At 32.3% G+C, this 114,820-nt stretch overlaps 6 protein-coding genes across 11 annotated transcripts; 4 read left to right on the plus strand and 2 right to left on the minus strand.

The window, feature by feature from the left end:
• Nucleotides 1–3,760: 3,760 nt before the first annotated feature.
• LOC139519052 (microtubule-associated protein RP/EB family member 1-like) lies at nucleotides 3,761–7,280 on the plus strand. Of its 2 annotated transcripts, none has more exons than XM_071310811.1 (3): nucleotides 3,761–3,890; nucleotides 4,458–4,659; nucleotides 6,397–7,280. In XM_071310811.1, the coding sequence occupies exons 1-3, from the start codon at nucleotides 3,775–3,777 to the stop codon at nucleotides 6,901–6,903; spliced, it is 825 nt and encodes a 274-aa protein (XP_071166912.1). In that variant the 5' UTR covers nucleotides 3,761–3,774; the 3' UTR covers nucleotides 6,904–7,280. The 2 variants fall into 2 exon arrangements, with proteins under 2 accessions (XP_071166912.1, XP_071166913.1); XM_071310812.1 differs by lacking the exon at nucleotides 3,761–3,890 and adding an exon at nucleotides 4,092–4,184.
• A 5,516-nt stretch (nucleotides 7,281–12,796) lies between these two features.
• On the plus strand, nucleotides 12,797–14,924 carry LOC139519054 (uncharacterized). Its single transcript, XM_071310814.1, has 2 exons — nucleotides 12,797–12,994; nucleotides 14,579–14,924. The coding sequence occupies exons 1-2, from the start codon at nucleotides 12,875–12,877 to the stop codon at nucleotides 14,813–14,815; spliced, it is 357 nt and encodes a 118-aa protein (XP_071166915.1). The 5' UTR covers nucleotides 12,797–12,874; the 3' UTR covers nucleotides 14,816–14,924.
• Nucleotides 14,925–18,151: 3,227 nt separating this feature from the next.
• On the minus strand, nucleotides 18,152–29,096 carry LOC139519053 (E3 ubiquitin-protein ligase RMND5A-like). The gene is made up of 9 exons (XM_071310813.1): nucleotides 28,854–29,096; nucleotides 27,923–28,068; nucleotides 27,279–27,416; nucleotides 25,985–26,085; nucleotides 25,288–25,454; nucleotides 21,273–21,438; nucleotides 20,186–20,288; nucleotides 19,677–19,831; nucleotides 18,152–19,047 (listed from the first exon to the last, which is right to left on the minus strand). Exons 1-9 carry the CDS (start codon nucleotides 28,987–28,989, stop codon nucleotides 18,984–18,986), a joined length of 1,176 nt encoding a protein of 391 aa, XP_071166914.1. The 5' UTR covers nucleotides 28,990–29,096; the 3' UTR covers nucleotides 18,152–18,983.
• A 15,339-nt stretch (nucleotides 29,097–44,435) lies between these two features.
• On the plus strand, nucleotides 44,436–47,112 carry LOC139521700 (fatty acid desaturase 6-like). The gene has a single exon (XM_071315235.1). The coding sequence runs from the start codon at nucleotides 44,537–44,539 to the stop codon at nucleotides 45,608–45,610; it is 1,074 nt and encodes a 357-aa protein (XP_071171336.1). The 5' UTR covers nucleotides 44,436–44,536; the 3' UTR covers nucleotides 45,611–47,112.
• Nucleotides 47,113–51,534: 4,422 nt separating this feature from the next.
• Nucleotides 51,535–102,070, minus strand: LOC139521702 (U5 small nuclear ribonucleoprotein 200 kDa helicase-like). Of its 2 annotated transcripts, XM_071315236.1 has the most exons (44): nucleotides 101,833–102,070; nucleotides 93,451–93,614; nucleotides 86,330–86,501; nucleotides 85,119–85,308; nucleotides 83,279–83,337; nucleotides 80,558–80,656; nucleotides 79,878–80,033; nucleotides 79,034–79,133; nucleotides 78,494–78,711; nucleotides 77,946–78,066; nucleotides 77,218–77,273; nucleotides 76,512–76,649; nucleotides 74,721–74,876; nucleotides 73,861–74,031; nucleotides 73,063–73,121; nucleotides 72,224–72,482; nucleotides 71,639–71,788; nucleotides 71,118–71,179; nucleotides 70,678–70,858; nucleotides 70,218–70,322; nucleotides 69,167–69,269; nucleotides 67,871–68,202; nucleotides 67,184–67,264; nucleotides 66,816–67,006; nucleotides 66,177–66,474; nucleotides 65,168–65,238; nucleotides 64,812–64,912; nucleotides 62,956–63,129; nucleotides 62,028–62,188; nucleotides 61,467–61,565; nucleotides 61,056–61,184; nucleotides 60,121–60,312; nucleotides 59,645–59,899; nucleotides 58,952–59,154; nucleotides 58,568–58,641; nucleotides 57,589–57,665; nucleotides 56,833–57,057; nucleotides 56,193–56,280; nucleotides 55,717–55,838; nucleotides 55,220–55,363; nucleotides 54,134–54,310; nucleotides 53,191–53,351; nucleotides 52,634–52,715; nucleotides 51,535–52,181 (listed from the first exon to the last, which is right to left on the minus strand). In XM_071315236.1, the coding sequence occupies exons 1-44, from the start codon at nucleotides 101,875–101,877 to the stop codon at nucleotides 51,936–51,938; spliced, it is 6,447 nt and encodes a 2,148-aa protein (XP_071171337.1). In that variant the 5' UTR covers nucleotides 101,878–102,070; the 3' UTR covers nucleotides 51,535–51,935. The 2 variants fall into 2 exon arrangements, with proteins under 2 accessions (XP_071171337.1, XP_071171338.1); XM_071315237.1 differs by lacking the exons at nucleotides 51,535–52,181; nucleotides 52,634–52,715; nucleotides 53,191–53,351; nucleotides 54,134–54,310 and adding an exon at nucleotides 54,899–55,003.
• Nucleotides 102,071–103,579: 1,509 nt separating this feature from the next.
• On the plus strand, nucleotides 103,580–111,754 carry LOC139521703 (tetratricopeptide repeat protein 1-like). Of its 4 annotated transcripts, XR_011664055.1 has the most exons (7): nucleotides 103,585–103,627; nucleotides 106,803–107,286; nucleotides 107,980–108,153; nucleotides 108,702–108,887; nucleotides 109,310–109,364; nucleotides 109,943–110,929; nucleotides 111,098–111,754. XR_011664055.1 is itself a non-coding variant. In XM_071315238.1 (6 exons), the coding sequence occupies exons 2-6, from the start codon at nucleotides 106,903–106,905 to the stop codon at nucleotides 110,068–110,070; spliced, it is 927 nt and encodes a 308-aa protein (XP_071171339.1). In that variant the 5' UTR covers nucleotides 103,580–103,627; nucleotides 106,803–106,902; the 3' UTR covers nucleotides 110,071–111,754. The 4 variants fall into 4 exon arrangements, 3 of the variants coding, with proteins under 3 accessions (XP_071171339.1, XP_071171341.1, XP_071171340.1); XM_071315238.1 differs by having other exon boundaries at nucleotides 103,580–103,627; nucleotides 109,943–111,754; XM_071315240.1 differs by having other exon boundaries at nucleotides 103,586–103,627; nucleotides 109,310–109,423; nucleotides 109,556–111,754.
• Nucleotides 111,755–114,820: the final 3,066 nt, after the last annotated feature.

Genomic DNA, 114,820 nt, shown 5'->3' on the forward strand with positions numbered 1-114,820 from the left:
ACAAATAAAAATTGGTCGCCGTGGAATTATTTAATTATATTTGGTGCTATTATTTATTTGAATTCAAATAAGTTAATTTACTAAGAAATACACAATTTTCGGTTAAAGACGGGAAACTTAATTCATATGTCAGAATGAAATGATATACAAGTCTTGTCCTTGATTTATGTCTCATAAAAAAGGGGGACTTAGAAATTAGAAATGGCTTTACTAAATCATTTTTATTTGTCTTTATTAGGCGAAAAAATGTACGAGAACACTTACATTTAGACTTTTGAAAGCCATGTATTAATTAATATATGAAACTATCTGAAGATAACTCTACCGAAGCGGAATATAATATGTACGAATAAAGAAAAAAATATTTTTGTAATGGAATCGAAAAATTACGAATAGATATTCTTTTCTCGTGTGATAAACGTCAATCATAATCGGGAACGTCCTTATTAAAATCTGAGACAACTATAATAATCGTCGTCTCCCAACGTATATATATACTTAAATAACTATTTGATCAACGATGTTTAAAATTAAAAGACAACGAATTTAATGTTATCTTTCCCTATTTTTGAATGTTATTATAAGTCTGTTCAACTTGCAAGAATACCCCTAAAGCGGACAAATATCCGACAAGCAGTTTATTCTTTAAATTGCTGTCATTGAATATCAAAAAAGAAAATAAATCCCGAAATTGATACTCAATAGTTTTCCTAGAAAATATTCACATTCCTTGGGGATTATTAGTGTACGTCCAGTTGCATATATTTTACATGAATGTTGGAACAATTGTGATGATGACGAATTTCGTCCTTTATTCGAAAACAATTTAATTGATATATAAATCTGTGAGTTTACAATGTTCTTAACTTCGATGAACCAAAGCAAGTTATAAATTGACCTGTATTTAAATCAAATTGTTTCTTTTTTTTTCTTCTTCTTCTTTTGGTATACAATAGTCTATCGAATTCGTTGATTACATACTGTTGGCATACGTGGACTAGTCTATTTACAAAACTTTTACCACAATTTACACAAAATGTATGTTTCTTTCTTATGTTCAATGTATACATATTTTAAATAGCGCTACTGACTATAGTTCCGTAACTTTCTACCAGGCGTATGTATACACGAATCGTCGACAAGTGCGCACATTTTTTTAGATCAATAATTCTGGTATGTTCCAATCTGTCCTAAACTATTGACAACGAGTATATATTACATTTTCCCAAATTAACCCTTGGAAAAATATGTAAATAGATTTGTATTTCTTCAATTATTTTTTTTTGTATTATTTTTTTTTTTTATAAATAATATTCTTTACACCAGAAATGTTATTTATAAACAAGCGTATGAGTTCAGTAATGACTAGTATATTATATCACTTTCGGACACGCAAGACAAAAATGTATATTATACATGCACCTGATAGTTCAAAATGGAAAGTTATAAGTAACGGTCGTGTACACTGATCAATACTGCCCGCCGGACAGGAAATCGATTGAATACCTGGACGTGTCACCTTACACCCCTTCCAATACCTTTGGGAGTAATACCTTTAGCCATGCTGGTGATCAGATTAGGGAAGATCCGAATTTATTTAAATAAAGTTTATTACTTGAAAGAATTATGAACGAATTAGATTTTCGAAAACAATTTCCACGGAACACTTATTTATCATTTTATGATTTGAACTTTGACTTTTTAACTAATTACAATATTATCAGTTTAAAAATAACAGACTATATGGTTATTTAAAAATATAAGACCATTTTCCGTATCAAGTTAGTCAGTCAGATAAAACAACCGTACGATTGACAAGATATCGACACGCAATTACGACTACATCGTTTACTGTTGTTTTGTTCCTTTGTGGTTTATTGACATATCGTGATTTTTCATCGGAGAAGGTGACAAGATGGCGGAGAGTAGAGAACTGATACTCAAAATTTAAAATCGATGGTGATCTCTTATTTAGCGGAATAAAACTATAATATCTATAAATTTGAGCATTTTTATACAGAATGGACATAATATCAATTTTTGATTTTTTTGCGAAGTTTCCCTTTAAAGACTTTAACCACACCAGCTGGATTAGGAAAAGAGAGACGAAAAACACCAAAGTGACACTCAAACTCACAAGTTCAACACGCACTTAGAAACATTAGTACACAACACACCAAAGATTGAACAATATAAACCACACTAAAAACCGAGGATGGTCTCAAGAGATCTTATAAAAGGATTAAAGAGCACTGTCAATTTTCTTCCTGAACTAGGTTCAAAAGGAAAGGGTAGTTACAAAACCACCAAACCCGTATAGTCCTATAAATTTGCATAGGGTCTTGATTGTGATCCAGGCTTCTTTTAGCTTCCTGTATAAATTCTCATTATTTTTTACAACAGTCTGGACATCTTAGAACTTCATAACCCGTCTTCAAAGATAAGTTTAGGAACTATCGAAATTGTATTGATTTTATATAATTTAATATATTTTAGTGACATGTTCTGGGTTTTTTTTATCTCGTGTTAATGTCTCGTCCCCTTATTGTTTTTTTTCAGTTTTGACTAATACAATATAATATTACATACGTTTATAATAAGATAAAGAAAGTAAAAAGCCGTGTTAGTGTATAGTATTACTGTAACAATAAGTTCAATATGAATAGCAATCCCTTCCTATGTTCTTAATCATGTATATGTTACAGTTAATTTGTATAATCAGTAATTATGTAGAATCCCTGAAATTTTCAGGGATTATGTAGAATCACTGGCTAGTTTAGGGATTATATATAATCACTAAAATTTTCAGGGATTGTGTATAATCACTAGAAAAAAACGTCAGGGATTATGCATAATAACTGAAATGAAGAAATATGTTTATTTATAAGTTAAAAACATCTGACAGTACCCACAAAAAAGGAAATTAGCAACCTCGAACTGGTTCAAACAAGATACCATAATGGCATGTTTTGTGGCCTTGCGATATCCATTTTCAGACGTTATGTGTACAATTGCCATTATGTTTTTCGGGTTTCCCTTTCCTCTTTTATCCTGCTATGAGAATATTTCACCAAATACCAGCTTCCTCTAAAATTTTGTTCTTTTTGTCAATCCTTATATATAGTTCTGCCTATTTTCTATACATTTAGATGCGTAAGTACTCTCAGTTTGACTTTCATGTTCATTTGAAGAAAAGAAAAAACCACCACAAAACAGATGTTCCATAATTTTTTTCACAATTTGTTTTACATGTACCACGACTAACATGCTCTGTGGATTTGAATATCCATTTGATGCTGGCTATTATAAACAAACATTACATGTAAATTATCGCTATAAAGGCAATGTTGATATTATTTATTTTGAAGTCTTCAACTTTATCTCGAAACCCTGTGTTGGTTATATTTTTAAGATCATCCTCTGTGTTTAAAAGCAAAATTATTTCATCTGGCAAGGACTATGAAAGAAAAAATGACATTTTGTCTATATTAATTTTTTTTTCAAACAAAGGATCCTTAAATTATTGACAATCCCTGAAATCATATTAGGGAATTTGATTATACAAATTCACTGTAACATATACACGAGAAAGAAAAGAAGCATGGTAAGTTAAAGTTGAATTAAAACTTGCAGTTCTTATGTATATCTATAGAAAAAGACATATCGAATATGCAAAACGATTGTCTGTTTCTGCCGCATATTTGTCAAAGTTCCAAAACGGAGATGTGCTCAGCTGATGAATGTCATCCAAGTCAAGTGTGTCATTTTTGATGAATGTTGTTAAATACTCCATTTTACCTGTATAAAGGTGTGATTAGTGGGATGAGGATAACAAGTCATGGTACCATAGTCATAAAAGCCACGGAGGTAAGAGGTGGACATCATATAAGGTAAGATGGGATTGTATGATAAATCAACAACAAGATTCATGGTCATTTCAATAAAGAGTAAATCATATTTTTTTTATCTGTATTCTACATCATTAAAGTTTGATAGTTCAATACTATAAATTTTGAAATGATTTGAACTGGTGATCAAATGAGGCAATAATTTTGGCGTACAAATCTTAATGTCATATTTTAAAAACATCAAAGAGTGCGCAAACATCCTTTAGACTACTTGTATTCCACAAAACGTGTGGTCTAGTTCAGATGTATAGGGATGGGAAAAATACTATATACAAGGTAAGGTTACACTTTCAAGCACATTTACAACAAGGATGTGCATAAAAGAGGGACGAAAGATACCAAAGGGACAGTCAAACTCATAAATCTAAAACAAACTGACAACGCCATGGCTAAAAATGAAAAAGACAAACAGCACACATGACACAACATAGAAAACATAAATCATGGTTTGAATTTTTGTTAATAGTCATTGTTTTGGTTATAATTATTTAGTACATTTTTTAATATGTAACGTAATGCATTCCCGAAATAACTTTTTTTTATTTGCAGAATGAATATCAGATATGTGTGGTTACTTCTTGCAAGTTTCGTGTGTGGGAGTTTCGGATTTATTGGTGAAATGTTAGATTCTATAGAGGATATACCAGTTCGATTTGTCTCAGGAACATGCTTTTTATTATTACATAAAACATATGATCCTGGAGAATTTGAGATGCGTATTCGGCTGAATAAACCAACCATAGATCTTTATGTAAGTATATTCGACTTAGAGCGTTCCTGATGATATTCAATCCAGATAAGCGCACGGAATGATCAACAATTAAGCAAAGTTGATAACTCTGATACACAGTATTTAACTATCCAGCTGAATAAATGATAATAATGCCGAAACTGTTAGTATGTGCGAGCTTCCATTGTTTACTTCATCTTGATGAAATATAATTTTATGTATTCACTAGTTTTCCCTAATAAATCGTTTTATTCACATACATGTTAAACGAAAAAATACTTCCTATCCTATGATAAATTTGAGTAATTAATTTACATGTCATTTGAGTATGGTCCATTAGATTTTACGACTAAGGTTTACCACAAATATGGTTACTGGTCTGGTTTAGTGACCTCGAATTGATGTAGGCCAGTGTCAGCTTTATAATTCATATTGGTTTTTTTTTAATTTTTAAATTGCTAAGTTCTTTGTATACAAAACATTAGCGTAACAATCAATATGTGTAAATACAAACAAATTCCGACACATGACATTTGTTTTATTTCTAAATATAATCGAGTGTATCTTCCAGTACCTCAAACGGAATAAAATTTCCCTGGAGTTCCGTGTTTTTGTTATTTTACTTTTTCAAAGAGAGGCAGAATAAAGGCAACAGTAGTATACCACTGTTCAAAAATCGTAAATCTATGGACAAAAAACAAAATCGGGGTAACAAACTAAAACTGAGGGAAACGCATTAAATATCAGAGGAGAACAACGACACAACATTCAAATGTAACACACATAGCAACGGACTAAGCATTAGACAAAATCCGATGAGAATAACCAATATAACAACAAAACCAAATACATGAATTTGGGATAGAAAAGTACCGTGACACGTCGTATAGTTTTTGTTATTTTACTTTTTCAAAGAATTCACACTCAAATATAGGAGAAAACAAACGACACAACGGAAACACAACGTAAAAATGTTACACACACAGAAACGAACTATGATATAACAATGGCCATTTTCCTGACTTGGTACAGGACATTTTTAAAGAAAAAAAATGGTGGGTTGAACCTGGTAAGATTTAAAAAACGCAAAATCAAGAGAGACATGTTAAATTCTAGTAAAACTATACAATCATTGTCGAGTGATTAGATTAGCGCTAATGAAACTTTCCCTTATGATAAATATTGAATATATATGTCGTATGCATTTTTAGTCATGTCATTTTTATTATTATTAATACACTTTGTCAAGTCACTTTTAATCTAAAGATTTATTACAAATGCCCTAATTTGAAAGCTTTAAGCTGACTTATTGTGTATATAAATACATATTTTCGTGTTAGAAGTATACTTGGTGTGTCATTTACCTTGTAGCCTTCTTATTAATAACATGTCTATATGAAATTGTTTTCTGGGATGCTTTTAACCTTTCTTTAATTAAATCTCAACGTTCTGTCATTATTTTAGCGAATACTTAATTCAACATCAGGAACTCGTGATTCTGTATGGACACGTTAAATATCAAGGTTATGTCTGTAATTTGTATGTTAAACAGATTTAGTAATGTTTTATAATTGTATCTATTGACAAACATTATAATCATCATAGTCGAAATATCTGATCTATGGTAAGTCTTGAAAAAAGCTATGCGACAGAGTATTCGGATGATACTCAACTTACCTTTCTCAATTGGTAGCCGTAGTAAATATTAAGTTTTGGATTTTCATTTCAATGTTGAAAGATATGTTTTTTATTTTTCAGTCTTCAGACTTCTACTCGTTTGATAGGCAGTATCACGGTATGACATACAGGATAATAAACTTAATACCTTTGAAATCAGGACTTGCTAGCGTTAGATTTTCTGTTGGTTATTTTGGATCTCGTTATCATAGTCCACGCTCTTGGTGTGAAAGAATAACACCTGTAGCGACTCCTACCACTACAGTCCCAACCCCTACTACGACAGTGTCAGTCACTACAACAGCGGACCGAGCGACAACAACAACATTATCGACTCGGAGTCCAACTACAAGTACAGTATCGCAATCAACCACATTAACCACAACAGTTCCAGTACCTACAACACCAATTGGACAAAACACCACATCTACTACTCAAGACACCACGTCTACTACCCAAGACACCACGTCTAATATACAAGACACCACATCTACTCCTCAAAGTACGACAACTCTACCTACAATCACAACCCCTGTTTTCGGAACCTCAACTCTTGGTACACCGCCACCACGCCCAACACCGGCTTGAGCTTTCAACCATTAATTTGGAGTTTTTGTGATTTTAGGGCTTTGTTAGCACAGGCGGATAGATGTCGCCACAAAACAGCCACGGTGGTGTAATGATAATACACTTTAGTTGAGATCATTTCACGTCTAATTTCGTGTTATGTTTTGCCATCACTGAGCTATTATATCATGTATATTCGAAGTCTTTTTTAAACAATATGGCAGATGTGTGTTTATTTAATAAATATATTGTAACCAGAAAGTTGCGCAGCTATAAAATATTTCAGATAAGATCATGTCACATCATATGTCACGGTTTCATCAGCTATATTATTTTTTAGAACGTTTTACAATGATTGCAGAATTTCATTATATTCAATAAATGAATTGTGATCCTCGCATTGTTTTCACATGCGTGATTTCTTTTACTTCCTCAAATAGATTGTTATATTTAATAAATTAAAGATGTAAGTAAAAGATAACAGACGAAGCTAAAAGCCAGGAGAATGGACAAACAAAAACAGATATAAGGAATACGATTCCATGTTAGTCTTCTGATTTCATGCGATTCCCTCCGCTTTTATTATTTTCTTGATTGATATCTTTTACTTGTTTAATGAGATTTTAACTTCGGTTAACTACTGTTGCCCAAAATTAAACGACTAAATGCAATAAACATCCACACACATCAAAACCATAACTGGTATTGTGTGCTTCGAAAAACCTATTGATTTAAAGTCAGTAAAAAGTCAAATGCAGAATAGGACACAAATTTGTTGAGAAACATTGTAGCAATGATTGCAATGAATTGCACAATATGAACGCAACACAATTACAAAAAAGACATCTAGAATTCATTTATAAATACAGTATGTGGGGATTTTGTGTCATTCATCGATACATCCTATCTTTTCTTTTCCATTATATCATTTAGACGAGTTCGTCTCTAGTGATATTAGAGGCCGTGGCTTGAGGTATATGCTCTTATATTTTTTTATAATGGGTTATGGCGTTTTCATTCGTGTATAAATAATTTCTTTTATTTGTGCTTTTTAATTTTTCAATTTTGGTTAGTTTGAAAATTGTATGTAGGTCAACCGAATAATTTGAAGTATACACTTGCAAATTTATTTTATATTTTTCTTGGTATGCCTCGTGACTGTCAAACTTTTGTATTATAAAGACGTTTCTGTAAAAAGTAAAATAACATAAATACCGAACTCCGAGGAAATTTCAAAACAGAAAGTCACTCATCAAATGGCAAAACAAAAAAAAAGCTCAAACATCAAATGAATGGATAACAACTGTCATATTCCAGACTTGTACAGGCATTTTCTTATTTAGAAAAGGGTGGATTAAAGAAAGAGGGACGAAAGATACCAAAGGGACAGTCAAACTCATAAATCCAAAACAAACTGACAACTCCATGGCTAAAAATGAAAAAGACAAACAGAAAAACAATAGTACACACGACACAACATAGAAAACTAAAGAATAAACAACACGAACCCCACCAAAAACTAGGGGTAATCTCAGGTGCTCCGGAAGGGTAAGCAGATCCTGCTCCACATGTGGCACCCGTCGTGTTGCTTATGTGATTACAAATCCGGTAAATAGTCTAATTCGGTAGGTCATATTCATGAAAGGGAAGGGGATTGTAGTTACGACGTAAGGAACATATCCGATATCATTTGTGAAACGGTTATTCCATAACGGTCAACCAACTCATGATGGCGTCCGTAAAATTTACGAAGGGATGATTTCAACTTCACTATTTGGAACTCTTGGTTTAATAGCTTCCTTGTGAGCAGCAAACCTCTATCAAGAAAATCATGATAGGAAATGCAAGCACGGGAATATCGTATCAATTGGGAGATATATACCCCGTATGCAGGTGCTGCTGGAATGTTGCTACTTAGAAATGGAAAGTTCACAATGGAAAGCTGAAATGATTTCATCATTTATGGTGATATTGTCCGCTATTTATGATGGCAATAGTTAATGTAATGTCTTTGTCAGATATATATAGATTATGCATAGTTTGTTAATATTATCACGCAGATGTAATCTTCAGGGTAAGAGGGGTTAGCGTGGCATCTAGAATAGAATTTCGCTTTACGAAAGTCAAAAGTTTTTTGCACAATGCAATTGGTTTTTTTTTCATTTCCTGTCGTTAATTATCCATTTTTAGTCGGTGACGTTCCCTTGTCACCATCTTCTTTTTTTATGATAGTATGATACTAAACCCCTAACGGGAGGGATTGTGCCTGATATTCATATGATGAAAACATAATCTTTCAATCAGTTTAATTGAGGTCTAGAGCTGGCATGTCAGTTAACTGCTAGTAGTCTGTTTGTTATTTATGTATTATTGTCATTTTATTTATTTTCTTTTGTTACATCTTCTGACATTGGACTCTGACTTCTCTTGAACTGAATTTTAATGTGCGTATTATTATGCGTTTACTTTTCTATATTGGCTAGAGGTATAGGGGAGAGTTGAGATCTTATAAACATGTTTAACCCCGCCGCAATTTTGCGCCTGTCCCGAGCCTCTGGACTTTGTTATTTTTGTATGATTTTTAATTTTAGTTTCTTGTGTATAATTCGGAGTTAAGTATGACGTCCATTATCACTGTACAAGTATACATATTTTCTAAGGGGCCAGCTGAAGGACGCCTACGGATGCGGGAGTTTCTCGCTACATTGAAGACACATTGGTGGCCTTCGGCTGTTGTCTGTTCTATGGTCGGGTTGTTGTCGCTTTGACACATTCCCCATTTTATTTCTCAATTTTATGCAGTAATGTTTAGTCGTTAACCGATACCACACATTGATTCTTTTTTCCATTCAGACAATGGTTGTTTCACGTGTACTAGAGGGACAAGTAACATACAAAAACGTAAAACCTTAAGTATTTAACTCTCTTATCAACAACTAACTATATTAATGGGATACATTTATAAAACTATTGTACGGTTTAAAACAAAATATACCAATTGTAATCGATAAACTTGCTATGAGTTGAACCAGAGTGAGGCGGCCGACTGGACTTCTTTTCCGAAACAATAACTTTTGTCATACGAAGCAGGTTTTTTCGATATAAGTGTTATTTTGAACAAAAAACGGTGCTGTAGTAAATTAAACTTTGTATCATACGAATATTTATCAAAGGTACTAGGATTATAAGAAGTTTAAAGTATGCATAATTTTCAATTACTGTTTCATAATAAGCATCAATTGCAAGTTTCTAAGCTGTTAAAAATTAATTTCTATAAGCTCATGTCAAATTTACTGTTCAAACATCTTTTAACTGTGAGAATTAAGCTATATCCTGATTTTCGTATATTATTAGTTACATAGTGTTCTTGTGACCTAATACGGTATATATGGGGTCAGTAAATTCCATATGGGATGAGAGCGAATACGTATTACGTCACTAGCACACTATGTAACGAATTTATCTTACCAACTATCTTAACGTGTGGACTAGTGACCTATCAAAATAAGCAAGTCTTCAATACTGTTAGCATTAAGAAACTACTTCCATCGATCCTACAAAAACAGATGACAACAAGAACAACTTGTTAGGTTTAAATGTGTTTTATGAATTTATTTCCATCGTAATCATCAATTTCTTCGGCTGTTGAAAAGAAACTCATCATAGATATCAGGACAAAATTTTGTATATACGCCAGACGCGCGTTTCGTCCACAAAAGACTCACCAGCGACGCTCGAATAAAAAAAAAAAAAGGCCAAATAAAACACGAAGTTGAAGAGTATTGAGGGCCAAAATTCCTAAAAGTTTTTGCCAAATCCAGCTAAGGTAATCTATGCCTGAGGTAGAAAAGCCTTAGTATTTCAAAAATTTCAAATTTTGTTAACAGTTAATTTATAAATATAACCATATCAATGATAATTCATGTCAGCACAAAAAGTGCTGACTACTGGGCTGGTGATACCCTCGGGTAAATAAATCTCCACCAGCAGTGGCATCGACCCAGTGGTTGTAAATAAACTCATCATAGATACCAGTTGAAGAGCATTGAGGACCAAAATTCCTAAAAGTTTTTGCCAAATCCAGCTATGATAATCTATGCCTGATGTAGAAAAGCCTTAGTATTTCAAAAATTTTAAATTTTGTAAACAGTTAATTTATAAATATAACCATATCAATGATAATTCATGTCAGCACAAAAAGTGCTGACTACTAGGCTGGTGATACCCTCGGGGAAATAAATTTCCACCAGCAGTGGCATCGACCGAGTAGTTGTAAATAAACTCATCATAGATACCAGGACAAAATTTTGCATATACGCCAGACGCGCGTTTCGAAACCTTTAAGATTTTTTCTCAGTACCGTTTTGTTTTTATAAAGAGACGTAACACCATTACTACACGTGTATGAAATAAGCCCCGCCTCCCTTCTTACCTAATATGGAATATAAAGGGATGTAACTCCACTACTAACCGTGTATGAAATAAGCCCCGCCTTCCTACTAACTTAATTATCAAATATACACGGTTTGCACGCGGACGCTTTTAACCAATCATATTCGTAGAAATGTATAGGAGGTAAGATAAGTAAATATATGGGTAATAGAATGTTGATTTTACTATCGACAAGAATTCGGAATTTATGAAGTTTTCTGAAGATATGATCAGGTCTGTCTTTAACTTTAAGTGAAAAGGAAATGCAGTTATGAAACTGGACAATGTAACATGGGAACCATAGAAGTTGAACATGAGTTTTTCAGCAGAAAAGGAAAACACCAACACCTTCTGTAAAACAGGTCTATCATTAAAAGATATATTTACACAAAATACGGTGGATCTATTTATTCCATTTTTTTAGGATCCGACGTATCATTACGACAAAAACATCATATAAGAACTAATGAAATAACATCAAAAAAATAGTCAGAAGGAAATTATAACTAGAATGATTAGATCTTAATCATCAATGATTGTGTATTTCACCTATTGTGTGGTTATTTTAAATAAAGCGGCCAAGTTTTTGATATACATGTCTATATAAACTTGACAACCACATAACTACGTCAAATTCCATAAATATGTATTAACGGGTCTGCAAATTATCCCTCAGTGACAATAAACTGTCTAATTCAAGTGAAAAGTGTTAAAATGTTTGTTCTTGTTTGTAAACAAGAGGAAACTCCGTGCAAGTTAACAGAAGGTACATGTCTTTCTATAAAAAGTAATTTTCCCCAACAGCAAAAGCAGATTTCCTTTGAAACATGATTTAAAGTAGTCTTATCTCATTAAAAATAATAAAGACAACAAATTATGTTTACCTTCTCCAATTTGTTACTTTACTAGCTGTGAGGTAAAGAGTTTGAAATAACTGAAGACTATAATCTTACATTATCTATTATACTTTGCATGGAAACATATTTCGTACTTAAAAGGTAACACTCTATAAAATTATCACAATACAGGTAACAATGCGGTATTTTTGTGTTAATTTCCTTGATTTGATTATTTGTTTTATATTTTTTGGGGGTTTAATATACTGTTATGTTATAAAAATTTACACATCAGTAAAAAATTGTGAATCAGGACTATATTTAAAAAGGAATGATTATAATCGTCGCTAAAATGAAAAAAAAATGTTGTAAAAAAGAGAAACAGTTCTTTTGATGAACTCTATTTCTAATGTTTAATCCACATTTCACTTTTGTAAACTTTAAAAATATAAATGGAAAGTAAACAATTTTATTCAGTAGAAAATATTCTGCGATGAATCCTTGTTGAGTTTAATGATTTTTTTTCAAAAAGCAAGACAAAATTAACCAACCAATCAAACAAAAGAAACAAACCAAACCAAACCAACTAACAAACATAAAAAGACGAATACTATTCTATCATTAAACTCATAATACATTACAGAATGTGTTTGAGGTTAACTTTTCTATTGATTGTACTCTGTATACCAAGAACAAATGGTTTTAATGCTGAGTCATTGGAGTCTATGGCAGAACAACATCTTCGGTTTGTTGCAGGAAGGTGTACATTTCATTTCGCTTCATCGTATAAACCTGGAGAACTACAGGTGGTTGTCAAAACAGACAGACCTACGTTAGATTTATATGTATGTACCTCTCAATTCTTAAAAAAAACAGTGACTCGCTAAGCAGTTAACAATTTTGTTAATCAATGTGTTTTTTTATATTTATTTTAGTATTTCCTGTCTATTTGTATTACTTTATTAACGTATTTGACGATGTCATCTATATTTCTTTGTTTTTTTACCAATGTCAGTTTACTATCCATATCCGTAAACTGAATCCTAGGATTTTTCAGTATACGGATATGAATAGTAAACTGCACATTGCTAGAAAACAAAGAAATATCGATGGCATCGTCAAATACGTTAATAAAGTAATACAAATAGACAGGAAATACTAAAATAAATATAAAAAACATTGATTTACAAAATTTTAATCTGCTAACTGAGTCCCTGTGTTAATTTCCAGTCAAATAGTTATTTCAATTAAAATATTTACTAACGCCAAAATCACGTTTGTTATTTTTACACACACCTGAAGCGTTCATGACCAGACGAAACATTTTAGCAGTAAATTGTGATATAATGAGATAATTAAATAATGACACAAGTCGCATTGTTAACCAACATAATAAATCTATATTTTATTTGTATTTATTGTGATTTATGTCATTACTCTACAACATTTCAATATCAAAATAAAAAACACAAACTATTTGAAAGACAAGAAAAACGATGATCAAGGGCTTTCGCCTAGTCAGATAATTGAAACAATTTTGTTCCTTGTGGTCAAATGATAGAACAGATGAAAACATATTTTCAGTGGATTATATCGCACAATTGTCAGATGACCTTGGTATATTTCATAGTGTTCGTTCTTTTCTGATGTGAAACCACAGGGTGACAGGTACCTGTGTGTGAAACTATTGCACAACGCTTGAAGATGGAGACATACGTACTAGTCAAAGTACATTAAAACTGTTTATGTCAACTTAGCTTATTCAATTTATTTGGGAAATACATCAAGTCTGACAGATGAAAGGCGTATTGAGCCAGCAGTCCGTAATCTTATCAAATTATAAAGTCATGTGACCTTGGTCTTTGACCTTGATATCAATAGGGGTTCAACCTAGCATATGCAAAACCATTCACAAAGTGTTACAAATGAGGATGATCTTGAGAAAGATGCCTACTTAGGTTTGTTCACATCTCTTTTGGTCAAGGGCGTTAGACATCAAACCAATCTTATACTATAGATCTAGACCTTGTATCTATATAGTGTCATAGATCAAATTTATTCGTTCAGTATATGTTTTAATACTTGTTTTTGGTCGAGTTGTACCATTTCAATGGATATTTTATAGTGTGTATTTCTATATTGTAATTTTACACTACTTTTTCTTGTCAGGGTGAAAGTTGGTGCCTGTTAAAACGTTTAAACCTCCTGCATTTGTTTTTCACCTGGCCTAATCCAAAGACATTAGCTTATTGTTCAGTGGTTGTCGTTTGTTGATTTGGTTTATAAGTTTTTCTCATTTTTTTAATGGACTTTGATCCGTTGGGTTTCCTGTTTAAAGTGTTTCACACTAGTCATTTTGGGGTACTTATAGTTTTACATGTTTATTGTTTATAACATCTTTTTAACTCTTTTACTTTCCTATTTTTCAGTCTAAGAATTATGTTTCCCTTGGTAGGATATTCTATGGGATGTCATATAAAATAGTTAACCTGGAACCAGTTAGACCTGGAAAAGGAACAGTGAAATTCACCATTGCATATTATGGTCCTCAACTGTACAGTCCAAGAGCCTGGTGTGAGAAAATAACAGAACAAAAACAAGAACCCATTACAACTCCTGCACCTGTCATGCTATCCCCAGGTCCACCTAGACCAGAACTGTCTTGAAGAAAACATTTAACAATGTCCAATATTTTAAATAATATTGCATGCATATCTAAAATTGATATATATCAGGATATTAGGTCTCTAATTCACGTTATACATTTTTTTAGCAATAGTACCGGTAAATCAATACAGTTCTGATGTCACCATGTTGGTGTTGTTCTGTATCTTTCCTCCACTGTCTGGAGAACTAACTTGCTAATGGTATTATGTCTTGTGAATGAGAAATACCAGAAGTCTTATTAATAACCTTTAGTCTATGTTACAACTGTTAGGAGTGTTATTAATAAAGAACAGTCTGCAGGTCAAATTGACCATTTCAGCCTTTTTTTGCATTTCATTGCAATGCATAAAGACTGTATGGAAAATAATATATTACACTGTCCAACTTCTTTGACTTCTAGCAAATATTGAAATAAATCTTTTTATCCTTGAGTATATTGTCTTTCCTTAAATCAAAATTATTAGATAAATTTTATCAAAATTAACAAGTCAAATAAAGTTAACATCCTCTTCTTCATGCCCCATTAAGCAAAATGTGTATAAAACTAAACAATTTAACTGTATGGCTTAGATACTTTAGAAATTTTATGCTCTCAATATTTCATTACATGTATGTTGGTTTGAGATGCCATTGTTATTCTTAAAATTTTGGCTTGCAGTATTTATATTATATTATCTAATTGACAAAAGGACACTTTATGAAGTAACTTCTTGGATCAAAAAAAAATCTACCAATATTTACAGTCAGCAATGGGACAGTTACATGAACATTAAAAACAAATGCTCAGAAAACATAAAATTTACAGATTTTATTGTAAATACTTGCATAAAAATGCTTAAATACTCAAAAATAAGGGCATTTATAAAATAAATAAACACATATACTTTAAGGACAGGTTTATTCAAATAAGTTCACAACTATATATTGTTTTATTTTGCCTATAAATTAAAAAAAAAATATACACATCATAACAAAACTTGTATATGTTTTTTTTCTGCCAGTCCCTGATTAAAAAGTTGCATTGTGTTTTGATGTCAATTATGAAAAAAAGGCTTCACAAGTTATAGTAAATCAGTAATGAATAATAGGTCACATTGTGGAAGCAATAGTGAATCATTGATGGATAATGTATCATAGTTTGGTGATTCATAAGCCATAATAATTGATGGATAATAGATCACACTTTGATGATTCACAAGCCAAACTAAATCATTGATGGATAATGGACCACACTAGGGTAACTCACAAGCCAAACTAAATCATTGATGGATAATGGACCACACTAGGATAACTCACAAGCCAAACTAAATCATTGATGGATAATGGACCACACTAGGGTAACTCACAAGCCAAACTAAATCATTGATGGATAATGGACCACACTAGGGTAACTCACAAGCCAAACTAAATCATTGATGGATAATGGACCACACTAGGGTAACTCACAAGCCAAACTAAAGCATTGATGGATAATGGACAACACTAGGGTAACTCAAAAGCCAAACTAAATCATTGATGGATAATGGACCACACTAGGGTAACTCACAAGCCAAACTAAATCATTGATGGATAATGGACAACACTATGGTAACTCACAAGCCAAACTAAAATCATTGATGGATAATGGACCACACTATGGTAACTCACAAGCCAAACTAAATCATTGATGGATAATGGACCACACTAGGGTAACTCACAAGCCAAACTAAATCATTGATGGATAATGGACCACACTAGGGTAACTCACAAGCCAAACTAAATCATTAATGGATAATAGTGACACACAAGCCATAATAAATCACTGATGAATAATGGAACACAATTGTGTTTCACAAGCCAAAGTAAAATATTCATGAATAATGGATCACACTTTGGTGATTCATAAGCCTCAGTTGATCACTGATGAATAATGGATCACACAAATGCTATTCACAAGCCATAGTAAATTATTGATGTATAATGAATCACACTGAGATGAAAGCAGTTAGTACACTAGACTACGGCATTATACAAAGTCAAATCAAACAACACACTTGAACTGAAATCAAGTCATATTTATTTACAATTTTGCTGATTTGCATGATGTCTGATATTTACTGTTTTTCTTAAATCTTCTTTACATGAGGAATATGTAAAGGGAAATTATATAAACAGTTGATTTAGCAGTCAATTATGGGTTGTTACCAAATGAATTGTGTTTGCATAATATGGCATGTGAAGACCACATGTGAATAATGATAGAAATGAATAAACAACATGATTATTACAGGCTCTGTATGATGTCAATATTTCCTCATCAATAAAGAAGGGGAGAGATTGATATCAGAACTAAACTGCATCAAGTTGATATAACTTAAAACATTTAACCTAGGTCATCTTACATGAACACAGGATGATGTAATTTAGCTAAAAACGTGATTCCAAGACGGTGATAACTGGTTCATGGTGGAATATTGTTTCAATTATACTGTTTATGGGTAAAAAAATCATGAAAACATATAACTCAAGTTTACTTAAGAAAAGTATTAGTTTCTTGGTTGTGCTCTTGATATCTGCAGTGAAAACCATACCTTATAACAAGAATGTGTCCACAGTACACGGATGCCCCTCTCGCACTATCATTTTCTATGTTTAGTGGACCGTGAAATTGGAATAAATTCTCTAATTTGGCATTAAAATTAGAATGATCTTATCAAAGGGAACATGTATACTAAGTTTCAAGTTGATTGGACTTCAACTTCATCAAAAACTACCTTGACCAAAAACTTTAACCTGAAGCGAGACAGACGGACAGACGAACGGATGGACGGACAGACAGAAGGACGAATGAACAGACAGACAAACGGACGCACAGACCAGAAAACATAATGCCCCTCTACTATCGTAGGTGGGGCATAAAAAGTGGTTTTTACAAAAATAATACACAAAAGCTTATGCCAACATTGCCTGACCCTAGAAATGCACATTACTGGAGTTAAAATTAATATTTTCATAATTAAGAGAAATAAGATGGCATTTTGAATTATGTAAGATAATGTCATATGTTAAATAACCAAGTCATGTGACTAAAAGAAAATCATAATAATGTAACATTTGACCCACAATTATATACAAGGAAGTATGGACATAAGAACTTTAAGTAGTTTATTTTCTTGAAAATGTAACCTTCAGACCTGCTGATGGTTTTACATAACTTATGTCTATTATATATGACCTAAACAATAGAGCCCCATAATTTATCTTTGACCAGTTAAATATTGATCAAGCTACACCATGTACTCTTCTTCCTGTTTAGCTTCCAAATACCAAAATAATCTATTCAAATCATGTTAATCACCTTACTATTGGTTCATGCCATGGTTACTATGGACAAAGATATTCCTGGCTACACCATCTACTATGTGAAACAGTGTTCATGCACATTTTCCACACAATTTCTATAATTTTAAATCCATTAAAACTATAAAAGGGTGAGAGAAACAATGTAATACTGTCACCAATGCAAGACTTGTAAATCTCAGTAAAAATCCTTGGCTGTCTGAGATTAACCAATCGTATACTCTTTACAGTGTCAGGTTTGTTATGTCTTACAACCAAATGAATTAAGTTATCTTTGTGTTTTGTGACAATTTGGAAGGTCTAAAGATCATTTGTAAGGGTTTACCTTTTACAAACTGCCTTTAATGTATGTAATGTCATAAACAGTATTAAAACATATCATAAACAAGAAATGCATTACTTGTTGAATATAAATTAACAAATAATTCCACATATAATAATTACAATATGTAATAAATATATCAACATTGTATTTTCATGAAAATATCAAAGTAACAACGTTTTTCCTCTTGTTAAATTATCCACTGATGATATTTTACTTGAAGCATTGTTCTAAATTAAAAGTTAGTTAAGGACAAGTGAGGTTATAACTAGAAATCCATTTCATTCTGCATTAAAACTATACAAAATATTTTCAATAGAAAAGTCTGTCTGTCATTTACATTATACTGTACTTTTGTTCAGCAGATAAAACTCATGAATAAACTTCATGTGAATGTTTATCAACCTTCCAACAAATTGTCATTGCAGGGTTTGTCCATACTTCCTGATTTTCATTATACCAAACAATAAAGTCTGTATTGGTTGCCAGGGGCATACACACAGTGACTAGAAATGCACTTGTCGGGCATCTGAAGGTGATTGTTCCACAGGACAGTAAGGACATTTCACCCTAAAATGTATTGATAAATATATTACTTCCTCTTTAGTTGAACACAATCTTTCTCTTGGGTCGTATTAAAATATTTACACATTCATACTAATCAATTGAAAAATGATAATATTTCTGTGTTCCTTGTAAAAAATGATAATATTTCTGTGTTCCTTGTAAAAAATTAAGTTTTTTTTTCTTTTCTTACATTCAGATACCACTTCTACAATTTTAGATATTGTTCACCATGTTTTGTTTTTTTTAATACGGGGCATAATTATATGATGTCATATAGGAAAAGCTGTTAAAAGGGAAGTAAGCAATGATCTGTTATTTCAAAGTGTTTGTCTTTTTACTGAATAACTAAAAATATCATTGAGAATGTACTTACTTAGAAACACATGTAAACCAAGTAACATTATGTATCATTCAGGATATTTTTACTAAGATCCAAAGGAAATTCACTGCCAGAACCTATCAGTCAGGATGTACTTACAAAGATCCTTTGGAAAGTAACAGAACAGGAGCTATCATAAGGTTGTACTAACTTAGAACCAATGGAAAGTCACAAACAGAACCTATCACTTAGTATGTACTGACACAGAACCACTGAAGTCACAGAATATGATCTATAATAAGATTGTACTTACTTAGAACCACTGGAGAGTTTGGTTAAAGCATCTTTTGATATCACATGACCACATATTAGTCTCATTGGCGGATTGGTATCTGTACTCTGTTGACGTAGAATTGGACAGGCAAATACGGAATGGTATCGGAAATCAGTTCCCAACTCTATCTCAACCTATCAATACAATATATATCAAGCTATTCTTAAGATAAACATAAAAAGAACAGTTTAATTTTCTCAAAGAATATATATGCATTGTTACAATTTGTACATACACAAAAATACTATTATAAAAAATAATCTGAATCAAGTTGTCAATTCCTTTTTGTGATTTGTATAAAAAAAAATATCTTTTTTTTTCTCTTGTTGTTTTCATTTTTCTTATCAAAGCCTTATAAAAACTATAAATAAGTTCAAATTCAATTCAAGTAACATTGATTTACTACACAGTCAAATTAACAACCATATAGAACATTTTTGGCTTTTTTAATGTTTTTAGATACATTTTTAATCATTAAATCTACAAACCGGCAGTTCATCTTTATTACTCCATACTCCTGACACTTGTCTTTGCTGCATCACTTGTTTTATATTCAGTAATGGTGGCAGAGCAATACAACCTGCTTTAATGCTGAAATATAGCAAATTAATCATTACACAACCTGCTTTAATGCTGAAATATAGCAAATTAATCATTACACAACCTGCTTTAATGCTGAAATATAGCAAATTAATCATTACACAACCTGCTTTAATGCTGAAATATAGCAAATTAATCATTACACAACCTGCTTTAATGCTGAAATATAATAATGTATTAACTGTAGCAACATAGGGTTGTAACACTGTAAATTCTCATTCCCTTTCACACTGTATTTAGAACACATACTTATAAATGCAATGTCAGAAAGCCTTCTTGGGGTGATATCGTTTCATCGATTAAACCTCTACAGAACTTTTGGAGTTAAAATCATCATAGTTGAAAGACTTTTACAGACACCTGAATTACTCCATTGATTTTGATAGCTTGTTGAGGGAATATTTGAAAATATAAACCCTAAACATTGTGCAGGTGTTAAGTCGTAGTTGAGGTGTGTGCTTAACTGCTAAAAATTAATAGACACTAAAAATATCCAAAGACTTCTAGAATTAAGTCAAAGGAAACCGATTCTTTATCTTATTACTGAGGATTTATTATTAATAGTTGGGATACCAATTTTCATAGGTTTCATGGGTACAGTTGAACCACGAATTCAAATGTTCAACTAATAACATATTAAAATGGCCGGGTTGTTGTCTCTTTGACACATTCTCAATTTTAATAATAGGCTTTGTATACAGAGATTAGCAAAACCATAGAATCAAACATCCATGAATATACAAGTTCTGAACAATCCCAAAAAATTGATACCCATAAAAATAAATGAATCCACAGTATTGTTTTTTTATGATGATTACTCATAAGATCCCTATTCATAAAAAGGTAGTTGAATATCTATAATTTCAATACAAAATCAAGATTATTAATAAGATGATATACCATCATACCTACAGAAGTCCTTGGTTGTAAACCAACAGGGATTTTAAACAACTTCTACAATTTTGGCAATCTTACCTGACACTTAATGGACTCTCCATGGACATGCCCATCAAGGTACATGCATCTCTTGTAAATATATCACAGATTTCATCCCAGTATATGGTAGAGAGAAGATGGCTATACGATGAATTCTGTATTCCATGTCTAAGAAATAACAAACTTCCCATCAATATCTGTATATCTGTAATATAAGTGGTCAAGTATTTACTAGTAAGTGTATGGCCAACAATTGGCTAGAGCAAGAACTTATGTGAAATTCTAAAGCAAATTGTTCCAAAAGAAATACAGTAATGAGATGGGTTCATGAAAAGTTAAAAGTATGCATTCAAAATTGTAGATATTTAATTAAACTCTAGACCTATTCTTATTAACATGTTAAGCAATGTTGAGCTACACTGCCAACTAGAAAAACTGATATGCTGGCCTGATGGACAGACATACAAATATACAGACAGATAGACGGAGTACAAACCTAAGGTCCCCTTCTAATTCTACGGTTAGGGACTAATAACTAGAGGCTCTCAAGAGCCTGTATCGCTCACCTGATTCTACTTGGGTTTTTGAAATCATATGAAAAAATATAAAATTTGGCTAAAAGTGACAACACAACCTCATTGATAAGGAAAGGAACATGTTTAATTTCATTCAAATATCCCCCACTGGCGGCCATCTTGGATGGCAGATCGGCTACAAAGTAACAACACTTGGTCAGCACCTCATAAGGAACATTCATGCCAGGTTTGGTTTTATTCCATTCAGTGGTTCTCTAAAAGAAGTCATTTGTATGCATTTACCATAGGGTCCTATGTTAAACTAAGTCCCCTGCTGGCGGCCATCTTGGATGATGGATCTGCTACAAAGTAACAACACTTGGTCAGCACCTCATAAGGAACATTCATGCAATGTTTAGTTTTATTCCATTCAGTGGTTCTCTAAAAGAAGTCATTTGAATGCATTTCCAATAGGGTCCTATGTTAAACTAAGTCCCTGCTGGCGGCCATCTTGGATAATGGATCGGCTACAAAGTAACAACACTTGGTCAGCACCACATTAGGAACATTCATGCCATGTTTGATTTCATTCCATTCAGTGGTTCTCTAAAAGAAGTCATTTGTATGCATTTCCCATAGGGTCCTATGTTAAACTAAGTCCCATGCTGGCGGCCATCTTGGATGATGGATGGGCTACAAAGAAACAACACATGGTCAGCACGGCATAAGGAACATTCATGCAATGTTTGGTTTCATTCCATTCAGTTGTTCTCTAAAAGAAGTCATTTGTATGCATTTCCCATAGGGTCCTATGTTAAACTAAGTCCCCCGCTGGAGTCCATCTTGGATAATGGATCGGCTACAAAGTAACAACACTTGGTTCAGCACCACATTAGGAACATTCATGCCATGTTTGATTTCATTCCATTCAGTGGTTCTCTAAAAGAAGTCATTTGTATGCATTTCCCATAGGGTCCTATGTTAAACTAAGTCCCCCGCTGGCGGCCATCTTGGATGATGGATTGGCTACAAAGTAACAACACTTGGTCAGCACTCCATAAGGAACATTCATGCAATGTTTGGTTTCATTCCATTTAGTGGTTCTCTAGAAGAAGTCATTTGTATGCATTTCCCATAGGGTCCTATGTTAAACTAAGTCCCCCGCTGACGGCCATCTTGGATGATGGATCGGCTACAAAGTAACAACACTTGGTCAGCACCCCATAAGGAACATTCATGCTATGTTTGGTTTTATTCCATTCAGTGGTTCTCTAAAAGAAGTCATTTGTATGCATTTCCCATAGGGTCCTATGTTAAACTAAGTTCCCGGCTGGCGGCCATCTTGGATGATGGATCGGCAACAAAGTAACAACACTTGGTCAGCACCTCATAAGGAACATTCATGCCATGTTTGGTTTCATTCCATTCAGTGGTTCTCTAGAGGAAGTCATTTGTATGCATTTCCCATAGGGTCCTATGTTAAACTAAGTCCCCCGCTGGCGGCCATCTTGGATGATGGGTCGGCAACAAAGTAACAACACTTGGTCAGCACCTCATAAGGAACATTAATGCCATGTTTGGTTTCATTCAATTCAGTGGTTCTCTAAAAGAAGTCATTTGTATGCATTTCCCATAGGGTCCTATGTTAAACTAAGTCCCCTGCTGGCGGCCATCTTGGATGATGGATCGGCTACAAAGTAACAACACTTGGTCAGCACCCCATAAGGAACATTCATGCTATGTTTGGTTTTATTCCATTCAGTGGTTCTCTAAAAGAAGTCATTTGTATGCATTTCCCATAGGGTCCTATGTTAAACTAAGTCCCTGGCTAGCAGCCATCTTGGATGATGGATCGGCAACAAAGTAACAACACTTGGTCAGTACCTCATAAGGAACATTCATGCCATGTTTGGTTTCATTCCATTCAGTGGTTCTCTAAAAGAAGTCATTTGTATGCATTTCCCATAGGGTCCTATGTTAAACTAAGTCCCCCGCTGGCGGCCATCTTGGATGATAGATCGGCTACAAAGTAACAACACTTGGTCAGCACCTCATAAGGAACATTCATGCCATGTTTGGTTCCATTCCATTCAGTGGTTCTCTAGAAGAAGTTCAAAATGTAAATTGTTAACGACGACGACGACGGACGACGGACGCCAAGTGGTGAGAAAAGCTCACTTGGCCCTTCGGGCCAGGTGAGCTAAAAAGCAGGTTTGTGTAAATAATTTTCAGTTCGTTAATTGGCAAATTATCTTTTAAATTTACATTAATTGCAAGTTCTTGAAAAAGTCTGTATATTCATTCTTAAGGGGGCTCGGGCGTATTCGAAGTTTCTATCAGAAGTGCCGTATTTTTGGATATTTTATTCTTTAAAGAAAATGAATCAAATTGGTCGAAAAAAAATAGGGGGTCACGGACCATTCAAGCCCAAAATTTTACTTTTAAACAGGTATGTAAAAGGGACCATTTTTCAATGAAATGATAGGGGAAATAGAGGTGTTGACATATTTTTTTCGGAATATCAAAAAAACGTTCTATGACAATCGTTCAAAATCTGTAATATGAAAAGCTGGAATACAGCTTCAAAGAATGAGCCAATAAAAAACATAGGTCACCGATAAGGAAAAAAAATTATTTTGCCTTACAACCCAAATTTTGGCGGGAAAATGGTAAAAATGGGTGAAATGTCATTTTGACCCTTTAAAAAATACCGATAATAACGAAAATATTCTATTAGTCACATAACTACAATGATTTAATATTTCTAATCAATCAAAATATGAAAAAAATTTACGACAAATACTTCTGTAATTCATGCTTGAAATTATGCGCAGTCGAATAGTCCCGAGCCACCTTAAGATTTTCTGAGCTTTGTAAGTTTTTCAAAGTTACAGATAATTGTGTTGGTGAAAGGGAATGTACAAATTGAATTACGAGGGGAGATAACACATAATTTTTTTGGAACAAGTGAGCTCCAAAAATGTTACTTTTTCTGAAATTGCCCCTAAAAGCCAAGTGCAGTGACAAAATAGTATCTTTTTATTTTCTAAAAGTATTTAATAAAATTCATTCAACAACTTTTTAATATAATAGTTTACATATGCTACATTCCATTTTATAATTCTCACATAATATGAGAACTTTGACATCATATAACCAGTAGCTTAAAAACAAGTGTAATGCCATATACCTCTTATTATGGTCTTATTAAAAGCAAGAAAAAACTACTGATCAGCAAAGTATCAAAAAGTCTATCATATTTTGTTTACACTCCAATAAAAACAACAAAATTCATTACAAATGTATAATGATGGAAGAATGGTGGTCAGATCAAGATAATAATGATAATAATAAGATGATAAATAATGTATAAACCTCTATTTTTTGTATCACAATTTGTTTTCGACTCCAGTCAATTGCTTTTATTTTTTTGTCTTGTTGGTTTATCTTATTGATGAAAAGCCTATGTCTCTTTTTATTCATTACAAATAAAATATATCTATTAATTACTATGAAGTTAAGTACATGTGAAGCAATACCTCTAGCATGCTGATCTGCAAACTTTTCAAAATTTTTAGAATAATAAAGTGCAGCTAGTTGTGCTGAAGGTCCTTCTTTAATCAAGTTTATAAACTTTAATCTGTGCAGCTTAAATTCCAATGAACTGTTCATTTCCCTCAATTTAACTGCATGTGTATGTGCCCAACTGAAATACAAAAGTTAATATATTAAGCAGTTCACATAAAAATTGAAACAATTCTGCTTGTTTCATTTTTTTTTATATTACCGGTAATCTTTTTTCAATAAAAAGAGAAAACATATAAGTGGAGATAACTCCAACTTTTTCATTAGGTTTTTTTATTCTGCTTTCTGAAAATATTTCAATTGGAATCTTTTCATTAAAGTTTTTCTTTATTTTTCTTCTATATTTGTCTTTCTTTTAGTTCACACTAAACCGGTACACATGTACATGTATAACTGACTTCGCTGTTGCCACAACAAATATATTTTTACTTATTTTTGCTTATTTCAACTATTTTGTTAAATTCAGATATTCCATATATTAACTATCTATAACTTTGAAATACTTATAGCTCAGTTATTCCAAAATCATATGTCTCATTTATTCCAAAATTATATGTAAATTGTACCTTTTTATATGAACTGTTGAATTTCTCTGATCAAATTTTTTCCCCATACATTCTGGAATGTTTTATTCAAACTGACTAGACTTACCATAGTGCTGGATCAAGATCGTTCATTCTTAAGGCACCAAGTATTCTGTGTAATTCCATAAATGGTTCTTTCTTATCTTCAGCAATGGCAAGGTCTGCATCCTATTAAAAAATAAGATAAAATAAATAAATAATAATCTATTTTATTATTGTGTCATATATTGATTGACCTACATATTATACAATAATATTAAAACATACATAGAACAATCAATACACAGGCATATCATTTGGCTTATGAGACACATTGCACAAAATATATATACCGGGTACATGTTCTTAAAAATCCAACGATACTTTGAAATACTATATTTTAAAAACTTATAACTATGATTTAAGAGTATTTTCAACATGATGAATAAAACTTAAGTGAAAAAATAAGACTCAAGATACAAGATACACCTACAGAATGGAATTGAAAGTTGAAATATCTTTAATAAATTAGAGAAAGTCTGTCTTTTATGTATGATTTAAGAGAAATTGACAACTCTTTAGTAAGGGTACCAAATTTGCACCTATTTTGACACTTTAGTCACCTTCCTGTGATTTAGAAACTGACAAGCCTTTCAATTTTCATTTTGTATCCTTATTTCCCATTTTCTTCCACAATCTAATTTTAAATCCATACTTAGTCTATTACTAAATTGAACTAAACCTCGTAAACGATTGATCAATGTTTTTCTAAAGAAGAATATCTAAACTGCACCCATACTTAACTAGCTAATAAAATTGAGTTTTTCTTTTGTTTTTTTCCTATTTTATAACAGTATATGCATATGTGTTTTATATGAAATGGATGTCTGCAACATATCATAATTTCTCATTTTTCAATGTTACGCTGGACAAAAAGCTTAGTTTTATAAAGGTTTAAAATTTGTGTTCTGGATGATCAAAAGGAGTGATATACACATTCATTGAGGTTTATTGGACTTGACTCTTTTGACTTAAAAGCCTCAAATATTTCAATTCTTCATTCTTATAATATATTTTTTTATACTATTGTTTCTTATAAATTATATTTTTTAGACAATTGTAGCATTGCATGTATAAACATACTATTGTTCATTAATCTGTATTTTCCTAACTGATGTCATTTTCTGCAGTGAAAGTTAATATTTTTTAAACCTAATTTCTTTGTCTTTAGCAATGAAACTGTAAAATAAGTGTACAGATGTTATCAGTTGTCATCACCTTAACTAGAGCTTTTAAAATGTAAAATATTAGAATTGAATAAGAATTAAGGTGGTGACAACTATCAAAATCTACTCACTCAAGGATAACACATCAATAAATACCTCAACAATAGAGTCAGCCACATCTAGCATGCCTTGCCTCATGAAATGTTCACATACAACTTCATTTAATAACATAGCTTTCTCTTGACCATCAAATGCTCTATCAACTATGACTGATGAGAAGTCGTTTACAAAGTTCTGAAATTAAAGGGAATACTTATAAACTTGATACAATGTAATAAAGTGTACATATTACTTAAAATGATTGTCTATTGTGACTTTGTCTGTATATGTAATTGAACATTTTAGAAATTAAATGAAGAAGGTGTACATGGGACAAAGACGATGCCCAGGTTTGCATATAACGTAATAAAGAGGCATAACTCGGTAACATTAAAAGTAATGCACCCAAATTTGAAATTGATCTAAGTTTAGTGATCATTAGCATTGTTTTCAAGTTTCATAATATTAGGTTGAGGGAAACTATGTCATTACAGATGTACAAATGTACACTTTGCAGAGTTCACAAATTGTTTTTTTCCTAGTGGTCCTTGAAGAAAATCTGCTGGTCTTCACTATTAACTCTATTGAAAAATACAAAAATTGTACTCTGTAGTCCTATGCAAAATTTTGGTGGTAAAATCCTGAGGACCACCACTTTTCGTGAACTCTGACACTTTGTCTATAACACATTTATAAAATACCCTGTCCACAGATTTTCCAACTTTTGAGACAGTACTGTGAAGATCTTTGTGCTCCTGGCCATATCTTGACACAGCTTCTTTTAGTCTTCTTAAAGTCTGGATAAGAATCAATGATTGTGTGGCTGTCAACTCATTGTCTTCAGGTCCTTTCAAAATTTACAAAAGGGTCATTTCAAAATGCATACAAAAAATACGTTTTTGCAAGTTACAATAAATCTTTGTTTAATAATTTCTAATTTAGTGATGTTAGGTCCCTTTTGAATGAGATAAAGGGGTCACTTTAAATATCCAAGAGGTTATGTACTGGAATTATTTGATGTTCAATATTTTGAAATATAAACATGGATATTAGGTGTTAACTTCTTTGTCATTTGGAAAGATTTCTCATTGGCAATCATACCACATCATCTTATATTCATATACACCTTATCCCTATTTGTCCGCCATTACTGGATATCACACAGGTTCCCATAAAATTTTGACGTCATAAAACAAAATATCTGACTCCACAATAGAAAAATGATTGTTGTATGCTTCTAAAGTTCAAGCGGCCGGGTCAGCCGGGATTAGCGATAAGGTGTATTGTTTCACTCAATGATTAAGTTTCTTGATACTAGAAATTAAATTACATGTTGTATATAAACACCTTTAAATTATATTGCTATTTGTCCGCAATAACTGGAAATCAAAAGATCCCATAAATTTTGTCTTCAGATTTTTCACAAGAGAAAATGTTTGATGCCACAAAGAAAAAGTGGCTGTTGGACTAGTTTGTGTGATGTTATTGTTAGCTAACTTCTTACTTTGATGATAATTCTTTAAAAGCAATAATTATTTAACAATTAAGATTTATTCAGAGTCGGCAAAGTATACAAACAGATACAAAATAAGCTACAATTATGCTTTTAAACAGACAAAAACTCAAGCACACCTTCATTCAGTTCTTTTTGAATGCTCTGGATGGAGTTCGTCAGTTCATCTAAGTTATTCGCATAATGTTGGTTTAAACCTGTAAATTTTTCAAGAACTTTGTTGACTTCTTTTTCAACAGCTTGGCATGCATCCATACTGTCAATTATCAAACACAAGTTAAAAGAAAAATACCAATAAAAAATATGTTCCTTTCTTTGTTGTCATTTTTTCGTCACAGGAAATAAGAAATGAAGGTCAAGGTGAATAAAAATCGGGTCTCACTAATTAGCGACAAGAAGCGTCAAGAAGCGACAAGAAGAATATTTTTAGCGACAAGAAGCGACAAGAAGCGACAAGAAGAATATTTTTAGCGACAAGAAGCGACAAGAAGACTATTTAGCGACAAGAATAAGACTGAAATGCTGACAATTTATTGAAACAAAAACATGAAATATTCTTTTCTTTCTAACACATGTAACCGTACAATTCATTGTTCTTGATAGAGCTTTCTTACAAATTGACGAAAGATAAGATAAGATAAGATAAGATAAGAAATTTTATTTCAAGTCGGGTTACATTAAATACAAACATAAGCTCTGTAGAGCTTTTTGCCGACACGAACGAACGTAAAGGGAGCACGTATTTCATTTCCACAATAACAGTTAAAAGAGTCTTTTTTATCCAGTAAAACAGCATTCTTTTCTAAATCAAGTTTATTTTTCAAAAATAATGATTTCGTAAATAATAAACGATTTTTATATAATCAAACAGAGAAAAATAGTGTCAAATACACTTACGTCCGATACGTTACTGACGTAAACCACGACTGAGACTACTATAACACAGTAGTCTCAGACCACGAGTACACACATTTCCGCGGGATTTTTTTATGCACGAGTTTCACGATTAACATTTCCGACAATGGCATTATTGAAGTACGTTAGTCTAAATTTAACGACATGATTCACATTTATTTTTATTTTCATAGTAAACTTTCAGCAAATTGTCAAAGTGGAATATCGAGATTTGCTAAAAAAAAAATGCTACAATGTTTTTAAAAAGAAATGTTAAATAAATCTAGAAAAACAGATTTTGTATATCAAGAAAATACATCTACAATTTTGTGGATTTAATGGAAGCAGGACAAGTCGCCCCACTGGCAAGTCGCCCCACACCTAGTCGCCCCACTTTTTCACCAACTCGCCCCACTTTAAAAAAAAAAACGCCCCAACCTGGATCACCAACTCGCCCCACTTTTTAAAAAATCGCCCCACATGTGAAATTGGTTAAATTTCAGTTTAATTATTTTATTCGTAAGCGGGGCTAGTTTGTAGCCTTTAACTCTATTCATACATCAGTGGCGGATGCAGGAATTTTCGAAAGGGGGGGGGGTGCTAGCCCAGGGCAAAGGGGGGGGGGGGTGCAAAACATATGTCCCGATTGTCCCGATTCAAATGCATTGATCGGCCAAAATAAAGGGGGGGTGCGTACCCCCGGAACCCCCCCTCTGGATCCGCCACTGTCATACATGTACTATTCATAAGTGGGGCTAGTAGACATTCACGTTACCGAAATATTAATACTCACTTCTTACTGCTACATTGTGTATATTAAAAAAAAGGAATAATATAAGAAGTTTCTATAAGGTTTTTAATGGGATAGCAAATAAGTGGGGCGAGTTGGCAGGAGTAATATTTACGGAATTTAACTTATATACAACGGGATAACATCTTTTTCCATAAGTGGGGCGAGTTGGCAGGAGTAATATTTACGGAATTTAACTTATATACATCGGGATAACATCTTTTTCCATAAGTGGGGCGAGTTGGCATTACTACATTCATCCTGGTCAGAGACATATATGTCTCTGTCCTGGTTAATAATATAATATAAATCTAGATATTATCGTTTTCTTTCAAGTGGGCGAGTTGGCAGGAGTAATATTCACGGAATAACATCTTTTTCCATAAGTGGGGCGAGTTGGCATTAATACATTCATCCTGGTTAATAATATATTAATCTAGATATTATCGTTTTCTATAAGTGGGGCGAGTTGGCAGGAGTAATATTTACGGAATTTAAGTTATATACAACGGGATAACATCTTTTTCCATGAGTGGGGCGAGTTGGCTTTACTACATTCATCCTGGTTAATAATATGTTAATCTAGATTTTATCGTTTTCCATTCAGTGGGGCGAGTTTTCAGGAGTAATATTAACGGGATTTAACACATTTCACGAGTGGGGCGATTTTTTAAAAAGTGGGGCGAGTTGGTGATCCAGGTTGGGGCGTTTTTTTTTAAAGTGGGGCGAGTTGGTGAAAAAGTGGGGCGACTAGGAGTGGGGCGACTTGCCAGTGGGGCGACTTGTCATGGATTCGATTTAATGATGACGATTTAACAGTATACATGTTTGCACTGTGTATCATCGCCACCGGAAATTGGGTACTAACGAAGCGGAGAGAAATAGAAAAAAAAAGTAAACAAGTTAAGAATTCATTCAATTTAGAGCATTTCCACTCATTGGATGAGGGTGCCGCTTAAGAAATGATTTTCTGATATATAATTCTTTAAATTATTAGGCAGATAAGTACAAAATTAATACAAGATTGTGTGTAATACTCCAAAACTTGCCACTTAGTACCGGAAAATTTCGAGGTCGATCGACCTCTGTCGCCCCATTCTCAAGATATTGAACTGTTTTTCATTATTTTTCCAGACACGTTTTTAGATTATTATAGTGTGGCATCATATTTACTGAAATTTGTTGTCAAAAACATGTTTTTTAAAGAATATGAACAAAAACATTGTTTGTTTGTTGTACGGCGAATTGCAGAACGTTGTACGGCGAATTGCAAAATAACAACTTTTGTCTGTACGGCGTCTTGCAATATATTATAATTTTAAGAGTAAATTAATCACTGTTTAAATAATATCAAGTGACGATATTTTGTTGATATCAAAGCTTTACAGGCTTACAAATATACAAAATGTCTTACTTATCAAATATTATCAAATATATGCCGTTAATTCAGTTCAGAAGGTCTCGTTGCGTACCGCTTTTCGATTTTGTACAAAAAGGTTTTTTTTCAACCATATTATCCTAAATACATTTATATATCGTTATACTACTAACGACTGTTTTCTTATTTGTTGTTAGGTTGAATTGTATAAGTTCAATAAAATAAACCGTCCATTCCTCTTTTGTTGGTGCTAGCTTCTTTTTTTTTAGATAAAAACAGTGGAGATGAGGTATGATAGCAAATAAGATAAATATCCATCACACGCAAGTACCACAGGCACTTGTCTCAGAAAAAAAATTTCCTATATTAAGGTATATAGGAAATTTTTTTTCTGAGACAAGTGCCTGTGGCAAGTACCATATTTTTTTTATTGACACATGGACAGACAATTGAACGGATGGAAAAGCAGACGGAGTGATCGACTCCAAGAAAAAGGACTATGTCATGAATAATCGAAAATGCTTCAAACAGCAAAAGGGAGGCTTCTTCTGGTTATGTATATTGTTGAGTAAATGTTTTATGTCAATCAGTCGTAGTAAACTTGGGTTATCGTCATGACGTAGGAAAGTGTAACAAACAGTTAGAATGAGTGAATACTATAGGGCGTGAACATTATTTTTTTTTATGGCGGTAGCTCTTTTAAATTATGGTTACATCTCAGTCAGGGTATTCATACGACTCATTGCTTACATGATTTTATTAAAAGGAATGACGAAGGTTTACTCATTTTTATTTTAAATCATCAAAACCAGTGTATAAATCAGAAAGTAACATGTAAGGTGTCACAAGTTGAAGCGCTCTTCCATCTCCAAGTCCCAATTAAGAACTCTGAGCTGATATAAAAAAGCCTTGGTCCATCTTTACATTTCTGAAGTCTTAGACTAGCAAATTTGACATCAATTTGAGAACCAAGTCATCATTGTTCGGCCTCTTCTACCAGGCCACACGGTTCAGTTATTTTACGAATTGCAAAATGTAAAGGTACTTTATATATTTCACGATTCCGTCCAGGTACTCAGGGTCAATATAACTTATCAAACATTCCACATACTTCTGAATTATTTTCATCATAGGACTGACCAGGGTTTTAGCTGGATAAGAAGTGGCCTTTCCTTATAACATTTTTGATATATAACAAATAGAAGGCAGATATAACTACATTGGTTAGACGTATAAAGAAGGGTACGATATATCTCTAAACATGTTTAACACTGCCTCATTTGTTGCACCTGCATGACCCAACTTGAGTCTGTAACCTTTGCTACATTTTTATATAGTCTTGTATTTATTTCATTTTTTAAATTTTGGTTCATTTATATGTTTCAAGAAACAAACATTGAACTTCTACCCCCTTTTCAGTGGCGGACCCAGAGGAGATAGGGTTCCGGGGGTTGGAACCCCCCCCCTTTTTTTGGCCGATCAATGCATTTGAATGGGAGCATATAGTTGGAACCCCCCCCCCCCCTTTTTACTCTGGGTTGGGAACCCCCCTTTTTTTAAATGGCTGGATCCGCGCCTGCTTTTTGTAGTTAAATGATTGATCATGATCACTTAGGAGACAGCTTCGGGTGTATCAATACACAGTTACAAGTTTAGTTTCGCATTATAGCCATGGTGAATTTTCTAAATATGAAAGTTTTTGTACAATTGAATTGATTTTTAGATAGTTGAATAATAATATAGCCTTCCTAGTGGGTTTATATGAACATTTAGATTGTTTTTAACATGTTTTAGAAGCCATTTTACAGTTTGAACGTCCATACGTTCCTATCCGTACCGCCATAGATTTAAAAAATTTGTATTGTTTTTCAACAAAGATTTGACGCTCGATCTTTTCAATTCAATTTTATGGAAAAAAACGCAGAAATGCATATATTTTTTTTTACCTTTTGATAGATATATGTCTATGGTTTCAGGAAAGGTTTCACTCTTATTGATTGACATTTTCCTTTGGACCAAATTTTTGAGATCTTTGTGACATGTTCAACCCTATCTTGCAATATTTGGTGTCAAATAAATGCTGATTGTTGCCATGGTTACACAAAAAAAAATTATATTTCACAATTATTACTATTGGAAATCAAATCTATGGACGATTCTCTTTCCATAAATATACACATGCATAACTCAAATAGTAAGCCTTATTTATTAGGAAGGAAGGGAAAGAGGGTGTTTAAAAATTATGAGTGTCAATTCTAAGTTTTTTCCTATCTGTGAATTGACACCCATCCTAGTGAATAATCTTCTCATTGCGTTGGGTAGTTTCTTCTATTTGGTCGGGCTTCTGTTTCTTCGACATTTTCCTCATTTCCATTCTCAATTTTATCAAGGATTTACCATACTCAAAGATTTTTTACTTTGCGGAAGCAACGTAAAAAAAGGAATGGACACCAAATTTGCATGTGATTCTTGTAAATTACAGTTAAGATTAGTTAACAGAGAAAATAATGTAAAAAAACATGTGAACACTTAAGTATTAAGTGACAAATAACTGGAATCTCAATTTCAAATAAACAGTTAACAACATTGCAAATTTTAACAAAACAGATTACAGACAGTGGGTCGAGCAGTTAAGGGTTTTTAAATTTATCAGTCAAATAACAGTTTTAAACAAATTAAAACCTTGAAAAAGACAAAAACAGTTTAATTTAAAAGGGAACCCCCCCTCCCCCACCCCTTAGATATTTGAACTTTTAATACAATATTTTCTTTGAAAGGACGGTAAATAACTATTCTAAAATTAGCAAGTTGCCATACAGTTAAAAACAAGTTGCCATACAGTAAATTTGTCAACACGAGCAAGTTGCCGTACACTAGACTTTATTTTTCATGGTCTATATTCTTTAAAATACATCTTTTTGACAACAAATTTCAGTAGATATGATGCCACACTATAATAATCTAAAAACGTGCCTGGAAAAATAATGAAAAACAGTTCAATATCTTGAGAATGGGGGGATAGAGGACGATCGACCTCGAAATTTTCCGGTACTAAGTGGCAAGTTTTGGAGTATTACACAAAATCTTGTATCAATTTTGTACTTATCTGCCTAATAATTTAAAGAATTATATATCAGAAAATCATTTCTTAAGCGGCACCCTCATCAAATGAGTGGAAATGCTTTAAATTGACTGAATTCCTAACTTGTTTACTTTTTTTTCTATTTATCTCCGCTTCGTTAGTACCCAATTTCCGGTGGCGATGATACACAGTGGTTTGGAAGATAGACGCAAAGTTGTCACTTTAATATCGTCCAGTGGCTAATGTTTCATGAAAGTTCAGGACAATAGGCAAAACGTAATTATACACTAAAACAACCCTTCAATTGCTCCGGTGTATCATACATGTATATACACATTAAGGGGGGAGCAATGAATATTACCAGGGGAGAGGCGATGATTCAAAAGTTATTAAACGAGCACCAGCATATGGCATAGTTTGAAGATCATCTTGTTTTCTTCATTTTCAATTTATTATTTTGAGCGTTGTAAATTTTGAATCAAGGAAGTATTTGTGCTTTGATTTTTCCCATTTTTCTGTAAGGGAAGAAGACAATGTATTTGCTTTGACTTTTTTTTTTTAGGTTAAACAGTGCAACATTGTAATATTGAATAGGTTTTTAGTCTATTAGGGGAAATGTTTTCGTCTGACTACTCTATATTTAGGATATTTTGAAGTGTTATCTCCTCCGACCTGGTGGTATCTTATTTTAACTTATCGTACGTCCCGAAATCCTAAATATATCCCAAGAAAAATCCAATTTAATAAGTGTCGTTGCATGTAGACACTAGGATAATTGTCCGAAGTTCCACGATTATAATTATTTAAATATGTCAAAAGAAAGGATCCCTTAAACGAGTCTTACGTATGATTCGTCAAGCATACGTACCTTTCGTCAATTTGTAAGAAAGCTCTGATAGGAACAACATTGGTTGTGGCTTCACCCTAGGTAATATAACAGTAACGTTACACACAATGTGGAACATCAAATGAGATTAACGACGGTTACGGTTATATGTTTTTGGTGGACGGCTTACCAACTAGTAATTGCGCCCTGGTAACTAAATTTGGAATTAGTCCATTATAGTAATGATTTACTTTAGAAAAAATTCTATTTAAATAAAAATTTAAGAAAATAAATATATATTGAAGGCGACTATCTTTGTTTATAGGTGGTGCGCCTAATTTACAAGTGCCAGGATGTTCTCAAACTCTATGGGAAAATACAATTTTTAATTCCAATTTAAAACCAAACGGTAAAAGATATCACAATTTTTTTAAAACACATGTCTAGTATGATAAGGAGATTTGAAAAAAACGATCTCAAATTTTATTTTAATGATTCAACAAAAAATAAATTGATTTTTAAGTTTGTGTACCTATATATGGTAAAACCCGAGGATTTGCCACCGCTTCAACTCCAATATTCAAATAGATAAACACAATCTAATTATCTGATTGGTCAATCTTCAGATGTGATGCAAGCATGAAATTAGTAAAATAGTATTACCTATACTAGTTTAAACTTACTTTAATAAATCTAAATAGAAATAAAATTAAGAAAATAAATTAATGTTTTTAACTTCTATTAGGGATTGAGACTTGTTTTTGGTGTAACGGAGGGGGTCGGTGACGACACCTCCCGGGACGTGTAGTGGCCAGTACTTTGTCCCTATTCGACCTTCGGGATACCTGATATCAGATTATGGCTGAACAACAGACAATAAATCAAATGAACACTATATTTTATTCACAAATGTACAGTAATTGCATGAATATTAAACAAAGTCGGAATTAACTGTCGGAGGAGTCAGAAAACTGTCTTAAATGGAGTTCAAAAATAAAGTAATTTCAAATGTAAAAATGAAAATGAAGTGTTCCCAGAGTTAGTCTTTTAAGTAAAATAAAGTAAATTTGCTTCGCGTTGTGTTTTAAAGTAGTAAAATTGCACCAAAAAGGGGTGACTGACTCTGGCGAACTGCACCACTAATTTTAGTTCCGGCGAGTATTTGGAGGCCTGTGCATGGCCGACTCCGACTGAATATCATATATATATATATGTGGTGGTGTTTAACGACCTTGACTGGCTATACAGCCCTCGCACGGTCGGCTCGGTGCCCGAAGGCGATTGGTGAGCGTTTGAATAATTTCTGCCGTGGGTCAGGAACAAGTAGTAAGGACGCCGAATGGAGGCCGCCATCTTGGTTTTGGTGAGTTGATTTTGGTTTGTTTACTATTTTGAATTTTACTTCTTCACAACGGCTGCTTTCAGGGCCAGTTTGGTCAGCTTGGCAGCCCGCTAGCCTCGATGATGGAGTACTGTTAGATGATCTCGGACGTAGTTCTAAAGATGACAGGAAGCGTTATCAGGACCAAAGCCGTGAGGCAGTGAAATGAAGGTCGTATCACCCAACAGCCTAGGATACAGCCTTCGGACGTTAATCGGCATAACAATCCCCATAATACAATGGTTTGGGAGTGCATGTTAACGCAGGTACGCCAACTACTACGTCTATCTGTACGGCATGGATTGGTAACTGTAAACCCTCATCGAAGATAGCGGGTAAAGGAGAGCTGGCCCAGCACGTCCGTTCAGCTGTAATGACTGACACGTGATTGAATGACTGAATATCAAATGATATCCTAAACTTGTCATTGTAGCGGTATGTAAGTATATAATAAAAAGTAATATCTTATACGACAAGGTAAACATAATGACGTCACTTGCTGTTACACATAATAAATGATAAAAATAATGTTTCAAGGACTTTCAATTGTTTTTCTTTCAATATTAACTCTTGTGTGGCTAAACATTTTTTTCTTGCATGTTCTTGTCGCTTCTTGACGCTTCTTGTCGCTTTTTAACGCCTCTTGTCTCTAATTAGTGAGACCGATAACAATCTAACTAGACACCAGCAACAATTGTTTTAATATTAAACAAGAACGGACTGTCTGTTATTTACAAAACTTTTCCTGGAGCTGATGTCGAAAATAAGTAATTAAACTTATTGTGGCAAGTAGCTACATATATATGTTAGGAATCGTATTATAAAAAAGTGGTTTTATAAAAAATTTCAATATGAAAATCCCACACCTGACCACAGGGTCATAAAATGTTAATTGTAATTTCAATCTATGTATGTCTAATACGGGAGAATAAAAAGGAATTCCGCACTCTACTTTATTTGCTAATTTCTTAGGAAAAAAATCCACTTCAATGCAAGAAAATATTGAATTCAAAAGAACTACAGTACCACCGAGAAGGTGATATAACTGTGACAGAATTCCAGCTATATTAATGAAACAAAGTTTTTACGCCACAGCCTACAGATCTTATCATGAGTAATCTGTTGAATCTGGTGTACATCCAGATCAATAGAACAAAGGAAACACAAGTAACTCCAATTTATATTTAAACAAGAATGTGTCCATAGTACCCGGATGCCCCACTCGCACTATCATTTTCTATGTTCAGTGGACCGTAAAATTGGGATCAAAACTTTAATTTGGAATTAAAATTAGAAAGATCATATCATAGTGAACATGTGTACTAAGTTTCAAGTTGATATAACTTTAACTTCATCAAAAACTACCTTGACCAAAAACTTTAACCTGAACTTCGCACTCATGATAATTTTCTATGTTCAGTGGACCATGAAATTGGGATCAAAACTATAATTTGGCATTAAAATTAGAAAGATCATATCATGGGGAACATGTGTACTAAGTTTCAAGTTGATTGGACTTCAACTTCATCAAAAACTACCTTGACCAAAAACTTTAACCTGAAGCGAACGGACAGACGAACGGACGGACGGAGGCACAGACTAAAAACATAATGCCCCTCTACTATCGTAGATGGGGTATAAAAAAAGAGGGACGAAAGATACCAAAGGGACAGTCAAACTCATAAATCTAAAACAAACTGACAACGCCATGGCTAAAAATGAAAAAGACAAACAGAAAAACAATAGTACACATGACACAACATAGAAAACTAAAGAATAAACAACACGAACCCCACCAAAAACTAGGGGTGATCTCAGGTGCTCCGGAAGGGTAAGCAGATCCTGCTCCACATGTGGCACCCGTCGTGTTGCTTATGTGATTACAAATCCGGTAAATAGTCTAACTCGGTAGGTCACATTCATGAAAGGGAAGGGGATTGTAGTTACGACGTAAGGAACATATCCGATATCATTTGTGAAACGGTTATTCCATAACGGTCAACCAACTCGTGATGGCGTCCGTAAAATTTACGAAGGGATGATTTCAACTTCACCATTTGGAACTCTTGGTTTAAGAGCTTCCTTGTGAGCAGTAACCCTCTATCAAGAAAATCATGATAGGAAACGCAAGCACGGGAATATCGTATCAATTGGGAGATATATACCCCGTATGCAGGAGCTGCTGGAATGTTGCTACTTAGAAATGGAAAGTTCACAATTGGAAAGCTAAAATCATCTGTTTTGTCGTAAAGTTTTGTTTTCAACCGACCCTCATTGTCAATTTCTAGATGTAAGTCAAGATATGAAGCCGACTTAACTGTATCTGTAGTATCCTTTATCTCCAATTCGATGGGATAGATGCGTTCCACATAGTCACCAAATTTTGAATTGTTTAGTGAAAGAACGTCATCTATATAGCGGAAAGTAGAGTTAAAGGATATTGCTAACTTCTTATCTTTCTTCCTAAGAAGTTCCTGCATGAAGTCAGCCTCATAATAATAAAGAAACAAGTCGGCAAGTAGAGGGGCACAGTTTGTTCCCATTGGGATGCCGACAGTCTGTTGAAAAACACGTCCTCCGAACGTTACAAATATGTTGTCAATCAAGAAATCAAGCATCTTGATAATATCGGTTTCAGAGAATTTTTTGTTTGAATCAGAGTGATTCTTTACAAAGTATGATTTATCCCTCCCTAAGACAAGATACTTGTATCTACGTTGGCCATTCTTTTTTATGAAGCAAAGTAATACCAACTCTTTCAATTTGTCTTTTAGTTTGGAATGTGGAATACTTGTATAAAGAGTAGAAAAGTCAAATGTTTTAATACTGTTACAAGATGAAAGAGAGTTAGATTGTATGTACTCTAAAAGATTTTTGGAATTTTTAAGTATCCACATCTGATTCACGCCACCTCTAGAATAGGCAGTTTCACAATAACTTTGAAGCCCGTCTTTGATTGCTGATAAAATAGATGTTAATAATTTAGAAAGAGGTTTCGTGGAGCATTTGGAAGACCCAGCAATATACCGTTGTTTGTAAGGACACTTATGTAGTTTAGGTATCCAATACAGTGATGGAAGATCCAGTTCTTCATCTTTGGTTGAAATACCAAAGGAACAAAGAACAGACCTATGATTATCCAGGATTTCCTCTTTGGTAAGTGTCGTGTATAAAAACGTGTTCCTTACTGGTCTGATTTTGTTATTACTAAAGCTTGTGAGATTTTTTGTATTTTTAAGGGTCTTTTAAATTTGTCACAAGGGATAATTTCCCTCCTGTTACCACTTTTTTCACCTGGGGAAACGTATTGAAAGACCGAGATTTTATTTCTTGTAATGCAATGAGGATAGCATCATTTCCTGATTGTATGACTCCTTATGTATTGGTGAATGGCAATCAGTTTGAAAAATCCGAACTCCCCAAAGATCAGAATTTAGAGACAAACAATTTGGTTGTTCTCTCCTGTTACAGTTTTTTTTGTACCTTCTGAGATTCAGAATATTTTATTGTCGACACTTTTACGGTAAATTTATTTTTAAAGTATCTTATTAATATAGATGGAAGTAAACTTCTACACAATTCGAATAAACAGACAAAAGTGCTGTGTAGTTCCTTTCTGTTACGTTCTGTCATGTTACCTGATAGAAAGTAACCGAGCATAACCATAGTCAGTAACGGGAAGGATGTTAAAGACAATTTCAATGATTAACCGCAAAGTTAAGTACTTTATGGTTCTTACGAGTTAACATATTAAAACAAACGAATCCGTAGGATGAGTTTGTTTAAATATGTTAATGAGTATGACACATGGTATATAAAATTTGTAATATAGATAAAATGATTGACAGCTTGAAGACCTTGAGGTAATGATTGAAAATTAATCACGTTACAGTTTTATCCAACGAAATGGAAGCTCGCGCAAGTCACTTTTGCGCCTCGTTTATAATATTCTGTGCATTTCTTTAAATAGAGCCCAAGAATTTGCAGAAAGTAAAAGAAAATGTCGGATTTTCCCGAATTTTTAGTTTTGCGACCCGTGTATGATCGTATGCGTCATCGGAGAGTAAACTTTTTTTTTTTGGTTTTCGTGGTATCATACAAATTAATAATAATTTACAGGTTGTTCATCTCAGTGAAAAATTCATATTCATGCATTCAAAGTTTTCGTACAAGCTGCTCTTTTCCCGTCATTTTATTGATTCGATTATTAGATTATTTATTAAAACACAATTTTAATGAACACTAAACAGTGGCGGATCCAGTGAGCGTAGATAGTGTACCCTATTTGATCGCAAAACGAATCATGTTTTTTTTTTGTAGCCGATATTTATTCCTTTTTCTATAGTTATCCCCTTTTTTAAATCGAAATTTAATCGAATTTTCGCAAAGGAAATGATACTAAATTGTAGTATTTCATTGTATTTGTTTCAGAACTGAAAGAAGAAACTTTTAGTATTTTTTTCAAAAATTAAGGAAACTCGTAACAATCCTATATAGTTTTAAAAAGGTTTCTTAAGATGTGGTACACATGATTTATTGTTTTTTGTTATAAAATGAAAACAAATGAAGATCTTGACCGTTTACGTTTTTCAGTTTGTCAATATTTCAGAGGCGGATACCTTTTTAAAAAAAAAAAAAGGTGGAGCTTCAGTCATGGAATAACACGAAAAATTAATATACTGTACCATAGCTAAGCCCCGCCTTCTTTCCTTTTGATTCTAGTTGAGTTGCATATTTAATTAGTAAAATATGGTATAACATCAAATTGCAGATAATTTCCGATTTTTTCCAGTTACCGACATATCGGATTTTATCTTACCTCCTATACATTTCCAGGAATATGATTGGTTAAAAGCGTCCGCGTGCAAACAGTGTATATTTGATATTAGGTTAGTAGGGAGGTGGGGCTTATCTCATACACGGTTAGTAGTGGAGTTATGTCCCTTTATTTTCCTTATTAGGTAAGAAGGGGCGGGGCTTATTTCATACACGGTTAGTATCTGGACAATCCACTTACAAAATCAAAATGGAAATCATTTATAGACAATAAAGTGCAAAGCTACTGGACTAACAAAATTCTTGACGACTCTAAGATGTTCTCAACTCTTCAATATATGAACTGTCATTATACTATCGGGAAAATACACCCACTGATTACTACAAAAACAGCAAATAATAGAGACATTGTAAGGATTCCTTCAAGAACTAAAATTGCTACAGGAACTTATATATTTCAATCAAATCGAGCATCATTCAATAAAAACAAAGTCAATCCAACATGTAAACTTTGTAATAAGAGTCCTGAAACCTTGTCACATTTTCTATTGACATGTGAGTCACTTGAAATGGCCAGGAAAAGATCCGTGGATATTATAATTGATATGGGAAGTGAACTTTTAGCAAAATCTTACTTTGTAGAGGAAGTAGACTTAATTCAACTTATAGTTAATCCCTTCTACTATACTGTGAATAAATGTAACAATGAAATTGTTCAAAATATTGCTGGACAACTAGAAAGAGTGTGTAGACAGCTTATTTATAATCTGCATATGAAGCGATATGATCTGCTAATTAAACAACAAAAATGCGAAAAGAAAAACAATCTTTCGTGAGGAGTGTATATTAGATAACATGTGACATTATGCTGATGATCAGGGTGGGAATCTCCACAGGTATCATTCAGTCGCAATCAAATCAAATAGACAGTTAAATAAACCTTAATAAATTTTGGTTATTATATATGGGTGCATACAGATCAAAATTAAAGATAAATTTTTATCTTTTTATTGTCAAATTATATATTAAATGTACATAACGGTGGCATTACAGAAAAGTCACTTTTTACCGATATTTTACTGTGTATTCATAATTGGATTTGACATTCATTGTGTATTATAACATTGTGTGGTGGAGGATTACATATTCAACTCCTTTGGAGGTGTGCCTACATTGGCAGAATTTATATTGATACAGATACAGAATGGTGCTATGTCCCTTTGTAAAAAACAAAACGGTACTGAGAAAAAAATCTTAAAAGTTCCAACAGACGAAGAAATTGATGATTAAGATTGAAACAAATTCATAAACACATTTAAACCTTACAAGTCGTTATTGTTGGCATCTGTTTTTGTAGGATCAATGGAAGTATTTTCTTAGCGCTAACAGTATTGAAGACTTGCTCGTTTTGAGAATCACTAGTCTTAATTTCACACGTTAAGATAGTCGGTAAGATAAATTCGTTGCATAGTGTGCTAGTGACGTAATACGGTATATATGGGGTCAGTAAATTCCATATGGGGATTCGAGCTTCGCTCTCACCCCATATGGAATTTACTGACCCCATATATACCGTATTAGGTCACTAGCACACTATGTAACTAATAATATTTTAGTATATTTCATAACCTTATGTATTGCAAATGCTAGAATAAATAATTGGCATTTGATAAACTATTGCAGGATATACCAATAAACCACAAATGGTATCTTAAACTTTTCCCTTATTCCCATTAAAAAACTTTTTTTAAAATTGATTCACATTGGTAACAGGAAAAGTCTGGAATTGTTTGCACCATTTTTAAAATTGCCATTGTTACCACATTTAACAACTGTTTGAATTACAGACTACAGTTCCTAGATCCTCAATGTGAGTTCTTCGATCTGTGCTATCAAAATACCAGTTCTAAAGACATTTTTTTTTTTGGTTTTTCCTATTGCAAAAAAAATAGCCTTTTTCAGGTATTGTATCATTCAAAGTCGGGTTGCATATATACATAATAACAAGGAACATGATCTCTTAAGGGCTATTTAACCGACTGATATTAATAAACCAAACATACATCTAATAACATTAGATACATATACAACCCAAACATACATAAACAAATAAAGCAAAGCAAGATATGATATCAAAACAAATGTCAAATATCAGCACATAATAGCACACAGTATTTATATCCGAGTAGCACATGCAAAATTAAACGCTACAAGCAATAGTACAAGTAAGAGACTGCATGCGGCTAAAGCACAGGTTATGCACAAGCAAAATAAATAAATACAAAATAATATAACTGCAAAAAATAAAAACATAAAAATTGTGTTGTGTTCATGACTTTTGTATGTGTGTATTATATTTTGTTATTAAATTGATTTGAAAAGCTCACCACAGCCAGAGACAAATAAATACAATTAGTATACATGGCTCTGCCACAGCTTATGTTTATGTAGTTTATTGAATATCGAATCTAAATAAAACTTTGAATTGAATTGAAAAATATTGGTTAAAAGTTCTATAACGTCCGTTCTTGGCTATTTTCTATTAGCTCATTTTTCGGTGATAAGTTATATATCTGTTGTTATCAACCATCATCACATGACTTAAAATTGATTGATGTATCAGCTGTCCCTTAATTTATTACTGCTGCCGGGAGATTTCTTGCCATTCGTTAAAAATGTCTAAGAGTAGACCCAAAGCTAGTAAGGAAGTCAAAGTAATCGAAGGAAAGGATGAGAAAAATGTTTATGATTATGTTTCTCTCAAAGAACTTCCAAACTTTGCTGAGTTAAACCAACAAGTAACCAAGCTTGTAGACAGCAGTAGTTGGTGGGACCGGCATGGAGTGGACTGGATGATTCTATTCCTCAGTTTTGGACTTGTGTTTGTTGCTCTATTCTTAATGAAATCAAGCAATATACAAACCGTTGCGTTGGGAGTGTTTGTCCTTGGGTGCTGTCATTCAACTATAGCTATTAAAACTGCACATTTAGTTCAACACGGTGCACTTTGTAGTAGTAAAGCGCTAGGCACATTTATGGTCTATTTCGTTTCTGATCTATGTGGCTCATTTTCTGGAGATCTTGGATATGATATCCACATTAAGGTTCATCATCCACACACAAACATCATTGGATTAGGAGATTCTAGCACATGGAAAGTACCATTTGTACCAAGCTACTTATATATGTTTGTAGTACCTTTGTTTTTACCTGTTGTAACTATACCTATTGTACTAAAAGACATATGGGGAAAATGGAAAAGTCTACTGACATATCTAATACTGATGCCGCTTGGACTTACAATTAACTTGTACCTTTTAATGAATATATCTGGATTTTCATTCTGGGGAGCAGTTTTGTGCACTCTTACCTACAGGGCAGTTCTTGCCATACCTTATATTCATGTCAACATTTTCCAGCACATTGGATTAGCAATGTACTCGCCTAAAAGTCGTCCAAAGAGGATTTATCAGATGTCCACTGGTGTACTCAACCTTCCACGGAATCCATTCTTAGATTATACATTTGGACATGCAATAGTAAGTTGCCACATAGAACACCACCTCTTCCCTAAGTTATCGGACAACATGTGCCTAAAGATCAAGCCACTGGTGACTAAATTCATCAAAGAGAATGGTCTTCCATACTATGAAGATACTTACATGAACAGAATGTGGATGTTTATAGAACAATACAATGAACTAATGGTGAATGCCCCACCCATCAGTCATTTTGTTGGGATTCAATGATCAAAAGTTATTTATTTACAGAAATTATATTGTATTATTGATGTTGAGTTTTGTATTAAGTGCTGTTGTTTTTTTTTAATTATTTTTCTATGTTTTAAAACTGTTTACCATGACATTATACACAGATGTATAAAGTTTTGTGATTTTTTTTAACTTTTAAGGCCAGTGTATAAAATATCAAGCAGACAAAAAACTAATATGACAGCATTATGTTTTAAAAAACAGAGCATACATGAGATGGGCAATTACATCATTAGGAATGGTACCTGTGCGTTAAGTCCAACTAGTCTTATTTATGGTACATTTGTTCGATTATGATGATACTAAAACCCACAATTTGTATTAGGGAAGTTCATTCCAAGTCGGGAGTATGTCCATGTTTTTAATGTGTTTTGTAATTTTGATTTTGCCATGTCATTAAGGACATTCCAAATTGATTTTTCTTTGAGTTCAGTATTTTTGTGATTTTACTTTTTTTCTAGTATAGATTGATTTATAAAAAGCTGGGGGGGGGGGGGGGGGGGGGTCACTGAATTGAAAGTGTCTTAAGATTGTGATATTTGAAGGTACTGATGCATTATGTTCTTAATCTAACAATTAGAAAGTCAAACATGTACTTACAAGTTAAAGGAGTATTTTTTTCTAACACCCCACTGTATTATTTCCTTTAACTTCTTTTACACACATTTCAGGTTTAGCTTTTTTTTGTGTAACAATAGGTTTGGTATAGCTTATACCTTGCCAGATGAATTGTTTTCCTGAATCAATACAATATTTACATTTTGTACATTTAATATTTTTTCACATTTATCTTCCTGCATATGGGTAGCTGTAAAGTCATTTACATGATATAGCAACATTCAAAATCAATAACGGGTAAATTATCTTATTTTTATGTCTCTTTTGAATAAAATTGCCAACTATAAATAAAGAAAACATTTTTGGTGTCAATGGCATTAGTATGTAAATACATGGAGCTTGAAACTATATGCAATGTATTCAGGGTTTGTTTTTGCTCTTTTATTAAATCTTTGTTGTCATTCATTTTACTTATTTCATGTATTTTATGGGTATGAACAAGCTGTCCATATTCCATATTTATATTAAAGAAAACTGTTGTTCACTAACAGATTTCAAAAATAGATTTTGAATTAAAAGCACATAATAGTGAAATTTACTGATTATAAATATCCAAAGAAAGATTAATACAATAGTAATACATGTACACACTCAAGGTTGTATATTTTATAAATCTTTATGTCATATATGTATTTAAGGAAGGACCTTCCATTCTTTATCTAAAATTGACCTTGTAGTTTTATTAACATGAGTATTTAGCTGGACCAGAATAAACTGGTCAACTTAATGAAATGTAACCCACTAGATATCTATAATTTTCTATTATTATTATCGTTGTTTGATTGTTTGATAATCAGTTGTTCATGTTTTGATATTTTGTTAAAGGTTGTAACTTTTTAAGGAATAAAACAATAGAAATTTGACATTTGTTTTTTTAATTGGAATAAACATATTTTGTCATCTAATTCTGATGAATAACATGCATCACAATTGTTTCTTCTACCTAAGTGGTTTCATGGTCACCTAAAGTGCAGAAGGTCATAGGATTGGTCAATGATTGGTTAAAACAGATATAACATGAACAGAACTGACAAACTGAAGTATATTGAGGCCAATCAGTTCAAAGGAGCATAACTAAATAATTTCCTGTCGATATGCACATCTACACAGTATGTCCTTATTATCTACAAAGTTTAATGAAATCCTGTTGTGGGGGTTTCTAAAGAGTTGTGATAACAAGAACAGGACTGATTGACTGTAGTATATTGAGGCAAATAAGTTCAAAGGGGCAGAACTTCTAGAAAAAAATTTGAATCATAATTTCCTGTCGATACATGTGTATACATAGTATGTCTTTATTATCTATAAATTCTGTTGTGGTTTCAGAGGAGTTGTTATGACAAGAACAAGACTAGAAGGAATGACAGGCTAATGACATTATATCCGACACAAAAATTGTTTGGGGTATTAAATTAGTTTTTGTTGCTTCTCTGCTAATCACACTGCATTCAGGATTTTTGATCAAAGACAGGTTGGGTCAATCAAAAAATATCATGTGTTTGGGTAGGGTGACACATATTCCTGCCAACATAAAAATAAGGAGATGTGTATGATTGCCAATAGGACAACTATCCACCAAAGTTCAAATAAAGTAGATGTAAGCAATTATAGGCAACCATACAGCCTTCAACAATGAGGAAAAACCCATATGGTTTGGTTGTCCATAAAAGGCTCTGACATGAAAAATATGAAAAAATTCAATTGAGAAAACTTACAGCCTATTTATAACTAAAACCAGGTGCTCCGCAGGGCACAGCTTTATACGACCGCAGAGGTCGAACCCTGAACAGTTGGGGCAAGTATGGACAAAACATTCAAGCGTGATACAGCTCTGAATTTGGATTGTGATCAAATTTTTGACATTACATGGTTTTTTTTTACACAAAACAAATATCAAGATTTTACAAATCAATTAAAAATTTCTTCTTCAAACTTTTTAAATCTAAAATTAAATAGTTGACACAGCATAGGTTTCTGACACAGAATGAATGTGGTTTAATGAACTTAAAAGTTTTTTTTGCCTTTGAGCAATTCACTATGCTGTTGAATATTAATCCTCTCAAAAAAATGTTTGAAGAAATTTTCTTTTTATTTATGAAATCTGAAATGACAAAAATTAAACCCCCCCTCCTTTTTTTCACATCCCCGTTTCCCTTTTTCCAAAACTGATATCAATTCAAATTTCTAATGGAGTTTGCAACAATAACTACTCTTTTAAATACATCATAAAATATTAAAATGTAAAATAAAGTGCTTGTTATCACTGAATGGTAAAGATTGGTTGGTAGTAAAAGTGAATATACATTGTTTATTGTATAAAACAATAAAAAAAAACTTCATAAGCAACATTTTATATTGGCAAATTTCCAATGAAGTTATTTACATAAAGTTATTGGCAAATAAAAATAGAAAATGACATCATAGTCATGTCTGGCAAATGTCCAACATACATTATCTAAAAACATTTTAGATAAGATAAGGAAAAAAAGCTTCATCAGCAACATTTTATATTGGCAAATTTCCAATGAAGTTATTTACATAAAGTTATTGGCAAATGAAAATATAAAACTGCTTGTTATCATGAATGGTAAAGATTATTTTAATTTATCAGTTGGAAGTAAAAAGTGAATATACATTGTATATTGTATATAACAAAGATTTAAGTTGATTCTGGACAAAGAAAGATAACTCCAATTAAAAAAAAATCTTGTTATTGCACAATATTTTGCAATTAGATATTTCTTGCTTACTATTCTGGACAAAGAAAGATAACTCTAATTAAAAAAAAATTTGCTATTTCACAATATTGTGCAATTAGATATTTCTTGCCATTGCGCAATACTGTGCAATTGAAAAGACTTGCTATTGCACAATACTTAATATAATAATTTTAGATCCTGATTTGGACCAACTTGAAAACTGGGCCCATAATAAAAAATCTAAGTACATTTTTGGATTCAGCATATCAAAGAACCCCAAGATTTCAATTTTTGTTAAAATCAGACTAAGTTTAATTTTGGACCCTTTGGACTTTAGTGTAGACCAATTTGAAAACAGGACCAAAAATGAAGAATCTACATACACAGTTAGATTTGGTATATCAAAGAACCCCATTTATTCAATTTTTGATGAAATCAAACAAAGTTTAATTTTGGACCCTTTGGGCCCCTTATTCTGTTGTGACCAAAACTCCCAAAATCAATACCAACCTTCCTTTTATGGTCATAAACCTTGTGTTTAAATTTCATAGATTTCTATTTACTTATACTAAAGTTATGGTGCGAAAACCAAGAAAAATGCTTATTTGGGTCCCTTTTTGGCCCCTAATTCCTAAACTGTTGGGACCTAAACTCCCAAAATCAATACCAACCTTCCTTTTGTAGTCATTAACATTGTGTTTAAATTTCATTAATTTCTATTTACTTAAACTAAAGTTATTGTGCGAAAACCAAGAATAATGCTAATTTGGGCCCTTTTTTGGCCCCTAATTCCTAAACTGTTGAAACCAAAACTCCCAAAATCAATCCCAACCGTTCTTTTGTGGTCATAAACCTTGTGTCAAAATTTCATAGATTTCTATTAACTTAAACTAAAGTTATAGTGCGAAAACCAAGAAAATGCTTATTTGGGCCCTTTTTGGCCCCTAATTCCTAAAATGTTGGGACCAAAACTCCCAAAATCAATACCAATCTTCCTTTTGTGGTCATAAACCTTGTGTTAAAATTTCATAGATTTCCATTCACTTTTACTAAAGTTAGAGTGCGAAAACTAAAAGTATTCGGACGCAGGACGACGCCGACGACGCCAACGTGATAGCAATATACGACGAAAAATTTTTCAAATTTTGCGGTCGTATAAAAATTACAAAAAAACAAATATGACAAACATGAACCAAATGACAACTACCTAAACCTTGGGACAGGCACATAAAGAATATGGTGGGGTTAAACATGTTCTGTCAGAGCGCTTATTTCAGACCAAAGAATAAAGACAAGACAAGCCAATTATTACAACTTAGGCACATGTATGATGCTACAAGAGGATAACATAGCTATGTTACTATACAACAGTAAAAAAAACCTTCAGCATTTAAATTGGCAATATCCATATAGACAACCTGTATATACATGAAATATCTGCTAATTGAAAATATATCAATCTTTTACAATGCACCGTATTGCAACCAAGGGAATTCAATAATTTTTAACCAACTATATCTTTGAATACAAAGCACTGTGAGGTTGACACTGCAGAGAAGTATAACATTCACACCAAGTTGTAAAATACCATGGAAAGTTCATTATCCACATACTATTTACAGCATGTGTATAAAGACAATAAGCACTTAATATAATCTTATTTATTCTAATTATAGACCATAGAATCCTGATCAAAGACAATCTTGTTAAACCTTACAGGATGGCTAAGAAAACAAACTAGTTGTTGTCTCTTTGACACATTCCCCATTCCATTTTCAAGTTCAGTTTTATTGTTTGTTACTTAGATAATGAATTTTTAATTGTAATTTTGAACTTACTGTAATGTCATTCAACAAAGCTTTTTATAAGTGTCAAGAGACCCTATTATAATTTATAACTTTACAAAAAGTTAAACTTTATATATACCACAAACACTGTAAAACAGATACAAGGCAGCACTCGCACACGCAAAGTGGAAAGGGATTAATATAAGTTGCAAAACTTGTTTCCCAATCCACTATAAATAAATATGTTTAAACTAAAACAGATTTTCATTATTTATTACATTACTTATTACAATGTACATATACATATAGCAACAATACAGCACTGGAATATAAAGATGTAGGTAATGAAAATTCCAGTAGTACATTGTAGTGACCAACTGAATATGAACAACAATTATATGACATGTTAAATGATAATAAACTTTATTTGTCAGAGATTAAATTGCACTCAACATTTCACTGAATTATTTGTGTGATTTTTTTTTTATTCGAATAACAAATATCTTAACATAACTAACCATAAATAGTAATCAGTAATCTTCATTTTTTTTTTATTTCAATAATTAAACAAACAACACAGACCAGAAGTTACTTTTGAAACATAATTTAACCAGATGAAATTTATAACTTTATAATACTCGTATATCTCACTAAACTGATTTTTATACGATATATCATGCATAAAAAATTATATTCACACTTCAAAATTATTTACATGTGTAAAATAACAAAAAATTATAATGGACTTCACAAATAATTGCTTTAAAATTTTCAATAACCCTATTTTTTTTATCAACAGATCAATCTGTGCTATGTACATCTGGTCCTATTCTCTCTTATCTATGTTTACATATTTACCAATGGTCATCAAAATTGTCATAAATAATCTGAATACATTTGTTAACAATCAGATCAATACACACAGTGACATTATTTACATATCTTGGTCATGTGACAAGTTATGCAAATATCATCAAGATGATCTACATGTTAAAGGTCACACATTGTCATTAATTTTTAAAGTACTTAAACATGATTGAGAATGATTTTAATCTGTGTATGACATTGAGAGGATAATCTTATCAATTATTTATTGGTTTTATCAGTTTGTCCAAATTTCACTGTTGACCTAGACATTCTCTGTGCCCATCATTGAGGACACACACCAAATTTGTATCAGTTGTCATACATTGTCACAGTTTAATCACTGTCACTATCACTCTCATCACTTTCACCCTCTTTGACATCTATGCTGAACTTGTACTCCTGATCACATCCCATGTAGGCATCACTCATATAGTATATAACATAGTTATAATGTCCAGGAGAGGGAGCCACAAAGTCCAACTTAATTTTGGCTTTCTGTTGTAATGTCAAACGTTTAATAGATAACAGAGAATTATTTTTGCTGTCCCCAATAACAACCCACCATCCTTCTTCCCGTTTCTGAAAAAAAATATAATACTTATAATATTGTATTTTCAACAAATTTCAAAATCAAAATATATCAACATTATAAGGAGACAATGCTTTCCAACCATACAAAAGGCAGGTGTCATCCTGATAGACAAATCATTCAACCTATTGTAACTCAAGGGAAATTTTATGTGTTTTGATCATAACCTGATTGAAAATACTGAAGAGGGACCATCTTAAAAAAATATGGAAAGAATGAACATTAAAATAACCCTTCCAAAACAAGAAATGCATTAAAAGGATAGTATTGGTTAGTAAATAAATTTTCACATGCTGATAAATCAGTTAAAATTACTAGTCACAGATGAGGAGCTGGTTCAAATAATTACTATGCATAATGACTTATGTAATGTAAGCTTATTAACAATCGTTCAATTTTTTTAATTATAAACCACTGAAATAACATAATTTAGTAGACTTACCTGTGGGAAGAAAGGAGCAATAACTGGTCCGGCTAATTCATCTTCTCTTTCTAATGTCACCTGTACATTCACAGCTGATCCACTTGAAATAAAAACAAATAGAATATTAAAAATAAATTACTGTAACTCTTACACATATTAGAAGCAGCTAAAGTTTTTAAATTCTCTTTGAAAAACATGAAATATTACTAGCTGAAAATTAGGCAACTAACAACCAATAGACAACTTTCGAGTTTGATGCATTTCCATCAAAAAATCAAATTTATACTTGACTGAGTTTTTTTATTTGCGAATTGATTCAACTGAACACTTCATTACTTGTACCTTTATGATTTATTTCATGTATTATTTTAGAATGCATGAAATATTTGCCACTGAACATTCAGTAACCAACAACCAATCAATAAATCTATACAATTTACACTCAATCTGGTCTTATCTGTTATAAAAGAAACTGTACAATGATCTTGAACTTCTAATAATACTTCTATTGTGAGTGTTTGATACAGATTTCAGAGTTTTCTTATGGATATGAAAAAATTAAAATGAAAACTTACCTCGAGATGCTTTCCTTATCTTGAACTTCATAAGTTAATTCTATGTTAGGATATCTGTTACAGAACCTGGCAACATCAGCCATTTGTGCTTCGGAAAATGATAATATGGTGTTACGTTCTTCATCTTCCATCTCCATAACATCAAAAATACTCTCTACACCCTGTTTAAATAAGAAATAAATATACTCTCTATACCCTATCAAAACAAGATAGCAATAAACCAAAAACTCTCTTAACATGGTTAAATTAAAACAGACATTCATTAAATCTACTCTCTTAACCCTATAAAAGTAGGACATTAATAGAAAAAATATATATATATTCTCTCGACACTGTCAAAATAAGACATCAATACATGAAACATATATATTCTGTGATTTTGCAGTAAATTCAGAAATTAATGTGAATATGCAACAGAGCATGTATAAGTTCCTGAGAGCAATATTTTTATAATAATTTATAGTGATAATAAATAAATATTGTGACTACTATTTCCATACTTAATAATAAACAAGAATGCGTCCCCAGTACACGGATGCCCCATCTGTACTATCATTTTCTATGTTCAGTGAACTGTGAAAATGGGAGAAAATCTCTAATTTGGCATTGAAATTAGAAAGATCATATCATAGGGAACATATGTACTAAGTCTCAAGTTGATTGGACTTCAACTTCTTCAAAAACTGCCTCGACCAAAAACTTTAACCTGAAGCGGGACGAAAGGAATAACGGAGGAACGGACGAACGAACGGATGCACAGACCAGAAAACATAATGCCCATAAATGGGGCATAAAAAAATAACTAGACTGTAACAATGGTCATTTATTTTCTCTGGTTGTTGAAACCAGTGTTGTTATAAATTCCATACTTCATATTTATATAGTGTACCCCGGTAAATGTATATCATCCATATATGTAAGGAAAAAGGATATATGAGCTTACCTTGTCAACACATTTTTTGACGATTTCTGTTGTGAAGTGTGGTAACTGTTTCAGATATGAATCTTTTCCCCACATGGCCTGGGTAACCATTTGTGCCAGTTCCATAGCAGCTAATGCTGGTGTTAACCATCCATTACTACTTAGAACATCAACACAGGCTTGGATCAAACGAATAGCCTGAAAAACAATAAAGCTGGTGTTAACCATCTATTACTACTTAGAACATCAACACAGGCTTGGATCAAACAAATAGCCTGAAAAACAATAAAGCTGGTGATAGCCATTCATTACTACTTAGAACATCAACACAGGCTTTGATCATACGAATAGCCTGAAAAACAATAAAGCTGGTGTTAACCATCCATTACTACTTAGTACATCAACACAGGCTTGGATCATACGAATAGCCTGAAAAACAATAAAGCTGGTGTTAACCATCCATTACTACTTAGTACATCAACACAGGCTTGGATCATACGAATAGCCTGAAAAACAATAAAGCTGGTGTTAACCATCCATTACTACTTAGTACATCAACACAGGCTTGGATCATACGAATAGCCTGAAAAACAATAAAGCTGGTGTTAACCATCCATTACTACTTAGAACATCAACACAGGCTTGGATCAAACAAATAGCCTGAAAAACAATAAAGCTGGTGTTAACCATCCATTACTACTTAGTACATCAACACAGGCTTGGATCATACGAATAGCCTGAAAAACAATAAAGCTGGTGTTAACCATCCATTACTACTTAGAACATCAATACAGGCTTGGATCAAACGAATAGCCTGAAAAACAATAAAGCTGGTGTTAACCATCCATTACTACTTAGTACATCAACACAGGCTTGGATCAAACGAATAGCCTGTAAAAACAATATGTACTCTTTATTTCTTTCAGAATAAACATCATTTTTATTCCACCAGTAAACTGGCAGTGAATGATTCTTCTATAAGCTATATTCAGTATACACCATTTTAATATCTTTATAGATAAAACCAATAAAACAATAGAAGTATGTTTAATAAAATAAGAAGAAATGTTGACTGAACGATTTAAAAAAAATTAAATAGATTGTTACCTTGCTGAGAATATCCTCTGTATCTTGTTGTAGTTCAGCTGATAACTGCATCCTAGATAGATGTGCTTGTAGGAGGAGATTGGTCTTCAGATGGGGATCATTATACTTAGGGTTACTAGGTTTGTTAGGTAGTCTGGAGGAAAGCTGAAACAATACAAATCATCATATTACTGAGTTTGTTACACAGTCTAGATACACACTGTACCAGTAAAGAAGGGTGCTCACACCAAGATGTACTGTATGTTTTACTAATCTTGATTGAATTTGATGTTTTGAACGTCTTTATGGTCAAAATTTTACTTAAACATCAAAAGTAAAAACTAATTTGAATCAGACAATCTTTTTCTGCACTTTTTTTAACACAGTGATTGTCCAAAGACTGGAATATAAAAAAAATCTCAAAACCTTAAAAGTATTTCATCATTTCTCATGCAAGAATTTCACCTTTATCTGAAGCTTTATCTCAAAATGACTCTACATTGTGTTGTGTGTTTTACCTGTCTCAGTATATTGTCTTCATGATGTCTGATAGGAATGTCTTCATACTCAGCAGCATTAGATATGATCTCCAGTAATCCTTTGATCTTTGTCTTGCCATTCAATGACATACTGAAAGTCTCTACAATAGTATTTAAAATAATTATTATTACTTTTTAAAACAGATATCATTTATAAAATAGGAAATATTTTATTTTGAAGAAACATTTTTAAAAACAATTTCACTAAAATTAATACTACACAAATATCAAAATATTGTGTTCAAAGGGGAGTATCTCTTGTATATTGAAATAAGTATATTATAAGTAGCCAACAAACAGACAAAAATTTTCACACTTTTGCTATAGGTAAAAAAAACATGTCTTAAAAGGTACTTAGCTATACTTCTGCATACTTTATTACTTAACAACCACATAAATTGCGAATTAATATTTGTAGTAATGTTTTTATTTACAAGGAAGAAAAATCCTCTTACCTATAGTAGTATAGTTGATGTAGTAGTAGGCTGCAATCATACCAAGATTGAGTGGTGTCACATCCATTTCATCTTCAATACTGATACACTGAAATTGTGAAACAAGAAATGATGTTATTTTCTTTAACTGAATTAATTTTAATTTTAGAATTGTCCCTTAATATGGTTTACATGATAGACCACTTCCCCTCTTTTGATTGTACCAAGTCATTTCCTTTTGGTGGTGGGGTAAGTTAGTTATCATTCAGTATGTGTTAAAGATATCCTTTGAACTGTTGGGCTTCTGAAAAATACCTTTAAATCCTAATGCACATTTCAATTTCAGAACCATAAATCATGAGATCACCTCTTGTACTTTGACATTTGGCTGTTCAGGGTCACTGGTTGTAATTTCTACGTGTCCAAACTCATAATTATGTTCATGTTTGGGACACCACTACCTTTGACTGTTCCAAGTCACAAACAGCAATTCTTAACGGTTCAGATCATATGGTTGGATCTGTCTCCGCATAAGATTATAAATATAATGAGACATCCTTACCTTTGACTGTTCCAAGTCACAGACAGCAGTTCTTAACTGCAGATCATATGACTGGATTTGCCCCTGCATGAGGTTATGTATATAATGAAACATCCTTACCTTTGACTGTTCCAAGTCACTGATTGTATTTTCCACCAGTTCTGACATGTGATCAGACAAATGACTGTGTGAGACACCTTGTAGATTGTAATAATTAGGATTCTGTGTCATCCTTCTGTACAAAAATGTCCATGTAAGATAATCAACAGCATCCTGTTTATTTTCTACGGTTTTGGTCACTATTTCAGCACTGAAGTGGTCGTGTAAACAATGGTCAAGATGGCTCTACAAACATATAATGACTGTTATTATATTGTAGTCAGGATTACATCTGTGAAAGTATTGCAATTTAAGGGATACTAATTTCAATTGATTTTAAAGCTGTGTAAAACCATATTTTTTCTAAATCCTTTAAAGTACAATATTTTTACATTAATTTATTAAAGAAGAAAGAAACCCAAAATAAAAATGTGTCTTTAAACAAACAGTGTGTATAGGATAGTGTAGACACACAGTTCTGATTATTCTGGGTTAAAACATTTTGCTGAAATCTTGAACATTGAGGAGTAAAAACTGTCCTTTTTCATGAAACAGCAGCCATTACATTTTCATGCTTCCATAGCATTGTAAAAAGATCAAGATTTAAGTAATTTTAAATTTGTGAAATTCATCTATGACTGTCCTAACTTGATGGAAAAATTTATATGCATGTGAAAAAACTATTCCTCTGTTGCTGGCATATTTTGAAAATTTTAAAAATAACAACGAATATTATAAGGTTCATTATGAAGCTATGACTTCAAATTCTATATTTACCTCTACTGGAAGTGGTTCATACAAAAACTTCTTAAAGAATTCCTTCTTTGTATTCTGACAAAGAATAACAGCTCTACCTAAAATTTAAAATAATCATGAATACAATAATAAACTTTGTAATGATAATCTGAATATTTTTCAAATTATTTTGTACAGTTGAAATTTCTGGAAGATTAAGATGTTATTGTACTAATATTGTAATGTAAAAGCTACACATTTTCCCCCTATAATCTGCATGATAGATATATAATTTTTTTAAGTTCATCATTTGTTTTGCTTTTCGAAGTACAAAGTACTTAGCTTTCATCTAATTGTTTTTCACAATTAAAAGTTTATGTAAAAGAAATAAAATATGCCCACTTATTTAGCTATGGCTCAACTATATTTTTAACATCATGAAAGTCATAAGAAACCTCAAATCAAAAAAAATTAATGCATACGTTTTTTTATAACTCAATGGATAGTTTTCATTATAAAACTTATGTACATATACTTTTTTCTGAAGAAAAATTCTTTAATTTATTCATATTTAGAAGAAGTTTACTTTATTTTCATTGCTTCCTTCCAGGACTCCCCCCGACATATTTTCCATATGCAAAGTGACCTCAGTGTGACCCATCTCGTAAAAATCCGGTGATCACAATACGCATGGATGTCCTTAAAATAAACTATTATCTGAATTTACATGTTAAAACGTGCTCAATTTCCATGCTTTTTTGTTGATTTTTTGTCGATTGTTGACAAACAGGTGACAATCGTTAAACTTCGGCTTCAAAACACGAACTTTAATTATCTGCCATATTTTCACAACAACACTGACCGATTGAAAAAAATGATTAATTCGTGCACAGAAGACTAAGTTTATGATGATTGTGTGCATTGGTTCAAGAATTGGAAGAACATTATTTTTCACCGGTCACTCGTTTCTTATGACTTTAAAATACTGCTACATTCTTAGTAAGGACAATGATGACCATACCTTCTTGGTCTGTCATTGGTCTGTTAGCTCTACCAATCATCTGTAATACATCTGTCACTGGATAATCTTCATATCTATAATAACATTAAATAAAGCTGTTAATGTTCATATCATTAAACATTTAATTTATCTAATCAACAAATAAAGGGTCATTAAGCAAATGCTTGAAATTATGTCATAAATTAATTTTGATGTGTATTTCTCATTCCTAAACCACTAAATAAACGACCATTTTTTCCAAGGGTACTTCTGACAGATTGGATGTCAAGATACTTTATGGTTGAAGAAACTGTATTTCTCAAAATTATATCCGTTTATGATCACTGTAACAATACTTTTGTATAATGAAGCAATTAACAAACCATAATATATCCATATACTTACGAGTGAGTTTTTCCATCATAATACTGTGTATCCATGACTACTACCAGATGTGCTGCCACATTCATTCCCCATGACAGATTCCGTGATGAAACCACCACCTGAATTGCTCCACTACTAAACAAATGTTCCACAGCCTTCCTCTCAATGTCTGCTAATCCTTCATGAAGGTATCCTACACCATTACTTAATGTCTCCTTTAATGTCTGAAAATACACACAATGTCAACATTGATCTCAATATTCACTTTAATGAAAGCACTGAAAATATTAATTTCATTGAGCTTAAACTTAAAACTTTACTTTAAAAGTATTGAATTTATTGGATTAATCCGATTATAATGAAACAACTGTCATTAGACCATAAAATTTAAACAAACTCTACAGTACGGGCTTTGCTCATTGTCAAAGGCCATAAGGTAACCTATTATTGTAAATTTTTGAGTCATTTAGTCTCTTGTGGAGAGTTGTCTCATCGGCAATCATGTCACATCTTTTTTATATCTATTCTAATATAAGAAATAATTGTTCTCAACAATGAGTTAAATATTGTGTGATCACAGTCAGTTTTGATCAATCTTTTCGATTATAACACCTCTTTTTAATCTTATGTTTCTGGGTGATGCTTTGTTGACCATGATCAAATCTAGTTTTTGTTAGGAGCATACGTTTACATATTGTAACTCCATGTCCATACCTTGTCATTGATTTTCTCCAAGAAAGGTTGTATATCCTCTTCCTTGACATGCAAGAATCTACTGCGTACAGATTCACTGTCTGGGTTCATCTCTGCAGCACTAAATGTCAGTATATCTACAGCTGTTAGACGTGTCTGTTTTCTGGATGGGACAAATAAAATGACTGGTTTTCTGGGTGAATGACGTACTATAGCTTGATATGCTGGCTTGGCCATAGCAATGATTCTAGACTGATTATGACTTATGTTGAAACCCTAAAAAATAAAAATGATAAAAAACTATTGATATATAGCAATTATGTTATACTAAATTTGCATTCAAAACACAAATTAATAAGATGTGTTATTGTAAATGTCTATTTCTTACTTCAGGAGAGATGTCTTGCCTTTTTGACATCACAAACTTAAAAATAAGTTGATTCCCTGTAACTGAAAATATGTCAATTTCTAATGTCACTAAATGTAAGTGTAATTACCTGTATGTGTAGTTCTAGTGGGACTGGTCTGACATTAGGATGGAAGTTAAAGAACCCTGTTGTACTACATCCTAACCACTGAGAGATATCTCTAGCATTGGACAGTGAAGAACTCAATGATACAATTCTGATGTTTCTCTCTAGTTGTGAAGAGATATACCTCATTCTCGAACATATTACTTCCAGTATTGGCTGAAAAAGATAAAATGGTAGGTGAAACTTCATAAAATTTATGAATCAATGAATTTCAATCCCTTAATTATGATACCATACCTTTTGGCTTCTCCATCTAGAACTTTCTATATGTATTTATAACAATATCACTAATAATTGCATCCTTTTGGTAACATGTCTTTTAATAAAAGCTAAATGTCTTTTGATAATGCAAATGCAGGCTGCTATAAGTGAAGGACCTAAATGGGTTACACTATATGGCAATCCCCTAAATGACAGAGGCATGCTTAAATCACAATCAAATAGTTAAAGTATATTAAACTTATTACAGAGATTCAAATAATCCCCACATTACCCCGACATCTCCTCCAATCAGATGTAACTCATCAACAACAAACAGTTTGATAACTTACCCCGACATCTCCTCCAATCAGATGTAACTCATCAACAACAAACAGTTTGATAACTTACCCCAACATCTCCTCCAATCAGATGTAACTCATCAACAACAAACAGTTTGATAACTTACCCCGACATCTCCTCCAATCAGATGTAACTCATCAACAACAAACAGTTTGATAACTTACCCCGACATCTCCTCCAATCAGATGTAACTCATCAACAACAAACAGTTTGATAACTTACCCCGACATCTCCTCCAATCAGATGTAACTCATCAACAACAAACAGTTTGATAACTTACCCCGACATCTCCTCCAATCAGATGTAACTCATCAACAACAAACAGTTTGATAACTTACCCCGACATCTCCTCCAATCAGATGTAACTCATCAACAACAAACAGATTTATGTTGTGTACATTCTTTCTCTGTTTCCATCTCCTTGACAACACATCCCATTTCTCTGGGGTACTGATAATTATGTTGCCCTGAAGTATAATATATTTATAAGTATAATGTTACAAACATTGTATGCTTTATCAAAATTCACTTTGTTGTTAAGTAAAACAACTGTTCTTATATAATGAATTGAACATAAAAGACGTTTACATCAAGTCATCATTTCTAGCTGGATGAGAATTCAACACTTTATGAATATTGAAGATCTTACAATTGGCTTTAAGCTCCAGTATTTAAATAACATTAAAATTGTTTGTTGTTATTGCTTCCAATAACTGTGTCACACTTTATACATATATTGCTGGACATACCTTTGCTAATAGTTTGAGATCTGTAGCTGTTTCTCCAGTCAACAAAACTACTTTTTTACCCAACTGCTGCCCAAACTTCACCTGCCATTCAATGTACATCTACAACAAAAATATAAAGGGATTAATATCCAAGTATTGATCATATTCAGATAAGTATCAAAGTGCATGGAAAATAAATTGTATTTTAACACATATTTAGCTGCCAGGTCTAGTTTTCAATATATGATAACAATTTTATATCAAAACCTAAATCACATGCCCTGTATTGCATATCTTGTTATGAATACTTGTAGAATAAGCATACTTGAGTATATAATAAAGTGAACAGTACATGGTAGAATTTTTATTGCATGCTGTACCAACCCTCATCACATCCAATAGTTTGTTTCAGGTGACTTGACCTCAGGTCTTCGTTCCTTCAATGTGGGCTATTATATAATTATGACACATGGTATTATTTAAAACAGCTCACTATAAAATTATAAAAGAAATAATCAACTCATATGATTGTTTTTAAAAAAAATATATATCACTGTATATCAGGTGACAATAAAAGCTTACCTGTTGCGCAAGGGCTTCCAGTGGGGTAACAAATACACATCTTCCATCTGGACTCTGTGAAAACAATCTGAGTAAAGCAAATTCTGCACAGATTGTTTTGCCACTCCCTGTTGGTGCCCCAACAAACACATTGTCATCACTGTTGTAGATGGCATTAAAAACTGAAAAAAAAGGCAACAAAACATTCTTATATTAATCATATTACGGTGGTACCTAACACTACAGGGAGATAACTCTGTAACGTCAGCTAAACGTTTTAATTACGTTGTGTTGTAAAGGGAATAATAAGCTTCACAAAGATCAAAATTGGTGTTTGTCAAACTGCTATATAACCAATGTAATTTTTTGAACAAAACGGTTGGTTCAAAATTTTTGAAATTTTTATATTTTTGTTAAAGGGTCAAAAGTAAATACTTTGTCAAAATTTTAACAAAATTAAACGAGCCAAATTAATTTTAGTGAAATTGTTAGGTACCACCTTAATTAATATTGCCCTAGAATCATGTCTTCCAAATCAAAACTGCGGAACGTTAGGCACACAATAAAAAATACAAAAAAAAACCCAACTTATTTTCAAAAGGCCATATACTGAATCAAAAGATTAACATTGCTTCGTAAAATTTGAGTAGTGAATATTCTTACTGTTTTTAAAATCTTAGTCCCTACTGCTCTTTCTACGTCATTGCCTGTATCATGTCTAGTACATTCACAATAATGAACAAAACAACACTATTTCTTTCATATACATAAATAAAACCTATATGGTGAGTCTACTTAAAAAGATTTCAAAAGTAAACTCTACAATGAAGTATGGAATGATATTGTTATGTTTGTGTTGTAATAAATAGCAGGTAACACCTGTTTAATTTGTTAATTAGTTAATCTAGGTCTATTTTAAAATGCATACTCTTTGACTACTTTATCTTACCTTGTGTCTGGATAGGATTAAAGAAAGGGAATTTATCACTGTAGAGAGTTTCAAACTGTGGATTTCTGAGAGCGGAAACAGGAAGTGGCTGTAGATCTAACAACTCTGTTGGTGGTGGATACTTCTCAGGGAGGATTAAATGTCTGAAGGATACTGGTAACTGGGTCTCAGCAGCTGAAATCAATTATATTTATAAAACTTAGGAGCTTGGTATATTGTATGTACACTTCTGTATCACTGATGTATTATTGCACATTTTTAACGATTTTAAAATGGAAAATATATCCTTTGTTATAATGAATAAACACAAATCAGTTAACATAATACTTTTGTTGCATTGGAAATTAAAATCACAATTTTCCTTTAAGGTTTTTTGTTCTCAGATTCTTATGGTGACTTGAGGAACACCGGTATCACTCAGATTACAATTCTACCTTGACAGGTAAGTTTGTATTTAGCCTTGAGAATTGAAAGGTCAGTTTATCCCATTCATATGATAGAAGTTGATAAATTTGGCTTCATGCCATTTACCTTGTCCAAAATTAAGGTCACTTTATTGTTATTGTGATATTGTTAAAGTACAAAAAAACCTTATATTCTGACCAATACTTAAAACTTTGTGCATCTTGATTTAATTGTTAAAAATCTGTTAATGTTGAATTTTTGGGGTTATTTCTGCCTTTTAATTGCATATTTCTTTACATGGTAGTTTTTTTTTCAGATATAAAAAAAACTATCTGCTTGACTTTATAGAAATAGACTATGCTTGCAGGTTATCTATTAAACTGTCTTGTTTTTTGTTTACACCAAATCTGACAGATTATTATTTAGTTGCAAAATATTTTAAATGAGAGCTGAAATTTTTTCTATCTTTAAATGCGCAATGAAGGTTAAAATAATCATAATGTGAACAAGAATGAAGAAAACATCTTGGTCCCCAAAAAAACATCAACCAGGATATAACATTCCAAATATTAATTCATTATAGACTAATATCAGTTGAAATCTCAAGCCACTGTTTTGCATGTTAACAATGTAGGTCATGTCCCAACAGAAAATCAATAAATATGACAGTACAATGTACTCTTAGCACAAACACATAAGGTCACAGTGAAATAGACATCTAGGGCAAGAAACAGTCAGTTATACCAAACCAGTTTGACTAGATGTCTAGTTTAAAACCAGTTTGACTAGATATGTCTTATATTTTGACAATGTAAATGATATGAGGACCTGCATGGGTTTTTTTAATATCTGTATTCTTTAAATTTTTAGGGCATTTTTCTTTTAATAGCCTTAAAAATAACTCTCATTCTGTAAAATTCTCATGAAAATGATTTTACTATTTAGTCTTTCTGTTACAAGATTATTTATCAATTCTGTACATTGATCATTATTATATCAGTATTGCATTACAGTTACCTAAGTTACCTTTCTATTTTGCACAGTTATTCTTTATACTTTTGAACCGCATTAAATTATTCTCTATTCCTTATTTTGTTGTTCATTTTCTCTATTCTCTATTATTTGTTGCTATTACATGTGTTCTCTATTCTGTAAACCCCATTCTGACCCTTATAGGTAAACTTCTATTGTATGAATGGAATAAACTGACCTTTCAATTCTCAAGGCTATATAAGTATTTTATAAGCTAAATACAAACTTACCTGTCAAGGTAGAATTGTAATCTGAGTGATACCGGTGTTCCTCAAGTCACCATAACTTTATTGCACAAGTCAAGCACATACTTTGTGATATTTATGGATAGATTGCTTTTTCACTGATATTTACCAAATAATTCTTAAAATTTACATCTTTCATCTTGATGCAATTTTCCTTAAAAAAAATCCACTTACCTAGCCATCTGTCTGACACAACTCTGATGAAATATTGGGGTGGTAAAGGTTCAAAAACTGGGACAAAGAATTTTACCACATGTTCATCGCCTGCAAATTTGCTGAAAAAGAAGTAAAACCATAGTTATATCTATTTTTTTCTTTGGCAAGGTGTATATTTGAACAAAACACAATTTTGTTTGGCAAATATTTGAGCTTTTGTAAGAAAGTCTTTTTGCAAAAAGGAAATATTTACAAACCTAATGTTTTGAATCATACGATTTTGTAAATCAAAACCTTAAACTTGATCAGAACTGTTATCTATCAATAGACTTGACAGCTCAGAGAAAACCATATGTGCACAAATGTAAACTTACTTCTTTAAAAGAAAGTATTCATGATGTAATATCACTTCACTGTCAACATCTTCTACTAAAATCCAAAATGCCTACAATATAAACAGGTTGATTGTTAGTTTGTTCCATTGTATTATAAGATAAGGGGTCATCCATAATTGTCAACCATTTTCCAAAGTGCACAAAACTTACACTAGGGGGGAAGGGGTTAAAAATCAACTTTTTTACTGTATGCTTTTTTTTATTTTAAATAAAAAATAAAGCAGTGAGATATGTTTCAGTTTATTTTCAATGCAAATTTCTATATTAAACTTAATTATGATAGACAGGATCTTCTTTTTATTCAGAATGATTGATTCTTGTCTTGAAATCTAAAAATGGTTGATGTACACTTTTTCAGGGAGGGTGGGGGTCTGAAAAAGTGTATGTTTTGTACACTTTGGAAAATGGTTGACAGCTATGGATGATCCCTAATATAATGATGCAGAGAAAAGGAATCAATCCGAGTAAAGTTATTATGATATACACTGTCATGATTGTATGTGTTTTATTCTACATAGAAAATACACAAGGAACTAATTGTAATAGTTATACACAACATTTTATGGGTTATCTGAAAAAGTTTGTTGTAAAATTGCTTCAGAAAGATTTTTTTAAGAGTTTGAATAACTATAAATGGCTGAAAAAGCTGGATGGCAAAAAGGATTAGATCATATCAACATCATGCTACACATTGATTTCTGTACATTTATTAAATTTCAAGAAAATTGTGTTTATATATGATACTACTAAAAAATGAAACAATTCATTTGTAAATCATCGAAAACATATTTTTGATGAATGAAATCCATTAATTTAAAAATCAATGAATCAACAAAATGAGTAGTGGATTCATTTATATTCTCTGGATACAAAATACTGGGAAAATATGATCCACAAAAATTGATGCCAATGAACATAGCTGGCTTTACAGTAATTAATTATAAAAAATTTCTTTTCCTTTAATTATTTTTCAATAAAAATACTATACCTCTGACTGTCCATGTATTTTCTCTTCCCACTGGAAGTCAGGTGCTATTGTCAGTTCTACTTTTAAGGTAGACCTTGTTATTGGTTGTACATGAACTGATAGATCAAGCTTAGGGAACTGATGCACATATTTATGTATTATCTTTCCACTCTTTGCCACTCGGACAAGTTCTCCAATCTCATGAGGGTTCAGATCATACAGTCTCTCAAATGGAAAGTTTTTCTTCTCTATTTTCTTGATAATTTCTATAGGCATCTTCCTGTCTACAAACTGTCGTAGAGGACACATAGACTGCCACCTGTAGGAAATATTTGAAGAAAAAAAAAACATTACTTGATTCAATAAAAACACTTTTGATTTGGTAAATTTTAGCAAGCATGTAAAATATGTAGAAAATAGCCGTAAAATTCAACTTGTTTAACCCACATTATTTGTACAGTCTTTCATTTTGTGATTTCTGTTTTTGCTGTATACCATACGTGTTTTTGATATATTTTTATGGCTAGCTAAGCTAGTTACCCAATAGAAGTTAGCAATTTTCTTTTCCTTTCCAAATCATTTGGTATCCCTTTTTTCCTTGTTAATTTGAGAAAATTCTTAAATAAAGGTTTTGAACATATTTATGAAATGGAGACTTACATTCTTTTGTTGACCATTTTACATAAAGCTAGTGCTTTGTCTGTCAGCTGTGCCCATCCTCTATGTAGTACAATCTCAAAGATAGCTCTAATCAATCTGCCTGCTGATTGGGTAATAAATACCATATCAGACATTAAGGCAAATCCTTCCAACTTCAGCTGTGAAATGTAGGCTTGGAGTAACACATTTACCTTTAAAAAAAACCAACATTATTCTATTAAATTTTGAACATTAAAGCAGGCAGCATTTTTTTCATCTATATTGAATTATAAATTACAAAGCATTAAACAAAAACATTAAAACTGAATAGTAGTCAAACACCTTTATTTATGGAATCTCAAAAAAGATAACGATAGTAGTTAACTTACCTTTGCACTAGATTCTTCAATACTTTCTTTGATTGGTATTGGCACTCTTTCTAACAACTTTAGAAGTTCTAGTTTTTCTTCCTGAAAACAATACACAAAATCAAATTATCAACAACATCACATTAACAAATAAACACCTGAGTATCTATTCAATAAATAACACAGAAAATAAATGGTAATTTTTAAAATGTTAAAAATATATCTTTTATACTCAATCATTAATATTAAAATACAAATAAAGGTATGACTTTCTTGCTATCTTAGTATCTATATATAATTAGTCAAAGAAATGTAATCTTTCTGGTTATCAAACCAACCCTTATTATTAAAACTTAACTGAATTTCTTTTTTGCAGATCATCAAAATGCATATTTGGTCCATTTCCCACCCTACAAAAATTACATCTGTTTTTTGTGTTATATAAACTTATAACATAAAAGATCTGAACTTAGGGAGATAATTGAATGGTAGAACATTAGGTTTAAACTTTTAATGTGCATTATGAAAAAAAAATTGATATGTGCGACTGATTCTTTGATTTTTTATTTTACATTTCTAAATGTAACTAGCACTTCTATATAATTAAATAACAGCTTAAAAATCACAAGGAAACAAATCCGAGCTAAAACACTTCTTAATTTTATATAATATCAATTTCCAAGGTTGAAATTTGATCCATTTTCTTACCTCCCTGACAGCAATGTACTTGAACTCTGAAGACAATGAGAAGACTCTGAACAGTTCTATCTCACTAAGTGTAGGTTTTAACAGTTGGTTGTATGTAGATACTGTCTCATTTGTCAGATAGTAGTGACTAGCTATACGTCCCAACTCTGTACTTAGAAACTGTCCCGTCTTCTTGTCATACTTAATCAAGTTATTTTTATCCAGTGCTATGGCTGCTGTATGTATGATATCTTTGCGTCTTTGTTGTAACAATGGATCTTCCTTCAGTTGGTCATGGCTGACACCATACAGGGATGGTGATCTCAACATTCTGATGTATAAATAGGTGTATCCTGCAAAAATAGGAACTGGCTTTAACAATGATGTAAGTGCTATATTAATATATACAGTAGTGTATAACACTTCTAAAATATGATCAGCAATTAAAGATAGATAACTTAGAACGACATTTATTGTATGGACACCAATCTATCATTGTTGGCTGTAGAATGTTGATAGGGTTTTAAAGAGTAGTTTGGTGCTTTAACAATGATGCACACCCATCTATCATTGAATACAGTCTGTTGGGCTGTAGATAATGTTGATAGGGTTTTAAAGAGTACCTTAGATGCTGTGTTATGGACATAAACACCAAATTTTCAAAATATGCTTTAAATGAACCATTATTTGATGAATTGACTTATTATCTGTCCAATATTATCAACATTTTACAAATTAACAATAAGTTGTACTCTGCAGATGTTTTGCAGTCTCTATTTTTAACAAGAATGTGTCCAAAGTACACGGATGCCCCACTTGCACTATCATTTTCCATGTTCAATGGACCGTAAAATTGGGTAAAAAATCTAATTTGGCATTAAAATTAGAAAGATCATACCATAGGGAACATGTGTACTAAGTTTCAAGTTGGTTGGACTTCATCTTCATCAAAAACTACCTTGACCAAAACCCTTAACCTGAATATGGCACTTCCATTTTCTATGTTCGGTGGACCGTGAAATTAGGGTCAAAAGTCTAATTTGGCTTTAAAATTAGAAAGATCATATCATAAGGAACATGTGTACTAAGTTTCAAGTTGATTGGACTGCAGCTTCATCAAAAACTACCTTGACCAAAATCTTTAACCTGAAGCGGGACAGACGAACGAACGAACAGACGGACAGACAGACGAACCGGTGCACAGACGCACAGACCAGAAAACATAATGCCCCTCTACTATCATAGGTCAGACAGACAGTTCTAATTCATTTACAAAGAGGATACAGTGAATAATGAATTTAATGTATTGATACTAACCTAACCAGTCTACAGCATCTTTGACACTCTGTACAGTACCAAGTACTACCTCAGCATTCAACATGTCTGGTAACTTACTCACAAACTGACTCTCTATAGGCAACTACAATATATAACAAGGCAAGATTTTATCAAAATAAGTCACAGGAATAAAACAATTAAAAACAAGAATGTGTCCTCAGTACACGAATGCCCCACTCGCACTATCATTTTCTATGTTCAGTGGACCGTGAAATTGGGGTAAAATCTCTAATTTGGCATTAAAATTAGAAAGATCATATCATAGGGAACATGTGTACCAAGTTTGAAGTCGATTGGACTTCAACTTCATCAAAAACTACCTCGACCAAAAACTTTAACCTGAAGCGGGACAGACGGACGAACGAACGGACGGACGAACGAACGGACGCACAGACCAGAAAACATAATGCCCCTCTACTATCGTAGGTGGGGCATAACAAGTATAATTGATTTTGACCTAAAAATAAAAGTCAGTTATAATCGAAATGTATTAAGTCTGAATTGTTTCTTTTGTTTTATAGTGGTTGCAAAATTCCCTGTTTCAACCCATGTAATCCATAAAGTCAAATTCTATTACATTCCATGAAATTAATGTAATCAATTCCATTATCATGGACAATTTGATCTTGCTGTAAAGTGTAGAACTAATTTCATCACTGAAGACCTTTCCCCATATGTCATGTTGAAGTTCAGTAATGAAAGCTATGTTCGTTCAAAATATTCCTCAGGTACTTTATGAAATATTTTTTGTACATACATGTATATCCCAAAAATATCATTTCTTATCTAACTAATTAGCAGCAATATCTTTCTACTTTATGAGGCCTATTTGGTTTTCCAAATTTTGGATGGAATTGCAAATAACAGTTAGTATGACAGTTCAAACTTCTTAAATGAAAAATGATGTGAAATTATTCTGTGCAGTTTTCCAAATTTTTGGACGGAATTACAAATTACAGTAATTATGACAATTCAAACTTCTAAAATAAAAGATGATGTGTGTGTTTGTAAGTAACACAATGAGGCCTACCTGTTGGTTCATCAGAGACAGGTAATACTGTAGTTCACTGTGGTTAGTGATCATGATACCTTCACCCTTAGTGTCATACTGTGGACGTCCTGCTCTACCCATCATCTGTCAAATAGGATAGAGTATTATATTTAAGACATTCCTCACTTAACCTTAGAATCTTGTATAAATCAAGAGAAGAATCTATAATTCAAGTTTTATAAATATAATTTACAATATAAGTGACACATTTATGTTTAAACATATGAAAATATATACAATCATTATATATACACAAGTTTGCTGATTAAACATAATTCTCAAAATCCACAAAAATAACCTGATTTAGTTCCACAAATGTTGACTAGCATTCCCATCTTATATTTTATCTTAAATATTCATATTTGCAGCCTTTAAAAAAAATATTGATTTCAAATTATTTTTCATATAAAGGCATGCTACCATTCAGACCCATACATACCTGCATAACATCTAAAGCACTGAGTTCTACCCATCTGCCTTTCTCAGGGCTGTAAATCTGTGTTCCTTTAATGATGACAGTATGTGCAGGCAAGTTAACACCCCAAGCCAGAGTAGATGTAGATACTAACACTTGTATATGTCTGTCTGCAAACAAATCTTCTACCAGGATACGGTCAACTCTAAATAAAACATTAATATAGTTACTTAGACAAGGATAACTTTTCAAAATAGCTCACAACTAATTCACTCATATGTATGATCTTAGATAGAATTCCTGAATATAAAGTTAAGTAAAAAACTAATTCCAAGACAAGTACTTTTCCATATACTTTTAGTTGATGCCAGTAAGTTTTCTACAGCTGTTACTCTATCTTATATTTTCTAATAGAATAACCTCATTCAGAAGCATAAGTAGATAATGATATATTTGTAACTTACTTAGCCATTCCAGCATGATGTATTGCAAAGCCATATGGTAAAAGATCTTTTAGTTCCATATTCTGAAATCACAAAATAATGTACCGGTAACCCTTTAAGTATTTCTCTCCTTATATCACAAAATCTTCAAAATTAATGTAAATCTGTGTGAAATAAATATGAAAAATGTTATTCATAAAATTTACATAATTTTTCTAATAAAACAGCATTGGTTAACTTTTTTTGTCCATTGGTGTTTAAATGTTGGCATCAGTTTTGTTGTTGTTTATGTACTCATTCATTACTTGGTTAGACTCAGAATTAGAATGTTTTAAAACACACCATTAAGGCAATTTTCCATCATTGAAAACTGCATGACCTCCATAAATCTATTTTGCTTGACTTGTATTGTTGATCTTCTGTCTCCTTGATATAAAACTCACTCCTCCTTTTATTCATTTTGCAAGATTGAAGAATAATTTCTATAAGCAAAATTTCAAGTGCACATTATGGCATTTAGCTTGACTGTCCCTGTAACCTACCTTGACTTGTTCTGCTTCAGTTCTTAACACAGCAGTAGAAGCTGAATATTCTTTGAGGAACAGTCCTAATGTATCCTTCTCTAAGCACATGTCTCTAATGGCTCTAGCTGTTTTACCTGTCTCTTTTCTTGAGTGAACAAAAATCAGCAACTAAAACAAAAAGATTTCATTTTACTTGTTTTACACTGCTAGACAAAGTTTTAAAGAATAATAATGAACAGCTGTTCTAGTAAAAAAACTTTTTCTGAGAGGATAAATTTCACACAGATCACAAAACTGTCTGTTAAACAGGAACAATAAGGAAGTTCTTTGCAAGATTCAAAAACTACCATGGAAGAGTTCACCTGTAGAAGAAACAAACAAACAAAAAAGGTTGGTGTAAATGTTTGATAAAAGTAATTAGCTGATGCTTCATTCAAGATGAAGAACAGCAGATCATTTCCTAATATTTTGTGTAAAATAAAACATTTCCAATTTTTTTAAATCTTTGAAATGTTTTCCATCATTCCATCAAAGCACACAGCCTGAATCACAGCAGGAGAAAATTTGTGACGAGACAAAGCATCAAAGTAGAAAACATAATACCTGATTTTTCCCAGCATGCTCCATGACTTTTTCATATACGATATCATTCATGATCTGAAACCTTTTAACCGCCTTCTTCTCTGTGATACCAATAAACTGTTGTTCCAGTGGTACAGGACGGTAACAGTTGTCAAAGAAGTACAAACCCTCAGCAGGATCTACACGGAGGAAAGTAGCTACATCTTCATAATTAGGAAGTGTAGCACTAAGTCCCACTAATCTCACATCTTCTTGTGTCGTTTCTACATTACGAATTGTTCTGAAACAAATAGGAAGACATTTTTAAAACACGAAAAAAAACATAATTAAATCTGATAATAAACATAGGTTCTGTGAACATAGAGGTTTTAACTGATTTAAAAAAAGATACAGGTAACTCATTAAACTAAATATAACTATAGATTCACATTGCCTTCCATAAAACCTGTATTCAAAAAAGGTTATTAGGAATTTGAAACACACATTCATTATTTTCTGATAATACAGTATAATTTTGTAATATTCTAAATCTTTAACTACTGACATAAATCTAAATTCATTGATATCTTCCTTCATTAGGATTATTTCATTTTAACATGTACATCAGCAGAAAATATAAATTTGGATACTTGCAAGACAAAAGTTTTAAGGGTTATCTAAGATAAGGCTATCTTAAGGTCTTTAATTCTCTAGTAAGAATAAGTTAAGAAAATAGAGTAAAATAAAATACAGTTTTTCTTCTGTTAATTGTATTTCAATGATAATAGAGTTAAACTTGTATAAATGTTATTTTAATTCATCATCCTTCATTCCATAAAACATCAATTTTATGATTTTGTTTTTAAATTGAATGTTTTTACCTGGCAACAAGAGCCTCCAGAACTGGTCCTCTGTCGTCATGCAACAGATGTATCTCATCCTGAAAGAAAGAAAAAAAGATTAGTGATTGACAGGTTGAATAATTGTGTTTGCTGTCACAATAATCATAACAGATAGAAATTTATAGCTAGAAAACAACTGTTTTGGTGGTGAACATTTTTCGGGCTAAAATATTGTTATGATGTGCATTTCAAGCTAAATATTGCTTTAAATATTTTTCTTTTTAATCTTTTAACTTTCCCACTCAATCCTTGTTATTTCTTTCTTTTTATTTACATATTTGCACAAATCATTTCATATTTTTTTTAAACTCATTTTGGTCAACATGTGTTCATAACCATCAGTTTTACAAGTTGTGTATAAACTGTTTTTACAAAGAAAAATTGCTTATAATGTAAACCAACTTATTTTTCACAAATTCTTTATTTCGTGTTAAATCCTTTCTATCCCTTTTTCACGAAGATCTAATTTCATGATTTTCAAATATATTGGAAGAAGTTGAATCTAAATTTTGGGACAATTTAAATTCATGTTGTTTTTCAACTTGTAAAAGTTGCGATAATAAATTGCTCGCTAAGATAACTTCGTTTAGAGTAACTCCATGTGTTGATACAAATCTTAAAACTGTATAATCGTTGCATGTTTTAATTTGCCATTGATCTATAGAATACCCAAGTATACAAGCGACACGTCACAAAGTCATTAGACTACAATATAAAAAATAAGTGACGTTCCCTGAGTTGTGTTCGCGCCTTATTTACAACATAAACTGTACTTACAAATATCATCAACCTGACAAGCTGTGTGTAGGACCTTTCCCCACCCTTTCTTGTTATAATGTCCCACTTCTCTGGTGTACATACAATAATCTGGGTTTCATTTATTTGTTCCTTGGTAAGCTGATGGTCTCCAGTCAACTCTGCCACTTTAATCTTATAATGTTCTAATCTCTGTCAAAATATAACCCAAACAGTTAATATTTCTATTTCCTTGTGATTAGGTAAGGTAAGAATTTCAGCCAAAATGAAAAAAATCAGTATACAAAATTTTGATATAAAAGAGAAGTAAAAACTTAACATCCTGCTGAAAATACTGTTTTGTTTTTTTTATAATTTTCATTTTAGCATTTGTGCTTTTCCAATCTTTTCTCTTACAGATTACCTAATCAAAATTACTGTTCAGATGTTTAGTAGTTGCTGTTTGTTGATGTTGTTCATAAGTGTTTCTATTTTTTTTTATATAGATAAGACCGTTGGGTTTCCTGTTTGAATGGTTTTACACATGTCATTTCTAGGGGCCCTTTATAGCTTGCTGTTCGGTGTGAGCCAAGGCTCCGTGTTGAATACCATACTTTGACCTATAATGGTTTACTTTTACAAATTGTGACTTGGATGAGAGAGTGTCTCATTGGCCCTTATACCACATCTTCTTAAATCTATTGTATGCTTTTAAACTCATTTGCTTTTTGCAATACAAATGTTTTGTTTTACACTGACCTTGAAGAATAAAATTGAGTATGGAAATGGGCAATATGTCAAAGAGACAACAACCAGACCAAAGAGCTGACAGAAGTATGTATGGGTACCCAGTATATGCATTGTATATCTATAAGTCCATTAAAACTTTAACCAATACATACCTTTCCAAAACTGCCAACCATTTCCTGTACTAAAGATCTCATTGGAGCAACATATATAATTTTGAACTCATCTGTATTGATAGTTCCATCTGGGTTCACATGTTTACCAATCTCTCTCAGCATACACAACAAAGCTACATTGGTTTTACCAGCTCCCTGTTAAAATACATATATGTAAAATGCATTAATGTGTAACAAAATATGTATAAGAATACTGGTAAAAGATAATAAGTGGTCTTAATGCATCAAATATCATTCTTTCCTAATTTAAAAGTATAAGTGAAATATAGTTTATATACTTTCAGCTTAAATTGGTCTTTTTAATACCAAGGCAGCTTCCTTTTTTATCATCTATTTATTATGGAAAAGGCTTTGTAATATTTGCTACTATTTTTCTGGCAGCCTTTGATAAGGAATAAAAGATTAATCAGGACCAACTGGATACAAAATGAGGAAAAAAACACAAAATTTGAAAATGATGGAACAACAAATGGCAATATTTGTTTTGACCAGTAAATATACTTACAGTAGGGGCACACAATAGGATATTCTGGCTGGACTCAATGGTAGCTTTAAATAGTCTACTCTGTATATACTTACAGTAGGAGCACACACTAGGATATTCTGGCTGGACTCAATGGTAGCTTTAAATAGTCTACTCTGTATATACTTACAGTAGGGGCACACAATAGGATATTCTGGCTGGACTCAATGGTAGCTTTAAATAGTCTACTCTGTATATACTTACAGTAGGGGCACACAATAGGATATTCTGGCTGGACTCAATGGTAGCTTTAAATAGTCTACTCTGTATATACTTACAGTAGGGGCACACAATAGGATATTCTGGCTTGACTCAATGGTAGCTTTAAAAAGTCTACTCTGTATATACATTGTACTTACAGTAGGGGCACACAATAGGATATTCTGGCTTGACTCAATGGTAGCTTTAAATAGTCTACTCTGTATATACTTACAGTAGGGGCACACAATAGGATATTCTGGCTTGACTCAATGGTAGCTTTAAATAGTCTACTCTGTATATACTTACAGTAGGGGCACACAATAGGATATTCTGGCTTGACTCAATGGTAGCTTTAAATAGTCTACTCTGTATATACTTACAGTAGGGGCACACAATAGGATATTCTAGCTTGACTCAATGGTAGCTTTAAATAGTCTACTCTGAATATACTTACAGTAGGGGCACACAATAGGATATTCTGGCTTGACTCAATGGTAGCTTTAAATAGTCTACTCTGTATATACTTACAGTAGGGGCACACAATAGGATATTCTGGCTTGACTCAATGGTAGCTTTAAATAGTCTACTCTGTATATACTTACAGTAGGGGCACACAATAGGATATTCTGGTTTGACTCAATGGTAGCTTTAAATAGTCTACTCTGTATATACTTACAGTAGGGGAACACAATAGGATATTCTGGCTTGACTTGATGGTAGCTTTAAATAGTCTACTCTGTATATACTTACAGTAGGGGCACACAATAGGATATTCTGGTTTGACTCAATGGTAGCTTTAAATAGTCTACTCTGTATATACTTACAGTAGGGGCACACAATAGGATATTCTGGCTTGACTCGATGGTAGCTTTAAATAGTCTACTCTGTATATACTTACAGTAGGGGCACACAATAGGATATTCTGGTTTGACTCAATGGTAGCTTTAAATAGTCTACTCTGTATATACTTACAGTAGGGGCACACAATAGGATATTCTGGCTTGACTCAATGGTAGCTTTAAATAGTCTACTCTGTATATACTTACAGTAGGGGCACACAATAGGATATTCTGGCTTGACTCAATGGTAGCTTTAAATAGTCTACTCTGTATTCTGTTTAAACAATTAAATCCATCAAATGCTGGCTGGGCATACTTTGGTAATTGGTCAATTGGAACTAAAGACTGAATATACAGAGAGAAAACAATCAGTAAATACATTAAAAATTTAAAACAATAAAATATCTGGATCATATTTTAACTTGGGTTTATGAAGGTAGCAAGAAGTTGTTGTCTGACAGAACCAGAAAGTCCTTACACATTACATATCATCAACGCCTATGATAATTGATTTAAGTTATATTACAGTGCAATTTTTGTATCATTTAAATAAAATCAATAAATGACTATTTGTCAGTGGCTAGATTTAAATGTTAATTGCAGTTCCAAGTGCAGAAATAAGTTTAGTTAAAAGAAAAAAACATAGATTTGAAATTCATACATAACCATTCACATTAAATACTGTAAATTCAGAAATTATTGCATGCATTTAATATTGCGATTGTCATTTTTGACTAAAATGCGATTTTAATTTTTGCAATTTCATAAAAATTCTGTTTGATTCATGTAAAAAATTTCAAAAATGTGAGTTTTAATTATTGCGATAATAACTATGTTGCATTTTTTGCAATAATAAAAACTCACAATAATTTCTTAATTTACAGTACCAAAACTATCCTGTATATAGTATTACCTCATCAGCTTCAAATGTCTTCGGTTTAAGAGCTGGAACATGCACTTCTTCATATCCTATAGAAAATAGTGGAAAGGTTCAAAATCATATAACTTCATTTGCAGTACATATGCTTTGATAAAAATAAAAATTAAAAGCAATGTGAATGTTGAATGTAAATTATCAGAATCATTCAAATCTACTGTCTTCTTTGGATACATTATTATTCATTGGATATCAATTTTCATGGGATTCATGACTACAGGTGAACCAAGAATTCAAATGTTCAGTGTTACAAATAGGTTCTGAATACAGAGATTGGCTTAACCATGAAATCAAATTTTCCACGAAAATGCAAGTTTTCCATAATCCATGAAAACTGATACCCATGAAAATAAATGAATCCACAGTATATACATTTGTACAATATGCTTGTTAGCTGCCAAAGATAAAGTACATAACCATAGCATTGTTGACTACTCTGATGAAACCACAGATAAAATATAATTAGTTAAAAAATAAATGTAGCACAAAGAGTTAAGTATCAAGGACTTCAGAATATCAGGATAACTAAATAAAACTTTTTTTAAAAGACAAGATCAAATACAAATCTGTACCATACTTTCTACTTTATGTTTATTTCTAATGGCAAATACGTAAGTATTTATTTTATTTTCTTGCAAAACTTTCTCTCAGACATAAATGTTAGAAGAAATGAAGTAAAATGTGATGGTATTTAGTAATCATACCTTTTCTCTGTTTTCTGTATGAACCATCAGGAAGCTGACATCTTTTATTGGCCATGAAATGACTTCCCTGTGCAAATGTCAAATCATCTAGATCTAAGGTTTGCACATATCCCAAATTTTGCTGAAAAGAAAATTATAATATGCTCAACTTTCAAAATATAAATACTTGTATAATCATTAATATGCTATATTTAACAGTATAAAGCATTTAGTTTCAAATTTTTTAGTCAGCATTGTTAACCAACTTTGAAAAGATAACTTTTTGCAATAATTTGAAGGCACAATTCATGTATTATTTGAGGCTTTTTATAATACAATCATGCAATAAAATCTTTACATTTAGTAGGACATTCAGCAAAGCTTATGTTCAGATTCCAAGACAATTTCAAAGAAATGAAGATTGGACTTATAATTGAAGACTCTTTTAAACATAAATGTTGTTTTTTCTATCTTAATTTTGTAAATTTGTAAAAATGTTAGTTTTCTCTTTTTCAGACTTCTTTTATTAAATGTTCAATGTTAAAATTATTGCCCTTTAAATTATGAACCTTTTGTTCATCTGTATCCATAGCTTGTATATCAGCAGCTACACGTGATTGTCTAGCTTGTTGACGTCTTGCTCTCTCCTCAGATACAATGTCTTCTTTGTCTGTTGCACCTAACGCATGTAGGAATTTAGCCAGTTCTGGATCATTTGACATTTTCTCCTCTATTTTCTTCTTCTCAGCTTCAGTCTGTGCAGAAGCCAGCAATGTACAGTAAAGAACTGAAAAATATCAATAAAATTCCTAATTTGGGCAAAGAAATCAGAGAAAATTGTACCATTAACTGCTAAAATGAAGGATCATATATTAAAATGTGTAAATAATAAACAGTACAAGATTTTAAGACTATACATTTGATAAATTTTCTGCTCACACATAACTGACCTTCAATGGAAAGATAAAAACAATTCATAGATATATTGTCCTTTTTGCATCTTTTTTTTTCTGTCTCACTGACATTATACCCAACACCTTACTTTACTCTTTTATAAAATAAGTTATTCCATTAAATGTATTTGTGTTAGAAAACAAAAGTGAACTTACTCATGTTCCTGTACTGTCTGATTGTTTTGATGAAATCAAACTGAGTAAATCCCAGTAATAATACCAACTGATTCTCTACTTCTCTGTCATCACTGGAGGTCTGAAATTATCACATAAATCATCTCTGTTAAATCCAACCAATAAATTAAATTACTGCAACTAACTTTAGTGTCAGTCACGAGAGAGATAGTATCAGTATTGGAAGAAAAAATATCCAATATCCTTTCTTTTCCATGTGTAAAGAATACATGAACATACATATCTATTAATATTTCTTACTTATATAAAAACCAGATGCTCCGCAGGGCACAGCTTTATACGACCGCAGAGTTTCGAACCAAGTTATAGTGCGAAAACCAATGTGTCTCCGGCCACGACGACGATAACGACGCCAACGTCATACCAATATACAACCGCAAAAAGGTCGTATAAAAATTAAATTTGGTTTTGACAATGTAGTACCTTTCACAGGTATATTTAGATACAGACTACATCCATATTTCTATGTATAGAGGTAAAATTAGCAGAAAACTGGGGAAATCAGTTCAATAGGTTTTACTTTTCGTTTTTAAATTCTATGCATTTTAAAGAAATGTCAAAGCCAAGTGTCAAGGCATTTATGAATTTGAAATTTATATCATACCTGGAGTCTAGTAATCTCAATTTTACCTTAAATAAATAAAAGGATTGTCTCTGGTTTCCATTATAAAAACTTGCTAATGTGAATACCAGATTTCTTAAATAATTACTTAATTCTTACACTGATACAGTGTAAGTGTTCTAAATATCTTTCATTTTGTTTATTGAAGTAGCAGCAATTTTAAAACTATACATATATCCTTACTTTCAATATATCTAAAATTTCTCCAGCTTTAGTTTGAGCCATGGTAGGATCATCCGTATAACTTTTACTGAGTTTTCTCTGTAACCAGAAAGCATCAATATCCCGAGGATGGAGGCCTGATTCAGATTTACCTGCTTCTTCACGTCTTTTTTGTAACTGAAATTCAAAATTGGTTAACCTTAAATGAGTTTTTCATGTTCAGAAATTATTTCACTACAATTTATAATCCCCCCCAAATTAATCTATGTACAGAGCTAATAAACTTATTTTACATGTATAAAATTATTAAGCTTTACATTTATCATTTCAAGAAAATACTGAAAATATAAACTCAACTTACATGAAGTAAAATTATTTTGAACTAATAAGGAAACAACTTCTGACTATTTGTCATAGCTATTAAAAGTTTGACCTTTTCATTCCATGACATTCCATTTTGACTCATTCAATATTACAGATCATTCACTGTCCATTGTAATGATACTACTGTAGATTCATTTATTTTCGTGGGAACTAATTTTCATGGATATTTAAAATCGTGGTTTTGGCGAAGTCTGCATACATTACTTTAGAAAACTTGTATTTTGTTGGAAATTTAAAATCATGGTTCCACTGTTTTCCTATTGAAAATAAATATCCAACGAATATTAACGAATCCACAGTATAAAAGTATTACTTACGTTAGCTGTTAAAGTTGCATCCACTTCAGCTTCTACACCTTCCTCATCATCATCCTCAGCATCTTCTTCTTTTATTTCTCCTACTACATCAAAATCATCCTAAAAAATACCAATATATGAATATTTTTTATCATAAGTCCACAAAACAATACAGGTTAAGCAAGAATAGCCTGAGGACTCAGTGGTGGCCTTTATAACTGTTATCTGCTCTTTGGTCGGGTTGTTGTCTCTTTGACACATTCCCAATTTCCATTCTCAATTTTATCGCCAACTAAACCAGAAGACAACTAAGATGCCAGGGTCTAGAGAAAGATTAAATTTTCCTGTTCCATACTGTCATTGGACAAGAAAGGAATAGATAGAAATTATGTTATTATACCAATACCTTTTCAAAATGTAAGTTTGCATTTTCAAACTTAATTAAAGCTTGTCACAATGAGATGACATAATCATTAAAACTTTAGGTGTAATACCACCAAATCATGGTACGTCACATCCGGTTGTATAGGAAAGTAAGTCTAAAAAAATATTCCCTTGAATTTGACAGTTGTAGGAAATTAACCCTGCATTTCAATGCACTTAAATTTTTCTGAGTCATAAACATGTATGTTGAGTGTCTGAAAGCATCATTCCTTTTTTATTTGATGGTCTTATAAAATATTTTGGAAAGTTAACGTTACATAGTTACCAAAGCAGGTAACCAGTAAATAACAGTGTAAAATTTGGGCTGTTTACTTCCGGTGATGGTTACTTTCTTATATGCAATGAAATGTAGTGTGAAATTTTCACTGTAGTGAAATTTTCACTGTAGCACTGGAAAGGATTAAACTTTATTCATGCAAAGTATTTCTTTGGTTGAAATAAAGGTAAATACTGTACAATTTTTTTTTAAATGCCAATTTAACAAAGACTAATAGGGGAAAATCAATGATGGTATTACACCTACACTGTAACAACTTAACTGAGACACTTTTAATATAAGTTACAATTTTTTTGTTTAGATAAGGTTGCTATTCCATTGAAATATATGTTATAGTGTAGCTAAGGAAGTTTTATTTTTAGACATTGGTAATGGGTTGTTTATGGTTGCAAGTCCATTTGATACATACAAAATTACTCAAGAAGTTAAGTTTCTTCTGAGACGATTTTGGAAATCCCCCTAACCTTCTACATCCATTTCAAAGGAATAGCTTTTTTTTTTGCGTTTTAAAAAAAGATGTGTTTCAGTATATAAATAAAGACGAAAAAACTGTTAATGGACACATGACATCATAAAAAATTGCTAGAAAATAACCCACTAAACACATGTTCAATGTGACAAGCAATGAAAAAGAGACACATCAGAAAAAACAAGTGAAACTGCGAGCTACTGCTCACTGATGATACCCCCGCCGCAAATGGATAATATTAATAGTGTAAAAATATGCAAGTGTTCGGTAAACAGGAAGTTGTCAAGTGATGAATCTGAAAACGCATCACACGCTATAGCTGACTTATATAAATCCTGAAACCAAATTTCAGAAATCCTTGTATTGTAGTTCCTGAGAAAAATGTGACGAAAATTTTCAACTTGGCTATCATGTGTAAAATCATACAAGTGTTCAGTAAACAGGAAGTTGTCAAGTGATGAATCTGAAAACGCATCACACGGTATAGCTGACTTATATAAATCCTGAAACCAAATTTCAGAAATCCTTGTATTGTAGTTCCTGAGAAAAATGTGACGAAAATTTTCAACTTGGCTATCATGTGTAAAATCATACAAGTGTTCAGTAAACAGGAAGTTGTCAAGTGATGAATCTGAAAACGCATCACACGGTATAGCTGACTTATATAAATCCTGAAACCAAATTTCAGAAATCCTTGTATTGTAGTTCCTGAGAAAAATGTGACGAAAATTTTCAACTTGGCTATCATGTGTAAAATCATACAAGTGTTCGGTAAACAGAAAGTTGTCAAGTGATGAATCTGAAAACGCATCACACGCTATAGCTGACTTATATAAATCCTGAAACCAAATTTTAGAAATCCTTGTATTGTAGTTCCTAAGAAAAATTTGACGAAAATTTTCAACTTGGCTATCATGTGTAAAATCATACAAGTGTTCGGTAAACAGGAAGTTGTCAAGTGATGAATCTGAAAACGCATCACACGGTTTGGCTGACATATATAAATGTTGATACCAAATTACAGAAAGGGTGGATGTGTAGTTCCTGAGAAAAATGTGACGAAAGTTTCATGGGACGGACTGACTGACGGACGGACTGACGGACGAACTGACAGACAGAGGTAAAACAGTATACCCCCCCTTTTTTAAAGCGGGGGTATAAATACAAAATGAAATTTATACATGCAAGTATTTCAAATCAACAATTAGATAATTTGAAAAGTTATCGTCAATCGTTGAAGACTCAAGATTTATATAATGTTTAGCTAGTGTTATTATGTAGCATTTGCCTTAATTCTCCTTTTATATATTTATTCTTGATAGGAGAAAAACAGCAATACTTTGTAATGTCTAGTGCAAATATAAAATGCATTTCATACTCTTTATCTTTAAAAAAAAAAACCAACAACAAAGGTTTGCACAAGAAAGATGCCTTTTTAAATATCAATCAGCCTTCCACAGTTCTTTCATAGCCTATCACATGTGTTTAAACTTATTAAAACCTATATTTTACTGAAACTTATCTCTGCACTTATCATCTATCTTATTCTTACCTCATCTTCAGATTCTTCAAACTGTACATTAACACCATAGGTCTCATCAATGTTGTCATCTGTAAAAATAACATACATTGAGTTCTAATTAGAATTACAAATAAGAGATATAAGAAGATGTGGTATAAGTGCCAAAGAGACAACTCTCCATCCAAGTCACAATTTGTGAAAGTAAACCATTATAGGTCAAAGTACATCTTTCAATGCAGAGCCTCGACTTACACCCAACAGCAGGCTATAAAGGGCCCCAAAAATGACTACAATTTGTAAAAGTTAAGCATTATATTTCAATATATATCTATTTTCATTCTTAAAATTTGATGAAAAAATTACATGTCATGAAAACTGAAAAAGTATTAGAGAATATCCTGAATCATTTTAAATCTTATTTAAATTTAAATTCTTCTTTTTTCAGTAGCTGCCATAACATGTTTAGACATTTATTCTTTTAAATATAAATTGTGAGGTCAATTAACAGGGTTCGACACTAACGGTAGTCCGCTAGTCCGGTGCCCCCCTAAAATCTAGGAGGACTACCAAAACATGGTTAATCAGTAGTCCTGTGGACCACCTGGAAATTTGTATATGGTCTGGCTATTTCAATGCTAAAAATTGGCATAAAAGTCCTCCCAATTATGTTTACATTATTCAAAGACAGTGATGGCATTTGGAAGAACGTAAATTTTATATTGTTATTATGAAAGCACTTTTGAGATCCAGATTTCTGATCAGAATCTTCACAGTGTTTGAAACACATGGGATTTTCAATGTAAAATGAAAATGTCTGATAACCAAAATGTGACGAAACTGCAGAATAGACAGCAAAGGTCAGCAATAAAAACATAGGTGTCAGAGATAAAAAAAAAAAAAATACTTCCCAAATTTGGATAAACAAATTATTACCCCCAAAAAAAGAAACAGGAAGAGTTAGTTTGAAAAAAAAGCCAACAATATTTTTGGTGGCTTTCTTATTAAAAAAAACCCATATATGCATGTCATTCAAAATGGTATTAAAGGCATTTTGTTTTAGCAACATATCCACTGAATTGCTTTCAACAGTAATGATGAAGTTGACCTCTAGTTCACAAACAAAGACATTGTATCACTACAAGAAAAATCTTATAAACTGTTTGAAGAATTAATGAAAACTTTTGACTTATTTTTATCCTTTTTTTCTAAATAATCCTGGAATAAAAGGTCAACCTAACAAGGCCTTAGAAACTGTCTCAGATATACAGATTTTGCATTTCATTTTTCAAAATTTTCTGATGGTAAAAGTTCAGGAGTAATAAAATTTATTCACTGAATGTCAACTTTAATTTATCTAAAAAAAAAAAAATATTTTCAAAACTCAAATGAACATTTGTGTGCTTTTGAGGTGCTCAGATGGCAGGAAATTGCATCTTATTTCAAAAAAATTTCTTGGGGGGGCATGCCCCCAAACCCCCCTAGCTAGTTCGGGCCGCGTTGCGGCCCTCACCGGTGATAGAGGTGGACTACCAGGACTACCCAAAATTTTTCCTTGGTAGTCCTGTGGACTACATCACCTCTAATGTTAGTGTCAAACCCTGATTAATAGTCCAAAAAATAACAGTTTGCCTGTATGAGAAATTGTCACACGACACATGCTTTACAGTTGTCCACTAAGATAGTTCAAAGTTAGTAGTTGAAATGAGCTTTGAACTGGCCCCCAGAAACTGTGAGTTCTCTAAGACTGATAAGTTGTTCCATTTGTCATTTTGTTAGTTGTTAGAGATAATCTGTTTAGGCAAGATGTTTGACCAAAATTGTCAGAAGACTCCTTGTTGGAGTTGATGGAGTTATAGTCCTAAAGTATTACCTGTCTGCATCTTCTCTTCTTGTCCCCAGTCAGAAATTTTCTTGCCAAGATTTACTAAAAGAGCAAACCTTTCCTCAGCAATTTCACCTAACAATGATTCTACATCTTTTTTCTTTTCTTTATCTTTCATTCTGTCATTCTTCAGTACAACTAAGACTTCGTCAGCAGCTCCACATAGGACATCTCTTGGCTGAAATATACAAATATATCTGTAGGAATCCAAAGGGTGCTATAAACAGTTTCGTATAAAAAACTAGGGGTTATTCCCCCGACTAAAAATAGACATGGAGGGAAGTGCCTTTTTATCAACATAATTGGTGAAAAAGTATCAGGTTTTTTGTATTTGATTGTAAAAATAAGTTAATTAGCTTCAATTAAAACAGGTTGAATGATTAAAATAATTTTAAAAAATAGATTAGACATAGGTATTTTGAGGGGAGACAACACTGTAAACATCCTGTTTTTTTGGCAGTGAAAATTGAAAAGTTAATTGCAGCCGCTGTAGCTCTTTTCGGAGAAGGCGAACGTACCCTGAAGCATGATTTTTTTTGAAAGACCAGGTAAAAACCTATGAAATTCATAGTTTTGATTATAAAATATGTGCATGTGTCATGTCTTCATGGGTGTGCACATGATCTGATTTCAAGTTTTTTATGCATAGATTAGGCAATGTTTTTCCTATTTTCTCTGGATAAAACTTTTTGATACTATTAAAAGTACAATTTATTTTTATTTCATTATAAACTAGAGAAAATTCTGATTCTAATGATATCTAGTTTTATACAAGTATCTTCATTAACATTAACACCACTAAGGATCAACTATACATGGTCCCTCAAAATATGACGTCATAGAAAAAAAACTGTTGATTGCACCCAAACACTAGTGTATTTTAGTGGCTATATGATAAATGTTGGGCAACAAATAATATTTGACACATGGATTCAATCAAGAAAAGATTATTTCTTCAATGAAATCCTAGCAAAACCAGTTGTTTCTCTATTTTTTTACAAAACAAGAACTAGTTTTTCATAAGTTTTGACATCAGAAAACACTTTTGAACTTATCGTGTCATTTGGATTTCTTTTCAGGTTCAAGTAATCTAGCCTTACATTGGTTGAAGTGCAAAATGAATGTAGAAAATTCTTCTTCCAAAAACTGTCAAGATTATTAGTAACTTAAAATTTTGTACAGTATTTTGAATGACATACCTGGTCACCAATTGCAGCCTGTATAAAGCTAAGGATAACTTCATAAGTTTGTCTTGTGTCCTGAGTCTTTGGTCTATATTGTATCCCTACCATTTCATCAATACCATCAGACAACAATGTTGTTCCTTTCATTTTAAGCATGTCATGCTGCGCTTCGTCTCTTTTCCTACGCCTAAGAAATACAACAAAAAATTGTAGTCCAATATCTTCAAACTAAATTTTCTTTTCTTTAAATAAGATGGTTGATACGAAATAACATTCATCAATAGTGAATACACTTTGAAAATCTAAGAAGTTTCAATAGTATACACACTTTACTTTATTGTGGAAATTTTACAATGGTCACTTGCCTTCTTTGTTTTCTCTTTTTTCCTCATAATCTACATGGTAGACAAGTCACTGTCTTCAAATTATAAAGTTAAAAAAATCCTATTTAATGATATTTTAACAAATGTTATCCAAAATGGTTTCATCAGCCCAGTAGTCATACTTTTGCAGTGAAGTGAAATATTATTGATAAGCTAACTTTCTGTAAGCTCATTGTTATAAAAAAAAGTTGAATATACAAAACACTAAGGTTTTTCACCCCAGGCATAGATTTCACAACTTTTAAATTTTTTTTGTTTTTAAGTGCTTTTCGGCTTGGCATTTGATTTTGCCTTTCTGTAATTATTTGGGCACCCTTGATCAGTATTATATTGTAGACAAATCTGTGTATTCAAATTTCATGCCATGTTATAAGCTTGGTATCTTTGATGAATTTTTAAATAGGTTTTACAGTATAGTGTAGTGAATTGTTATAAAGATAATATACAGATGCAAAATTTTCATCTTCATTTGCATAAGTTTTTTAAAAGCTATAAACCACCAATATGAGTTTTTTTTTACTGAGACTGAGTACTCATAACATGCGTATTCCACTATGTGAACCGTTGAGCACAAATCATAACTAGAGGCTCTAAAGAGCCTGTGTCGCTCACCTTGGTCTATGTGAATATTAAAGGAAGCAGATGGATTCATGACAAAATTGTGTTTTGGTGATGGTGATGTGTTTGTACATCTTACTTTACTGAACATTCTTGCTGCTTAAAATTATCTTTATCTATAATGAACTTGGCCCATTAGTTTCAGTGGAAAATGTTAGTAAAAATTTACAAATTTTATGAAAATTGTTAAAAATTGACTATAAAGAACAATAACTCTTAAGGGGGTCAATTGACCATTTCGGTCATGTTGACTTGTTTGTAAATCTTACTTTGCTGAACATTATTGTTGTTTACAGTTTATCTCTAACAATAATAATATTCAAGATAATGACCAAAAACAGCAAAATTTCCTTAAAACTTACAATTCAGGGTCAGCAACCCAACAACGGGTTGTCCGATTCATCTAAAAATTTCAGAGCAGATAAATGTTGACCTGATAAACAATTTTATCCAATGTCAGATTTGCTCTAAATGCTTTGGGTTTTGAGTTATAAGCCAAAAACTGCATTTTACCCCATGCTCTATTTTTAGCCATGGCGGCCATCTTGGTTGGATGGTCGGGTCACCGGACACATTTTTCCAAACAACTAACCCAACAGATGATTGTGGCCAAGTAGTTTCAGAGGAGAAGATTTTTGTAAAAGATTACTAAGATTTACGAAAAATGGTTAAAAATTGACTATAAAGGGCAATAACTCCTAAAGGGGTCAACTGACCATTTCAGTCATGTTGACTTATTTGTAAATCTTACTTTGCTGAACATTATTGCTGTTTATAGTTTATCTCTATCTATAATAATATTCAAGATAATAACCAAAAAGAGCAAAATTTCCTTAAAATTACTAATTCAGGACCAGCAACCCAACAACAGATTGTCCAATTCATCTGACAATTTCTGGGCAGATAGATCTTGAACTGATAAACAATTTTACCCCCATGTCAGATTTGCTCTAAATGCTTTGGGTTTTGAGTTATGAGCCAAAAACTGCATTTTACCCCATGTTCTATTTTTAGCCATGGCAGCCATCTTGGTTTGATGGCCGTGTAACCGGACACATTTTTCAAACTACCAACCCAAAAGATGATTGTGGCCAAGTTTGGATTAATTTGGCCAAGTAGTTTCAGAGGAGGAGATTTTTGTAAAATATTACTAAGATTTACGAACTAGAGGCTCTCAAGAGCCTGTGTCGCTCACCTGATAATGTGTTTACTGATGTCGGCCATCTTTGTTGGTAGGCGGGGTCATTAGACACTCTTTTTAAAATTAGATACCCTAGTATTATGATTGTGGCCAAGTTTGGTTAAATTTGGCCAAGTAGTTTTAGAAAAGATTTTTATACAAGTTACAAAAATGAGGAAAAGTTGTTTAATATTGACTCTAAAGGGCAATAACTCCTTAGGGGGTCCTCTAACAATTTTGATCAAGCTGACTTATTTGTAGATCTTACTTTGCTGAACATTATTGCTGTTTACAGTTTATCTCTATCTATAATAGTATTCAAGATAATAACCAAAAACTGCAAAATTTTCTTAAAATAACCAATTTAAGGGCAGCAACCCAACAACAGGTTGTCCGATTCAACTGAAAATTTGTGAGGGGATATATCTTATTCTGATGGACATTAAAATCTTGAAAGATTTGCCCTAAATGTCTTGGTTTCAAAGATATAAAGCAATCAAAGAGCTGAAAGCTCTGAAGAAAAATGACGCCACTGTCTCTAATATTGGGATAGTTTTTATGCAAGTCTAGATTTTCACATACCGTAATTAGTTTAACAATGCAACATGTCTCGTAAGCATATAATTGATATTCGTATATATGTGTGTGTGTGAAGTGAAGGTGACAACTGGCTGTTTTTTTAAAACAAATGAATAGGTTAAGACTACCTGAATTGTACAAATAAATACCGTAGAAAGGCTTGTATATTTCTCACTGGTACATAGTCTGAATCCGGGTCCGTTCGCGCCCACTCATGTTCGCCCCCTTTCACTTTCACACCCTAAATGTTCGCACCCAATCTTAATTGGTTTTGTGTTTAATAACTCTGAAAGCAAGTGTTTTCTTATAAGTATAATTGTTGTCATTGTCTCAAAATAAAGTGAGACAGCATTTTTATTTGTGTTGAATAAATCTTAATCATGTTTTGGATAGCGTATTGTTAAAAATAATAATAATCCTTTCTAATTAAAGTGGTATTTTGTCAACGTTTTATTTTGTGTTGAATAACTCTTAATCATGTTTTGGTTAGTGTATTGCTATAACTTTGTTTCATTGACTTCTTTCAAAATGAAGTGAGATTCTGACTATGTTTTTTTCTGTGTGTTAAATAGATTTTATCATGTTTTGGTTATAATAGTGGATTGCTATATTTTGGTTCTTATATTTTATTGTTTCAGATCAAAGGGACCAAGCTGTTAAAAACAATTATCTTTTGTGTTTTTCCTTTAAAATCTTCAATGTTTTACTCATACCAAGCTATAAATACATTCAGTATTTACACCAAAGCAATTTAAAACAACAATCATGATTTTCCAATTATTCAACTTGAATTTGAATTAAAATTGAGCGCGAATGAGTAGAGTGCGAACGGACCTTGGGTGCGAACGTGCGAGGTGCGAACCTGCAAGGTGCGAAAGTGTATTGGGCGCGAACAGACCTGATACCACAAAATATTAAGTAAACAATCTTGTTAATGAAACTCAGGTAATTTCAAACATTTGTCAAAGAATTCTAGTCAAACCGGCACCTGGTTAAATTGGCACCTGGACAAATCAGCACCTGGTTAAATAGACACCTGATATAGTCAATTCGTCACCCATGTTAAATATATATTTTAACAGTATTTTAAGCAAAAAGAGTAAAAATAAGTAAGGGGTTGCCAGAATTTTTTTCAGTATTTAAGCAAAAAGAGTTAAATACTAACTTTCACATTTTTTGGGTGTTCATTGTACATTTTGTATATATTTATTTTTCTCAACTAAATGACATTTTTGGTGTATTTTTAATGATATATATATGAGTAGTCAAAATAATTATTACATCTGGCAAGGCTTTTTTAATTTTATTCTGGGACACCTTCAATTTCTATGACCGCAAGGCTATGTTAATTTTTTTCTGGGACGCCTTCCTAAGAAAGCCTTCCTATGAACTTCGTAGGAAGACGTCACAGAAACAAAATAAAATAGCCTTGCCAGACGTCATAATTATTTGGACTAATACATGAGATATTGGATATTTTTATGCATTATTTAAACCAGTTGAGCATTTTACAGGATTGTTTGTTTAATGCTTTTTAAACTTTACTGAAAAAAAAACCACCTTAAATTTGCTTATTATTTGGCATGAAAGTTTGATTTATTGAAAGGGACTCATAGTTTTCCATTTTTTTTTAATAATTGTCTAATTGTTAAAACAACAGCTTGGGTAAGGGCTTCGTTGTTTACCTTTATACACAACAACATAATTTCACTTTGGTTTCGTTGTTTACCTAAATACACAACAACATATTCACTATGTTCTTGGTAACAGTTATTAATTAATTGAATAGAAAATATTATAACAAATATTATTGGATGCCGAATTGACGTCAAATAGGTGCCGATTTGACTAGATGCCAATTTAACCAGGTGCCGACTTGACTTGTACGTTTCAATTCCTCTGCGATCGTTTGCGGTATTTTCTTGAGAAAAACCTATTTTCCATCATCAAAGAGAAGAAGAAACTGCTTGAAAATGATTCTGGAACGCTTCATGATTGTTAAAATAAGTTAAATTCACTCAAAAAACAATTTTAAAACTTGCGATGTTTAAACAGGAAGTTTCAAAAGCACGTGTAAAAAAAGAAATTAACCGGTGAGAGTGGAAATCCGTACATAACAGATATCACTATAGTACGACTTTGAAAGCAAAACAGTTCCATCCTTTTGTAAAACAGTCTTTAATATACCTATCACATTAATGTTTGAAGGGTCTTAAGCTTATTCAAGCCATAAAAGTCGGTATGAAACACCAAAACGGAATGAACAATAACCGATTCCGTTTTGTAGTTTACAAATACTAAACTGGTTCCCGTCAAACTACAACACTTTGTCCGAGTGTAGTGGAATACAAGCAGAAACCAGTTAGTTTGTAAACTGGTTCCTGGCTGATTACTACACAATGACCTCTCATGCATAATTAATGATAACACAAGCAGATTCCAGTTTGTATAGAAAATAGTAAATACGAAACCAAGCGCGGTAGGCAGAGAAATGTAATGAAGTTCAGGTCGCCAGTAATGGAACAATGACTGCGTCATTTTCCAAAAACTGCATTTTACCACTATGTTCTAATTTTAGCCATGTCGGCCATTTTGTTTGGTAGGCTGGGTCATCGGACACATTTTTTAAACTATAAACCACAATGATAATTGTCGCCAAGTTTGATTAAATTTGGCAAAGTAGTATAAGAGAAGAAGATTTTTAGAAAAGCAACAAAAAATTATGAAAAGTTGTCAAAAATTTACTATAAAGGGCAATAACTCCTTAAGGGGTCGACTGGCAATTTTGGTCATGTTAACTTATTTGTAGGTCTTACTCTGCTGAACATTATTGCTGTGTACAGTTTATCTCTATCTATAATAGTATTCAAGATAATAACCAAAAACTGCAAAATTTCCTTAAAATAACCATTTCAGGGGCAGCAACCCAACAACAGGTTGTCCGATTCGTCTGAAAATTTCAGGGCAGATAGATCTTCACCTGATAAACAATTTTATCCTGTCAGATTTGCTCTAAATGCTTTGGTTTTTGAGTTATAAGCCAAAAACTGCATTTTACCCCTATGTTCTATTTTTAGCCATGGCGGCCATCTTGGTTGGTTTGACGGGTCACGCCACACATTTTTTAAACAAGATATCCCAAGGATGATTGTGGCCAAGTTTGGTAGAATTTGGCCCAGTAGTTTCAGAGGAGAAGATTTTTGTAAAAGTTTACAGACGACGGACGAAGGACGCAGGACGACGGACGACGGACGCCAAGTGATGAGAAAAGCTCACTTGACCTTTCAGGTCAGGTGAGCTAAAAATGGTTAAAAATTGACTATAAAGGGCAATAACTCCTAAAGGGGTCAACTGACCATTTCAGTCATGTTGACTTATTTGTAAATCTTACTTTGCTGAACATTATTGCTGTTTACTGTTTATCTCTATCTATAATAATATTCAAGATAATAACCAAAAACAGCTAAATTTCCTTAAAATTACTAATTCAGGGGCATCAACCCAACAACAGGTTATCCGATTCATCTGAAAATTTCAGGGCAGATAGATCTTCACCTGTTTAACAATTCTACCCCGTGTCAGATTTGCTCTAAATGCTTTGGTTTTTGAGTTATGAGCCAAAAACTGCATTTTACCCCATGTTCTATTTTTAGCCATGGCAGCCATCTTGGTTTGATGGCCGGGTAACCGGACACATTTTTCAGACTACCAACCCAAAAGATGATTGTGGCCAAGTTTGGTTTAATTTGGCCTAGTAGTTTCAGAGGAGAAGATTTTTGTAAAAGTTAACGACAACGACGGATGCCAATTGATGAGAAAAGCTCACTTGGCCTTTTAGGCCAGGTGAGCTAATAAATAGGAAAACATTAAACACAATAAACCTTTGCTGGTGTTTGTCACTTTAACCCTTACAACGCTACACTAAATATTTCATATTTCCCACACGAATTAAATGTAATAAACACATTGAGATAACAAGAAACCTTTTAACTAATCCTCGTTGTCAGTTTCGCCATAGAAATGCTGAAATACTTTCATATTTAGAGCTCCGTTTCCCATTTCCTCCATTTGCATTTGTCAAAATATTTGTTTTTATTTTCCTTCTACTGCATGATTTTACTATAAAAATTGCTGGGATTTCAAGCGCAAATGAGACCTTGTATATCGTCTATTCATACTAGGAAAAATTAGAGAGGCCCCGAATGAAAACCGAATGGTTTAAGAGTCCTGATGAAAAATACATTGTCATCTCAGCATATACCGCGAATAGCAGTGGCGGACGATGTATGTCATTGCAGCATATGCTGTGTATAGCGTTGAAAGGGTTAATACTGTGATAAAGCGGTTCCCTAGTCCAGAGAGATATATGTACATACTTGACTTTTCTTTCTTCCATCTGTGGAGGTCTGGTTCTCTGTGCCTTATCACCCATTCTTGTGCCAAGTAACTTTCCAGTAAGGGAGACAACCTCACCTGTAGATTCATCACGCGCTCTCCTGTCAATCAGAGACCTATCTGCTTGCAATACAAGATTGGAGTTCTGAAAAGCACAAAAGTTTCACCACAATTATTTCTTTCAAATTTGGGAGTATGTAATATGTTTAACCCTGATTGAAAAACATTCTAAAATAAATAAGGAATATGTCCATCAGGGCCCACGCTACCAGGCAACTAGAGCAAAGAAGTCGCTTTCCCGACCGTCACTTCGCTTTCTCCAACCCCCAAAAGCAAAAACAAGTCGCCCTGTTGTTTACGATACTCGCTTTCAGTCGTTTACGTTATCGGACATTTTAAATTTTTACCAAGTTGATGAAACATCAATTTATTATTGATAATGAAAGAAATTCAGACATAAACGATTCATTTTCTTCAGAAAAGAGGTTGAAGCATTGTCTTTACAGTGTGTTGCAGGTTATTTAATAAAAAGACAACTTTTTATCACTTCGTGCATTTCTGGTGCTTGTTTGAAGTTGTTACTTGAAAACGTACATCAACCTTACTTTCGGCAGCAAAATAAGCTTTTACTTCATTTAAACGTGATAAGAGTTGCCTCCAGTAAATGTTTAATCCATTTATTGCATTAAAAACGTAATTTTCCTTTCCAAACAGCTTGTCAAACATCGTTTTTATTTTTGTAAATTTTTGCATTCGTCCGCCATTGACCGTTTCTAACTACTGATCAGAACTGGACCAACTATGACCAAAATCTGTATTTTTACAATAATAACTAAGGACGCATGGATGGAATATCTGACAGAAAAATATTGATTCAAAAAGGAAAAATTCCACATTCCATACGCATTAACAGACTTTGGTTACATCTAATTGATTGGTGTATATAATTCCTGATAATTTATTTGGATTGTTTGATTAAAGATGCTTAACTCTGACAGTTGTCTGAGACTATTATACTAACAGTGATTTTGCTAGCGCTCGTCACTTTCGTAATTTACGAAGGGGTTTTCGCATTGACAAAAGTATTTCAAATCAATTTCGTCACTTAAATTTTGAAAGTGTAAAAATATTTTCGTATTTAAATACTATAAATCTACCTGTCTTTATGTTTTTGACAAGTTTATGACCCCCAAGTAATTAACATTTTCAACAGGTGTTACAAGTTGTGATTACAACTAATCTGCTTTTCGCCATCTGATGGGTCACTAATCCGTTAATTATTAATAAATCTCATAATTGACCATTATAATTATTTCCCCAGGAAAATCAGTCAGTTGGCATTTCAACAACCAGGAGTATAGTTTCGTCATTTGATCGAAATAATTTGTTACCCCCGACAGTTTGCATTTGAATTTCATTATTTCTCAAACGATTGAATTTGAAGTTTGTTTGTCGTAGATTCATCATTGGAACGCATTTTCGTCATAATTGATATAAATTGCCATCAAAAACTTTCGACAATTCCCTTTTAAAAAATATAATAAAGTACTTTATTCAAATCGTGCAAATTGTCTTCACAGGTGCTTCCTGTACTGTGTGCTACGCATGCGTGAAAGTAGTCCTATGACTATTTATAGACCCTGATAAAAAACATAAAATACAAAATCATTTAGAATCAATTAAACGAGAGAGAGAGAAAAATATATATCTCTTACTAAAGGAATTAAAACCGAAAAATGATAATTTCCTGATGAATCCGGACTTGTTTTGAATTTACTATCCACATGTCTTTCCCGTTTTTGTTTCATTTTAAAACCGAAAGAAGTAAACGTTATCTATTCTTGATTTGTTTACAACCTCCTTTCAGTCCTTAAACTCGTCCCAAAATTGGCAAAGAGGATTTTATACAGTTCCAACTTAATAGAAATGATTTCCAAATATCAATTCAGACGTTTTATAAGGATAATGATTATGCAGTGATATAATAATTGCAAATTAATTTCTGCTGTGATTCCTTGTACAAAAAAAAATGAATCCAACTTTTGTTGATCAGGAATGTCCTCTGGAACAAACTGAAGAGAAATTGTGAACTAAGTTTCCACATCCCAGCATGTCAGAATCTTTCATAATAAGGGCCAATACCGTCAAATCATACAATACTGACTGCCAATCATGCCTACAAGTCCTTTAAAATCTGACAAAGGCAAAGATGAAGCTAGTAACATACATCCTTGGTCCCTTGCTGTTATACAAAAAAAAAGGTTGATTTTCATAGCGCGAAAGTGACTAAAGCCCTCAAAATCCTAGCTTAAACCCTGATACTAATATCAATATATTAAATATGGCCCAGCTTAACTTTGTCTTATCTTTTGATGAGAAATACTGAATTTCATACACAAGATAGTTTTTAATCAAATTGTAATTGATATACATGTATTATAAGACCTAAAATAAAATTTCATTTGTTTGGCATTGCCGCCCGACCCACTGAAAATCTTGCCGCCCGAATAATTTTATTGGTGTTTCAAAATTCGTATTTTTTTTATTTAAAAAATCGGAAATTCCCAGAATTTTGATCATATCCGCGGAGTTTGTTTCCAAGCTTTACTTATTTTAAATCATGATCTTTAAATTGCTTGATGTAAACTGTATTCAGAGCAAGCGCTTGAATGACATAGATTAGAAAAAAGTCTGCCAAAAATGTCAAAAAGACAGGCAGTGGATAGCATCCCCTAATGCTCCATTCAAGGGAGAGGGGTGTTTTATTAAAACATAAGATTTTCACCTAATCTTTAAATGGAACATGGATTGATGTTCTGAAAGGCCTTGTAGAGAACTCAAATGTCGTCTTTGGTAAAGCAGACAGTGACACTATTGTTGGTTTCTGCTTTGCATCCTGACTTCATGGGATAGAAGCATTTCACCAAGACATGACAGAACAATCATCTGTAGCTTTAACCTTTGAAAGATCTCTTGAATATGTGAAATCTATCATTTTTCTTGAACCAGATAACAAAGCATGTTGCCATGTAAATTCCAAAACAATGCATTCTTTGACCTATAAATTATTTACTTTTACAAATTGTGACTTGGATGGAGAGTTGTCTCAGTGGCACTCATACCATGTCTTCTTATATCTATTCAAAATGATGTCTTGGCTTGATGGCTGAAAGGTGTACCTGCACCAAAGCTAAGAGACGAATACATGTATGGTGCCAGATTTACAGGTTTATAGCAGTTTTGTACCTGTAGAGGTTAGCCTGGTACAAAACATACATATATTAAAGACTAGCCTCTTGTGTGTATCACAAACTTAAAACCCAACCCATTTTTTCTTAACCTGGATATAAAAGATAATTCTTAAAACAGAAAAGATATCTGACAGCAACATATTTATAAATATTGTCTGGCATTCATGTCTGTTCTTGTGCCAACCTTCTAAATTTGTAATATTTTGCTATCCTCAAAAGCTGCATTGGCTTTGATTGTTTTCTAGTTCAACAAAATTTACATGTATGAATGCTAGTCTATCACCTCTAGGTATAAGTTTGCAACCACAAAATTAAGGTTAGATTGTTAAGACATTTATGATAAGGTTCCTCTGTGCACTACACTTTCATCCACTAATAAACTGATTGTCATGAACTTGCCAATATGGTGTAGAAAGTTAATTTTAAATCTCATCAAACAAGCAAACAATGAATCAAAGCTTAAATCATCTATTTGTACAGGGAGCTGTAGTGGTCGAACTGATTAAGATATGACAAGTTTACAAAACTGAAGGCAACTTCAAGATGTGACATTGAGACTCTGTTCAATAGAAAGTCCCACAATGAAGATTCAATTTTCATGTCTAACATGTTATATATGGTTAATGCAGTTCCCTACCACAGATCTGTTTCTGCTGGGTACTTTGGTTTACTCCTCCAAAAACACTGAACGTCTGACATGAAATTACCCATATGTTGTAGAATGTGACATTAACCCCTATCAAAGAAACCATCAGTTTGTGCACACAACTGCAAAATGCTGCACTGCTTTTAGCTGTGATCTAGAGTCAAAATGATTATGGTTGCAATATAAATATATAGTTTTTAAATGTAATAAAAAAAAAAAAAATCCCTACCTACCTACCCAACTGCTGATGGTGTGAGTCGGCAATGCCAAACAAACAATTCTTTAAGGGTGGCCTAATTTCTTAAACTTTTTGACATAAACAAAAAATCTTTTTAGTGCTAGATATTTAGTTGGTAGTTTCTCACACCAATGCACAAGAACCTAAACTTGAACAACTTTGAAATTGAACTGTTTAGTCTGTTATTTTAATTGTATACTCAGATATGAATTGTACAATATAAAAAGAACATTGTTTACATATGACCCTTTATACTATAGTAAAATCCAAACATTCTAGCGCAGCATGCGAAGAAGCACTTCTCTTTCAAATCTCACCACTTCTCCCTATCAGTTTCCAAAAGAGAAGTCACTCCTCCCTTTAATTCTGAAGTAGTGTGAACCCTGTCCATGGGACGCAGATGATGCCCCAGCTTGCATATAATGTTATAAAGGGACATAACTCAAGAACTGTAAAAGTGACTCTATCCAAATTTGAACTTGATCTGAGTTGTTGGAAATTTACATTGTGTATATGTTTTATAACATTTAGTTTAGGCAAACTTAATATAGAGAACCAAAACAAAAATTCAGCTCTTTTTCCATTTGTAAAGGGGCATAACTCTAGAACAGCAAAAGTAACGCCACAAAAATTCTAACTGTCTGTGTTTGAAGGCAATAACCATTGTGTATAAGATTCCTATTATTTGGTTAAGGCAAACTAAAGTTAGAGGATGGAAACAAAAAAATTAGCATTTTTTCCATTTGAAAAGGGGACACCACCAAAATTATAACTTGATCAGTGAGGGGGGATAGGAGGGGTCCTGATCCGGAAATCCCAGACTTAAAAAAATGAAATCCCGAGGTCCCGAATTTAAATAAAGTAAATCCTGACGTCCCGAAATCCAAAAAAAAAAATTCCCGGATCCCGAAAGGGTCAATCCCGAAATCCCGAGCTTAAAAACACCCGATCCTGGAGTCCCGATAAAGGTCCTATCCCCCCTCATCAGTGTTTTGTGGATTTATAAGCATTGTGAATAAGTTTCATAACATTTGATTGGGGCAAATTAAAGTCAGAGAACGGAAACCAACTTCAGGATATACAGACAGACAAGGGTATAACCAGTGTTCTCCCCAGGCCGTTTTAGCGTCGCGGTACCGCGACGCTATATTTTTTCACCGTGATGCTATAATAATTCCCGCGACGCTATAATTATTTTGAAGATGCTATTTTACTTGTCCTCAATTTTGAACTTTCATCTATTATCGATTATGATTATAAAAATTATATCACCTTTAATTGTAATCCCTTTAAGTCGGACACTAAAGGCAATTAAGAGATTAAATAGCTAGGTGTTAATTGCCCTCAGGGAGATAACTGTTTGGATGCGAATATCCCAAGTTGGTCACACTTGTGACATGACTAATACCACGTGTCTGCAATCACCAATATCGACATGGAAAAATGCAATCACAAAACAATTCGAAATCTACGTTTTGTATTACGAAATTTCAAAGATTGAAACGATTTTTATTATTTTCAAAAAAGGTCGTTTATTTGTGCAACTCTCCCAAAAATTACTTTCTTTCTCTTCCGGTAATACGAGAGCGAGAATTTTGGTTTAGAGCTAAAATAAGTTTTATACTTCTTTAAAAAGTTATCATAATTGGCTTCAGTTTATGTTTAATCCATTTTATGCATTAAAAGCGTCTTATTCATTCACAATCTCTTGTCAAACAATGTTTATTCTCGGACTCATTTTCGTAAATTTTACTACGGCCGCCATTGCACATTTTTGTGTAAACTACGGATCGGAACCGGACCAGATATGACAAAAATCTGCATTTTCACGATAATGACAACAGATGGACAGTAGACAGAAAAAAAAACCAAGAGAGAAAACTACGCATTACCAGACTATTTGTTAGATAACTTTGTTAAAAATACATATGAATTTGATGTAAAGATAAGAAACAACTGGGACTAATTCATTGAGTGGCATGAAACAATGAATTTCATAAACATGATAAAAAAAGTTTTTAAATTGATTTTTTTGCTTCTTTTGCTACTTTATCTTTACTTGATATAATATAAAAAGCAGTTAATTTTGTATACTAGATAATTTAGTTTTGTATATATACAGGTTGCACTATAATGAACAATTCATTCATTTGACTTATTGTTGGGTAACTGAAACCACATATTTATTTTTATTTGGCACAAGAGGAAAAAAATAATTCTGTAACTATAAATGAACAAAGAAGACATAAACTGAAACAACTGTTTTTGTGGTTATAGTTTAATTGTATTCTCAGTTATGAATTGAACAATATAAACTAAAAAGTAAAGGAAATAGAGCATCAACACGACGCGACAAACGACATTAAAAAAAATACAGTTATTTTTTTTAACGCAAAATGTGATGCTATCCAAAATTTCTGGGGAGAACACTAGTTTAACTAAGAAAAACTCACCCAATAAACGTATTTACACTTTTGGTATTTAGCTGTATCTTGCCTCCGATTGACCTTAGATCGACTCCGAATCACCTTTTGACGTCAAGCAACAATCACTTTTAAATTGTGACGTCAAATATTCTAAATTATGACGTCAAATATTCTAAATTATGACGTCAAATATTTTAAATTATGATGTCAAAGTTTACGGGAACCTGTGTTAATTTATGTAATACACCTTATCGCTATTTGTCCGCCATTGCTGGATATCACACAGGTTCCCGTAAAATTTTGACGTCATAATACAAAATGTCTGAGGCCACAATGAAAAAGTGATTGTTGTATGCGTCAAAAGTTCAAGCCTCCGGGTCAGCCGGGATTAGCGATAAGGTGTATGGCGGACAAATTTGCATACAAGTGTAAATACGTCTATTTTATATAAGTAAAATACGGAAAAACAAGATTTATATTTCACAAATTTACTTCTGCTCTGGATCACAGGTATTTGGGGCATGGACCCCCCTTTTTTGGACCTCACTAAAAAAAAAATTGTTTGGTTTTTTTTTATTTATTTTCAATTTTCTACAATGTATGAACATATATCAAGTCTCAACAATCCATTGCTAGTCGATTGCAATAACTTTTTTACTATCCATACGATCCCCAAGTGAAAAAAGAAGAAGGTAATTACCTTCGATGACTGACCTACTTTCACTTTGGAGGATCAGGTCAGGAAATCGATAAAAATTTCATATAAAACCTCACTTACTTTTCATAAAAAGTACATCCATAGATTCCTGAGATATTTTTCTCGACGTTTAAATAGGTCACATGGTGATCTGCGGAGGTTTTGTGTCTTGTTTTACTGATTTTGTTCTACATTTGTCGTCCGTTTGAACCTCGATGCACGGAAGTGAAAATACAGCGCCATCTGCGTGGTCTTTCGCTATGTTTTTATAACTCCGTTTGACTAAACTGCTTTCCTGTTTTTGGTTACCAGTTTTACAGATGGGTTCCGAATGCAATGTAGCTATAAGAAAAGGTAAGAGATATTCGAAAAAAGTATTTTTGCCGGTCTTTTAAAAATTCAAAAAAACAGTTAACAGGAAAGCAGTTTAGTCAAAAGGAGTTATAGAAACATAGCGAAAGACCACGCAGATGGCGCTGTATTTTCACTTCCGTGCATCGAGGTTCAAACGGACGACAAATGTAGAACAAAATCAGTAAAACAAGACACAAAACCTCCGCAGATCACCATGTGACCTATTTAAACGTCGAGAAAAATATCTCAGGAATCTAAGGATGTACTTTTTATGAAAAGTAAGTGAGTTTTTATATGAAATTTTTATCGATTTCCTGACCTGATCCTCCAAAGTGAAAGTAGGTCAGTCATCGAAGGTAATTACCTTCTTCTTTTTTCACTTGGGGATCGTATGGATAGTAAAAAAGTTATTGCAATCGACTAGCAATGGATTGTTGAGACTTGATATATGTTCATACATTGTAGAAAATTGAAAATACATAAAAAAAACACCAAACAATTTTTTTTTAGTGAGGTCCAAAAAGGGGGGTCCATGCCCCAAATACCTGTGCTCTGGATGCTATCTTGTGATCATAAACAAGCATCTGTCCAAGTTTGGTAGAAAAATAATTAATCCAGGATGGTTGAAGAAAGTTATTAAAATTTATGGTTCATCCCGAAGTTGGTTGTCATTTCTAAAAAAAAATGCAATCAGTCAGTAACGTTTATCATAAGACATAATTTGTCTGGGCCATTTATCAAATTAACTTACAGCCTTGTACTCATATTGAAGCGATCTGGCCGCTGCATCAGCCATATTCCCTCCGGTTGATCCTTATTTAAATAATTTAGCGTTTGTTTTCTATTCCATGCGGCTACGTTTGTATTTCGTTTCGCTTTTGTTCAAGACGCTAGATGGCAGTACACTTCCGGTTTAAAGTTCCGGATAGTTTTTTCTTTTTTGTTCTGTATAACTCAACTGTTATATCCCTCCATCAAACTGTTTTATTCTGAAAAGAACAGTGAATCCTTCAATAAAATTATTTCTCATTTTTTTTCCTCTCCAAAGAAAGTCAATATGAACGATAAAAAGCTCTTCTATGTTTTTTTTCCGTGTTTGATTTAAAATTAGAATATCGTGCCGGTCTCACTAATTAGCGACAACAAGCGTCAACAAGCGACAAGAAGCGACAACAAGAATTATTTTAGCGACAACAAGCGACAAGAAACTATTTAGCGACAAGAAAACATTTTTTTTTAATTAAAATAAATTATTGCAATAAATATTAAAAGAATATGCAAAAGAAAATAATTTTAGCGACAAGAAAGTTAAAATTGATAGAAAAAAATGAAACATTATTTACATAATATTTTATCATCTATTATGAATAACAGCCAGTATTACGTTTAATTATTGTATTATGAGATTACTTTTCCCAAGGATTTGTATAGTACTATACAAATCCTTGCTTTTCCATTGTTCCATTGTAAAGAACATGTTATTTATCTTATAATTTGTTTTTTAAAACAATGAATTATACTGTTAGAATCAAAATATTATATTCCATTATGCCCGCTCCATATATATCGCCATTCGTTTATTCATACTTTGACTTTGATGAAAAAAGATACTTACATTATCTCATGGTGGGGGGGGGGGGGGGGGGGGGTAACTTCGATATTTTTTTGGTAGGGGTGTGCCATTTTTGTCTCAAAAAACGTACCCATTTTAATATAACATTCACTGAAATTCAGTACCTATAGTTATATAAATATTTAAGAAAGAATGACATATACTTATATACAATATTTAAAATATGACCCATGCTTATATAAGCACTAACTCATCATCACTCATAATTCATAAATATACCAGCTACCCTTAAGTTTTTATATATGAATTGAAATCGTTTGGTGCACATATCAATAGCATATTTATATATGATATGTAGATCATACCCCAAATCAATATACAATTATCAAACGTAAATGCATTTTAATATAGGATGTCATTAAAAAGGAGGGTCATTTTTATATAAAATCTCGCAAAATTATGACCCATATTTTTGGCACATCCCCGTATACCCAATAATAGGAAGTTACCCCCCCCCCCCCCCCCCCCCGTGCATTATCTTATACATAATTTTTTTATTCTTCATATTTAAAAATAAAAAAAAGAAGCTCAATCTCTTTCTTCTTCACAAATGTTAAATTTCTTCATCTAACAATATAATAAAACATTTTAATTGAGACATATCTGCTCGTATATTTAAAAAAAACTATTAAATACAAATTTCTTTATATCTAATAAAAAAAAATGTTTTCTTGTCGCTAAATAGTCTTCTTGTCGCTTGTTGTCGCTAAAATAATTCTTGTTGTCGCTTCTTGTCGCTTGTTGTCGCTTGTTGACGCTTGTTGTCGCTTTTTGACGCTTGTTGTCACTAATTAGTGAGACCCTATCGTGCTTAAAATCATTCAAACGTTTTATAAAACTGATGTCTACATTTATTTTAAAGCTCAAATCTAACACCGACAAATCGAGAAAAAGAAAGTACAATAATTTGCAGGTATGCTATTTCAGGGACAGTCATTGGCATTATATTGCAAGTCACATAGTCCAAACTATTGATTCAAAATTATTGAAAATGATTAGTACAATTAAACAGATATATGGTATTTTGATGCCAAAAACAATTCAATAACTGAATAAACTTTGGGTTACAATGTCAATATAAGTTTGTATTTTCCTTCTTCTTCTTCTTCCAGGTAAGGAACCGAATTCAAATCTTGAATGTATGAGGTCCCTCAAAAACTAATGCAATGTCGGACAACACAGAAAGTTTTCTCTTGGCTATTTACAGGATAAAACGTTCTCTATATATATACAATTAAAACTATGTACAGGATGTTACTGTCTAAATTTTAGCAGAGCATGCCTTCAGGGCAGCTCTGAATCCATCAACTGTGTCAGCTGATGTTGCGGATGTTGGCAGTTGGTTCCAGTCTCTAATGGTCCTTGGAAAAAATGATTGTCCGAAGGCGTCTGTTGTGGCCCTTTCTTGGAAGAAGCTGTTTTTACCTCTGGTCCGGCTATCGTTTGTCGTTAGATATCGCTCTTTGTCTGCCATAATTACTGGAAATCACTCAGGTTCCCTTAAAATTTTGACATCATAATACAAAATATCTGACACAACAATGGAAAGTGACTGTTGTATGACGTCAATAGTTCAAGCGGTACAGATTCTCTGGTCAGCTGGGAATAGCGATAAGGTGTATTGACCAGACAATTTCCTGGGTATTACAAGAACTAATTAATATCCAAAGGACAAATTGATTTACCATCGAAAATATGGTATTATAGTTCTTAAAATAATATCAAAGTATATACATGATATAATTTTAAGTTTTTAAAATTTTTTTTAAAGTTTTTAATTTTAAGTTCACAGACTTAGACAGATAAGAGCTACTAAGGAAGTATACAACAACTCCTTCTTCCCACGCTCTATAAGAGACTGAAACCTTCTGCCAGACACAGTAGCAGCTGCACCAACACTCGAGGAGTTCAGGGCCAGATTAGCCAGTGTGCCCTGGACCCAGATGCAGCCTAACTAGACATCAGCCTGCCAAATTGTACAGTGTATATATAGTTTTAATTATTTGTTAATATTTACTTTTAATCAATGGAGAAGCCTCCTGTTTTACCGAGCGGAGTTAGTAAATCACTCAAATATGAGGTCAACTCCTTAACGGAAGAAGAAGAAGAAGTTATTAGTCGTGTTTACTCAATAAAGTGCAATTTAACTTCAGTGAATTGATAAGCATGTCTTGTAAGTTATATGCAAATTACTTGTTGAAAACAATATGGCAGACGTAATTATCCAAAAGGTAGACAACTTAAAAAATTTGCATACCAATTGCAAGGGTTCAAATTAGCGGTGGTCTGAGGTCCGTGACATTCCACTTTTGCAATCAGACCTTCGTTTTGGTTACTACCTACGACCTACGGACCTTGGACCTGAAGGAAAATAAAAATAATCTTTGCCAACCTTTTTAACCAAAATTTCCAAACGATCTCAAAATTTATTTTCATCTTTATTATTTATGACAGCAATGTTCATTTTGTTCAACCACTAGGGTTATACTGAAATTTAACCAGCAGTAATGTGTAAAACCGACCAAAATCATATCTGACTGACAAAAACAACATTGAAAAACAATGGATGCCATAAAACCGGAAATGCAAAAAATTACAATACTTTATCAAGTTCCTGGATGGATAAGGGTAATTCCAGGTTTGCCGATCAAAATGATACTTCCAGGCAGGGGATGAAATACATCTATGATGATGAAATATAAACATTAGAATTGAAAACTAAAAGATTTAGTTCTGAACATGCTAAATGAAAGAAAAAGCAGAAAATATTTTATGCAGAAACTCAAAACTACTTTTAGTTCACGAATGCTCATGTCAAAATCCAAAAAACATGTGACAGTAATTTTCTTTATCATTAGTACATGTAAATGTTCATATTCCATGCAGATTTTTTATAGTGTAAAATATTACTACAATTCCAAGAGGTAATAAATTTCTTGTAAATTTGAAGGGCCAGTAAAAATCTAGAAGTTTCTTACTGTTTACAGATGTATAATAGCGTAACTTGATATAATACACTTAAACAACTTTGAATTTGAAATGACTGTTTGATATAAAAGTTTAACTAGTATTTAATTACCCATGGTTGAGACAACACCCACCCACAGTGACACCCTCCCAAATACCTAAAAAGAAAGATTATTTGAATTTATAAAATACAAGCTGAGATAATTACATTTATTAATAAACATGTCATGCAACAGTGATTTTGACAATGTCAATGAAACAAGCTAAAATTAACCTTACATCAAAAGCATGTCATCAATTTTGTATCTTACTGAGTTAGGAAATATATCAAGTAAAAGTAGGACCTGGAATTTAGGTTGTGGACCTTCCAGTACCAAATGTTAATTTGAACCCCTGAATCGATCTCTTGAAGATAACTTGTATTTATATTGAGTATTTACGACTAAAAAGTTTCAGACCTTGTAATTATACAAGTTTAAGCAATATAACACAATATAAAATCATGTTTTTGGGACAAATCAATTTGTCCTCGGGATATTAATTTGTTCTGTAATCCTCAGGAAATCATGGTACCCAGAAGACTGTATGTTTGTATCTATGATCAAGGATTTGTAAAATAAGACTACATACTATACAAATTCTTGCTACAATGCAGCTACATGTATTTAGTACTTATATATTTTATATAAAAATGATCTACATTTAACTTGTAGAATATTAAAGAGAGTTTTAATGAGTTTCAATGGGTGCAATAAGTGTAACTCTTGTTCCTCTTTCTGTCAATCCACCTTTCAGTCCTACCCATTTTACATTGTACTAAATTTTTATGCTAAAGTTTTCGTCATCTTACTTATATGAAACTTAAGCACAAAACTTGCAGCCATAGTTTGAATCAGGGCAGTGAATCACTTACTGTTTAAATTTGAAAATTGAAAAAAAATCCTTCAATACCAAATTAGAAAGATGCAGCCTGTGTTTGTGTCTACAACATGTACAATAAGTTGATGTAATTCATTTGTTCTCACTTCATGTTGAAGGTTCAATAATACACAGAGGAAATTGAGAAAAAAAGAGTAAAAGCATTTTAACATGATTAATGAAAATGTGAAGTTTATTTTCAGGAAAAAAATAATACCGGTAATGGAGAATTTACATGTGTAAAAAAAATTGAAGTTGACCACTGTTAAAAACTTACCCTGGACATTAAATAGAGCTGTAACAATGGATCAAAATACTAATTGCAGTAAACAGATTGATAAATCAAACTATGATAATGAAACAGTTCATGAAAATACACAAAATAACAATGCACCACAAGACGATAATGAGATGACAGAAGAAATTAGTAAAACCAGTGAGGGTGCTGTGTCAGATACACTGACAGCTGATGAAGTACAAACAGAACAAAAAATTAATGATGATAAAGTAAATGTTAATACTGACAGTGATGATTTTAAAGTTAATGATGATAAAGTAAATGATAATACTGATAGTGAGGATTCTTCATCAGAGGAGGAGTATGAATCTGCTGATGAAGGAGAAATCGAAATAGAAGAAGAGAAACTAAAGTTGGAAGAAGAAAAATTGACAGAAGAAGAAAAAAATGTAAGATGTCATATAATAGTTACAACAACACTCATTAAAATCAGAAATACATGTGGTGAAAAAAATATATGAAATAGAAGTAATTTATTTGTACTTGTCCATGTAAAATAATAAACTTTATTGCATATATTAGTCCTGTGATTTTATATATCAGTCATACTGTCTTTATTAATTTGTACTAATTACTGAAGCATGATAAAAGTGGCAAGAAAGTTTGCAAATATTTAGTGATTTTATATCAGTACTAAAGAAAAAGCAGTATTAAAATATTCATTGTAGAGAAGTATAAAGAATAAATCATTTTAGTAATATTGATATTGAATTTGAATTTTTATATGATAATATATATACCATGGCTATTTCAAAGGTATGCCATTGTTTTGATTTGCACTACAGTATTCATGTGGAGTTTTAAATGAGGCTCTTAAACTCAACACCACTGTCTCATTCAACATCACTGTGCTGTACATGCTATCAATAACAATGATACAGCATTGATTTTACTTGCAATTAACTGCTTCAGTATTTGATATGGTTAAGTAAACGAATACTTCTTTTTTGTAGTGTTACAGTGTTGTACATTTTAAAACTACAGAAAGAAAGAAACATTTAATTCTAAATTTAATATGTTTATCCAAATAATCCAATACAACCTTATTACATATGTGACATATATTTTTCTGGGTTTTGCAGATTAAGAAAGCAGAAGCTCAGAAATATAAAGATGAGGGAAATAAAGTATTCAAAGACGGATTATATAAAGAGGCAATCAAATATTATAGTAGAGCTTTACATACCTGTCCATATTCATACTTCAAAGAAAGATCAATTATGTATTCAAACAGAGCTGCTTGTAAACTTCATATGGTAAGAGTTTTGGGAAAGTTCACTTCCTTTACAATTAGGGATGTTACTTAAATGTCTTGAAATACAATTAGATGCACATCACCAGATTCAGTTAGAAGCCATATCACATTATTTATATGTTTTGTTTGTCATTGTGTGCCCATGTTGTACCAAAGCATTACTAACATTGGTTTTTTTTTACAATATGTGAAAAATGAGAGATTTAAGGTATATTTTAGTGAGATAGCAACCAAATAAAACAAACAACCAATACATGTAGGTATTTAGAGGTCAATATATAGACAGTATAACTTTAAATGTACCTACAAAAGTCCTTAGTGAGAACCTTGGTTATGCAGTAAAAAAATACCATTTTAAATAATACTTTAGGTACTAGTAACTGAAATCATGCTCAAAGCACCTAACCTGCTGATATAGAAATAATACATATTATATTCTTATGTTGACCATTACTTATGTACTTTTGATTTTATGCAGCAATATGAAAAATCCAAGTGAAAAGTCCATGTTTTATTGTAAACAACTTTACCTGCCTCTTTTTATCTTAGGAAAAATATGATGAAGCTATAAAAGACTGTAGTAAAGCAATAGACTTACACCCACATTATCTGAAAGCTGTACTTAGAAGAGCAGAATTGTATGAAAAAGTGGAGAAATTAGAGGAGGCTCTAGCCGATTATCAAAGAATGATAGAACTTGATCCTAGTCATTACATTGCTAGAGCAGCTTGTATGGTTGGTAGAATTTTTTTTTAATGTTCGAAAAATTGCAAAATAATTTTCAGCCTTGCAGCCTGCAATGCTTCTCCCTTTTCCACCCTTTTCAATGAAGAGAATTATTAACATTCATCATACCATCTTTTGTTATGCTAGATAAATTTTATTTCTTATAGCATCACATATGAATCTTTGTCATTTCTGCATACAGTTTATTAAAAAGTTTTGAAAGTAATTTCTCCTACATTCATTTTGACATGAAACAAAACTTTGCGTGAAAACTTTTTTATTTGAGCCAATATTTTTTTTAGAGTTACTGTCCTTTACATCTTGGAATTTTAGTTTTTTCTGAAAACAATCCCAACTGTTTATAAATGTACAGAATTTGATCACAATGTAGGTATCTTTTAATACAAATAACACATGCCTTTCTTCTCCAGAGACTTCCTGATCAAATAAAAGAAAAGAATGAAAAGATGAAGGAAGAAATGATGGGTAAATATAGATATCATTATATGATAAAGAAGTGCTTTAAAAATTTGTTTTTTTTATTTGTTTTTTTCAAAGAACAATGTAGAACACACAAAGAAACTTGATCAACAAGATGAAAAATGTACGTCTAGTTATCCAAAAGGGTTTGATTATTATTAATAAGATATTCAAAATTAAATTGTTTAAAAAAATAGATTTTATCTTAAAAAAGAATGATCCTAATGACGGAGAATTTCAGAATTTTATTTATTTCCTGCTTTCCTGCATCATCTTATGAATGTGAAACAAGTTTTACATGTGTATTAAAATTGAAAATTTTATTCAAACAAATAAATTTGAAAAGACATACTTAATAAACAAAATTAAACAGTACATGTATTTCAATTTAAGAATGCAAACACAAAAAAAGAGTAGAAACAAAACAAGTGAAAAATAACAGAAGAAAGAGCATTCAAATCTGGTAAGAAATGAATACAATGAAAGAAGGATTCTTTAGATCCACAATGATCATTCATATTTCATGAAAAGGGAATGCAATTAATGATAAATTGTTTTATTGTGTACTCATAATTTATTTACAGGTAAATTAAAAGACTTGGGCAATATGGTTTTGAAACCATTTGGTCTTTCTACAAACAATTTTAAAATGCAACAAGATCCAAAGACTGGAGGATATTCAGTGAATTTTCAACAGAATCCTGAGTCATGACAACAGATCATACTTTAGAAACTTGGAGATGAGTTTTCTTGACAAAATTTACTTAACTTTTGTAAGCTCTAATAAGTTTGTTCATTTTAATATAAAGTTGTGTTTACACTTGTATTACAAGTCATTCTTAACGCATGCTGTTTTTTTTTTCATATAAAAGAATATAAGATTTATAGGAATACATGAATTGTGTATTTCGGCTTTTATAAATGGTTTTAGTTTAACTTGAATATTTTGCCAGTGGCTCCTTAGATTTAAGCCAAATAATGTGTAAATGTTTATTCATCGTCACAATGCACTGCATTTGTATATAAGAGGATAAAATTTGTATTAGTCTAATTATTTCACTTGTAGAAGTATATATTGAATAATGTTGTTCTGTTAAATGTAAGAATAAAAGGCAGTGACATGTACATTGTAGTATGAATTTATTTATTCTGCCATAAAATGAAGATTTCCTGTATTAAAAGGGTATTTTGTCTGTTGTTTTTTTTATCAAGAAATGATTGTTATTTTTATTTTTGTTGTTTAAAATTTAAGAACTTTATGTCAATTTCTTGTTTAATTTTGGCACTTAAGGAAATAAGGATACTAGTATAAATGTAATTCATTATTTGGGCAGTATTGTTAACAGGTGGGCATATAACTGTTAAATATTTCTTTGATAATACATGTCTAAGTTATTTTATCTCAATTGATTTTTCAACTGATAATCTTACAGTCTCTTTTGCAATTCATCAAACTACATGCTGTCATAAAACCATGTATGTTTGTACACACACAAAAAGAGGAATCTTGATTACCGTTTTTTTTTTTCAATCTAACTATCGTCTTTCTTACATTAAAAAAAAAATGATCTGTAAACAAATATTTATTTTGGCTGGTTGCATGAATGGAAAGGATAAAATGCATACAAAATGTGTCTATAAAAGATTTAAGTTTTGTTCTGATGAAAGGTTTTTAAATAATATGAAAATATTTGTTTGTAGCACCTGTAAGAAGAATTAGATAAAAAAAAAAATTGGAGGGGGTGGGGGGGGTTTCAAAACAAAACATCATTATTTTAACAATTTCAAACTCTACTACTAAGACAACTGAGAAGATACCATACTTTGAATTTATGTTGATTATCAATTAGTGAATCAATCTTTATAATCGTCTTTAGTAATGCTAATTTTTTTCAATGGAATATGAAAATATTGATATGTTATTTTCTTAATTTTACATCTATTAACTTGAAGTTTTCAACATTTTAACCTTAAAGGGAAATTGTTTTTAACTCATCAAGTTGCTGAATAGATTTATCTGGATAACAGTATCTTCTACTTGATAAATTATTTATTTGTAAATTATTGTTAAAATGAGTTATCTCCTCTTGGAATGTTTAAAAATCAGAAAAGTACAGAGTTATCTCTACTTAGATTAGTAGGATATGGAAATAGATCAGCCCACATAACTTGATATAGTAAAATGGAACTAGAAAATGCTTATTGTTTTTTGTCTTTTTTATTGATATTTTGTATGCATATATTTTTCAATCATTTATTTATTTTGGGGGCATTAATTTATCATAATGACGGGAATAATTGCTTGTGAAATATAAATCCTGTTTGGATATCTGGGAATATGTTCATTTACAGCATCATTATTTCAGCAGACAGTGGAATAAAATATACATTTCTTATCTTTCTTGTTATTACTTACTAGAAATATCTTGTTTTTAAACCTTTTTCTTCACCATTGAGCATTTTAAATCCACAGGTATATGTACTTTCATTATTATTTGTTGGATACCAATATACTGTGGTTTCATTATTATTTGTTGGATACCAATTTACTGTGGTTTCATTATTATTTGTTGGATACCAATATACTGTGGTTTCATTATTATTTGTTGGATACCAATTTACTGTGGTTTCATTATTATTTGTTGCAGTGGCGGATCCAGGGGGGGGGTTCCGGGGGTGTGCACCCCCCCTTTATTTTTGCCGATCAATGCATTTGTATCGGGACATATGTTTTGCACCCCCCCTGCACCCCCCCTTTGCCCTGGGTTAGCACCCCCCCTTTCGAAAATTCCTGCATCCGCCCCTGTGTTGGATACCAATATACTGTGGTTTCATTATTATTTGTTGGATACCAATTTACTGTGGTTTCATTATTATTTGTTGGATACCAATTTACTGTGGTTTCATTATTATTTGTTGGATACCAATATACTGTGGTTTCATTATTATTTGTTGGATACCAATATACTGTGGTTTCATTATTATTTGTTGGATACCAATTTACTGTGGTTTCATTATTATTTGTTGGATACCAATTTACTGTGGTTTCATTATTATTTGTTGGATACCAATTTACTGTGGTTTCATTATTATTTGTTGGATACCAACTTTAAATGGTTTCATTATTATTTGTTGGATACCAATTTTTGTTGGATACATTGGTATAGGGAAACCACAAATTTGAATGTTAATCAAAGTACAAAATTACTATGAGTTTGTATGCAGATTTTGGAAAAACAATGAAATCATTTTTTTCCAACAACCATGAAAAAATAATTTTCAATCCAAATAGATGACTCCACAGTCCATGTATAAACAATAAAAACTAGATGACAGTAATAGACAATTTTTTAAAACATGTACTGTATAAACTGTGTATGAATCTGAATAGTTTAAATAAATGACTATTGAAAGATAATTATCTACTGTATCACTGAGCCTGTGAATTTTCAAACCCGGTTTTTGAAAGTTGCATCAGACTTCAATCTTTACTGTTTCTGATTGTCAGTTTTCCTGCCAAATGATCCTGCATCCCACCATGAAAATGAGGTTAAGGTCAGATGAAACCATTTACAGTCATTCCATTCATCACATATAGTTTACCTGCTGCTTATAGTATTAAGTTCAACCTTGATCACTGATCAAACGAAGTAGATGTCAGATGAACCCTGTCTGACTGACATGAAGACGTTCCAAAGAACCCATATACCAAGTATGGTTATCCTATTACTCTTAATAAGTGAGAAATTCACATGACAAACAAATTCCAACTTTTTATGGCCCCGCAACTAAGTTGTCAGTGCCATATAGTTTTACCCTTGTCCGAAATTCCATAATTCCGTAATTCTGAAATTCCATCATTCCGCAACAAACCATTATAACAAGTTTTTTCTAAAAGCCTTCAGATATTGGGCTGAATTCTGGTATGTGAGTTAACCATGGTGTGTTACAGATCAAGTTTAAGTTCGATCCGCTCTGCTAATTTTTGTCGAAATTACGGGCTTTGGACTTTGATAAATTGTTGAAAATCACAATTATACAGAGTATTTTTCTAAACGCCTACAGATATTGGGCTGATTTATTGGTATGTGAGTTAACCATGATGTGTTACAGATCCACTTTAAGTATGTTCCACTCTGGTAATTTTTGTCGAAATTACGGGCTTTGGACTTTGATAAATTGTTGAAAATCACAGTTATACAGACTTTTTTTCTAAATGCCTTCAAATATTGGGCTGATTTTTGGTATGTGAGTTAACAATGATGAGTTACAGATCAAGTTTAAGTTTTGTTACGCTCCACTAATTTTTGCCAAATTTATGGGCTTTGGACTTTGATAAATTGTTGAAAATCACAGTTATACAGAATTTTTTTTCTATACACCTCCAGATTTTGAGCAGACTTTAGATATATGAGACTTCAATCATGTTTGTGTCCACATGTGTTATTCAAATTGCAGATTTTTCAACTTTTTGGGACGGGCCCATTTGTGTCGCTTTGACACATCTAGTTTTTAAGCAGTCTTTGAAATATGTAAATGAGGTCAAGGACATGGGCATATGACAAGACGGAAACTACATAACATAAGGTATCTGCATACAAGATATCAAGCATCCAGGTCTATTACCTTCTGAAATATAATGCCTTATACACAAAATTTATGCAGTTGTGGCAGGAAAGCAATTCCTGGCCTGCATTCTGTGATTTTTATCCCAGTCTAGACCAAATTCACCTAATTGTACTGAGATTGGTTTACATTACCATCAATATTAAATTAAGTCTTGATTATTAAAAAGTTATGGGTTTAATCCCAAAGACTAATATTGTTAGTTGTTTCCATCATCAAGTGTGACAATAGGTGATACAAAACATCTTCGTTGCAGTAAGATCAGACTTGTTTGAAAAATGAGTGGAAGGCGAAAAGGTGGAAAAATCAAAGTGAAAGGAAAAAGTAGATCATCAAAAGCAGATCGACAATTTCCTGTTGATAGAATCCATCGTCTTTTAAGGAAAGGGAATTATGCTGATTGAGTTGGGGCTAGTGCATCTGTTACCAAGCTGCTGTGTTGGAAGATTTTGCAGCAGAAGTGCTTGAATTGGCGGGAAACGCAGCGAGAGAAAATAAGAAGAGCAGAATTATTCCAAGACATATACTAATAGCCATCAGAAATGACGTAGAACTTAAAAGACTATAAGGATCTGTGACCATTGCACAGGGAGGAGTTCTACCCAACATTTCAGCAATGCTTCTACCGAAAAAGACGTTGAAAAAAACTACTTGGGTATCATCACAATCACAAGAATTTTAAATCTAAATTACTGTTTCTGTTTATAATAAAAAGTGTATTTGTCAGTCTGCAATAAACTATTAAAAAAAAATAAAAAAATATGACAGTAGACTGTTAGGCCTGTGGAATAATAAAAAAATTATAATTTACTGTAAAGATGCATCTTGAGGAGTAT

Source organism: Mytilus edulis, chromosome 4, assembly GCF_963676685.1.
Source record: "Mytilus edulis chromosome 4, xbMytEdul2.2, whole genome shotgun sequence".
NCBI lineage: Eukaryota > Metazoa > Mollusca > Bivalvia > Mytilida > Mytilidae > Mytilus > Mytilus edulis.

Bases quoted from the DNA above. Each gene is read 5' to 3' on its own strand.
- LOC139519052 (XM_071310811.1), top strand. From the start codon at position 3,775: ATGTTGTTAAATACTCCATTTTACCTGTATAAAGGTGTGATTAGTGGG. The intron at 3,891-4,457 runs GTAAGATGGGAT...TTTTATTTGCAG, and splicing joins AGAGGTGGACATCATATAAG to AATGAATATCAGATATGTGT. The intron at 4,660-6,396 runs GTAAGTATATTC...TTTATTTTTCAG, and splicing joins AACCAACCATAGATCTTTAT to TCTTCAGACTTCTACTCGTT.
- LOC139519054 (XM_071310814.1), top strand. From the start codon at position 12,875: ATGGCAGAACAACATCTTCGGTTTGTTGCAGGAAGGTGTACATTTCAT. The intron at 12,995-14,578 runs GTATGTACCTCT...CCTATTTTTCAG, and splicing joins GACCTACGTTAGATTTATAT to TCTAAGAATTATGTTTCCCT.
- LOC139521702 (XM_071315236.1), bottom strand. From the start codon at position 101,877: ATGGCTGATGCAGCGGCCAGATCGCTTCAATATGAGTACAAGGCT. The intron at 55,839-56,192 runs GTAAGAGGATTT...ATACTATTGTAG, and splicing joins CATCAACTATACTACTATAG to AGACTTTCAGTATGTCATTG. The intron at 54,311-55,219 runs GTAACAATCTAT...ATTGTTTTTCAG, and splicing joins CAGAGGATATTCTCAGCAAG to GCTATTCGTTTGATCCAAGC.
- LOC139521703 (XM_071315238.1), top strand. From the start codon at position 106,903: ATGGATCAAAATACTAATTGCAGTAAACAGATTGATAAATCAAACTAT. The intron at 107,287-107,979 runs GTAAGATGTCAT...TGGGTTTTGCAG, and splicing joins TGACAGAAGAAGAAAAAAAT to ATTAAGAAAGCAGAAGCTCA. The intron at 109,365-109,942 runs GTAAATATAGAT...ATTTATTTACAG, and splicing joins GATGAAGGAAGAAATGATGG to GTAAATTAAAAGACTTGGGC.
- LOC139521700 (XM_071315235.1), top strand. From the start codon at position 44,537: ATGTCTAAGAGTAGACCCAAAGCTAGTAAGGAAGTCAAAGTAATCGAA.
- LOC139519053 (XM_071310813.1), bottom strand. From the start codon at position 28,989: ATGGATGCATGCCAAGCTGTTGAAAAAGAAGTCAACAAAGTTCTTGAA. The intron at 26,086-27,278 runs GTATTTATTGAT...ATTTTTTAATAG, and splicing joins TGGCTGACTCTATTGTTGAG to GATGCAGACCTTGCCATTGC. The intron at 25,455-25,984 runs GTAAGTCTAGTC...TTTGTATTTCAG, and splicing joins GATCTTGATCCAGCACTATG to TTGGGCACATACACATGCAG.